This window comes from Quercus robur, chromosome 5, assembly GCF_932294415.1.
Source record: "Quercus robur chromosome 5, dhQueRobu3.1, whole genome shotgun sequence".
Classification (NCBI taxonomy): domain Eukaryota; kingdom Viridiplantae; phylum Streptophyta; class Magnoliopsida; order Fagales; family Fagaceae; genus Quercus; species Quercus robur.
The window spans coordinates 17,966,159-18,107,866 of NC_065538.1; the positions used below are offsets into that span (position 1 = coordinate 17,966,159).

General features: G+C 36.6%; 3 protein-coding genes, 1 long non-coding RNA gene and 1 pseudogene across 6 annotated transcripts; 3 read left to right on the forward strand and 2 right to left on the reverse strand.

Annotated features, from left to right (window-relative positions):
• Nucleotides 1-12,717: 12,717 nt before the first annotated feature.
• Nucleotides 12,718-14,531, reverse strand: LOC126725337 (tyrosine decarboxylase-like; annotated as a pseudogene).
• A 13,009-nt stretch (nt 14,532-27,540) lies between these two features.
• On the forward strand, nt 27,541-28,125 carry LOC126727928 (uncharacterized). The gene has a single exon (XM_050433825.1). The coding sequence runs from the start codon at nt 27,541-27,543 to the stop codon at nt 28,123-28,125; it is 585 nt and encodes a 194-aa protein (XP_050289782.1).
• Nucleotides 28,126-44,934: 16,809 nt separating this feature from the next.
• Nucleotides 44,935-47,420, reverse strand: LOC126727929 (uncharacterized). Its single transcript, XM_050433826.1, has 3 exons — nt 46,266-47,420; nt 45,124-46,131; nt 44,935-45,033 (listed from the first exon to the last, which is right to left on the reverse strand). Exons 1-3 carry the CDS (start codon nt 47,418-47,420, stop codon nt 44,935-44,937), a joined length of 2,262 nt encoding a protein of 753 aa, XP_050289783.1.
• Nucleotides 47,421-53,714: 6,294 nt separating this feature from the next.
• LOC126725338 (acid phosphatase 1-like) lies at nt 53,715-109,407 on the forward strand. Of its 3 annotated transcripts, none has more exons than XM_050430002.1 (3): nt 53,715-54,194; nt 108,347-108,556; nt 108,890-109,407. In XM_050430002.1, the coding sequence occupies exons 1-3, from the start codon at nt 53,812-53,814 to the stop codon at nt 109,065-109,067; spliced, it is 771 nt and encodes a 256-aa protein (XP_050285959.1). In that variant the 5' UTR covers nt 53,715-53,811; the 3' UTR covers nt 109,068-109,407. The 3 variants fall into 3 exon arrangements, with proteins under 3 accessions (XP_050285959.1, XP_050285958.1, XP_050285957.1); XM_050430001.1 differs by lacking the exons at nt 108,347-108,556; nt 108,890-109,407 and adding exons at nt 54,956-55,165; nt 55,513-56,030 and having other exon boundaries at nt 53,749-54,194; XM_050430000.1 differs by lacking the exon at nt 53,715-54,194 and adding an exon at nt 107,029-107,482.
• LOC126725339 (uncharacterized) lies at nt 71,569-73,619 on the forward strand. Its single transcript, XR_007655433.1, has 3 exons — nt 71,569-71,770; nt 72,308-72,406; nt 73,183-73,619. It is a non-coding gene; the product is annotated as an uncharacterized LOC126725339 (long non-coding RNA).
• Nucleotides 109,408-141,708: the final 32,301 nt, after the last annotated feature.

Consider the following 141,708-nt stretch of genomic DNA (forward strand, 5'->3'; position numbering starts at 1 on the left):
CGATCCATAAACTCATTTTTTATGTATTATTTTAAACTTCAAAAACTTGAATTTAAACAATTAATTGATAACCTGACTATTAATTTTTTATCACCTTGAAATTTTACAAGCATGGAGAACATATGAAGATAATGTAATCTAAATGTGGATTTGTTAAAATTTACATCCAATTAAAAAATATTGAGTGATGTAACTTAAACCCAACATCTATATTTCTTGGTAAAAAAAATTAATTTTTAGGTAGACTAAATTTTCAGCCCAAACCAAACACTTCTTATCATGTGAAATATTTTCCCAATTTTCCATTATGGCTGAAACAAACACAACTTAAGATTATTACAAAAATTAAATTACTTAAAAATACTATAAATTGATGTGTTAATTTAAAAAAATAATAATTAAAAACATTTATTTAATAGAATGATGTTAAAAACAACTATAAATTTTACCACACAAATTTTATAATTTGAAGTGTCAATTTTTAAACCCAAAACCAAAAGAAATAATTAAAAAAATTTATTTATTATTATGTTATAAATGTGATAGTCACCGAAAATTTATAAATTTTTATAATACGATTAATTATAATTTTATAATTTTCTTTTGAGCTATTGAATTATCACTGGCCACATTTGATTGAGAGGTAAATTTATAAGATTTATATAAATCCAATTGTAACTTTCACACGTTTTTCTATGTATAAAAGAAACAAATAATAGACCGACACCGACTCTCCACGTTTTTTATTTTTTGTGTGGATCACAAAGCAAAGAGGTACGTTGTTTCAATCTGAAGAAGAATAATCCTCAAAAAAATATCTGAAGACAAGAGGCCCAGCTAGAACCACTGGACCCCTTTAAATAGGTCCATTGTCTAAACATTTTGAACGTGGGTTCACGTACACTTTGTATTGTGTGGCTACAAATTCTCAAAATCATTACCCATAAAGAAGGAAAATTAATTGTGGGCGACAAAAAAGTAAAGCCAGTGAATTGTGACCGTTGGATGAGTTATTTTATCTTCCTTATCCAATTAGAAACGACAATACGTAATACAGTACAAGGACTATATTTCTACAACCTTCTTTGCATGCATATTTCATTACAATTTTACGACAAATTGATGAGAATGTTTTAGAGCATTCACCATAGTATGTGCATAATAAAAAAATATGTGATTTTCAAAAAAAAAAAAAATTATATAATTAAAAAAATTATAATAGTGTAAATTTACAAATTTGCTGTAGTAATCTTATAAATTTACATCAAAACTATTTATTTTGCATTTAGTTGTTTATTCATTTTTTTATATATTTCGAGGATAAAAGAAGAGAATGGATCGTGGTTGTTGTACGTGAAGAAAGATAAACAATTAAAAAAAAACAAGAAAATATGATATTTTAATGAAATATAGTATAAAATAGATAATTTAATGTATGCTGTTTTGAAAAAGTGAGTATGTAAAATATAAAATGTAAGTTCTTATATTAAAATAAATAAATTTTTACACTAGCTGATGCAAATGCTTTTATTGGTTTTAACATAAATTCACTACTAAAATTACTAGTCGTGAACCCGTGCGTTGCGCGTGATAATTATTTTTATGATGGTTTTATTAATTTTTTTTTTACAATTTAAACTAATCTAATAATGAGTAATGTATTTTGTAATTATATTTTATTTATTGTAGGAACAATCCAAAACACCAAAAAAACGCAAACTAAAAAAATTAATAAAACTTAACAATGATTAATTGAACCAATATTAGGATAAAATTTTGTTTTTTATAATCTATTAAGGTTATTTTCTTTGTAGAAATTATAATTTTGGTCGCCCAAAACATGTTATCAAATAAAAAATTATTAGCAAAATCTAAGAATTAAATTTCTATACATGCATTGTTATAAAATAATAATAAAAATAAAATTGCAGAAGTTAAAATTTTGTCACCTATCCGATTATTTTCATTTGGTTAACCTTTGCTTTTTTTTTTTTTAAAAAAAAAAATGGCATTATAGAGTACTTCTAATATAACTATTAAGAGTACTTTGTCCACCACAAGGATTAGAAAATAAGCAAAAATTAGTAAAGTCTCATAGTTTAATATTTAAACTAAGCACTATAAAAAAATCATGCTATGTAACAGAAGAAATACCAAATTATCCAAATTATGCTATGTAATAGAATAATATTATATTTTTATATGCTATATTTAATTCTATAGAACGCAATAGGATAACATTTAACAATCAAAGAGAATTTTTTTAAAAAAAAAACAACAACAATTTAAAAAAAAAAAAAAACAAAATCACAATTTAAAAAACAAAACTAAATCGCATTAACCCAAAATAGAGTTTTAAAGAATATAAAAAATTATCAACCAAAAGTAGAGATGCAAGAAAAATAAAAAAAAATCCACCAGAAAATTTAGAGAGAGAGAGAGAGAGGAAACTTTTTTTTTTTTTGTGAGGGAAAACTATGCATAGAATAGAAGAGATAGTGACAAATTTGTAGTAAGAGGATGTGAATAAGAAGAGATAAAAATAAAGGAAGATGAAGGAAAGGAGGAAGAATGATATTAATGTAGAGGGTAGTGGGGAGATGAAAAAGTAAGGGAGAGAGAAAGATTGAAGAAGTAGTGGGGAGATGTGGGTTCCAGTTAGCTCAACTGGTAAAATCTCTGATCGTTGTATAAGAGATCTGGGGTTCAATCCCCGCCTACACAAAAAAACTGATTGGTGTCTTGGCCTGATGATAAAGAGCTATCATTAGGAGCGGACGCCATAGGTTGAAACTCTCTCTCAAAAAAAAAAGAAGTAGTAGGGAGATGAAATGGTAAGAGAGAGAGAGAAATGTTGGAGAAGTGTAAATATTAAAAAAAATAAATGTTAAAAACAATTATAAGAAAATTGGAAAGGAAAAAAAAATCCTAAAGCTTGAAAGGCTTCAATGTTTTGTTTTTTTTTTTTTTTTTTTTTTTTTTTTCTTCCTTTAAACTGAAAAAGCTCACACAAAACCCTAAAATTGAACTGAAAAGGTTTTGGGTTGGGTTTGATAGTGGAACTAAATAATAAGAGGTGGGCTGGATTAATTATACAGATTTATTATAGAGTGATAGTAGAAGTAAATAAATAAGCAGTGGGCTGGATTTATTATAAGGTGATAGTGAAAGTAAATAAATAAGTAGTGGACTGCATTTACAGGGTTAAAAATTGTAAAAACCATGCTATGTAACAAAATAAATACCTAATTATCCAAATTATGCTATGTAATAGAATAATATTATATTTTTATATGCTATATTTAATTTTTTAGAACGCAATAGGATAACATTTAACAATCAAAGAGAATAAAAAAAAAGAAAAAGAAAACAACAACAACAATTTAAAAAACAAAACTAAATCGCATTAACCCAAAATAGAGTTTTAAAGAATACAAAAAATTATCAACCTAAAGTAGAGATGCAAGAAAAAAAAAAATCCACCAAATTTTTTTTTTTTTTTTTTTTTTTTTTGTGAGGGAAAACTATGCATAGAATAGAAGAGATAGTGACAAATTTATAGTAAGAGGATGTGAATAAGAAGAGACAAAAATAAAGGAAGATGAAGGGAAAGAGGAAGAATGATATTAATGTAGAGGGTAGTGGGGAGATGAAAAGGTAAGAGAGGGAGAAAGATTGAAGAAGTAGTGGGGAGATGAAATGGTAAGGGAGAGAGAAAGATTGGAGAAGTGTAAATATTAAAAAAAAAAATGTTAAAAACAATTATAAGAAAATTGGAAAGAAAAAAAAAAAACCTAAAGCTTGAAAGGCTTCAATGTTTTGTTTTGTTTTTTTTTCCCCCTCTAAGCTGAAAAGGCTCACACAAAACCCTAAAACTGAATTGAAAAGGATTTGGGTTGGGCTTGATAGTGGAACTAAATAAATAAGAGGTGGGCTGGATTAATTATACAGATTTATTATAGGGTAATAGTGGAAGTAAATAAATAAGTAGTGGGTTGGATTTATTATAAGGTGATAGTCGAAGTAAATAAATAAGTAGTGGGCTGCATTTATAGGGCTGAAAATTGTAAAAACCATTTTAAAATTGTAGAACAAATTATATTTTAAAAAAGAAAAGAAAAAAAAGAATGACTTGGCAGTTAATGTGGTGCAACGTGAGAGCAGCAACATTAAACGATACGATTCAGCTTTTAGTAATATATAGATAAAGTATAGATGCAAGAAAAATAAAAAAAAATCCACAAAAAAATTTAGAGAGAGAGGGGAAACATTTTTTTTTTGGTAATGGAAAACTATGCATAGAATAGAAGAGATAGTGACAAATTTATAGTAAGAGGATGTGAATAAAAAGAGACAAAAATAAAGGAAGATGAAGGGAAAGAGGAAGAATAATATTAATGTAGAGGGTAGTGGAGAGATAAAAAGCTAAGAGAAGGAGAAATATTGAAGAAGTAGTGGGGAGATAAAATGGTAAGGGAGAGAGAAGGTTGGAGAAGTGTAAATATTAAAAAAATAAATGTTAAAAACAATTATAAGAATTGGAAAAAAAAAAACGCTAAAGCTTGAAAAGTTTCAACGCTTTGTTTTGTTTTGTTTTTTTTTTTTTCTTCCTTTAAACTAGAAAGGCTCACAGAAAACCCTAAAGCTGAACTGAAAAGGTTTTGGGTTGGGCTTGGTAGTGGAACTAAATAAATAAGAGGTAGGCTGGATTAATTATACAGATTTATTATAGGGTGATAGTGGAAGTAAATAAGTAAGTAGTGGGCTGGATTTATTATAGGGTGATAGTGGAAGTAAATAAATAAGTAGTAGGCTACATTTATAGGCTGAAAATTTGAAAAACCATGCTATGTAATAAAATAAATACCAAATTATCCAAATATGCTAAATAATAGAATAATATTATATTTTTATATGCCATATTTATTTTTTTAGAACGCAATAGGATAACATTTAACAATCAAAGAAAATTAAAAATAAAAAACAACAACAGCAACAATAATTTAAAAAACAAAACTAAATCACAATTTAAGAAACAAAACTAAATTGTATTAACCCAAAATAGAGTTTTAAAGAATATAAAAAATTATCAACCTAAAGTAGAGATGAAAGAAAAAAAAAATCCACCAAAAAATTTATAGAGAGAGAGAGAGAGAGAGGGAACCTTTTTTTTTTTGGTGTGTGAGGGAAAACTATGCATAGAATAGAAAAGATAGTGACAAATTTATAGTAAGGGGATGTGAATAAGAAGAGACAAAAATAAAGGAAGATAAAGGAAAAGAGGAAGAATGATATTAATGTAGAGGATGTGGAGATGAAAAGGTAAGGGAGGAAGAAAGATTGAAAAAGTAGTGGGGAGATGAAATGGTAAGGGAGAGAGAAATGTTGGAGAAGCGTAAATATTAAAAAATATAAATGTTAGAAACAATTATAAGAAAATTGGAAAGAAAAAAAAACCCCTAAAGCTTGAAAGGTTTCAACGTTTTGTTTTGTTTTATTTTTATTTATTTTTTAAAATTTTTTTTTCTTCTTTTAAGCTGACAAGGCTCACACAAAACCCTAAAACTAAATTGAAAAGGCTTTGGGTTGGGCTTGATAGTGAAACTAAATAAATAAGAGGTGGGCTAAATTAATTATACAGATTTATTATAGGGTGGTAGTGGAAGTAAATAAATAAATAGTGGGTTGGATTTATTATAGAGTGATAGTGGAAGTAAATAAATAAGTAGTGGGCTGCATTTATAGGGCTGAAAATTGTAAAAACCATTTTAAAATTGTAGAACAAATTATATTTTAAAAAAGAAAAGAAAAAAAAGAATGACATGGCAGTTGATGTGGCGCAACGTGCGTAACGTGAGAGCAGTAGCATTAAACGATATGCTTTAGCTTTTAATAATATATAGATAAAGTAGAGATGCAAGAAAAATAAAAAAAATCCACCAAAAAATTTAGAGAGAGAGAGAGAGGGAACATTTTTTTGTGAGGGAAAACTATGCATAAAATAGAAGAGATAGTGACAAATTTATAGTAAGAGGATGTGAATAAGAAGAGACAAAAATAAAGGAAGATAAAGGGAAAGAAGAAGAATGATATTAATGTAGAGGTTAGTGGGGAGACGAAAAGGTAAGAGAGGGAGAAAGATTGAAGAAGTAGTGGGGAGATGAAATGGTAAGGGAGAGAGAAAGGTTGGAGAAGTGTAAATATTAAAAAAATAAATGTTAAAAACCATTATAAGAAAATTAGAAAGAAGAAAAAAAAAAAAAAAAAACCCTAAAGCTTGAAAGGCTTTAACGTTTTGTTTTTTATTTTATTTTATTTTCTTCCTTTAAACTGAAAAGGCTCACACAAAACTCTAAAACTGAACTGAAAATTTTTGGGATTGGGCTTGATAGTGGAACTAAATAAGTAAAATGTGGGCTGGATTAATTATACAGATTTATTATGGGGTGATAGTGGAAGTACATAAATAAGTAGTGAGTTGAATTTGTTATAGGATGATAGTAGAAGTAAATAAATAAGTAGTGGGCTACATTTATAGAGCTGAAAATTGTAAAAACCATTTTAAAATTGTAGGACAAATTATATTTTATAAAAGAAAAGAAAAAAAAAAAGAATGACGTGGCAGCTGATGTGGCCCAACGTGAGAGTAGCAGCATTAAACGACACGCTTCAACTTTTAGTAATATATAGATTTGTTTATCCACTGTGAAAAAAGACGAAAGTTATTCTATTGTAAAGAGGAGATGATTGAAGGTCCAAAGGTCCTACTATATGTTATAAGACAACAAATTTTATAATTTTTTTTCAACTTATTATAATTGAATATTGTGATTTTTTTTTTTTTTTGAGAATCAATTGAATATTGTGATTAATTCAACGTTACTTACAAATGTAATTATCAATAACATCATTTTACTGCAATAATCACAATATGTGAAGTTATGAAATTTTTTTGAATTTATTGAAACATTTTCTTTTTTGCTGAGAATTTTATTGTAACATTTGACTTCTTGTACTGCGAAGGAGATATATAGATATATATATATATATATATATATATATATATATGTGGCGTGGTGGCATCATATAATATTCAAAAAGATGGACCAATATGTCAAAGGTGAATCAAGGGTCTTCCAAATCTACATGTTCCTTTCCATAAAAAATTAAAAAAAAAAGTCTTCATGTTCCTAATGCACGCCAGAACCTTACTGGAAATTTTTTTAAGTATTTTCTACTACATGGTAGGAAATTTAAAGATACTTACTATGTTTAATTTTCCAATAATTTGGTTTTATAAATTTAAGGTGGAAGGAGGACAAAATAATGTTGAAATTACTATTAATTTTTCTAAAAAAAGAAGTAATGAATTGATGTGATAATGAAAATGTAATTCATGCTACATAAACATAATATATATATATATATATATAAATATGTAGATATATATATATATATATATATATTTTGTGTGTGTGTAGAATTTTAACATATTATCTTGTAAGATTTATATAATCTTATATAATATATAAAAGCAGATGAGAAAAAGTTTGATCAAAAACTTTAATTAGATTTTAATTGCATCACAATATTATGTTAAATGTTATTTTTTTTTTAGAGATAATTACAATATGTTGCTAACTCCGCAGTTCGAACCCTTTCTCCCTAGACCCCAAGCACTTTGTGCACTTTGTTATTTCAAAGAGAGGCGTTACGTCCACAACATTTTCACAACAAACCATAGGTAATAAATAGTTATTGGTTTTAATTAAACCTATTGTTGAAATTACTTCTTTGCCCCTAATAAAAATTCATAATGACTTGTTATTTATGATTTGTTGTGAAAGTATTTTGAAAATGTTGTGGACATATTATTTTTCTATTTTAGAAGTCCTATTATTAATGCCAAGTATTTTTAGATTTTAAATATACTCAAATTTCATGTTAGATATCATTCCAATTATACTCCAATTATATGTCAATTATATTTACATAAAAATTCATATATTTGAATTTGTAAAATATAAAATACTAAATTCGAATTTCTTATACATTTAAATTCAAATTCAAAAACTTGTTCATTTCCTCATATTCTTCCTTGTGACCATCAGAGCCACTCTTGGACAATGGGAGCAATGACCCAAATTATAAAAAAAAAAAAAAAAAAAGTTTATTAGTGCGTGTGTGGAGAGAGAGAGAGAGAGAGAACGCCTGCCATTTATGATTTGTTGTGAAAGTATTTTGGAAATGTTGTGAACATATCATTTTTCTATTTTAAATGTCCTATTATTAATGCCAAGTATTTTTGGATTTTAAATATACTCAAATTTCATGTCAAATATCATTCCAATTATAATCCAATTATATGTCAATTATATTTATATGCAAATTCATATACCTGAATAAAACAGATCTGAATTTTCTTGAAAAAGAGGACATCATTCATAAGGCAAATTGATTTAAATTAATTTTTTTCAAGTGTCTGTCATATGTGTTCAACATATCATTCAACATCATGCAAAAAAGGATATCTTGGTCATTAGAGTCTAGAAGACCAGACTCTGTCTAAGCGGAATGGGTGCTTAACACCTTCCCATTCCGTAACCTAGCCCCCAAGCCTAGGATTTTTGGATAGGTAGATTAGTATTTTGTCTTTTAATTTTGGGAGATTGTAACTAGGACTCAAAGCCTTATAAGGTTAATTTACCAAAGTTGTACTTTTCTTTATTCAATCAATGACAATGAAGTATTTTGATCATGTAATTTGTATTTATTTTTTCTTATTTTTTTTGTATAAAAAAATAAGTGTCAACTCCATACCACTTACCCAAAAAAGAGATTTGAGAGATGCCCTTAAAAGCACTCAAATCTCTTTTTTGAGAGCACCCAATTTTCCAGTCTCTCACAATGGCGACTCCATTGGTGATGTTGAGGGCTAAGTTTCGTGTTAGACTTTAAGTGACCAATTATATACCATTGTCTTTTGCATGATTTTGCATGATATTGTTGATTGTTTGTTTATTTATGTCGTGAGATGTCTGTATGATATTTATGTTGTTATTTATGTTGCCATGTTTATTGTTAAGAGCTTTCCCTAACTGTCATAATGTGTGCCATCAAAACAACAAATATGTATGCACCCATCTCAAACATATGGTGGTTGTAACAATGGATCATCGGTCTTCATTAGATTCGGGTACCTAGTGGTGAACTCACCAACTCATAGCCCAAAGTCACTAGATCACTTCTTGTTGACCATTAAAGATAGACCATGTCATTTGGACCAATGTAATGTTCATTACATTACAAGTTGAGAGGTGTAACGTCCTAACTATGGGAAACAATGAAACAAAAAACCCACCCTATAATATAATGACTTAGAACCTACCCTTAGGCCGATCTATTTTAAAATTGCATTGCATGTTATGTGTGTTTGTTAGGATGATTGATTGATGTAGATGAGGACCTAGTTTTGATTGACCCAACCAAGCCTTTTCTTAAGGGAGAATTTGGTTAAGATCAGAAGGAAGATTCCAAAGAGAACCCAGGACCAACACTGAAGCTAGTAGTTCCAATTTCAAATCACGGTATTGAAGCCCGTAAGCATAGAAGACACTCCACTGTTGCAAGATCACAATCCAGTATTCGACCTATAAGACAGTTCAAGCCACAAGAAGTCTGAAGACTCCATCATTATGGCGGAAGGGGGAGAACATCCAAACACTGAAGAACCCATGAACACCCAAGAGCAACTAAACACCATGGTAGCAAGTCAAATCCAATTGAGGGAGGACATGAGCCTTATGGCACAACAGTTTCAGAACCTGAAAAGTGGCCAAGAGGAGAACAAGACTGACCATAATCTTCCAACCATGGAGAATGAGAAGAAGATGAACGAAAGGATAAACAAGATGGAAGAGATGATCAAGAGAGCTCGCAAGATGGAAGACCTCATAGACTACCAATCACTCTTACTTTTCCCTGATATGAGATTGCATCCCAAGTTCAAGATGCCAACCTTGGACAAGTTCGACGGGACTGGCTTCCCAAAGTCCCATTTGAAGATGTATATAAGGGCCATGCAACCCCTAGGAGCAACTGAAGAACTACTTGCTCAAATGTTCCAAAACACCCTAACTGGCGCTGCTCTTGGGTGGTTCCTCAACCTAGATGATGCTAGAATAAGGAGTTAGGAGGACATCTGTTGTGAGTTTCACAATCAATACAAGTACAACATAGAGGTGGATATGACAAGGAGAGATTTGGAGACCACGAAGCAAGAGCTGAAAGAATCTTTCTCTACCTTCATTACCAAGTGGAGGTCCAAAGCGGCACAGATGATGAATAGGCCAAGTGAAGAAGAGCAATTAACCATGGTTGTAAAAAACTTATTGCCTATATGCCATAAATATTTGTTTGCCCAGTATTTTCCTAATTTTAAAGTTTTGATTGATACTAGAACCCAAATTGAGGATGCAATAAATAATGACACTATAAAGAATGAGGACCCACCAAGGTTCAAAAAGAATTTAGGATCTAGTTCTAAAACTACAGAAGTTTCTAATATATACAAAAATGATCCTTGCCAACTTATTGCTCCTATTGCCCTCGTGCCAATATCACAAGGGCCACCTCCAAGGCCTAGAAGGGAATTTCATGAGTTATACATGCCCGAGAGTCAAGTGTTTGAAAAACTAAAAACAAATGGGCTACTAAAATCCTTAGACCCAAGACCAATCCCAAACCCACTGCCTGTAAGATTTGATGTGACTAAGAGATGTGCCTACCACCAAAGCCCTGGCCATGATACTGACAAGTGTTTTGGCCTTCGTCATGTAATTCAGGACTTAATAGACAATAAGGTGATTGCACTACCTACAAGGCCTAGCATTACTAATAATCTCTTACCCAATCACAATTTTGGGAGATGACCAAGAATTAATTGCTTAATGACTGAAGAGGAAAATGAAGAGGACCCGTCTGAGTTGATTTATGACCTACCTGAGTGATTTATGATGACATGGGAAGAATTGATGGATATGACATCCGTTGCGAGGTATGATATATGGAGTGAAGATGTTACAGAAACCACAAATTACCCAACATCCACAAATGGGGGGAGACACTTTGAGCCATAGCTTTAATCTCCACTGGTTTATATGCTTGTTTTACACTTTAAGCAAGTGATGCCAATAGCTAGACAGTTTGAGCTTGAGTATAGAGCCCCATTGTAATTAATTTTGAAGTAACCTGGTGGGGGAGGTTTTCACTTTATGAGTCTAGCTTGTGGAGTCCGTGTCTGAGTTATTGGATGGGTAGCGTTGAACTCACCTAGACATTCTGCAGCAACTCGGGGCACCTAATCAATGGACTGATGGGGCTGCTGATTATGCACCTAGTTCCACTGCTGCCATACACACCACGCTGTCATTGAGAAAAGTGCAGCCCTCTTGCCATATACACCACACTGTCATTGAGAAAGGGAGATTCCCAAATAATATATTCCACCTTCCAAACCTCCAGCTGCTCGATGTAAGTTACAACTACAATCTCATCGATTCCCTTCCAACATATAACTGGAGTACTCCTCTCAAGTCCTTGGATCTCTTTGGAACCGAATTTCCAATTGACTTACCTAATTTAATCAGCAATCTCAAGTCCTTAAAAAAATTGAACCTCAGTGGATGCAACATTTCCACGGTCCCTCCAACATTTCTTCCTAATCTCACACAAATCACTTATTTGGATCTCTCATATAATAACTTTGGTGGTCAGTTTCCACGGTCCCTCCTAAACTTTGAAGTTCTTACTTACTTAGACCTCTTATACAACAATTTCATAGGGCAGCTTCCGGAAGTTCCGACAAACTTGACCCAAATTTTCTCTTCAAAAAATTCTTCTAATAGTCAACTAGTCAACAAGATTCCTTCCAATCTAGAATATCTCATCTTATCTAGTAACTTATTGAATGGGACAATACCATCTTGGGTGTATATAATACCATCTTTGCTTGAATTACATCTTGATTATAACCAATTCACTGGGCATATTGGCGATTTCCAGCATAACTCATTGGTTGCTCTTTGGTTGAACAATAACAACCTACATGGTCCCCTTCCATTGTCAATCTCTAAATTGATGAGCCTTAATCATTTATCACCTCTGCCACTAATATTTTTCCCAAAATTTACTCATTAAAATTGTCTTCTTCTAACATAACTGAAATTCCACAGTTTTTACGAACCGCAAAGTATATACAATACTTAGACCTTTCCAACAACCATGTCAAAGGCAATATTCCAACCTGGTTATTCGATGTGGGGAAGGATTCATTCTATTGCTTTTCAGTCCCAAGGAATAATTTAACTGGACACAACCCTTCCTTGATTTGCAATCTCAGTTCCCTCATGTACCTTGATTATATGCCTAATGAAGGAATTTGCCCAAAAAACAAAGTAGTTCATGACTGTAAGGCGGTGAGTTTTGATCCTTACAAAGGTCATCTTATTTAGCGTGATTCTATTGTTGGCACTGAAAATTTCTACTAGTATTTTGCTACTTCTTGAACTTCTTGAATATAGATTTCTGACAGTGTCTCAATTCAAGAAAAGTTTGTGATATCCATTTTACATCACTTGCATATCATATTAAGACTTCAATATAAGAGTAAGATTGTGCATGTAATCATATTACCACTTCCCATGCACACTTATTTTTTAAATGCATGTTTGAATGAAAATCACCCATTAATACTTTTAGTAGATATTGAAGCAAACTCAACGTAGTGAAAATGTATTACATCAAATATATGCATAATTCCTTTTAAAATATGTGTATCACATATTATGGAAATGATAATACATATAGTAAATATATGAGATAATTTCCATATAGTTGATATGTTCAATATCCGCTGAGCAAAGCATCTGCATGTTCTTGAGCAACCTTCCAAGCCATGATCACATGTCGTTCCTCTGTCAGGGTCGCACCTATAGCACACCGAATTATGTATACTCCATCGACCACAGTAGGACTCATGTAGACATGGCCTGACCTATTGATTGAGTCCAACAGCTTCTGGTTTAGTTCATTTACACGTTCCAAGTCTAAGGCCTTCTCATCATGGTTAGCCACACCATTCTCATAAACTTTTTTAAAATTTGGCTTAGGCAAAACCCTAAAGCAGACCAAAGCAAAATTTCTAGGGGCCACAACCTCAAACGTATTATCAAGCCTTACAAGTTCTTCAAAAAGCTTTGCCATTTTAACATGGCTTCTTAAAAAGCACCTGAGGTTCGCCACGCCGTAGCTTCTGAGCACAAGCCACAATTTCATGGCTCGGAATCTTCGACTTAAGGTTATTTGCCAGTCTTTGTAGTCCACCACTTGCTTTGAATCAGTGGCCTTATTTCTCAAATACGCACGATTTGTTGAGAGTGATTTTATCAAGGCACTTGGATCCTTCACCCAAAGGCAGCAACAATCCAAAGTAGTAAAGAACCACTTATGTGCATTCAAAGTGAATGAATTTGCACCCTCAATGCCATCAATGAAATGCCGAAACTCTGGGCAAATGCAAGCACTTCCAGCATATGCGGCATCAACATGGACCCATATGCTATAATCTTTGGCTACTTCGCATAATGGCCCTATTGGATCAATGGCATTTGTTGAAGTTGTCCCAACTGTGGCACAAAGAAAGAATGGGACTAGTCCAGCTTGAACATCTGCTTGAACTGCATCACGTAATGACTTTGGGCATAACCCAAAAGAGGTTGACTTTGTTGTCTTGACAGCTCGGAAGTTCATTGGGTTGATTCCAGCAATTTTGGCTGCCTTTTGTATTGCACTATGCGTTTGGTCAGACCCATAAACCACCAACTTTTCCATCTTCTCTCTTCCAACTTGGCTTAGCATTTGATCCCTCGCTGCAGTTAATGTACACAAAATGGCCTCACAAGTAGTCCCTTGCAATACACCTCCACCATTGCCAGAAAAGAGGAAAGACTTTGGTAGTTTAAGCATTTCACCAAGCCAATCCATGACAATACACTCTAGTTCAGTTGCAGCAGGTGATGACATCCAATTGAATCCCACTACATTAAAGCCAGTGCTAAGCATTTCTCCAAGAAAACCAGCAATGCTACCACTTGAAGGGAAGTAGCTAGGCAAAGAAGTTAGGACTCTGCCAGTGTGTGATCCCAGGTATAATATATTTCTGCACATCTTGGAGGATGGTTTCAATGGATTCAGGAGAGTAAGGGGCAGATTCTGGTAAGAGATTTCGAAGATAATTTGGCTCAACTTGGCTAAGGACTTGATATCTCTCTATGTTTTCATAATAATCTGCAATGAAGTCTATGATCATATGGCCTTGCCTCCTAAATTCCTTTGGGTCTAGAGGGTTAGTGACGAAGTGGGAATTGTTTTCTTGATCCTTATCAAAAGTGAGGCTGCCCATGATCAAGATATGGAATTTAAATGTTTTGGTGGTTTGACAAAGGACAGAAAGGGTATGGAAGAATCAGAAGGTGATGTGCTAATTGAATGAGAAATAATGAATGAAGATAGGTTTCTTATATAGCAAAAAAATGAGTAGCATGCAGATTGAATGAAAATTATATTAACTAGTCGCAAACTCACGCTATGCATAGGAATATATGATTATTTTAAGATGTAGTCTAATATATAACTTACTCTTTAACTTAATTGTATATAATTTGTTCTTCTAAAATATTAAACAATTTCTAAAAATAATTTCTAGCTATCTCTCTATTTTTACAAATATATAAATTTATCATTTTTGGCGTTTTTGTTTGATATTATCCTTTTGATTGAAGGGGTCCATTTTCTTCTAAATATTTTTATTATGAATTATATTTTCTTAATTTCTTTTATTACAACTAAAGTTTTTAAATTTAAAATTTTCATTCTCTCAAAGATATTATCATGATAATAAATAATTGTCACATAATTACAATTGACATTATTCAAATAATTGATAGGCACATTTAAATTCATGATAGTCATGTAGATTGTGTTTTGATATAAACTCAAATTCTCACTTCCAAGCTAACTAAGGATTAACTCAAATAAATATCAACCCAAAACTATAAGAGGGAGTAAAAAGACTTGTGATGCGAACTCAAAAAACACAACACCTAAATGTATCAAGAGTTGCAAGAAAGAATTATACATACATATATATATATAGAGAGAGAGAGAGACACAGAGAGAGAGAGAGAGAGAGAGAGTATATCACATTTTTTTGGGGAGAGAATAACAAATATAGAATAAAAGATAATGAGAAGAATATTCAAAATAAAAGATATAGTTGTAAACACCAAATTATCAAAACCATGTTATGTAATAAAATAATATAATATTATTATATAATATATTTATAATAAAATAGGACCACATCTAACAATTAAAGAAAAAAAAAAGATAACAGCTTAAAAACACAACCAAATTAGATAAACTAAAAGTAGAGATGTAAGATTGAATTAAAAATACACCAAAAGAATATACACACAGGCACATACATACATAACACAGGCACATACATACATAACACAGAGAGAGAGAGAGAGAGAGAGAGAGAGAGAGAGAGAGAGAGATTCATTACCCTACAATGGAGACGCAAGAAAGAGACCCACCAAAAGGAAACCAAAAAAAAAAAAAAAAAACTATGAGAGAGAGAGAGAGAGAGAGTTATCATATTCTGGTGTGGGAAATATGGATTGAATGAGAGATAATAGTTTATTATAGTAAAGAAGATGGGATAAGAAGAGTCAAAATAAGAGGAAGATGAATGGATAGAGAAAGAGTAATGGTAGGGTAGAGAGGAGTGGGAAGATCAAAAGATAAAAGTTAAAAGCAGGGACGAAGCCAGAACTTAAAATTGGGGGGGGGGGGGGCGGTTTTATTGTTAGTTATATGCAGTGGTTTCGGCTTTTGGCTCCATTGCTTAGCCGGCAAAGATTTTTTTTTTTTATTATTTTTTTTTTTATGTGTGTGTAGAGTGTGTCTTTTGTTGGTAAGGACAAATTTATTTTGTTTAAAGTTTTTTAAAGGGTTAAGTTGTTTGTTTTTGGTAAAATCGGTTGATTAATCTCAAATTTTTTTTTTTTTTATTTTAGCTTTGCTACTGCCTATTGGTAATTTTTGTTGTTGGGCTAATATTTTGGGCTTGTGTGTATATATATATATATATATATATATTTATTTATTTATTTATTTATTTTAGATCTATAAATTTTTTTATGGACTTTAGAAGGAGGAAAATACTAGATCTACAAATTTTTGTTGTGATTAGTGGTTATTAGTAAGTAAAAAAGTGATATAAGTGGTGGATCCAGATGCAAACTAGTAAGAATTTGCTACCTCTATAGTCTGTAGAAATGTTGTAAAAAAGTTTGTAACTATAACATTTTTCCTATAATGATCAATAAGGGGGACAAATTGCTTAGCCGGCAAAGGTTTTCTTTTGTTATTATTATTATTATTTTTTATGTGTGTGTAGAGTGTGTCTTTTGTTAGTAAGGACAAAATTATTTTGTTTAAAGTTTTTTAAAGGGCTAAGTTGTTTGTTTTTGGTAAAATTGGTTGATTAGTCTCAATTTTTATTTTTTATTTTTTAGCTTTGCTACTGCCTATTGGTAATTTTTGTTGTTGGGCTAATATTTTGGGCTTGTATATATATATATATATATATATTTTTTTTTTTTTTGGATTTTAGATCTACAAATTTTTTTATGGACTTTAAAAGGAGGAAAATACTAGATCTACAATTTTTTTTTTACAATTTTCTTTTATGATTAGTGGTTATTAGTAAGTAAAAATGTGATATAAATGGTGGACCCAGATGCAAACCAATAAGAATTTGCTACCTCAATAGTGTGTAAAAATGTTGTAAAAAAGTTTGTAACTATAACATTTTTCCTATAATGATCAATAAGGGGGATAAAATGTAATTTTATTGAAGAAAGTTGCTAAAATTAGTACCTAAATATATAGTTATATAATTATATTATTTAAAAAAAAAATTAGGGGGGGCCATTGCCCCCCTTGGTCCATGAATGGCTCCGTCCATGGTTAGAAGGAAATGTTAGAGAAAGTGAGAAATTAATAAAGGGAAGAATAATTAAAAATGAGAGAGTAAGAGTTGAAAATAAGTGGATAATTTGGCACAATAAGAGAGTAGCAACATTAACTTCTACGTTTTAGTTTTTAGATATATATAAATATAGATGAATGAAGATAGATTTTAAATATATATAGATATAGATGAATGAAAATAGATTTCTTATATAGCAAAAAAATGAGTAACATGCAGGTCTCTGGACCTATCAGTTTAATATTTGATCCTGGCCTTTCTCCAGATCATCAATGGACCAATTCCCTTTGGTGTAACCCATCTTTTGTCTTTTTCCCATTCTTTAATGTAAATCATTTTGATAGCAAAAGAAAAGTTTAATATTTGACAGGTGAGCCACTGAGATAAACATAGGTTTATAGTATTTGCTTTAAATGTGAACACGTGATGTGTAGAGTCATAATTAAATGAAAACATGTTGGGCTTAGCTTTAAATTCTTAGCATTTCTAATAATATTCCAAACAAATCTTTAAATTCTTAGCATTGCCGATGGTTCTTAGATGTATGTTTCAAAGGTCATTGAGGTTCATTCGAACTCTCAAAATAGTATTTTTCATGGGTTTTCCATACTTTTTTCTAGAGTTTTGACCCTCGAAAAAAACCAAAATTTTTTATAGTGACATTACATGTTTATATGAATAAATGTTTGAAATATACTTAAATACACTAGTGAATATTTTTTATAAATTTGTAAATAAATTCATAAAATACCATATAAAATTAAATAATTTATATGTATATACTTATATACACTGGATATAAATAGTCCATTTTGTAGTAAAATTATACAAATTTTAACAATAGAAAAAGTTGGTAAATCTAATTTTTATAAGTTCATAAAAAATCATTCTATCTAATTAACTCAAATAATACAATTATAATTAAAATTTAGTTATTAATTATTAGCATAATTTTGTGAAGGGATAAAATTTTAGTCTGAATATTTTATATATATATATATATATATATATAAAGCCCAAGATGAGAAAAAATTCAATTAGATTTTACTTATGGGATAATTTTGTGTCATGTATGTGTCCACTTAAGTTTCTTAGTCTTTGTGTTAATTAAGTAAGTTAATGAGTACAAAATAATAAAGTCCAAAATATTAATAAACTATTAAGAAAAAACCAATCATATATATACTTAATAAAAATCACCACACCTCCTATCTTATAAAAAATTATCATAATACATAAGTAGTGTTAAACTTAGGCTAGAGTTTAAACATACATCTAATTACATTTATTTTTTCTAATAATTACATATATTTTTATGGTAAAAAAATATTTTTATTTTTAAATACATTTATGTATATACATGGGTTACCAGCTAATTTTATTATTATTATTACTATTATTATTATTATTGTCGTTTGTAATTGTACGAGGAAGATAATAAAGGTAACACATCCAACAATCACATCCAACAATCACAGGCTCACAGCCTTTATTTACTGTTTTTTATGGATGGTCACACCCACACACTACACTACAGAGCACGTCAATCGACAGCACGTTCAAAATGTTGAGATAATGGAGCTGTCAAGGGGTCCAGTAATCCTGGCTGGGCCTCTTGTCTTTTTCTTTCTGATCTTTCTTTCTTTCTTTCTTCTAAATTACATGGGAATACGAGTGAAAGTTACTCGCAAATTTGTAAGAATCTTTAAATTGACCTATCAAATATAAACGTGATTAGTGTGATCAGTGACCCGTGTTATTCAATAGTATAAAAAAATTGATAATTAATTGTATTATAAAAATTTGTATAATAGAATTAATTGCATCACGTTTATAACATATACTTAGGCAGTGTTTGCATTCGACTTATTCACGTCCACGTTTTTCCCTGCTGCGTTTTTGTTCTTTTTTTTTTTTTTTTTTTTTGGTTTTCACGCGTTTTGGGTATTGCGGTTACTGTTCATTGAACAGTAACCGCAAAAGCTGACTTTCTGCAGTGAACAGTGCATATGTGTACTGTTCACGGTCCCACAAATTTCATTTTTTATCAATTTTTTCATTAAAAATAGGTCCCACAGCACTATTCACACATTTAAAAATTATTTTGCTACAATGTTTTCAGTTTTCAGTTTTCAGTTTCAGCAAAATAAGTTCTATCCAAACACACCCTTAATTTTAAAAAATTATTTCTTTTGGTTTTGGGTGTAAAAATTGACGCATGAAATTATAAAATTTATTAATTATATATATTTTTTAAATTAACACATCAATTTATAGTATTTTTAAGTGATAAAAGTTTCATAACACTGTTAACATCACACTTTCAATAAATAAATACTATCTGAGCTTTAGTGTGCTCAACCAAAGTTCACATTTTTTGGTTTCTTTTTTGTTTTTGTTTTTACCGTTGTTGACAAGATTCGGATATTAAATAAGATACGGCGAATATGCGGCAAATGGAAATATCATTGTGGGGACACAATTTGGAGCCCAAACTCCTATCTTGTGAAGTCTTGGTCCAAAAAAGCCTAATATAATGAATTTTGTAGAGTATGGGTCAAAGAATTAGGTTTAGATAAGTTAAACAGAGGCTTGCATGGGATAAAGGAACACATGGACAAGAACAAAAGCCATTGTGTTGAAAGATCTCACGGTCTGAGGAGACTAAAAACTTAATTTGTGTATACAGACCAGTACATTAGGGTTCGTTTGCATGCTACAGTATTCTCCCTTCTTCTTTTTTTTTTTTTTTCTTTTTTTTTTTTGTCCCTTATGGGGGCTTCTATACATTATATAGGCCCTTCCTTATCATTGGGCTTTACACTTGTTGATCATCCAAGCCTCCACTTGAGCACATATCCCATCAGACACCTCTTTCAGTCCTTTGTGAGTTGTGATAGCTAAGGTAACGCTGTTCAAGGGTCTTTTCCACATTAATGCGACCAGGAAAGTAGTTGTAGTGCATTCAATGTGGTGGTGGCAGCTTTTACTTAGATATTTTGTGTTTCTTTCCTTTTCACGTATTTAGGGGATGTGCTTCAGTGGCTTGGACATACCTCCGCTCCGAATTTTCAGTGTTCGAGGAGGAATTCCTCCTCGGACCTTTTTTCTTTGTTTCCCATGATAAGGCTTAACGTGGATCTCGTAAGCCACGTTGCCTCCTTAGACAGGCTGCGTCCTCGAACGAGCCCAAGGCCCAACTCGTTACTTTGGGCCATAGTCTCCACAATAGCCCCTCAAAACTCTGGTTTTTATCTCCTTCTGAGGAGAAAAGCAGGGTTTTAACTTTTTAAGGGATAAGATCAATTAGTTTCCGGTTCACACGTGTGGGGACAATTGCTTCTGACACGTTGCAAGTTACGAGGCGCGGCTTATTACTCCAGGCAGCTTTATGTCTCCCCCATCCAGTGGCGAAACGCAGATCTAACGGCTGGCATTCTTCCTAGAATTTTGAGCGGGAGTGACCTTCCCTTTTCTCCCTTGCTATATAAGGCCCTGGGGAAGCTCTTTCTGCTTTTCTTTTCTACTAATACTCAAGTTCGCCAGAGAATCCCAGCGCCCAGTTCTTCATTAACGTTTCAGGCCTTCGAATTTCCGTGACTACTTAAGTGAGAAACCTTTCCCTGAGGAAATCTCTAAGAGCTTCAGAGATTGTTGTAAGGATACTTGTAAGTTTTACTTCCTCTTCGTTACCCCAATTTTCACCTCGGCCTTCCTCCTCGGCCCACCGGCTCAACTAGATGGGTAGATTCAAGTGTCTAGTAGATACTCCGGCCGCCATGGAGGCCTTTAGGGAAAAGTACCGCATCCCGCAGGGGGTGATTTTGGAGTATTGTCCTTCAGAACGAGTGCTGATCGATAGGGAAGTGGGTCCAGTTGTCATTCCCATGATCGCTTTTATAGAGGGAGGAATGACGCTTCCCATGCGTAGGATTACCCGGGACTATTTGCTTAACCATAGATTGACAACGCATCAGTGCACTCCCAACCTGTTTGGGGTCTTAGGCAGCATAGATGTTCTGAACAAACGGATGGGTTTAAGTCTTACATGGCATGATGTAGTTCACATGTACGAGTGCCACCATCTTGACAAAGAGGGGTACTATCTTAAATCTCGATTCGAGATCATTAGGTTGATCTCTTGTCTTCCTAAATCCAATAAGAGTATGAAGGATGACTTCCTTATTGCCTCGGGAGAGTGGAGCGATGGTCTTCATTGTCCAACTTGGGCAGGAGATCCAGGTACGGTGCCTTTAGGATCAATCCCCTGGGAAGGGGGTTTAACCCTTTAGTTTTATTTTCCTTTGATTGAAGATTCAAAATTTTTGTAACTTAACTACAATTTCCTTCTCGGCTGTTTTGCAGATAGAGCACACGTCACTCCTTGGTTGAGCCACGTAAACGTTCAAGCCCTGAACTATCTTTTGAGGTCAGAGATCTACGTTAACGAGGACAGACAATTACGTGCGGCCCATCTGATTTTGGGTTACGAACCCTTGTCCCGCGCTTTCCTAGACGTCGGCCAATCCATAAGAGCCGGTAGTCCAAGGTTGGCCAGGATCGACTTGTCGAAGCCGAGGTTTTTGGCTTGAGAAGATCTTAGGCCAGTTGTTTTGCCTGGCATTCAAAATCCTCAGCCAGCTACACAACCACTTCCACAAGATAATCCTGAAGTTGCAGCGCGTGTTGAAGAAGAGACTGAATCATCCCGTCTTTCTCTTGAGGAGGAGATAGATGAGTTCTACTTTGAGGAGGATATTCCAAAAGCTCCACTGATCGAGCTTTCAGACGTTGAGGGAGAATAGGATAGAAACTCTGTGATCGACACCCCTCTTATTATTGCCTGCTCGGACGACTCTTCAGATGAGGAAGTGGACAACATGGCCTCCAACAAAGGAAAAAGTTTGCGAGAGCTGATGGCTGCCCGAGGTAAGGGGCAATCATCGAAGGTGCCTGCCAAGTCCCAAACCTCTGTTCTTCCTCCTACTGCTCCGTAAATCCCTGCCGATCTCGGCTTGAAAGTTAATCCCGACCTAAAGAAGAAAAGGCCGATTGAGTCCCTCGAGGAAGGCGAGGTGGGTCCTCGCCAGGGCAGTAAATAACAAAAAACGACTCGGGAACATCGGGACAAAAGGGCTCCATCTGTGGAGAGCCGAGAAGAGATGGAACGGGCTGAAGTGTGCATGCCTCCGTGCACTTGGAGCCCCCAACTTGAAGTGGACGGAGCAGTCATTCCCTATAATGCTTCAATCCGAGAGTATAATAGGGGCTGAGCAGGGTACATTGCTGAAACCCTGGAGCAGCCCGTTCTCCTTCCCAGGGACATGGAGGCTTACAGGCGATTTTCACAGCCTGAACTCTTCCTATCCCTGAAGAGAGATCTTGCAATAATAAGACAATTCATCCTCTCATCGGTAAGATCATTGGATCATGTCATATTTTAACTTGTCATCTTGTCACTTCTTGGGCATATCACTCAACAAGTATTTGTGGCCGAGGAGTGGTGCCACGACAATCGTAAGTTAGCTGATGTCGAAGCCCTCTCTCGTGCTGAGGTGGAGAAGGCTGTAGGAGCCCTTAAGCAGGAGCATTACGAGCTATCTAAGAAGCTCAAGGAGGCTGAGTTAGGCTGTAAGAGTGTTGTGGCTGGCTTAAAGACTGCTGAAAAACAAGCTAAAGATCAACGCTAAAAACTGTACGTGACTGAGACCAACCTTGCTACTGAAAAGCAAGTCGTATTGGATCTTAAAGCCTCGTTGCAGAAAGCCAAAGAAGAGGCCCAGCTTGCCAAGGAAGAAGCTCAGCTAGTTAAGGAAGCAGCTAAGGTCGAAAAAAGGGTTGCTTACCAGCTTGGAGCGAAGGGGATTGAGGCAAGGCTTTCTGAGGAGCTACTAGAGGTATGCAAGGATTACTGCAGTATTTCATGGGTTCAGGCTCTTAATGCTGCAGGGGTCCCTGCAGACTCTGCCTTGAGATTGCCCGAGAATGTCTTCTTCCCTCCAGAGATCCGGGAGATCCTTGCCGATACCACTGAAGCTTCCGAGTAGCCCACGGTTGTTCCTAATGCCATCCCCTTAGTTGAAATTACCGGGAGCTCTGGTCAGGTCGCCGTTCAGGTTGAGGATGTGGAGAAAGAGAAGGGTAAAGGCAAGGGTAAGGGAAAGAAAACCTCCTTCAGGGCCAAGGATCTCACTAAGGAAGCAAGCACTGAGGCACTGAAGCATTCACTCACATTTCAGTTCTCATATCTTATATCTTATATCCTATTTCTTTATTTTTTCTTAACTCACTTTCTATCGTGTTTGGCATCAAAACTTGGCTTAGTTGTCAGTTTAAAAAAGCAACTTTAACTCAAAATTTATTTAATTGAATGATGATGTTAAAAATATTACATAAAATTTATAATTTCATGTGTCATTTTTATAACACCCAAAACCAAAAGAAATAATTAAAAATATATATTATTATATGTTATAAACGGGATACAATTAATTGTATTACAAATTTTTATAATACAATTAATTATCATTTTTTTATATTATTGAATAACTCTGGCCCTCCATTTGTTGTTGTCTTTTTTTTTTTTGTGGATCAAAAAGCAAAGAGTTATGAGGTACGTCTTTCAATCTGAAGAGGGAAAAAAGAAAGATCAGAAAGAAAAAGACGAGGCCCAGCCAGAATCACTGGGCCCCTTCACAGCTCCATTGTCTCAACATTTTGAACGTGCTGGATTGACGTGCACTGTAGTGTAGTGTAGTATGTGACCCATAAAAAAGGAAAACAATTGTGCCGACAAAAGTAAAGGCTATGATTCTTGAATGAGTTATCTTTTCTTCCTCATCCAATCACAAACGACATTAAGCTACAAAGAATACAAGACAATAAGACCTTGTTTGGTTCACCATTCACTTGCATTTCAGTTCTCATATCTTATATTCTGATTCTCTATTTTCTCTTAACTCACTTTCTATCGTGTTTGGCATCAGAACTTGACTTTAGTTGTCAATTTAAAAAAGCAACTTTAACTCAAAATTGTGGAGACTCACACTTAAGTGTGTGTTTGTTTCCACTTTCTTAAGCCAAAACGCGCTATGTGAAACTGAAATTTTAAAATAAGCGTTTGGTAACATATGTATGGTAGCATTTGGAAGAAGTTATGTTTTGAAATCCAAAGGATTGTGCGTTTCCTTGACCCTGGCCAGCCCCAACTTTTGCAAAAGCCACACTGCGTTTTAACATTACCGTTGGAAAGCCACCGTCTATTTCCCAACTTGCCTACTGTGTTTTCTTAAAAACTCAATTTTACTCTTTGATAAATCAAGGTAGTTCGCCATCTGCAGTCCCATCCCAGAACCTTTTGATGAATTAATTGCTACAAAGACCACAAAAAAATAGCATCTGGCCAGGTTTAATTCAATAACAAATTTCCAAATCCAAACACACAAAAATTTATAACAAATTCCCAAATCAACTAAGGGGAAAGAAAAAAAAATCAATCCCTTGCAAATCAAGATTCCTCAAAATGCAAAACAAAAAAACATTGGAATATAGTGAAATCTTCCCTTATGCAGTATCTCCCTTTCGTCTGCTCTGCTCCAATTCAATCTTCAGTCAATGACCAGCAACCACCTCTCTCTCTTTATTGTTCTTTTTTATTTTTATTTTTTGGGTTTATCAAGATCTCTCTATTTTTCATTTTGATCTTTCTCACTCTCTCCCCTTTGATGAAGTAATAATTTAGAGGATGGTAAGATGCCACGAAGTGTACCACAGTTCCAAATTGTACTTATTATATATATATATATATATATATATATATATTTTAAATTTGTGGTTCACAGCTTGCGGTTTTTAATGTTCTACTATTTTATGTCCTTTTTTTCAGAAAATATTTTGTCATATTTAAATTTAATAAAAGTAGTTTCCACTTTCCACTTTGATCGTTTGTTTATTTGAAAATGGTTTAAAATAATTAGTATTTTTTTTTTCTTTTAGTATTTAATGAAGGAAATCATTCACAATTCATGCATATCATTCCATTGCTAATTCTATTTGGGGATAATAATTAGTATTATTTTTTATAATATCATGTAGTACAATTCAAAGTTGGATATTGGTAAGTATTTTATCATCTTTTTACATTATCATTTTGTGCTCCATGATGATGAAAAATTTTGAGATTTAATTGATATTGATAAGAAGTTGTGGGGGTAAAATTTATAAGTCAACAGTGGGCCTTGGGCCACGCGCAGAGTCCAGCCATGACAAGAAGGGAAAACGGGGCCAGAAGACTTCCAGCCCAATCCTGTTGGGCCGGACTTATTTAAGGGGCGTCCAAGGAGGAATGTCTCCTCGAACACACCAAATGGGAGTCCAACGTACGCCCTGCACACAGTGAGGAACCATCCCAAGCAGAAGGAAAATGTTAGACGTCCAGGAGGCAACCACAACTGCCGCATTAAATGCAAAGAAGCTACTTTTTCAGCCGCATTAATGTAGAGAAGACAAGTGAATAGTGTTATCTTGGCCAGTGCAACTCACAGAAAGATAAGGTGGATGTCCTATGGGACAGACACTCAAGTGAAGGTCCAGATGGTTAACAAGTGTAAGACTCTTATCAATTTAAGGATGCTATATAGGAGAAGGAAATCCCCATGAAGAGGGGATCGGAAAATTGAGAGAAAAAAGAGTAAGAGAGATTTAAGAATCCTGTAAACAGAGCAAGAGTGGCACTCATATGTCTCCTCGGATCAATATCTCTTAAACATAAATGAAACATTCTCGCGTTCGGACTGTTGCATGGCATACAACTGATTAAAGTTCACTTTGTCCAGTCCTAGTCCTGTAACCCACTCTCTACAAATTTATTGTCAAGGGTCTCTTGGGCCAGAACCGCTCACTTACTGGGCTTGGGCCCCAAAAACCGTCCCTACAATTGGCGCCGTCTGTGGGAAAGACTTGTGTCTCGACAAGTGAAACTTTAAGAGATGGAAGGATCAGGTTCGCGCCAGATTGGACATGCAGACTCCCAACGACAAGGCAATTTTTTGAACCTCGAACGAGAGAAAGACCAAGACAGGCAACGAGAGGGTAGTGTGAACACCTCTCACACAAGTAGAAACCGATCGAAAGGGAAAGGCCATGCATCCCATAAGCAAAATGATCGAAAGGCTCTCCAGCAGGAGATTGATGATTTGAAGAAGAAGCTGCGCCAAGCGCAGCGAAAACATCCTTCACCCGGCTCGGACACTAGTAGTGATGAGGATAACGAATACAGGCGGAGGTCAAGAACCCCTCTGAGCGAGACATTTTCCTACGAGGAAGAGCAGCCTCGCAAACGCGGCCATAAAAGCCCATCTTACCAAGGTCTAGCCAACGATGCTATGAGCAAGGCCCTCGATTGCATCTCCCAGTCACCTTTCACGCGTAGGATAGAGAGGGCAGTATTGCCTCGGCGGTTCCATTAACCAGCGTTTGTCATATACAATGGTCGGACTGACCCAGTAGAGCATGTAAGCCAGTTTAATCAAAGGATGGCCGTCCACTCCAGGGATGAAGCGTTAATGTGTAAGGTGTTTCCGTCCAGCTTGGGACCTATGACGATGAGGTGGTTTGATGCCCTCCAGCCGAATTCCATAGATTCTTTTAAACAGCTGACACAGGCTTTTGGTTCCCGCTTCATCACCAGCAGTAGAGTCCCTCGGCCCTTAGATTCCTTCCTATCTTTGTCTATGCGGGAAGGAGAAACGCTGAAGGCCTACTCAGACAGGTACTGGGAAATGTATAATGAGATAGAGGGAAATTATGATGACGTCGCCATTAGCACGTTCAAAAGGGGCCTGTTGACAGAACATGGCTTAAGAAAGTCCCTCACTGGGAAGCCAGTCACCAGCGTGCGATAACTCATGGACAGAATTGACAAGTACAAAAGGGTTGAGGAGGACCAGCAGATGGGGAAGGGTAAAGCGAAGGTTGTCCCTCAGGAGATGAGGGATTTCAGGTCGGACCGCTTTAACAACAGGCTGAGAAGAAACTACGCGGAACAGTCCGGATCTATCGGGGCTCAGGCAGTCCATGCCGTGTTCTGAGAACCATTACACAAGATCCTAGAGAAGGTGAAGTGCGAACCTTTCTTTCAATGGCCGAACAGGATGGCAGGTGACCCCTCGAAACGCAATCAAAATCTGTATTGCGCGTACCACCAAGAACCAGGTCACACCACCGATGATTGCAGGAATCTGAAAAACCATTTGGACCGGCTTGTCCGAGAAGGGAAGTTGAGGCATCTGTTACATCGCCCTGAATGATGGCAGGAATAGTCAAACATTGAAACCAGACAAAGCACGTTGAGGCCACCCATTGGCACAATAAATGTCATTCTTGCCGCACCTAGAAGGACCGGTTCCAGCCCTTTCAGAGTAATGTCAGTGGGAAGGTTCTCGACTGAGCTGGACGACAGGGAGTCCAAAAGAACCAGAATGATTCCCACGCCCTTAATCGGGTTCTCGGAAGAGGACAAACAAGGAACCCTTCAACCCCACGATGACGCCCTATTCGTCACTCTCAGAATTGGAGGTTATGACGTGAAAATGGTGTTAGTTGATCAAGGCAGCGCCGTGAAAGTAATGTACCCTGACTTGTGTAAAGGGTTGAACTTGAAGCCAAAAGACCTGTCGCCGTACGATTCCCCTCTGGTCAGCTTTGAAGGAAAAACAATCACCCCGAAAGGCATGATTAGGCTACCTGTGCAAACAGACTCAGACGTGGTAGAAGTGAACTTCATTGTGGTAGATGCGTACTCCCCCTACACAGCTATCGTGGCCCGACCGTGGCTTCATGCACTAGGGGTTGTGCCATCAACCTTGCACCAAAAAGTGAAGTATCCGTCAGGAGGTCAAGTCAAAGAAATAATAGGGAACCAAGGAATGGCTAGGCAATGCATGGTGTCGGCAATCTCACGACGACAGAATAGTGAACCTTCCACTTCAGCCGAGAATAGCTTATAGCAGTTAATGAACCCGGTCCCACCTGCGGGTTGTGGAGGACCAGCCAGGGAGGTGAGCTGTGAGGATCTGGAGAAAGTACTCGTCGGATCAGACCCTGAGAGGTTTTTCCAAGTCGGTTCAGAATTACCACCCCAGGAGATTTCTACACTGATTGATTTTCTCCGACAGAATGTAGACGTATTCGCCTGGGATCCCTATGAGGCTCCCGGGGTTGAGTTAGATTTCATCTGCCATCATCTTAATGTTAACCCGGCTATAACACCTAAGAAGCAGGCTCCTTGGCGACCGTCGAAAGAACATACCGACGCTGTGAGAGAAGAGGTCGTAAAATTGAAGAAAGCAGGGGCTATCAAAGAGGTCTTCTACCCTGAATGGTTAGCCAACACAATCGTGGTGAGAAAGTGAAGTATCCGTCAGGAGGTCAAGTCAAAGAAATAATAGGGAACCAAGGAATGGCTAGGCAATGCATGGTGTCGGCAATCTCACGACGACAGAATAGTGAACCTTCCACTTCAGCCGAGAACAGCTTATAGCAATTATGAACTCGGTCCCACCTGCGGGTTGTGGAGGACCAGCCAGGGAGGTGAGCTGTGAGGATCTGGAGAAAGTACTCGTCGAATCAGACCCTGAAAGGTTTTTCCAAGTCGATTCAGAATTACCACCCCAGGAGAAGTCTACACTGATTGATTTTCTCCGACAGAATGTAGACGTATTCGCCTGGGATCCCTATGAGGCCCCCGGGGTTGAGTCAGATTTCATCTGTCATCATCTTAATGTTAACCCGGCTATAACACCTAAGAAGTAGGCTCCTCGGCAACCGTCGAAAGAACATACCGACGCTGTGAGAGAAGAGGTCGTAAAGTTGAAGAAAGCAAGGGCTATCAAAGAGGTCTTCTACCCTGAATGGTTAGCCAACACGGTCGTGGTGAGAAAGAAGAACGGGAAATGGCGGGTCTGCGTGGACTTCACGGACCTAAACAAGGCCTGCCCGAAGGATCCCTTCCCTATGCCACGGATAGACCGAATGGTAGATTCGACTGTCGGACACTCTCGAATGAGTTTTTTGGATGCCTTCCAGGGCTACCATCAGATACCCCTGGCTGCTGAAGACTAAGAAAAGACTGCTTTTGTCACCCCAGTCGGAAACTATCATTATAAGGTGATGCCCTTTGGCTTGAAGAATGCCGGGTCGACCTATCAAAGGATGATGACTAGGATGTTTGAACAACAGATGGGTAAGAGCGTTGAAGTGTATATAGAAGACATGGTGGTAAAAAGCAGGTTGGTGGCCGATCACATCAAAGACTTCGGTGACATTTTTCAAATTCTAAGAAAGTACAAGCTACGACTGAACGCGTCCAAATGTTCATTTGGGGTGGGATTAGGAAAATTCTTGGGTTATATGGTGACCCACAGGGGTATAGAAGTTAACCCTGACCAAATAAGAGCCATCCATAGCTTGCAGCCTCCTCGGAATCTAAAAGAGGTTCAGAAGCTCACCAGCATGATAGTTGCTTTAAACCGTTTCATCTCACACTCAGCAGACAGATGCAGGCCATTCTTCCTCCTATTACACAAGTGGAAGGGTTTCGAGTGGACTGAGGAGTGTGCTTTAGCTTTCCAACAGCTCAAGGAATACCTCGCCCGACCACCAATTATGTCCAGTCCCGATGCCGACGAGGTGTTGTTCTCCTACATCGCAGTAGCCTCTTATGCAGTGAGCTCAGTGCTAATCTGAGAGGACAACGGCACGCAACGACCAGTCTATTACGTGAGCAAATCATTGCAAGAGGCAGAAACCCGTTATCTCCCCCTCGAGAAGGCTATCTTGGCCATCGTACAGGCCACACGAAAGCTTCCCCACTACTTTCAAGCACACACTGTAGTTGTGCTAACTCAACTTCCCTTAAGGTCCGTCCTCCGCAGCGCCGATTACACAGGCAGAATTACAAAATGGGGAACGATTCTGGGCGCCTTCGACATTAAATACATGCCTCGCACTGTTGTAAAAGGCCAAGTCCTCGCCGATCTAGTAGCAGAATTTATGGAGCCCATGCTAGAAGGAAAGGAGGTGTCGGGATTACTCGGTACTGATGAGAAACTGATCAGCACAATTTCCCAGCATGAGCACACTTGGTGGAAAGCACACATCGATGGTGCAGCGAACCAAAGAGGCTCAGGGGTAGGACTCGTTTTGCTTTCACCCGAAGGGATAACCATAGAAAAGTCGTTGAGGCTCGGATTCTCGGCCACAAATAATGAAGCCGAGTATGAAGCGCTATTGGAGGGAATGTTAATGATCCGGAAAATGGGTGGAAAATCCGTGAACATGTTCTCGGATTCGAGACTGATCGTGGGATAAGTAAATGGAGACTTGGAGGCCAAGGATGAAAGAATGCAAGAGTATTTGGTCCGGGTTAAGCACCTGCAGACCCATTTCCATCACTTCCGCTTGACATATGTACCCAGAAGTGGAAACACTCATGCTGATTCTCTCGTGACGCTGGCTACCTCCTTGGCTCAGCCCCTTCCTCGAGTCATTTTGGTAGAAGACCTCTTCCGTCCAATAACGGAGAAGACCAATGGAATTCGGGTACATAGCATCAGGGCAGGGCCAAGCTGGATGGATCCTCTAGTGCTGTTCTTAAAGCACGACACCTTGCCAGACCATAAGGTTGAGGCCGACATAATCAGGAGAAAAGCTACTCGATTCTGGTTGTCCGAGGACCCAAAGCTTTACAGACGCTTGTTCTCAGGGCCGTACCTGCTGTGTGTGCACCCAGAGGCTACTGAACTCATCCTGGAGGAGTTACACGAAGGAATTTGTGGAAGTCATACGGGGGGTAGGTCCTTGTCCCACAAGGCCATAACGCTGGGTTACTGGTGGTCGAGTATGCATAAAGAAGCCCTGGAATATGTGAAGAAGTGCGACTAATGCCAAAGGTTCGCCCCAAACATACACCAGCCTGGTGGAGAGCTTAACCTGCTGTCCAGTCCCTGGCCATTCGCACAATGGGGTCTAGACATACTAGGGCCATTCCCCAAAGCTGCAGGGAACAAGAAATTTCTTCTTATCGGCACCGACTACTTCACGAAGTGGGTGAAAGTTGAGGCACTGGCAAACATTAGAGATGTCGATGTTAAGAAGTTTGTTTGGAAAAATATTGTCACTCGGTTTGGGACCCCACACGCCTTGATATCGGACAACGGGCTCCAGTTTGACAGCAAAGCCTTCAGAAGATACTGCAATGAGCTGGGAATTGTCAATCGGTACTCCACACCGGCTTACCCACAGGGAAATGGACAAGCGGAAGCTATCAATAAAACCATAGTGAATGGGCTGAAAAAGAGGTTAGACGATGCGAAAGGAAGATGGATTGATGAGTTAGCCCATGTCTTGTGGAGATACCGTACCACACCTCGTAGGTCCACGGGAGAAGCCCCATTTTCAATGACCTACGGAGCCGAGGCTGTCATTCCACTAGAGGTAAACTTCCCAACACAGAGGACTACTGCCTTCTGCCCCGTTGCTAATGACAAACTTCTGGAAAAAAGCCTGGACCTCATCGACGAAAGAAGGGAAAGTGCAATGGTCCACCTAGCTTACTAACAGCAAAAGCTCAAACAGGGCTACGACGCCAAGGTGAAGTCAAGACCATTGGCACCAGGGGATCTAGTACTGAGGAGGGTCCTGGGCATCGCAAGGAACCCTGCATAGGGAAAACTCGGACCAAACTGGGAAGGCCCATACTGTATCACTTCCGTAGCCGGCATAGGAGCCTACTTTTTGAAAGATTTGGATGAACATGTAGTGCCACGCCCTTGGAATGTAAACAACCTAAAAAGGTACTGTTATTAATGAAAGATATAATTCTTGATGTCGTATTACTATGCAGCTACTTGGTCTAGGTGTTAAACAGAACCCAAGTCCTGCCTGGCTCCTCAAACTACAGACTTGGGGGAAATTAACCACGAAGCTATTTTCACTAGGTGTTAAACAGAACCCAAGTCCTGCCTGGCTCCTCGGGCCACAAACTTGGGGGAAATTAACCACGAACCTATTTTTACTAAGTGTTAAACAGAACCCAAGTCCTGCCTGGCTCCTCGGACCACAGACTTGGGGGAAATTAACCACGAAACTATTTTCAGTAGGTGTTAAACAGAACCCAAGTCCTGCCTGGCTCCTCGGACCACAGACTTGGGGGAAATTAACCACGAAACTATTTTCACTAGGTGTTAAACAGAACCCAAGTCCTGCCTGGCTCCTCGGACCACAGACTTGGGGAAAATTAACCTCGCAGCTATTTGCTCTACGTGTTAAACAGAACCCAAGTCCTAGATGGCTCCTCGGACCACAGACTTGGGTGAAATTAACCTCGCAGCTATTTTGTCTAATTATCGACTACCATTTTTTCACATATTCATTCGCTTATGCTTGGTTTTCAACAGTTAAACATCCATTCATGACGAAAATAGAAGAGAAAGTAAAACAACGAGATTTAAAGGAAAACAACTCTTCTCATTAAAATCCAAAAGCGGTCCTTTTTACAAACATTAACAAAACAAAAGATGAAGAGTAAAACAAAAAAAATCCTACACTACTTTCCTAAGTCTGAACCCTGAGTAGGAATTGGCTGATCGTCAGCTGCCTGGGGTCCCGAAACAGTCTCTTTAGCCTTTGCAACAATCTCACTGATGGAAAGGCTGTCCTCGGGCAACTTGTCCTGTGCGGTCGGCTGTGCATCCCCAGCTTCAGGCACGGAGGAGTCCGAGGCCAAGGCCTTCGTTGGGAGAGGCTCTTCGGGGGCAACCTCGTCGGGGATCTCACGTATATCCTTCGGAAAAAAGATATTCTCAGCCTTCCGGAGATCGGAGTCCGCTGGGACTGCTGCCCAATCCAAGGCTACACCCCCAGACATGGTGATGTAATCCCTGCAAACGGCGGCCACCTCTTCGGTCAGCCTGATCTCAGTATCATGGACTCCACGATCATATGAGGCCGCCACTGCCTTCTTAGCCGCCTCCCTAGCCAAACGGGCCTCCTCCTTGACTTTCTCCAGCTCGGCCCTGAGAGCTGAAACCGCCTGCTTCTCTGTCGCGAGCTTTTCCTCAGACTGGCGGAGCTGTATGCGCAGATCATAAGCCTGCTTAGTTGCGTTTTTGAGGCCGGCATCCGCGCTCGCAAGACTCCTTTTCGCCTCCTTTACTTCATTGCTCAGGCGATCCTTGTCCTACCTGAGATCGCCAGCAATCTTCTCGGCAGCACAGCGGGACTGAGCCTCACTGTGTAGGTCCTCACGAGCCTTCTTGGCGTATTCCTCAGCAACGTAGATTTGTTGAGTAACCTGCGCCCGGAAAGTAAAGGCCTAATTAAAAGATGATGATGAATAAATAGATACGTAAATAAGAGAACAAGATAGAATTTTTCACTTACCATAGCCATGTCCCTCTTTAGCGACATGAAGAGGTCTGGTTGCCGAGTACTCCGGAGACCCTCCATATCGCGAGGTAAAAGAAGAGGCTGCTGCAGGGCCTTAGCCAAGAATGACGCCTGCCCTCGTTGGGATTCCCACAGGGTCGCATCCCAGGAAATTGGGGCGCCGTCTAATTCGAGTCGTGGCGACTATGTCCGCTGTTCCCTCCGAATAGCCGCCTCGTCTCGGCTATCGACGGACCTAGTCCTTTTCTCCCTGGGCTCTTTAGTCTCCTTGCCTTTCTTCTGGGGCTTGGCCTTGTCATGGCCAACCTCGCCCTCCTCCAGTTCCTCCACAGGCCTTTGTCGCCTCAAATTTGGCATAGGCTGTAGTGCCGCATCCGATGTGGGAGGAAGAGGAGGAGCAGGAGCCTTAGAAGCAGGTTGTTCCTTAGGGACATCCTTGGAGGATTGCCCTTCGTTCCTGCATGATAGGAGGCCCCTAAGACTAGACCTTGGTTTCAAATCCATTCCTTCTTCCTCGGTCTCTTGGCTGGTGTCGACTTGTACAATTACCAAACCAAGATCAGGGGCTGCCAAGGCGCGGTCTAAATCTGTGTCGGAGTCCGAGAGCTCTACCAGCCTGGCCGACTCCTCTCCTTCCTCGGCAAACTGGAACTGGTCCATCTGATCCTCCAAGGACGATTGCGAGGAATCAGCCTCCTCCTCAGGGACAACTGCTGCGGGAGGGGCACTCTGAGCAGGCAGCTGGATAGGAGGTAAGTCTCTCGAGACAAGAAATCCTATTATGGAGATGTCAATGCGTGCTAATCTTGGACTACCAGCCCTGATAGCTTGATCGGCGTCCACCAAGGATCGCGAAAGGGGAACGTAGTCCAAAATCAAAGGAGCGGCCTGTAATTGTCCGTCCTCGCTCACGAAAATCTCAGATCTCAGGAGGTAATTTAGAGCCGGGACGTTGACCAAGCTCAGCCGAGGAGACGTTCGCTCCTTATCTACAAAGCCCATAGAAAGGGTTACGTTAGTCCGAGGAGGCAAGTGAACCAAACCCAAAAAAAAAAAAAAAAGGGGGGGGGGGGAAGCTCAAAACTAAGGTCCCCTCCACGGAATCTAATTCTACGATGCCCCACCTAGCGTTCCTACCTTGGTCGGACAATGAATACCGTCGTGCCATGGTCCGGAGACGATCAAAAGGTCGTCCTTCAAGCCTTTACTGGACTTGGGAAGGCAGGATATCAACCTCACCTCGTCGGACCTGGACTTTAAGTAATATGAGTCGCCGAGCTTATGGCATTCATATAGATGAACCACATCGTGCCATGAAAGGCCGAGGTTCATCTGATCATTCAGGACGTCTGTGCATCCCAGGATCCGGAATAGGTTCGCGGTGCACTGGTGAGGGGCCAACCTATGACCACGCAGGTAGTCCCTAGTTATTCTCCCCATTGGAATCGTCATTCCTCCTTCCACGAAGGCTATCATTGGAATGGCGACCTGCCCTGTCCTTCTCTTGAACAAAATTTCCTCCTGATGGCAATACTCTAAACCTATCTTCGGTGAAATACGATACTTCGCCCTGAAGCCTGCCATATTGGCCGGAGAGTCTACCATTTTTTCAAGTTTACCCATCCCCTCTAATCCTAGACAACGCGAAGACGGTTTACTTAAGGAAGAGTAACGAAGAAGAAATGCGCACTTACGGGTGAGAAACTTGACGGAATCTTCAAGAGAACTGCTGCGAAGGCGTGGGCGTGTTGAAGGAGAAGGTGCTGAAATGCTTTGAGTACTTGAGTGTTCGTCAAAAAGTGGGGAATGAATGCCTTCAAAATCTTATATACTCAGGGGAAGTTGGACAGACATACTCCCGCCTAGAGAAAAGAAAATAATATCAATCGTTGATCTGGTCCCCAACCGTCAGATCAAAAGAGCGTAAAACGCCAAACGCAGCAATTAACTCCCCCCGAGTCATTAAATGCCTTCAGCATTAATGAGGCACGTGGGAGCACATCCCCGCATGGGTGAAGTGGGAATCCCCAATAAATGATCCTGTGGGTATCAAAATCCCGCCTTTCCTCCTCGGACAAAAGAGAAAGAGTCGGAATTTTGAGGGGCAATTGTGGGGGTAAAATTTACAAGTCAATAGTGGGCCTTGGGCTCCGTGCGGAGTCCAGCCATGACAAGAAGGGAAAACGGGGCCAGAAGACTTCCAGCCCAATCCTGTTGGGCTGGACTTATTTAAGGGGCGTCCGAGGAGGAATGTCTCCTCGGACACACCAAATGGGAGTCCAACGTACGCCTTGCACACAGTGAGGAACCATCCCAAGCAGAAGGAAAATGTTAGACGTCCAGGAGGCAACCACAACTGCCGCATTAAATGCAAGGAAGCTACTTTTCCAACCGCATTAATGTAGAGAAGACAGGTGAATAGTGTTATCTTGGCCAGTGCAACTCACAGAAAGATAAGGTGGATGTCCGATGGGACAGGCACTCAAGTGAAAGTCCAGATGGTTAACAAGTGTAAGGCCCTTATCAATTTAAGTATGCTATATAGGAGAAGGAAATCTCCATGAAGAGGGGATCGAAAAATTGAGAGAAAAAAGAGTAAGAGAGATTCAAGAATCCTGTAAACAGAGCAAGAGAGGCACTCATATGTCTCCTCGGATCAGTATCTCTTAAACATAAATGAAACATTCTCGCGTTCGGACTGTTGCATGGCATACAACTGATTAAAGTTCACTTCGTCCAGCCCTAGTCCTGTAACCCACTCTCTACAAATTCATTGTCAAGGGTCTCTTGGGCCAGAACCGCTCACTTACTGGGCCTGGGCCCCAAAAACCGTCCCTACAGAAGTCATTAATAGTAATAACAAATAATTATGACACTACGAAAAACTAACACAAACATTATTAAAATAATACCAATAATATATTTACTATCATCATCATCATTATTATTAAATAGTTGATTTAAGTATGAAATAAACTCTCTTATATATACTTTGTCATTTTTGGTAATTTACAACTTAAACCGCTACTTTTATAAGTGCTAACCAAATACTCAACTTTTTCAAAAAGCACTTTTTAATAGATTTTACCAAATGTTCAGGTTTTTAAAAAAACCCATTTTCATACCACACTTTTTGAAACTGCCACTTTTTCAAAAAGTACAATATCAAAAAGCTGAACTAAATTCACCATAAACAGTAGTCCATAGAAGAAAGAAAGACAAAAGCAAGAAGGAAGAATAGAACCCATTTTCACAAATTTCATTATCATTTGATAAAGTGCTAAAATGTGCTGAGTATGATATCATTTTCATATGTGACTACTACTTATATACCAATCCACCACCTTATTAGCAATGAAAAAAGATGAAATTTTTATTACATCATTACAACATGTTAATATGTAATTCATAAACCAACAAAATATTTTCCACCTTAGAGACGATGATATTTCCATTTGCCGCATATTCGTCGTATCTTATTCAATATCTGACTCTTGTCAACAACAGTAAAAACAAAAACAAAAACAAAAAAGAAACCAAAAAATTTCAACTTTGTTTGAGCACACTAAGAGGGTGTTTGGTCATTGATTTCAAAACATATTGTTTAGTGTTTAAACACTAAACAATATTGTTCAAAAACAAAAAAAATATGTTTGGTCATTGATTTCAAAAAGTATTGTTTAAAAAATATTGCTCAAAACATATGTTTAAAACAATAGTTTTTGAAATCAGCTTGGGACTGATTTTGAACAACAAAAACCATTGCTGAGTGGCACTTTTGTAATTAAGTTGAACAGTACCGGTCAGCTTTTTCACCCACACAGACACAACCCGGCAGCATTTAAACAATATTTTATATTTTTTTTGTACTTTGCTGATTTAAAAAATATTTATTTTGTACTTTGTTCAGCTTTTTTTTACCATCTAACACACACATACCAAACACATATTTTATGTTTTTGAACACTGAAACATGTTATTTAAACCATGATACCAAACACATTTTTTTGTTTTATAAACACTAAAAACATGTATTTCAATAACACTTTTTAAACTACAATTTTCACATATTTTTAAACAATAATTTTTGAACTCTATAACCAAACGGACCCTAAAACTCAGATAGTATTTATTTATTAAAAGTTGTTAACAGTGTTACAAAACTTTTATCACTTAAAAATACTATAAATTGATGTGTTAATTTAAAAAATATATATATATATATATAATTAATAATGTGGGGCCCAAGAGTCTATGGGCCCGGCTTGCTCGCTTATAGGGAGTCCACAGGTCCCCAAACTAAAGGAGGCCAGGGCCCAAGCTCAAAAACAGTGAGCCCGATGTGGTTCAAGGGCACGTCCGAGGACCGCTCCGTCCTCGGAAAGCCCAGAACCCCATTAACGAAAATGGGATGCAGGCAGACTTGAAAGATCAGAAAATATCTCACGGAAATAGTCCTTAATACCCTTCACTGACATGACACCGCCCCAAACAGATCCGGATTTTTAGGCTTTATGGACCATCTCCCACAATTCAGGGATTAGACTGATGGGACAGATATCTACCCTGGAAAGATCGACCCTACACGTGGACGAAGGACAACGAACGTAGGCTAGTATAAAAGAGAATGTTATGTGACCAAGAAAAGGGGGAGGGATCAGGCCTCCATCTAGCTTCTGGAGAAAGGCTTGAAGAAAGAGAATGTCTGGATAATACACGCCGGACACCACGTAAAAACCCCTCGACGGGTAACCGGGGGCAGCGCCAACGCTCCTCGGACATGATCCGAGGAGCCAAATCCTCCTAGATACAGGATTGATGGGCCTGAATATCCAGCCCAAAGCTCTATCTCATATCAGTTCACCTGTAGTCCGACTCGAAATGTCGCCTCGTGCCCCAACGCTGGCCTTTCAAGCCCACTCTCTACAAATATTATTGTGAGGGACTTTCCGTGTGCGAGCCCAACGTCGATGTCGGGCCGTTAGAGATTTTGTGTCCCTACAAATAAATTTATTTAAATAAATTTTATAATTTCATGCGCCAATTTCTAAACCCAAAACCAAAAGAAATAATTTTTTAAAATTAAGTATATGTTATAAACGTGATGCAATTAATTGTATTATACAAATTTTTATAATACAATTAATTATCATTTTTTTTATACTATTGAATAACACTGGTCACTGATCACACTAATCACATTTATATTTGATAGGTCAATTTAAAGATTCTTATAAATTTGCGAGTAACTTTCACTCGTTTTCCCATGTAAAACAAAAAAAAAAAAAAGTAATTAATAGACAGGCCCTCCATGTGTTTTTTTTCTGTTGAATCTGGAATAAAGAAAGAAAGATCAGAAAGAAAAAGACAAGAGGCCCACCCAGGATTACTGGACCCCTTGACAGCTCCATTATGTCAACATTTTGAACGTACTGTCAATTGACGTGCTCTGCAGTGTAGTGTGTCCATCCGTAAAAAAAAGTAACGGCTGTGAGCCTGTGATTGTTGGATGGGTTACCTTTATTATCTTCCTCGGCCAATTACAAACGACAATGCTGCAAAGAATATAGAGACAATAAAACCTTGTTTGGTTCCCATTCACTCACATTTCAGTTCTCATATCTTATATCTTAATTCTCTATTTTTTCTTAACTTACTTTCTATCGTGCTTGGCATCAAAACTTGACTTAGTTTTCAGTTAAAAAAAGCAACTTTAACTCAAAATTTATTTAATTGAATGATGATGTTAAAAATATTACATAAAATTTATAATTTCATGTGTCATTTTTATAACACCCAAAACCAAAAGAAATAATTAAAAATATGTATTATTATATGTTATAAACGTGATACAATTAATTGTATTACAAATTTTTATAATACAATTAATTATCATTTTTTTATACCATCGAATAACTCTGGCCCTCCATTTGTTGTTGTTGTTGTTGTCTTTTTTTTGTTTTTTTGTTTTTTTCTTTTTGTGTGGATCAAAAAGCAAAGAGTTATGAGGTACGTCTTTCAATCTGAGGATGGAAAAAAGAAAGATCAGAAAGAAGAAGACAAGAGGCCCAGCCAGAATCACTGGGCCCCTTCACAGCTCCATTGTCTCAACATTTTGAACGTGCTGGATTGACGTGTACTGTAGGGCAGTGTAGTGTCGGAAAAAAATCTTAACCCTATTTATGTCTATGTATGAATTAAAATATATAACTATCAAATAATAGTAATATTATGAAAATTAAAATTTCAACAAGCACCATATAAACACAACCATATAATAACACCAAATTTTATGTAGAAAACCCTCTAGTGTAGATAGAAAAACCATAGAGCAGCTCTGAAAAATATCCATTATGAAATAAAAATTACAATTATCAAGTTTACATTACACTTGAGTCTACAATAAATTGGATATACAATAAAATAAATCTCAATGAGTAAATACAATCTCACTACAAAGTTAATAGCAAAATCTTCTTCTGAATACTCCAACTTTCAATGGTTGTAGCATTCAAAAAACTCCATGAGAACTCCACAAATTTATCTTCCTTGTGTGTAACTTAAGTAAAGAAAAATGTATCCTTTTTCTTTTTCACTTTCTCACAATCTCACTGTGTTTCTCTCTATCTTTTTGGACTGCACCTCTTAGCTGAAGCTCTCTATTTTTTGTGTTTTGCTCTTTCTGGAACTCATACAAAAATGACCGAATTGCTCTGTGTGCTTCAGCTCTTCACTCAAGGCTGAATGGCCTTTGTTTTCTTTGTTTTCTTCTTTTCAATTCCAACATGTCTCACACGCTTAAGTCGTTGCCCAAGGAATGGCATGCTGACTTTGGAAGCTTGAGGAAGTAAGCTCATTTAATGAGCTTTGACCTAAGCATGTGGGTTGGACCCACACAGTGCTTGCGCCCAACATGTAGTGTGTGACCCATAAAAAGGGAAAATAATTATGGCGACTGTAAATGTGTGATTTACAACTATGTTTTATGTTGGGTTTATTCTATGACAAAAAATGTTGTAATTGCTTTAATTTTGTTCCTTGTATTTTGTGGGATTTTATTGTATTGAGTTTAGTATTAAGTTGGTGAAGACTCAAGCTTCAATGAAGAATCAGTTGATTTCACAAAAAGCTCACGAGTAGCTAAGCCACTTAAAAGCCACGTGAGGAGCACATGATTGGAAGCTGAAGAGTCACACCAAACTGTCGTTTTCGTGAGTGTCTCGTGGGTAAGGCCTTTCCGCAAGACAGTCGCGAAACATTCTGCCTGAAGGATTTTTAAGTGTGTCTTTCTTACTCTTCACTCATACTATATATACCCCCATTACCTACAAATGTAAAGGAGACCATTCAGAGAGAAAAATCCTAGATAGGTTTTCTACAATACACACCCATCTTTTAGAGAGAAAGCTACTCATCCTTAGTGAGAAATCCTTGTAGCCTCTTCTCCTTACTTCTCACATTGTCATACTTTGAAAGGAGATTTGTACCCAAACACAATCCATACATTTTCAGAGTGTAGAAAGTGTTTTGGAGCTTAGGAAGTTTTGGGGAATTGTCGAAAGAAGCCGGTGAGGCTTGGCTGATGCAATCGGGTGTCTTGCGGGATCCGAAAAGCTAGACAAGACACAGTTTCGAGAAACCTTGTTGGATTAAGAGCTTGGAGGGCTTAGGTACATCGGGTAGATTAGGCTTGGAGGGTCTCTTGCTAACCCATGTATCCCAACTGATTGTCTAGTGGATCAATTACCGCTTGGAGGGTGGCAGAGAGGTTTTACGCCGAGTACTTCGGTTTCTTCTTTAATAAAACATTGGCGTGTTATCTTGTATTTGCATTCTCTCTTCCCTACTCTTTTACATTCCATTTTACTGTTGTGTTGTCTTGATTATGGATTAGAGTAGTTTGTTTGTTTATTTATTCGCCTGTATTTACACTATTCCGCACTTAGTATTAAGTTAGTGTAAAATCTATCAAGTCGTAACTTTTATTTGAGGGTCTAAATAGCTCTTGTATTTTTAATACATTTTCGAGCTCTCAGTGACAAAAGTAAAGGCTATGATTCTTGAATGAGTTGTCTTTTCGTCCACATCCAATTACAAACGAGTGAACGACAATAAGCTACAAAGAATATAGAGACGATAAGACCTTGTTTGGCTCACCATTCACTCGCATTCCAGTTCTCATATCTTATATACTGATTCTCTATTTTCTCTAAAATCACTTTCTATTGTGTTTGTTATCAGTACTTGACTTTAGTTGTCAAAATTAAAAAGCAACTTTAACTCAAACTTGTGGAGCCCACTAGTTAGTCATACTTAAGTGTGCATTTGTTTCCACTTTCTTGAGCCAAAATGCACTTTTTGAAACTGAATTTTTAAAGTGAGCGTTTGGTAACGTATGTATGATAGCGTTTGGAAGAAAGCTATGTTTGAAATTCAAAGGATTGCACGTTTCCTTAACCTTGGCCAGCCCCAACTTTTGCAAAAATCATAGTTGCGTTTTAACATTACTGATGGAAAGCCACCATCTATTTCCCAAATTGCCCACTGTGTTTTCTTAAAAACTCAATTTTACCCTTTGATAAATCAAGGAAAATCACCATTTGCAGTCTCATCCCAGAACCCTTTGATGAATTAATTACTACAAAGACCACAAAAAAATAGAGTCCAGTCCAGGTTCAATTCAATAACAAATTTCGAAAGCCAAACACAAAAAAAATCTTTAACAAATTCCCAAATCAACTAAGGAAAAAAAAAAAAAAAAATCAATCCCTTGCAAATCAGGATTCCTCAAAATGCAAAAAAAAAAAAAAAAAAAATTGAAATATAGCGAAATCTTCCCTTATGTAGTATCTCCCTTTCATTTGCTCTGCTCCAATCCAATTTTCAGTCAATGACCGACAACCACCTCTCTCTCTCTCTCTCTCTCTCTCTCTTTTTTGGGTTTATTGAGATCTCTCTATTTTTCATTTTGATCTTTCTCACTCTCCCCTTTGATGAAGTAATAGTTTAGAGGATGGTATGATGCCACGAAGTGTACCACAGTTCCAAATTGTACTTATTATTATTATTATATTTTAATGGGAAAAATGCTCATACACCCCTTAAACTTTTAACTACTGGCCAAAAGACCCCCTTAACTTTTTTATTGGCCAATTTACTCCTTAAACTATTCACAACTGCCAAATTAATACTTCAGTTAGTCACACGTTAAAACACTAACGGAATAAACACATGCCACTCACGTGGCTTTTAAATACAAACTGAAAAAATCCCAAACATCCAAAACCCAACGGAAGAGAAGAGAACCAGTCCAGGTCCGGCAGAGAGAGAGAGAGAGAGAGAGAGAGACTGCACGCCATTCAGCCACTGCCAAGCTTCTCTCTGCCGTCTCGCCGCCCTTGTCCCGGCGGCTCCTTGGTGGTTCCGCCGCACTGTTCAATCTGGGTATGTCTTTTTTTTTTTTCTTCTTCTTCTTCTTACGTCTTGCTATTTAAATCTTCTAAGAACTTTTATTTTTTTTTAATCTCCATGTGCGAATTTTTATTGTAGAAATTCTTGTTTTGGTTTAATTTCTGGGTTGGGTCTCTATGAAATTCTTGGTTTTTTACTTTCTCCATGTGCCTTTCACCAACTGTTGCGTTTGAGTATGCCATAGAGCTGTTTGATTAAATGCCTGAGAGAGATATGGCTACTTCTAAGGGGGTTTGGTTGCTTGGTTATCCAATTTTCCAAATATGCTGGCCTTCCAAGTTTCCCTTGCAACCCATTTGCTACAAAAAAATATCAAACACAATAATTGGTTCTGTAATGATCCAGAAGCCAATTATTGTATTTGGAATCAAGCACCTCCTTACTTGAGTTAACCTTGGGTCTGTACTTCCACATAAAGGTTGTCACAGATGCTTAATATCTTATTTCTGCTTAGGTTACTTAGGCCATTAAGTTCTGTATAATTGGATAGGCATAAGCAAAGAATGTAAATTTATATGTTCTTGAAAGATGTTTCATATAGACTCAGTCCAGTGTTTTGGTAGCAATTTTGTGCACATCATTTTATTTAAGGCCAGGCCTCCTTTATTAGATCATCTTTTGGTCAACAATCTTTTGGACTATGCAGCTGCTACTTGGTTTCCTTTGTGCGTGCCTGTATGTGTTACATGTTTTCATTAAGAATGTAGCAAATGATGGCTATAATTATGGATTTGTCTGCTATTACTTAAGCAAATCATGTTGATAATGGTGCTAGACATTTTAACCTTTTAATCTATAACCTTATCTATAACCTTTTAATCAATTATGTTTAGTATATTGCCAATATAATGGTGCTAGACATTTGTCCCATGTGTGATAATAGTTTATCAATTTGATGATTCTACTAACTTATTTGGAATCGAGGCCTTGTTACTAACCTAATTGGAATCAAGACTACTAAAAGCTTGTCTGTTTATATAGCACTTCAATTATTATTTCTTAATTTTCTCCTTCTTCATGTAGAAATCAACCCTAAATATTTCCCTTATTTGTTTCAGCAAATCAGAGAATGTAATTTACAAGCTCAAAGAGATGGGAAAGATTGGGGAGAAAGATATATTGCTGACCTGCGATTACTTCAGTAAGCTTGATCGCAACAACTTTGGGAAGATAACACTACCAGATCTTTAGGAACCTTATGACTGCAAGAAATATGAAATCTGTTTCTATTCTTTAGATGGAAGAAATGTATAGTTACATTTTTTTTTCTTCTTCCATTGATACTTGTAAAGGTTTCAAGTCATATAGGAGCAATGAAAAATAGAAGCCAATGGGATATGTCCCCCTTCTGTTATAGGTTCTCTTACAGCCATTAAATTGAGAGGCTGCTATGGAGGGTTTGAGTTGTATGATGTAGATTTGACGCTGTAATAATTCAAGTAGTCAACAAGGAAAGTAAACAATCTTGGGATGATCTTACTTCTTCTCTTTATTTTGATTCAAGTTGTATGAGTGATTTGGTTGATGCGTACTTCTTCTCTTTATGCAATAACCACCAAAAATGAATGTGTCCCAATCTGCCATGAATTGAACTTTATGCAATAACTCTAAGAAAATAAATCAATAATTACACTTTTCCAGCAATATTGAAAAACAAAAGTATACTGGCTCCATCAGTATTCTTAAAAGGATCTCAATATGCCATGAATTGAAATATCAAATAAGTGTTTACAAATGGTATATTGTTTGCCAAAAAAATAACACTCAATGAATCAATAATTACACTTTCCAAGCAATATTGAAAAACAAAAGTATACTGGCTCCATTAGTATTTTTAGAAGGCTGTGTATCACTAAACAAATTATTGAACTAAAAAATTATTTATCTTCTTGCTGCCACTAAACCTTAGCCTTTCCCTTATCCTTGCTTCCACTAGTGTTGTCCTTTGTATGACTTTGACTGGACTGTTGAGTACCTATATTTGATTGCTGAGTACCCTATAAAGAGCCAAAAAAGTTGGAAAAGTTTAACAAAGTAGTACTTGAAATTTGGATGAAAAGTTCAACAAAGTAGTACTTGAAATTTACCAATAATTTTTTACTCCCTTTAGCTCCAGATGTAGATGATTGTCCTAATTGCCCTTTCTTTTTCTTTTTATAAGCCTTCTTGTTGGGGTTATCAGGAGCTTTACAAGTTCTTTGATTATGGCCCCACTGGAAACAATTCCCACATTTCATGGCAGTTCCTTTCTTGCTCACCCTAAATGCATTAATAGGTTCTCTTGCCTCCCTCTTTCTTACCTTCTTACGCTTGCCTACTTTCTTTGTAAATTTTGGGGGCTTGATTCGGTCATAGGGTGTCTTTGGCCACTGTTCATGGCTTGGAAGTGGGCTTACCATCCATTGGTAACAACTTAGGAATGTCTCCTTAGTGTAAGCAATGTCTACATAAGTCTCAAGTTGCTCTCCATGCTCAATTATTGCAGCAGCAGCATGAAAACAATGGATTCCACTCAATCCCCATCTCCCACAACCACAAGTCCTCTCATTCAAGTCCACCACATATCTTCCACCATAAATATACTCCACCTCATATTTGGACTCTCCATTCCAACGAGAAATGCAATGTCCAACCTCGCTTTTTATCCTCTCAAGCTTCTTATAGATTCTTGGACAAACCCTCCCTTCATACCTTCTCATATGATCTCTTTTGGTTTGCAACCTTTGCATCAACATCACTCTTATGATCTCCATCATTGTCAACACTGGTTTATCCCTAGCCTCCAAAATCCAAGCATTGAAAGACTCTGCTATATTGTTTACTAGAGTGTCACTCTTGCTTCTTGGATTAAAAGCATGTCTGCTCCATGTTCTCACATCTAACTTCACAAGCCACTCATATGCCTTCACATCTAGCTTCTTCAACTCATCCATGTGGAAGTCAAAAGAATTCTTTGTTGTTGCCCTAGCAGCACTCCACATTGCATCTTTGAGTACCTTCCCAGGAAAATCCTTCTTGAAATTTGCATATAAATGCCTAACACAAAATCTGTGCTCTGCATTAGGCATCAAATCTTTAAAGGTCTCTACTAATCCCTGCCATAAAAAATACGCAAATATACATTAGTAATTCAAATTCAGGTTATAGATCATGATATTTTTAAAAAATAAATAAATAATTCACATGCACATTAATTGTTTCTTACCTTCTGTCAGTCTGAGATAAAGACCCATCCATTCTCATCCACATGTCCAATGTCATCCAACAAGCATTGTAGAAACCAGGTCCAAGAGCTTTTATTCTCAATTTCAACGATAGCAAAAGCGATTGGGAAGATATTATCATTCCCATCCTTTCCAATAGCAACCAGCAACTGTCCACCTGTTGTCCCCTTCAAATGACAACCATCTATCCCAATAAGTGGCCTACAACCTGCTAAAAATCCCCTTTTGCAAGCATCAAGACAAATATACATTCTCTCAAACACATCATTCGCAGTTTGTATCTTCACTGTGCTACCCACATTCCACTTCCTAATAGCAGCTGCATAGTCCCAAAGTCTCTCATACTGCTTCTCCTCAGCACCATGTATCATCTTGAATGCCATTCTCTTAGCCTTATAACATTGGTCCAAAGTCACATCAACTTCATGGCCCCTAAACACTGCACCCTTCAATGCATTTGCTATCCAAGTATGATCATCTCTAAAGAATGGCAAATATTTATTGGCTAGCCACCTTGAAGAAATCTTACTATTCTTATGATCCTTGCCACACGTATGAATGCTTTTAAAACTTTTGATTTGAAAGGCATCTCCCATTTGTGTTTGGGATGCATGTATCTTCCAACCACATTTTTTTTTACATACAGCTATCACTCTCCACTTATCATTGTGCTTATACTCAAAATCATGTTTTTCTTTAATACACCACTCCTTTAGTGCCTCCTTGAAGATGACATGTGATGCAAATTTTTGATCCTTCACTAGCTGTACATTCTCCATGCCAATGCGCTGGTTAAACTCAGGGAACCTAGGCCTTGAATTCCCTTCATCATCAGATGACCCTTCTGCACTCCTTAACTCATCACTATCCCCATGATCTGAATCTCCTTCACCATTCCAAACTCCCTCAAGCTGCTTGCCTCCAATTGCTCTATTGATTCCATCATCCTCCATACCAAAATCTTCAATTATATCATCATCAGATTCAGAAAAATCACGCAAATTGTAATCTTCGTCATCCTCGTCATCCTCCACATCAATTGGAACATTAACAATTTCAGATTGGCCATCAGCCTCAATAGAATCATATTGGGATTGAGGGGCTTGTACATTTGGCATAGAAGGTGAATTTCCAGGGAGTGATAGTGGGCATTCATCCATGGCTACAATACAAAATTAACAAGAACATTAATAGAAGAGCTGGAGAAAACATAATTAAAAAAAAAAAAAAAAACAATATAGAGAATAGTGAGAAAAAAAATATAACAATTTGCTTATGCCCATGTGCATGATTGCTGCTAGTTCAATTCACATAATTCAAAATATTACAACATGCTGGCTTAGTCAGTAGACCATATGGCTAGAATCATTACATCGAGACCCAGTATCTTTAACACTAACCAAAAGCCATATCTTTAACAGTAAACTATATATTACATATTAATATTACTTAGCTGCACCCAGTATCTTTAGGGGAAAAAAAAAAAAAAAAAGATGCACCCATCAAGAGTAGAAAAATGTAAAAATTAATAATATTCTTTTTAATGGATCCATATTCCAAAGTATTTAGAAACCTTAAATCAGTTGAGTTACAAAGACATTCGGCGATCAAATTCCCTCTATCCCAACTAATGAATTATCATAAAAAATAAACTTATTTGGATCAAACTAGGTAAAATCTTTAGTGACTTAATGCAAATTTTGAAACTATGTTTATGATTTTTCAGTATCAACTGCTTCGTCATTGCAAATGTTGCATAAGATGGTTGTTAAGACATTAAGACCGTAAGGCTTACTTACAAAGTGACCTTGCCTGAACATATGGAAAAACTACATTATCTTCTCATAATAAAAAAGAAAAGGGATTCATAAACAGGATTTTGGATGTTCATGATCAATCCTTATGTAGCTCTGCATTATTTCTTGGATGGATACACGGCATATTTGCAAGTGACAAAATTAATGAAATTTCTCTAATTGAAGATTTAGTTATTGGCTTCTGGATCATTACAGAACCAATTATTGTGTTTGATATTTTTTTGTAGCTAATGGGTTGCAAGGGAAACTTGGAAGGCCAGCATATTTGGAAAATTGGATAACCAAGCAACCAAACCCCCTTAGCAGTAGCCATATCTCTCTCAGGCATTTAATCAAACAGCTTTATGGCATACTCAAATGCAACAGTTGGTGAAAGGCACATGGAGAAAGTAAAAAACCAAGAATTTCATAGAGACCCAACCCAGAAATTAAACCAAAACAAGAATTTCTACAATAAAAGTTCGCACATGGAGATTAAAAAAAAATAAAAGTTCTTAGAAGATTTAAATAGCAAGACGTAAGAAGAAGAAGAAAAAAAAAAAAAAAAAAAAAGACATACCCAGATTGAACAGTGCGGCGGAACCACCAAGGCGCCGCCGGGACAAGGGCGGCGAGACGGCGGAGAGAAGCTTGGCAGTGGCTGAACGGCGTGCAGTCTCTCTCTCTCTCTCTCTCTCTGCCGGACCTGGACTGGTTCTCTTCTCTTCTGTTGGGTTTTGGATGTTTGGGTTTTTTTCAGTTTGAATTTAAAAGCCACGTGAGTGGCATGTGTTTATTCCGTTAGTGTTTTAACGTGTGACTAACTGAAGTATTAATTTGGCAGTTGTGAATAGTTTAAGGAGTAAATTGGCCAATAAAAAAGTTAAGGGGGTCTTTTGGCCAGTAGTTAAAAGTTTAAGGGGTGTATGGGCATTTTTCCCTATTTTAATTTGTGGTTCACAGCTTGTTGTTTTTAATGTTCTACTATTTTATGTCCTTTTTTTAAGAAAATATTTTATGTCATATTTAAATTTAAAAAAAGTAGTTTCCACTTTCCACTTTGATCGTTTGTTTATTTGAAAATGGTTTAAACTAATTAGTACTTTTTTTTTCTTTTAGTAATTTAGTGAAGGAAATCATTCACAATTCATGCATATCATTCCATTGCTAATTCTATTTGGGAATAATAATTAGTATTATTTTTTATAATATCATGTAGTACAATTTAAACTTGGATTGTTGGTAAGTATTTTATCATCTTTTTGCATTATCATTTTGTGCTCCATGATGATGAAAAATTTTGAGATTTAATTAATATTGATAAGAAGTCATTAATAGTAATAACAAATAATTATTACACTAAGAAAAACTAACACAAACATTATTAAAATAACACCAATAATATATTTACTATCATCATCATCATCATCATCATTATTATTACGTAGTTGATTTAAGTATGAAATAAACTCCCTTATATATACATTGTCTTTTTTGGTAATTTACAATTCAAACTGTCACTTTTATAAGTGCTAACAAAACAGTCAACTTTTTCAAAAAACACTTTTTAATAGTTTTTACCAAATGCTTAGGTTTTTAAAAAAGCCCATTTTCATTCCACACCTTTTGAAACTGCCACTTTTTCAAGAAGCACAATATCAAAAAGTTGAACTAAACTCACCATAAATAGTAGTCCTTAGAAGAAAGAAAGACAAAAGCAAGAAGGAAGAATAGAACCCATTTTCACAAATTTCATTATCATTTGTTAAAGTGCTAAAATGTGCTGAGTATGATATCATTTTCATATGGGACTACCACTTATATACCAATCCACCACCTTATTAGCAATGAAAAAAGATGAAATTTTTATCATGTCATTAGACTTATTGTTAAACATGAGGTGACAGAAGGTCCAAAGGTCTACTTACAACATGTTAATATATGGCAAAAGCCTTATAATTCAACTGGTAACACTTCCTGATGTTTGTAATGGAGATATTTTGGGTTCAAATCTCCTACTTCCCAACTATCAATGTACAAAAAAAGGGCTAATATGAACTACCACAATATTATAGACAACAAATTTTACTATTTTTTCACAACTTATAAAGGTTGCAGATTGTAATTAATGCAATTTTATTTATGCATGAAACCATCAATGGCATCATTTTTACTGTATTAAATTATTAATCACAATATGTTATGTTATGAAAAATTGAGAATATTTGTTGTAGCATTAATTAAGCTTATTATACTACAAAGGATTGATAAAGATATTAGATACATATGGTGGCATCATATTATATTAAAAAGATGGAACGATGTGACTTCCAATTAACTTGATAAAGTTTCTTGTGGTAGAATAAGCGATTTAGGATTCATTCTCCACCTACACCAAAAATTTATTGGTACTTTAGCTTGATGATAAAGAGCACAATCATCAAAAGAGGACGTCATAAGTTGAAACTCTATAAAAAAAAAATATTAAAAAAATAGACCAATAAATAATGTCATAGGTGAATCAAGTATTCACGTCAAAAATGGACAAATTTTAGGTTTTTTACTGCACGGTAAGAATTGGCAAAGAACATGATATATAGCAATAGGCATAGCAATAGGAATCAATATAGGTTCCACTTTTCAGGGGTGTCAAATGATACAAGAGCATTCCACAGCACTAAAGAAACATTAAAAAATATAGAATCCAAGCGAAAGTTTGAACGACTAATAAGAATACCAACTTTAAGAGATTACCTTTTCTAACCAAACTTTTAACGATTGACAAATGACATGGGTAAAAAAAACTTTTCATGGAAAATATAGGTATGAAGAAATTGACTATCACTATTAGATTTTACGAATAAATAAAGAAAGAGAGTGAAGATAAAAAAGAGAATATGCAAGGTTTATGCAGTTCAGCCTAACGGTCTATGTCTATGGAGGAAAGCTTTAACTCCTATATATTCATTATAAACCCAATTCTTCAATTATAATGAACCTAGTATGACATATTTATAAGAGGTTAAACCCAAAACAACCATACAATAGACCATAGTTAATTGGCTTGTAATACAAGTAGTATTCTTGACTTGCACGTCAATGATTGGGCTTTAGCCTAGACTATGATTGGGTTCTATACCTCTGTCAATCACCTAGGAAATTTAAAGATCGTTATTATGATTAATTTTCCAATAATTTAGTTATATAAATTTAGGATAGAAAGGGGATAGAAAATGCTAAAATTACTACTAATTTTACTATAAAAAAATAAAAATTAAAAATTAAAAAAAAGCTAATAAGCTGATGTGATAATAAATGTAATTCATGCAACATAAACATTAAAAAAAAATTTGAATTACTTTTGTTTATTCTCCCACGCCTCTCAACATTAGCCATGAAAATGAAATGATTTGTTCCTTTTGCTCACATTATTCCTCGTAACAAATCCGAATAGGACCACTTCTTTTTGTATTTCTCATGTACCCCACTAATTAAATTCATGGTAGATCTATTATACATGTAAGAAGAGTAAACATGTGTTCCGAAAACATTTAATAATTTTTCATGTTTCACACTATGACATTTGTCGTTTTGCTGTGATGGGACCTAGGCAGATTTTTGTACCAAGTTGTGCTTTTTGGATTATGGTGGGTCTAATTGAGCAGTATTTCAAAAGCTATATGAGTGAAGTATGAGAAAATTTGATGAATTTTTCAACCTTTTTTTGGGGGGGTAAAAAAATGATACGCTAAGAATATATCAACCCCTTGGGTAAATTAACCAATTAATTAGCCAAGTGAATTAATTAAGTGAATTTAACATGCAATACGCATGGTAACACAAACAAATCACCAAATAAGTAAATGCAACAGAAATTAAATTTGACGTGGATAATTTGTTTACGAATGGGGAAAACCATCAAGGCAAAACCCTACCAAGTGCATTTAAGGTCATTAATCCCGCAAATTCATTAGTATCAAAAGAAGCCTATTCCTTTAAATTGACACGATAGACTGTTTGTATTATAGAAAATGTATTAAAGTGAGAGTATACAGAAATGTTTGTATTATAATACAAACAGCCTATTCCTTTCTCAAAATTATAATTAAACAGCAATCTCAAAATTATAATTAAACAGCCTATACAAACAACAATTTTAAAATTAAACATGATTAATTTTTCCACAATTTTAATGCTTTTCTAATAAGGTTTTTGAATTGAAATCTGATTTTTGACCTAGAAATTAGCCATTTTATTATTTATAGCCAAATAATGTGAAGATGCATGATTTATACATTCTTGAATAATTAATTAATTTTCCCAAATTAAGGATAATTAATCAATCATTTAAATTTTTTTAGAGTTAATCAATCATTTTAATTAAATTCATCATCTTAAGCTATATGTTCTAAATTATCTAAAAGTTAGGGTATTATAAATTTTGCTACATTGAGATTACAAACTAATGTATTACCAATTACAAAGAGACTATTCAAATATTTATTTACGAGGCAATTGAAGTCCACCAATTAATTCATTGACACATCAATTTGTAAGTTTTTTCTTGTAAAACCTATAGTAATTTTAGTATTTTTCATATTATCTCACCCACCCTTCAATGCCAAGAAGAAGAAAAGGACGCCGAAGCCGACCACCAACATCCATCCACCATCACAACTAACCAACCACCACCACAACCAACCCATTACAACATCAATTTAATCCAAACACAATCAACCCAAAATTAATGAAAATCATCACAAACCCAACTTAAAATTAACTCAAAGCAAAATCAACTCAAAATAAAACACAATAGAAAACCTATTTGGCGACATACAAATCAACTCAAAACCCAAGCTTGCCACCGCCATGAGAGAGAGAGTGTGTGAGTGTATTAAGCCATGGTGGCTTGGTAGAGAGATCTTTTTTTTTCAAATTTGAAGAGAGCCCCAATTTGATAGAGAAAGATTGGGGGAGAAAGAGAGAATTTTTTTTTTTTTTTTTTTAGAAATAAGAAAGAAGAAAAAGAAAGAAAGAAAGAATAGCAAAAGAAAAAGAAGAAAGAAAGAAGATGCTGAAGGTGAAAAATCGTAGAAGAAAAAGAGAGAGTGTGTGTTCAGAGAAGTGGCGTTTGCCATCCTCATCAATCATCTTAGAATTTAAAATTTTCACGAATCGTCTTTACTTTCATACGTACTATTTCTGGTTTGTAATAGTCTAGTAGATGAATGGACCCACAAGTACCAAAAATAAAAAAATACTACACCAGGAATAGATGTACCAACACCCTGAGGGACATCATTAACAAACAAAAAAAATAACAAAGAATTGTCCGATTTAACACATCAATAATGTGTAATGACAGTGTACAAATAGAAAGTGCATGTGAGCAAAGCCAAAGCCCATTAAAATAAATAATAAAAGGCTTGTCAAGTGATATTACTTGTTGTGTAGAGTTTGTAATAAAAGTGATATTTATAATAATTCATATAAAAGTGAAGTTAGTACATTTCAAGAGATAATATATTTATATATAGTTTTAACCGCATGAATAAATCACATGACTTATTTAAATAATGTACTACAAAAATGCAAGAAAAAGTTTGAAGCATCTTTGGTGGTTGTTGAGTAAATTACACCCCAAAGTGAGGTGACTTTGACAAGTTTGGGCTAATTTAAAGAGCCATATGCAAGGCAGTGTATCAACATTTTCCACAAAAAAGTGATAGCTCTTTCTTCCCCCCCTAGCTACACCATGAGAGCTCTACCATTTCTATACCTTGCCACCATTTTAGAAACTACTCAAGTCATTCCTAATAACCTTCACCTTCTCAGACCACATTCTGGCCTTGCTGGTCACAATGTTGAAGGCATTGACTGCCTAAGTTGGCGTCTAGCCGTGGAAACTGACAACATCCGTAGCTGGTCAACAGTTCCAGAAGACTGTGAAAGCTATGTTGGAAACTACATGCTTGGCAAACAATACCGTGAGGATTGTCAAGTTGTGGCCGATAATGCTTATGCCTATGCCAAGAACCTCACACTCGGTGATGATGGCTTGGATATTTGGGTGTTTGACATTGATGAAACTACACTCTCTAATTTGCCTTACTATGCTCAACCTGAAGTTGCATTTGGGTAAGTAAAATAATATATACTACATTTTATGATAATTGATAAGTGATGATTAGCCTGTTTAAAACTTTGATATATTTATATTTACCATGAGACAAATAAAAGAGTAGGTGCCACCGACATAAATGTCTCTAACTAGGAAAAAAAAAATCGTAATGGGCATATTGCATTATTATAATAAAAAGTTACATTTGTGCCAAGAAGCTTTAGCTCAGTCGGACCTCTAAAATGAAGGTGGAGAGGAAGATCATGACTTTAAGATCCATCAAGTACATATAAAATTTACCAATAAGAAGAACTTGGTATACTAGTGGAGGATAAACAAGTATGAGTGTGATAATATTGATAGACGAAGGATGATTATTGATCTGCATAAGAACCATTTAAGAAATTAAGTGGTTTGTGCTTCTAAGTATACCTGGAATCTAAGATTATTCAATGTGTTCTGCTGGGAACAAAACATAGGCTATGACACATTGCCCTGGGAGTTTCACCGCTACATTTTTTTTGGTGCAGCTCATGCATATACTTAATTAGACTTGAGAGCTGAGATATTTTCAGGGTTAATTAGAAGAGGTCATATATATGGTTATTGAAGTATGCTCTTTCCAAAGGACAACAAAATCCCCTTGATTAAGACAAAATTTTTATATATATTGAATTTGTTTCTTGCTTAATAGTTTTGTAGTAAATATATATCTGATCTAATATATGTTATCTTTTCTTATGCATGACTTCTCTCTCTCTCTCTCTCTCTCTCTCAGGGCAGTTGCATATAACTCAACAGCCTTTACCGAATGGGAAGCAAAAGCCATAGCACCAGCTGTGCCTGCAAATCTTGATCTCTACAAAAAATTAGTAAATCTTGGGTTTAAGATTGTCTTTCTTACAGGAAGGTCTGAAACCAAAAGAAATGCTACAGCAGAGAACCTGAAGAATGTTGGTTACACCACTTGGGAGAAGCTCATACTAAAGTAAGCATCAAGGATATATATCTCATTTGTATTTTGGACATTGTCTTGATAATTTTCTTTTATGAAAAGAATTTGTTATGCAATTCCCATGTGAAAATCATCACCACCTAAAATTTTACACCATCATTGTATACAGGATCCATTTAGTAAAACATTTTGTATATTGTTTGACTCCATAAATTAAAATTTTCAACTGTGAAATGAAGAACATCTTATTACATGGTAAATATTTATAAGTTAATTGGTATCTTTTTCTTAACATAGAGATCTGGTAACATGCATCCAAAAAGAATATCATCATGATTTTGACTGTTGAGCCATTCATGATTATGTTAATTTGGTGGCAGGCCAACCTCTGAAAAGGGTACCACAGCATTAGTGTACAAATCAACCAAAAGAGCCGAGCTCGTAGCTGAAGGGTACAGGATCCTTGGCAACATGGGAGATCAATGGAGCGATTTGTTTGGTACAAATGTTGGCAATCGGACATTTAAAGTGCCTGATCCAATGTACTACATTAGTTGAAATTTCATTATGATCTTATGATTAAAAAGCTCTAGAGCTAATTGGAAGTACTTGATAAGTTATAACTTCAGCTCTATGCTTTGTACCATGCCAAGTTTTTGGCTTTGGATATTAATTAGGTGTTACTATGAGTGGTCTGTTTTGGGTGTGTGCTATGCCTTAAAATAAGTTAAGTAAGGCTCTATTTACTGTGTTTTTCTGGGTTCTTTGCCTGCTTGAGCCACCCCAAGATGAGTTGTAGGGGTGCTTGAGCTGGCTCTTGTACTTCCCTATTGAGAACTCACATTCTCGATATTAATATGTTTAGAAATAAAAATCCAAGGATTCAGTTGGTTGATCAGTTTTTTCTTCTGCCTTTAAATTTTCAATGCCATGTTTTCAGATTTTGCCTCTTGCTAATTGCTATAAAGCAAAACTTATACACAAAAAATATGTTCACTAGATTATTATTATTATTTTTTATCTGAATAAAATTATGATAACTTAGATTGGAAGAGTAGAAGACTATGTATGGAAATAGAAATGTTATGTTCATAACATTTTTACAATAAATTTAAGGTGACAGATTGTTAATTAATGACTATTATAAATGGGCAAAAGTAATTTAAGTGATAAATTCAAATCAATATTAATATATATATATATATATATATATATATAAAAGCAGAGACCTCATGCATGAGGTTTTACCAAATGATGCTTTAATAGAGTGATTTTGTCCAATATGGGCTGACATCTAAAATAAACAAAAGGTTTTGTCCAATACTAAAGTTGATAGCAAGTCCAAGCCCATTTTAATAACTTACATTAACCCTAAACAAATTCTAATAAATAATAGTAGTAAATAATAACTCCTACAATAAACCCCAGGTACCTTACAGATAACAACACTACTGACTCTGAAGTTCTCTCTCATGATGGACATTGTCTTAAAATCTACACATAAATTGTTTTCTCTCTTTAGCAAAAAAAATTGTTTTCTCTCTCTTAATACATGCTGTCTTTGAATCAATACATAAAACTGTTCACCTCCTTCCAAAAAAACAGTTTGCAGTCTCAATTTAGTGATCAGTTAAAGCGATTAAGGCTGAAGATTAAGAGATTTTGGCGCTCATTGGTTTTTGAAATGATAGAGTTTCTCTCAATAAATGATAGCTTTGCATGTCGATGTTGTTCAATTTGTTTTCTTTTTCTATATCCGTTTTCTTTGGCTTGTGAAACTCCTCCATAGTTTCTTCTACAGTCTCTTGGTTTCCTTTTCTAAAAGGAATGTTAATTTCTATCGTAAATTCTTTTATAAGAAAAAAAATTCTCTATTTGGTTTCTTTGACAGTTAAGCAAATAATTTTTGTGCTCTATATTATTTCTTTCCCTACTTTCCTTGGCTAATTGAAATAATTTAGAATTACTCACAAATTTGAGCTGGGTATTGGAGAACACTAGGCCTTAGTTTTATTCTCATTTGATTTTTCTTCTTTTGTTTTTGTACGGATAAATCGCCTGTGGTGGAGCTTTATGATCTTAAACACCGGAAATAGATCACAAGCAGCATATGCAGTTAGTACTTTCCTAATTCCAACTCTTTTTTTTATCTTTCTGTTTTTGCTCAATGGCAAATAGTGCTGACCCTTTTCAACTTCTAAGAAAAGATTTTGCTTCCTTTTTAAGGAGCCAACAATAAAATGTTATGTCAATGAAAAATTGTATGTCAATGAAAAATTGTAGTAATGCAGCATGTACTTGATGAATCTCACTGAAATATTAAGCAATTCTAATTGAAGAAGTAGTTGCAATTCATTTCTTGAATTGGGAAAAAGGTGAATGGACTTTAGTTATAATCATAATGGTCAATCCCTAACTTGCAAAACTACCAAGCACAACCATCTGCAATCTCATATAATGCAGTCTTTTGGCATCATATAGTGACTTGAGGCAACTCTTGAATTCCGATCATATTGTATCTCGTAGTTTTGATAAATTCAATGCATTAAGACACGATAAAGCAATACACAGTTTACATTATTTTTTGGGCTAAAGTTTCAACAGAGGTAACTACTTTGTGGGTTGTTGACTGCATATTATAGTTGACTAAAGAAGAGGTGCAAGCTTGTGTCAAATAGCCTGTAGTGAAACATAAAGAACTAGACTACAAAGAGCTATCAAGGAAGGGGTTGAAAGATTTGCAAGAGTGGATGGTGGACAACAATTTCTTTGGTACGCTTGCTCTTGATTTTTCTCTTTTTTGTGAATAAGTTTTTTTTGCTTTTGTTAATATATAAAACCGAAATCTCTGAAACTCTCACAATTTTCTACATTATTATTTGAATTTATAAAAAATTTTAATTTTTAAACTAAATAGTGAGAGAGTCTTAACAAGAGTTTCTTATATATATATATATATATATATATAAAAGTAATAACAGGAGTCCTAACAGGAATTCCCTTTGATTTTCCTTCTAGGCGTCACAAAATCTTTGAAAACCCTAAAGCAGCCTCCTCTGTCTGTCTCCACTAAGAGAGAAAACCCTAAACTTCAATTTTTTTGGTACGCTTGCTCTTGCTTTTTCTCTTTTTTGTGAATAAGTTTTTTTTTGCTTTTGTTTTGTGTCTGGTGGAGGTGATCTTGCGACTATCTATTCTTCTAGTACTAATCCACTACATTAACAAAATAAATCAAAATATAAGGATTTAAGAAAACTGACCTTTTGGGTTTGATTGTGATTGGCAGAAAGAGAAAGAAAGAGTGAACGGTGGAGGGATATTGAAAAATATGTGAGCTATAGAGTATAGAGGTGAGAGCTTTTTTTTTTTTTTTTTTTTTTTTTTTTTTTTTCCTTTTTTCTTTTCTTTAGTGAAATAGAGTGTTAGTATTTTATTGAGAGGGAAAGGGAGGTGTAGGATCAAAAAAAGAAAAAGTGGGGCGTCTGTTTTTAGTGAGAGGGAGAGGGAGGGAATTAGGAGGTAGGGTTTTGACTTTTCTTTTTCTTTTCTTTTTTTTTAGTGTGTTTTTTTTTTTGAAAGGGACTTTTTTTTTTTTTTTTTAGTGTTAAAATGGTATTGTGTGTGTGTGTTTTTTTTTTTTTTTCTTCTAAAAACAAGGACTTTACAGCAACGTGACTTCTTTTCTTTTCTTTATAAAATTATGTATTTTGTTTATGAGGACCACGTCACTTTTTTTTTTTGGTCACTTGGAAATATCACTTTTTTTTAATTATTATTAATAAAAGATAGAAACACTATTTTCTCAAAAAAAGAAAAGAAAAGAAAAAGATAAAAACACTATGAAATCTCACTTCTTGCAATTTTTGTATAGCAAGTGTTCTTTTAAAAAAGTCAGGGAAATATAACCTCAATATTGTGTAGGTGGATTTCTTTTATGGAAATATAACCTCAATATTTTTATTAAAAAAAAAAACCTTTGTTTATTTTATTTGGCGAAACCACCCCATTTGAAGGGAAAAAACATTTTCCACTTGACATCCTATTAACCAAATTTTGTTAAATTGATATTAAAAATGTTGTGTATTTAACTACCCGCAAATTTCCAAAATTATCTTATTTCATAATTAAGATTCATTGATTTCAATTTTTAATTAAAGAGTATTTTAAAATATTTAGTATGCCATTTTTTTAAAAGATTTTCAACGAGTTGTGGAGAGAATTGACGTTGCAAGTATTTTGGTGCTTGATAAATTTTGCATTATTATTCTAAAATTTTCAGTATTGTATGTACTATTCAACGTTAAACTTTAGCAAAGAAAATTTTATAGAAAAGCATAAAAGTGGAGAAAACCCTAAAATACAAACCAATACCCAAAACCCACTCAAAACCTCCCTATTCAACCTAATTTGATCCTATCGAGTGGTCATAGACCCAACTTCAATGGTTGACCATGTTTGACCAAATATTGATAAAGTTTTGCAAACTTTGACTACTCATTTCTCACAATCTGACCGTCTAATTGTTGTCATACTTTGCCAACACCAATATCTTATCACATTCTTCAAATACAACGGTTGGATTTTGGATTTGAGTCTAAAGCATTATGGACATGTGTTGTTATACCAACACACCAAGAAATTTTGATTAGTCACGTTCTACTAATCCAACCATTTGATTGAGCTCAAAATTCATCAAAACCAATATTTTATCCCACAATTTTAATCCAATGGTCAAATTTTAAATCTGACTCTGGTACAAGATGGATGCATGTCGTTGCATCTACCTATCATGAAACTTCAATCACTAAAAATATCCAATACTCTTCTAAGAGAGTTATACGCTATATAAATATTACTAAAAATCGAGAAAATTAATTACAAAATACAACCAAAAACCTAGAAAATGACCCTAATGGATTTACATATGACCTTTGACTTTGCCATTTTAAAACTAGAAGCTGATAAAAGCATGATAACCAAAAAAAACCTTAAAATACTGACCAATACCCAAAACCCACTTAAAATCTCTCTGATCAACCTAATTTGATAAAATCTAGTGGTCCTAGAACCAACTTTGAAGAATTTGACCAAAGATTGACCAAATTTAATAGACTTTAACGAAGTTTTGTAGGATTTGACTGCTCTGTTCTCACAATTTGACCGTCTGATTGTTACTGTAATTTACAAACACAAATATTTCACCACATTCTACCAATCCAACGGTCAGATTTTGGTTCTCCATCTGGTTGCATGATAGACATATGTTGTTGTACCCACCCACTAGGAAACTTTGTTTAACCCCGTTGACACAATCCAACCATTCAAAATGGTTGAATACACCATCAAAGCTAGGAAATGACCAAAATACCCTTAAACTTCTAAAGTGACAAAAGTGTCCCCAAAAGCTTCAAAATGATCAAAATACCTTTTACTTCTAAAATGACCAAAATGGCCCTCAAGTACTTGGATGGTCTTGAAAGATGGTTTTTTGAAATTTTTAAAATTAAAAAATAAAAAATTCTAGAGTTTTAAGACAAAATTGTGGAAAATTTACCATTCAAAGAAAATAGTAATTTTTTACGGTCATATGCATGTTAGAAATCACCTTTATTGTGACAAATTTACTTTATCATCGCTAATACCATCATTTCTTAAGAAAATTTTAATTATTAAGGACAACCAAAATGTCCGTCGCAAATAAGAATGCAATATATAGTGATGGAAAACAACTATAAAACACATGAAAAATATGGGCATGAATTCCCCCCCTTTTAAAAAATTACCATTGTTGACGGCTTAGGTCCATCGCAAATATTATTGTAGGGACACAATTTTAGTGATCCAATCCTTGTCGGTCAAGTCTTGGCCCAAGAAGTCCCACACAATGAATTTTTTGTAGAGGATGCACTAAAGAACTTAGTTTCAGTTAGCTTAAACGGTTTGTTGCATGGGTTAAGGGAATACAGAAATAAGAACGAAAAATGCCACTGTAAAGAGAGGTCCCTCACAAATGATAAGGCCTAAAACTTGATTAATGGACACAGATTAATGCAGTAAGATTTCTCTACAGTATTCTCTCCTCCTTTTTCTCCGTCCCCTCTCTTGGGGGACTTCTTACATATTATATAGGCCCTCTCATATCATCTAGGCTTTACACTTGTTGATCATCCAAACCCCTACTTGAGCACCTGTCCCATCAGACACCCCTATCAATTCTTTGTGAGTTGCGGTAGTCAAGGTAGTACTGTTCAGGGGTCTTCTCTTCATTAATGCGGCCAGGAGAGTAGTTGTAATGCATTTAATGTTGTGGTGACAGCCTTTACCGAGATATCTCGGGTTTCCTTCCTTTTTACGTATTTGGAAGATGGACTGTAGTGGCTTGGACGCGCCTTTGATCCGGATTTTGTAGTGTCCGAGGAGAAATTACTCCTTGGACATGTTCTCTTTGCCCCAGTGGGCCTAAATAAGGATTGCTTGGGTCACGATGTCTCCTCGGATGAGCTTCGTTCTTGAACGAGCCTACGGCCCAGCCAGCCTATTATTTTGGGCCGGTCCCCACAATAACCCCTCAAAACTCTGGTTTTTGATTTCCTTCCGAGGAGAAAAGCGGGGTTTTGACATTACAAAGGATGGAATTAACTAGATCCTAGTTCACGCGTGTGGGGGCAGCTACTTTTGACGCGCTACAATTTACGAGGTGCGGCTATTTACTCCAGGTGGCTTTATGTCTTCCTTATCCAACGGCGAGGCGTAGATCTAACGGCTGACATTCTTCCCTGAATTCTTGAGCGGGAGTGATTTCCTTTTTTCCCCCTAGCTATATAAAGCCCTAGAAAGGCTCATTTTTCTTTTTTATTTGCATATTAGAAGTCTAGAGAACTCCAGAGAGCTCCAGTGCCCAGAGATTTACGAACACTTCCGACCTCCAAATTTCTGTAGCCATTTCTGCAAAGCATCCTTCCTTGAAAAGATTTCCAAGCATCTTGCTGATCGTTTGTGAAGATACTCATAAGTTCCGCTCATTTCGTTGCTTCGAATTTCTCCTCGGATTTCAATTTTCACTTCGGTTTTTCTTCCTGTCCCTCCAGTTCAACTTAGATGGGTAGATTCCAGGATCTAGTAGACACTCCGGCTGCCATGGAGGCCTTTAGGGCGAAATATCACATCCCACAGGGGGTGGTTTTGCAATACTGCCCCCCAGAAGGAGTATTAACAGATAGAGATGTGGGTGAAGTCGTTATTCCTATGATTGCCTTTATAGAAGAAGGAATGACACTCCCCATGCGTAAGATTACCCGGGACTACTTGTTCCACCATAGGCTAACACCATATCAGTGCGCTCCGAACATGTTCAGGGTATTAGGCTGCATAGATGTCCTGAACGAGCGGATGGGTCTAGGCCTTACCTGGCATGATGTGGTTCATTTGTACGAGTGCCACTACGTCGAAAAGGGAGGGTATTACCTTAAATCTCGGTCCGAGGTCGTTAGGCTAATCTCCTGCCTCCCCGTGTCCAATAAAACGATGAAGGATGATTTCCTCATTACCTCAGGAGAATGGAGTGATGGTTTCCATTGTCCAACTCGGGCAGGAATTCCAGGTGTGGCACCTTTAGGGTCGATCCTTTAGGGAGGGGGTTTAGTTCTTTAGATTCGCTCTTCTCGCTTAAGAATTAAAAATCTTCCATCTTAACCCTAATATAATCCTCGGCTATTTTGCAGATAAAGCTCACGTTGCTCCTCGGCTGAGCCACGTAAACGTTCCGACCTTGAACTATCTCTTGAGGTCAGAAATCTATGTGAACAAGGACGGGCAACTACGCGCGGCTCATCTAGTTCTGGGCTATCAACCCTTGTCACGCGCCTTCCAAGACATTGGCCACACCATAAGAGCTAGTAGTCCGAGGCTAGCTAGGATTGACGTGTCCAAGCCCAAATTTTTAGCCTGCCACAATCTCAAGCCAGCCATTTTTCCCCGCGTTCAAAATCCTCCACCAGATAATTTCGAGGTTGCCGCACAACCTGAAGAAGAAGCTGAATCATCTCGTCTTTCTCTAGAGGAGAAGATAGATGAGTTCTACTTCGAAGAAGATATTCCCAAAGCTCCTCTGATTGAGCTTTCTGATCCCGAGGAAGAGTAGGACTGAAATTCAGTGGTCGGCGTGCCAATAGTTACAGCCTGCTCGGACGACTCCGAAGAGGTAGATAATATGGCCTCCGGCAAAGGAAAAAGCCTTAGAGAGTTGATGGCCACCCGAGGCAAGGGTCAATTATCCAAGGCACCAGCTCAGTTGCAGACCCCCGTTCTTCCTCCTGTCGCTCCTCATCTCCCGTCTGATCTCAGCCTTAAGGTTAACCCGGACCTAATGAAGAAAAGGCCGGTTGACACCCCTGAGGAAGGCGAGGTGGTCCCCCGCCCGGTCAAGCAGCAAAAAACTACCCGGGGGCAGAAGAATAAACGGGCTTCCTCCGTAGAAAGTCGGGAGGAAGAGAACCGGGCTGAAGTGCGTGTTAGTCCGCGCACTTGGAGCCCGAAACTGGAGGTAGACGGGGTCGCTATTCCCTATACTGTCTCGGTCCGAGAATACAACAGGGGCCGAGTAGGATACATAGCTGAGTCCCTAGAGCAGCCAGTGCTTCTTCCTCGGGACATAGAGGCCTACAGGCGATTCTCCTAGTCCGATCTCTTTCTATCCCTCAAGAGGGACCTTGCAATGGTAAGTGACTCTTCTATCCTTCCATTAAATCATTAGACCTTGTTGCATTCTAACACATTGTCTTGTTGTTTTGTGGGCAGATCACTCAGCAGATGTTTGTGGCCGAGGAGTACTGCCGCAACAACCGCAACTTAGCTGAAGCTGAGGCTCAGTCTCGTGCCGAGGTTGAGAGATCTGTAGGGTCCCTCAAGCAGGAGAATTTTGAACTCTCGGAGAAGTTCAAAGAGTCGGAGAAAACCACCGGAGCACCGATGCTGGCCTGAAGAAAGCTGAAACCCAAGCCAAGGACCAGCGCCAGAAATTGTTCGTGACTGAGACCAGCCTTGCCACTAAAAGGCAAACAATGTTGGATCTCAAGGTGGCGTTACAGAAAGCCAAAAAGCAGGTCCGGCTAGCTAGAGAAGAGGTTCAGCTAGTTCGGGAAGCAACCGAGGCTGAAAAGAAGGCCTTTTATCAGCTTGGGGCTGAAGAGACTAAAGCCAGGCTCTCTGAGGAGCTTCCAGAGGTATGCAGGGATTACTGCAGCATCTCATGGGCTCATGCCCATGATGCTGCAGGGGTTCCTGCAGACTCGGCATTGAGGTTTCCCGAGAAGGTCTTCTTCCCTCTTGAGATCCGAGAGATCCCTGAAGGTGCCCCTGAAGCTTCCGAGCAGGCCCTGGTTATTCCCAATGCCATCTCTTTGCTTGATAATGCCAAGGATCCTGCCAAGGAGTCCGTCTCCGAGGGTCTTGGGGCAGATTCCCAAGCCAAAGTGGTTCTTCCTCCTCAACTAGAGCAGAAAGAGAATCCTCCTGCTGAGGCTTAGCTTAAAGGGTTTTTAATTACAGTATTTCATTTCATTTTTTTTTTTTTTAGGACGGGAGTTGTCTTATTTTTTGTTCTTTTGTAAAGACCTCTCTTTGTATTGACCTCGGCTTATTAATATAGAATGTTCTTCTTCTTTTTTTCCATTCTCTTTTGGTACTTATGATTGATGTTGATATAATTCCATTATTTTGTTCAAAGCTAATACAGTTCCTCTATTTAATGTTTGCAACAATATAAACAAATATAAACGAATGAGAAAAGGCAATGCCATGCAGCGAACTTAGAACGATAGATGCCATTATACTAAACTACGCACGTACCTTAAAATCGCACAAGAGTTCTAAGTTGTTAATTTCCCGTAAGTCCGTGATCCGAGGAGCCATGCTGGACTTTAGTTCTGTTTAAAACTTGTATAGACGCCATAAGTTATTAATTTCCCCCAAGTTTGTGGTCCGAGGAGTCATGCAAGACTTAGGTTTTGTTTAAAACTTGGATAGATGCCTCAAGTTATTAATTTCCCCTAAGTCTGTGGTCCGAAGAGCCATGCAGGACTTAGGTTCTGTTTAAAACTTGGATAGATGCCTCAAGTTATTAATTTTTCCTAAGTCTGTGGTCCGAGGAGCCATGCAGGACTTAGGTTCTGTTTAAAACTTAGATAGATGCCTCAAGTTATTAATTTCCCTAAGTCTGTGGTCCGAAGAGCCATGCAAGACTTAGGTTCTGTTTAAAACTTGGATAGATGCCTCAAGTTATTAATTTTTCCTAAGTCTGTGGTTCGAAGAGCCATGCAGAACTTAGGTTCTATTTAAAACTTGGATAGATGCCTCAAGTTATTAATTTCCACTAAGTCTGTGGTCCGATGAACCATGCAGGACTTAGGTTCTATTTAAAACTTGTATAGACGCCATAAGTTATTAATTTCCCCTAAATCTGTGGTCCGAGGAGCCATGCAGGACTTAGGTTCTGTTTAAAACTTGGATAGATGCCTCAAGTTATTAATTTCCCCTAAGTTTGTGGTCCGAAGAGCCATGCAGGACTTAGGTTCTGTTTAAAACTTAGATAGATGCGTCAAGTTATTAATTTCCCCTAAGTCTGTGGTCCGAAGAGCCATGCAGGACTTAGGTTCTGTTTAAAACTTGGATAGATGCCTCAAGTTATTAATTTCCCCTAAGTTTGTGGTCCGAAGAGCCATGCAGAACTTAGGTTCTGTTTAAAACTTGGATAGATGCCTCAAGTTATTAATTTCCACTAAGTCTGTGGTCCGATGAACCATACAGGACTTAGGTTCTGTTTAAAACTTGTATAGACGCCATAAGTTATTAATTTCCCCTAAATCTGTGGTCCGGGGAGCCATACAGGACTTAGGTTCTGTTTAAAACTTGGATAGATGCCTCAAGTTATTAATTTCCCCTAAGTCTGTGATTCGAAGAGCCATGCAGAACTTAGGTTCTATTTAAAACTTGGATAGATGCCTCAAGTTATTAATTTCCACTAAGTCTGTGGTCCGATGAACCATGCAGGACTTAGGTTCTATTTAAAACTTGTATAGATGCCATAAGTTATTAATTTCCCCTAAATCTGTGGTCAGATGAGCCATGCAAGACTTAGGTTCTGTTTAAAACTTGGATAGATGCCTCAAGTTATTAATTTCCCCTAAGTTTGTGGTCCGAAGAGCCATGCAGGATTTAGGTTCTGTTTAAAACTTAGATAGATGCGTCAAGTTATTAATTTCCCCTAAGTCTGTGGTCCGAAGAGCCATGCAGGACTTAGGTTCTGTTTAAAACTTGGATAGATGCCTCAAGTTATTAATTTCCCCTAAGTTTGTGGTCCGAAGAGCCATGCAGAACTTAGGTTCTGTTTAAAACTTGGATAGATGCCTCAAGTTATTAATTTCCACTAAGTCTGTGGTCCGAGGAGCCATGCAGGACTTAGGTTTTGTTTAAAACTTGTATAGATGCCATAAGTTATTAATTTCCCCTAACTCTGTGGTCCGAGGAGCCATGCAGGACTTAAGTTCTGTTTAAAACTTGGATAGATGTCTCAAGTTATTAATTTCCCCTAAGTCTGTGGTCCGAAGAGTCATGCAGGACTTAGGTTCTGTTTAAAACTTGGATAGATGCCTCAAGTTATTAATTTCTCCTAAGTCTATGGTCCGAGGAGCCATGCAGGACTTAGGTTCTATTTAAAACTTGGATAGATGCCATAAGTTATTAATTTCCCCTAAGTCTGTGGTCTCAAGAGCCATGCAGGACTCAGGTTCTGTTTAAAACTTGGATAGATGCCTCAAGTTATTAATTTCCCCTAAGTCTGTGGTCCGAAGAGCCATGCAGGATTTAGGTTCTGTTTAAAACTTGGATAGATGCCTCAAATTATTAATTTCCCCTAAGTCTGTGGTCCGAGGAGCCATGCAAGACTTAGGTTCTGTTTAAAACTTGTATAGATGGAAATGGACCAATGGGTATGCGATGGTCATGGAACAAAACATAGGCAGAGCTGTTTTCATTAATAATGATATCTTCTTAGATTATTTTCATTCCACGAGCGAGGTACAGTTTTTTCATCTAAGTCTTCTAGGTAATAAGCACCTATTCCGGCCACAGATGTGATGCGATACGGTCCTTCCCAGTTGGGTCCCAGCTTGCCCCAGGAAGGGTTCTTAGCACTGCCAAGAATCTTCCTCATCACGAGGTCGCCTGGACTTAAAGGTCGCAGCTTTACATTAGCATCATATCCTTGCCTTAGCTTCTGATGATAATAGGTCATATGGATCATCGTTTTTTCCATTTTTTCCTCAGCTAAGTCTAGACTTCTCCCCAGTAACTCGTCATTGTTTTCTGGGGTAAAAGTGCTAGACCTCAATGTGGGGAAGCTGTTCTCTATTGGGAGTACGGCTTTGGCCCCATAAGTCATTGAAAATGGAGTTTCGCCCGTTGACTGTCGCGGTATCATTCGATAGGTCCATAAAACATGCGGGAGCTTTTCCACCCATCTCCCCTTTGCATCATCCAATCTCTTTTTCAGACCGCTCACTATGACTTTGTTCACGGCCTCGACTTGCCCATTTCCTTGGGGGTAGGCAGGAGTGGAATATCGGTTTGTGATGCCAAACTCGTTGCAGTATTCCCTGAAGCCTTGTTGGTCAAGTCTTGGCCCAAGAAGTCCCACACAATGAATTTTTTGTAGAGGATAGGCTAAAGAACTTAGTTTCAATTAGCTTAAACGGTTTGTTGCATGGGTTAAGGGAATACAGAAATAAGAACGAAAAATGCCACCGTAAAGAGAGGTCCCTCACAAATGATAAGGCCTAAAACTTGATTAATGGACACAGATTAATGCAGTAAGATTTCTCTACAGTATTCTCTCCTCCTTTTTCTTCGTCCCCTCTCTTGGGGGACTTCTTACATATTATATAGGCCCTCTCATATCATCTAGGCTTTACACTTGTTGATCATCCAAACCCTTACATGAGCACCTGTCCCATCAGACACCCCTATCAATTCTTTGTGAGTTGCGGTAGCCAAGGTAGTACTGTTCAAGGGTCTTCTCTTCATTAATACGGCTAGGAGAGTAGTTGTAATGCATTTAATGTGGTGGTGGCAGCCTTTGCTGAGATATCTCAGGTTTCCTTCCTTTTTACGTATTTGGAAGATGGACTGTAATCGCTTGGACGCGCTTTTGATCCGGATTTTGCAGTGTCCGAGGAGAAATTACTCCTCGGACATGTTCTCTTTGCCCCAGTGGACCTAAATAAGGATTGCTTGGGCCACGATGTCTCATCGGACGAGCTTCGTTCTCGGACGGGCCTAGGGCCCAACCAGCCTATTATTTTGGGCCGGTCCCCACAATTATTTATTGGGAGGGATCCAATTCCATCACTAATACATTCTTTCTTTTCAAGAAAATTAACTATTTGCGACAATTAGCATGTTCGTCGCAAATGCAAACCCAATTAGAAAAATTTTAAAAATAATTGCAATGGATAAATGTCATCACAAATGTGAAAAGAAAGGAGGGAATTTTCCCTCCAGAATATTTTACCATTTTTTATGGCTTCATGGCTATCGCTAATACCCTCTTTTATATTTATGATGGAAGAATGTTTGTCACAAATAATAACACCATAAAAGATATATATTTTGTATTTTTGATACACAAAAGCCATCACAAGTGTTAATAGTTCTGACGGTTTTTTTTTTTTCTTCTCAGTCGTTGTAAATAATACCCTCTTTTATATTTACGATAGAAGAATGTTTGTTGCAAATAATAACACCTTAAAGATATATATTTTTTGTATTTTTGACGCACAAAAGCCGTCACAAGTGTTAATAGTTCCAACTATTTTTCTTCAGTCATTGTAAATAATACCCTCTTTCATATTTACGATGGAAGAATGTTTGTCGCAAATAATAGCACCATAAAAAAATATTTTTTGTATTTTTGATGCACAAAAGCCATCACAAGTGTTAGTAATTCTGCTAGTTTTTATTCAGTTGTCGTAAATAATACTTTATTAGCAATGAACAGTTTTTATGCCGTCGTAAAAGGTAAGGCGGGAACATTTCCCTCCAAAATAAATCATATTTTCGACAAAAATAATAGGCATTTTCGACGAACTCATTTTGCCGTCACAAATGTTTTAATATTCGACGAGTGATTGTCGACGAAAGAGACTTGCCATCGAAAAAGCTAGTTTTTCCAACAGCTTTTTGTAGTCGTCAAAAAAGTTTCATCGCAAATAGCAATCTTTTTTGTAGTATAAATGGATTTGTTGGTTTATTTCCTTCATTTAAATTTTGGGATTGGCTTAGATATATCTCTCTTTCATAATATATAATCTCATATTGTAGCCAAAGTTCTTGACAGTTTGGTACTAGTAAATAGTGTAATGTTTACATGTATTGGTGGCCCCATCCAATCTATTGATTAGTCTTAATTATATGCAAGCACCTACTACACATTTTTTTTTTTTTTTTTTTTCAGTGTAATCAACATTAATTTTGTTTTCTATTTTATTGAGGTTTTTGAAATAAGTGACAAATTTGCTCATTATAGTTTTCAATTAATTGCTATTCTTGGTGCATATATAATTTTATGCGACTTGTGGTGATGGATTTATTGTTAAGAGTGATGGGGATGTACTATTAATGTGATTATTTGTGGCAGATGTATCCTTGTTAGTTCTTATTCACAAGAGAACTACAAGGTTTTTATCAATAGTAAGGATTTATGATAAATGCAATGTTTGTGCAGGTAGTAAGGATATATTTTTGATGTTTTGTCATTTATCGTGGTGATTGTGTTAATGTTTTTAAATGAATATATTTTAGTTAATTCTTTATTATTTACTATAAATATAAAATTTTGCGTAATTATAATTTTTGTATATTTATTTAGTTTAATTTGAAATATTGCAGAACAATGTTAGGGAGGAAATCATAGTGTGAATAATGACAAAAGATGACTTTAAGGAGGAAGGTGACTCTCAGATTGAGGGAACTGACTCAGACGATGACTGATCTTCCAATACTTATGCTTTCAAGTTTCATGAAAGATATAATTAATATAGCTTTCATGTATAATTGAACATCACGCTATTTCGTAGACCTTTTGATATTTTCATTTTTATTGCATTATTCACTTATTAGTTTTGAACAATTATGGATTTGTACTTGTTATTTGAATGGAGAATTTTTTATGAGATGTATGTTTTTAATTTATATATTATTTATTTACTTTCAAGTAATTCATGTGTTTCTTTTTCGACATAATTGTTTTGTTGCAATTAAAGTACTATAAATGGCCTTTTTTTTTTTTTTTTCGACAAAGCTATTTTGTTACAAATAATGTATTAGTGACGTGGTAACTAATTTTTAATAATGGTCAAAGTTCGTTGATAAAAAGTAAATGGTCACTAAGATTTTGTATTTTTGACAAAAAGCTAAGTATTTACAATGGCTTTTAGTCGTTGAAAAAAATACATTAACGATGGCTATAGTTCGTCGCAAAATGTATTTGGTCATTCAACTTCATCATTTGAAATAGTATTTTTGACGGCAAATCAAGTATTTATGATGACTTTTAGTCATCGAAAAAATACATTAACGATGGCCTTAGTTCGTTGCAAAACATATTTGGTCGTCCAACTTCTTAGAATGAAGTTGTATTTTTTATGACAAATCAAGTATTTGTCGTTGAAAAAATACATTAACAACAACCTTAGCTCATCACAAAATGTATTTGGTCGTCCAACTTCCTCATATGAAGAAGTATTTTTGACGGAAAATAACAAGTTCTTACGACGGCTTTTTATGGTCGAAAATGAGTGTTAGCGACGGCCTTGTCGGTCGAAAATGAGTATTACCGACGGAAGTCGACGGCCTTTTGCCTTCGACACTACTAATCTGTGACGGCTTTTTGTGTTGTTGTGATGAACTCTAGCCATTGCTAATAGCAATCTTTTTTGTAGTGGCCCCATGAGATTTTACATGACTTTCATTGGCAATGGAGTAGTACTTTACATTATATAGTATAACTACAAGTATTGCAGTAAGTTTGCTAACTTTTTGTGTGGTTCAAAGATGCTATATTCTATGTTATTTTAGATTATAACCTTAAGCTTTACATTACGGAGACGTACATTAGGTTGTCTCACATCAGAAGTAGCTTATTGCATTTGTTGTACAAGTTTTCAATTCCTTTTGTGTGGATATTTTTTCACAACTATGGAGTAAGGTCTATGCACTATATGTTATCTTATGTTTTCTCTTATGGTGTCATGGTTCTTTGTTTATTTATTAAAGATTACGTTGGAAGCCTATATTATTTGCACCTTCAAAGTGTTCGACAATGTTTGAACCAAATTTTTCATCAATTAGGAAGAATTGGATTAAAAAAAAAACTTAAAAAACCCTTCCATCCTTACTAAAATTGTCTCATAATAATGACTATTTTTTTGTTTTGTTTTTATAATTTGTAGGTTCTGAATCTTTAGATTTTTAATTTTATTGTCTTTTGAAAGTTTGACCATCTGAATTTTTAGGTTCAATGTATTGCAATATCTAAAACTATTTGGCAAATTTCAACTGTTATAACTATGGATTATTCTCTTGAAGGTAACTTATCTTTCTCTGATATTTCTCTATTTGGTAGTCATATATATTTTGTTTTGTTTCAATAATTTCTAGGCAATGCTAGTGAATTTTCTAATTTTCTTTTTCCTTTCAGAAGTTTTAACATTATAATTTTTTAGTTATTTTTTTACAATATCTAAATTTGTTAGCTAGATTTTTTGCAACCCGTTGCATGTTCAAGCAATGGATTATTCATCAAATTGTAACTCAAAAAGATAAAGCAATTCACGCAATAGTATAGTTTCATAATAAATTTAAAATTTTATAAAATTATTTTAATCTATTATAAATAGGTAAGTTCCTGTGCGTTGCACGGGTTTAGCATACTTAGCCCAACTTAGAGTTATCTAATCTAGAAGAAACTTGAAAGTCTCAAATTTTGGAAGCCTTGAACTATTTGGAATTTGTTTTCAAAAGGATCTTGTTGTTAGTCATTTGTTGTTATTTTAATGACTTAATTTAAAAAAAGATTGCATTAAACAACTTCATTTAGGAGGTTTGGTTATTTTGGTGTTTTAGAAGGTGTAGAAGTGGTGGAAAAAGAAGAGGTAGAGGTAGAGGTGGAGATGAAGGAGTATGAAGCCCTTAAAAAGTTTGGAAATGACGTCTGACCTTCAGGTATTATATCTTCCTTTTGTTTTTTTGTAACAATATTTTATCGGGTTATTTAATTTTGATTAACTTTGCATTAGTTAATGTTTTAATGATTAATATAGATTTGTTGATATTGGGACTAAGGGAAAAAGAAAATGGGTTTTACATCTTAATCTTAGGTCTTATGTTCTTTTCATTGTTTAGGATTGAACTTGATTCTAAAGTGATGATTTCTCTCTCAATTGTCTATGCTTCTGAGGATGTGTTACATCTTTGTCTAATTCTTTGGCTAGATTAAAAAGTCTTAGATAAATTATTGACTTTGTGTTTGATTTGGTTTTACAAATTTTTGTTGATTAGCTTTGATTTTGGGAAATTTTTTTTTTCTATTTAAATCAATGCCATTTGGGTTCTAAATTTTTTTCCCCTATATATCACTTCCTTTTTTTTTGGAAAAAGTCACACTCAAAAGCTGTTGTTTGATAAGTGATATATATCTCTATATATAAATATATGTGAATTTTGTTGACAAAATGTGACAAAATTGTAAAGCCTGATATTACTAGGAAGAATATCCACCTAACAGACAATTTAAAATCTTTGTAGCAAGATGCTGTAGTTTACTGGTACACACAAAAGTCATAACTTCCACCATTGTAGTGGTTTTGGTACAGGTATGCTTCCTTTTCATTGCAAGATATTTTGGTCTTCCTCAATGATACAAGGTTGCTTATTCTGTTCTCTTAATGCTTTTGTCTCTCCTTAACTTCTGTTTACATAACCTATATTTTTTACTGTAGGGAAAATGTCATATCTCAATTGGGAGAGGTTGAGGAAGAATAGGGTCAAAGCCGAAGTCCGTCATGGAGATATTATCTCATTTGATAAGAATATCATTCCATATTTTTATATATGATTAATGTTACTGATGTGGTAGATATTTACTGATTTCAAGATTCAAACTTCGAACGCATTGCTTGAGGCGGACATAATTTGCTATCGCAATGTATTTTATTTTTATTTTCTTTATAATCTGTAGGACTGGTCTTGATTCTGTAGGTTCCTTGAACAAATTGAATTTAAGGAATTGTTACCCTTAAAACATATATTCTAATGCTTTCAAGTGATCATGTTTGACAACCTACATAGTTATTAACCTTTTTGTCTCCTTCAACTTATAACTTGCATTTGCGTTTGCATTTGTGTAAGAAGTTCTTGCGTCCACACCGATGCTAGATGGTGCAGTTTTAAAAAGAAAAGAAGGTATATTCTTGATGATGTGTTATTCTATTTAATGGTATTTTGTTGTATATTTGCTTCTCATAGTGCTTATTACAAGTGGCTATATTGGATATTGCATGATAGTGGTAATGTTTTTTTAGAGACTTTTAATTATTGATTTCGTCCTTTAAAATGTTAGGCTTTTCTGGGTTTTGCATATAATGCTATTCTTAAAATTTTAGTTGATAATCTGTTTGAGTGATGAGGGGGAAAATCAAATGTCTTGATTTGAATTATATGGGATAGCAAGTATGGTTAAGCTATAAATAGGTAAATCATTCCAAATTTTTGTAGCATTCCTTGTTATAATGCTTTGAAGATAAAATGTTAAGGATAGTCTTTTCTTTTTTTTTTTAAATATATATATATATATATACATATATTATGCAGAGGGTTGTAATTTAATGCTTGAGTTTTTTAATCACATTTATGATGAGTATTTTTGCTATATGTTATGTATATTATGCAATTTTAGGGGTGATATTGTCAAATTTACATCTTGAGAACTTTGAAATCTTTGTGAACATGTACTTTTTTTTTTTTGTTCTACCTCCTATCCATGCGGCTATGGCATGTTCTTTTTTATTTTAGGGTAATTCTATTTCTTAGAGTAATGTAGGATGGAGGTTGTCTAATCTTGGCTTTTGAGTAAAATTTTATGGCCAAAATTGCACCATATTTGTCACAAATAAAAAGATATATGTTGCAAGTAACAATGACAAAATTGCTGATTGCTGTGCAATCATTAAAATGTTGAATTTTGGTTAAAAGATTGATATCAACCTAATTTTTAGCATCTTTCACAATTTTAGGTGAATACATATAAATTTGGTCAAATGTTAATTTTTATGCCTTACAGGGCTTTAAGGAGTACATAAATTTGATTTTGGAAGATGTTGGAAAAGTCAACATCAAGAGGGAGAGCAATAAACTTTAGGTGGGTTCATTTTCTCATTTCCCTTTACTTTTAATCTCCCAAATGTGCATACTCTAAATGTGGTACATCTATTTGTTATTTGTCGATTACATATCAAAAAAAAAAAAAAAAAATGTACAGGGTAGATTCTTCTTAAGAGATGCAACACAACATCCACCTCTCTCTCTCTCTCTCTCTCTCTCTCTCTCTCTCTCTCTCTCTGTGATAGTAGCAGAAATAATGATTTCAGAAATTGGGTAAATTGGCATTATGTTGCCTTTTCAATCCCATTGAGGTCTAGCATCTTTGTTTACTAGCAATGTTAGAATTTAGATACATCTTGGATATCAAGAACAATTAATGTAATTTATGAAAGATATTTGATTGAATGAGTATGGAATTAACTATATTTGTGTAATTAATTGTATTTGATGTACTTATATCAATTATATATTTTCTAAATATGATCTCAAGCTCTTGGTTATCATGATATCTCATTGTATGTGATAGATTTTATTGGTTTGATATATAATTTATACCATGATATTGATTTTTTTTTTCTCATATTAGGGAAGTTATTAATAGCTTTCCCGTACATCGCATGGGTAAAAAAAAAAACATAAACCCAACCCCAATATACGCTCTGCCTTCTCTTTCTCCAAAATGTAGACCTTAAGCTCCTTTTACCAGCTCCCCTAACCCAATGCTCCTCCTCTACCAACTCCACCAATGTTTAGACCCAAGGCAGATCTCCTTCCTCAAGCCCATGGCAAAGACACCATGCCCACAAATTTCTCAATCAAAACCCACCAAACCCACAAACCAACAGAGATCTCCAAGGATCAAAACCTACCATACCCACCATACCCACATAAAAAAACTATTTCTAACCCAAAAATTTCAGTTTAAAAAAAAAAAAAAAGCTAAAACTCGAAATTTTTTCCTCAATTCTGAAAATCTTCTCTACCCTCTCTTCTCTACCCTTCTTTTCCTTCAAACGCGATTCTCTACATCAGCTTCCTCCAATTTGTTTTAAAAAGAAAGTCCAACTCCTTTGCTCCACAAACTCTATCATCTCCTTCTTCCTCAACTCTACCTTGATGTCGTAGTGGCAATAGCGAAACACTCCATGTTTTCAAATCAATGTTCTTAATTTTGTTCCGTGTTTATTTTCCCTCACATCAATGATCAAACATAAAACTTTAGATTTGCTACTAAATGATTTGTGAGGAAAAAACAAGTAGAAGAAAGAATTCAGCCATGGGTTGGGATGGACGAAGAAGCATTCCTCTTGGTTCTTGAAGGCTTGCATCTATACGTTGTAAGTCTGTAGAGTTTTCAAACTGGTATAGTGAGATGACTAAATGAGACTTGGAAATATAAAAAGGCAAAAGCATTAGAATGTGGTATCATGTGGGTAGGTTGCTAGACTTGGGAGTGGAGATGTTTCATGATTTATAAAATTATAAATATACCAATATATTTGTTTATTTACAAGAAAACCCAAAATGTGAATTATTTTTTCCTCAATAACCATTCTGATCACTTTATTATGATTTTCTTTTTTGAAATATTTTAATAAATAAAATTCATTAAACTATATCATTTGGCTTAATAATAGTCATATATAAGTAATATATATGACTTCGGATATATGACTATTATGATGTATATCCAAGAGTTAAGCCATTTTAAATATACACCACTGTAATTGCTTTAAGACCTCTTCCTGTGTGTATGTTAAAATACTTGGTATTTTCAAAAAAAAAAAAAAAAAATTACATCACAACATTTATTGGATTATTGAATACTAATTTTTATTTTTAATTTTTTGTTTGATTGATATTTTCTAAGAAAATGTTAATGTTAAAACAAAAAGAAAGTTAGTAATTTAATGTTTCATATCGAATTTTTAAGATTGGAATCTTAATATGTGACCAAAGAGGTTATAGAAGTTATATTTGTAAAACATTCATATAAAATAATAAGTCATACTCAATAGCTTTCCTGTATCGCACAGGTTAGCGACCAATATATATATATTGATAAGTCTTGTTAAACATTATTAACAAGTTGTGTTTTTAGACTTATTAAACTCTTGTACTTTTGAGGTAAAAGAACGAGGCTAATACTATGCACACAATACTTTTCACAATTAGTGATAAAATTTGTTGTAATTAAAGCATTTGATCAGGATACCACTTTGATTATGTGGCAATTACAAGAAACTATGTCAATAAGGTGAAAAATATTATTTTCTTTTTCTTTTCATTTTTGAGAGAGTTTTAACCTATAACATCTGCTCCAAATGATAATTTTTTATCATCAGACCAAGACACCAATCGATTTTTTGTGTAAGTGGAAATTAAATTTCAGGTCTCTTATTCAACCATCATAAGCTTTATTAACTTAACTAACTAAAACCCACGAAAAATATCATATTCTTAAACTGATTTCCTCGAAGCATGTCTTGTACATTTACATTAACAAAGAACTCTGGCTTGCTTCCCAAAAATAGAAGAAATAACAAACAAGAGTCTCGGGCTCACAAAGTGTGCGTGGCAACAAAGTACCTTTTAAGCTTTAGTCAAAGATCACTTAATATTATATTACTTCCTAGTTTCTGCATGTGCAATTGGGCTATTACGCAATCAATAGAAAACTACTAGAGGTATAAATTTTTTTACAAATTGGTAATATAGTGAATGATTATTGGTAAATAAAAAAGTGATGTTATTAGTGGATCCAGATGACAATTAGTAAAAAATTGGCCACAACAACAGTTTGTAAAAATATTATAAAATAGTTTGTAATTGTAGTATTACTCATCAAGCCATCATGTTGAATGAGACATATCATTATATTACTTCTTCCTGTTTTGTCAATAATTGCTTAGGTTCATCCTAGAAATTCTTTAGAGACACACACACAAAAAGATAACTTTTCACATCTGTAGATATCACAGATTGTAAGTGGTATATTAAAAAAATGACGTTAGTGTTGCGCCCAAATAAAAATCTATAAAAGTTTGTCAATTCAATTATTATAAAAAAATGTTATAAAATTGTTTGTGTATATAGCATTGCTCAGATTTGTTCTCATCATGGCTTTCATACATCATACCTACAATTCCTGGTGTTGTATATTCCCTAAAAAATGGTAGAAATGTGAATTCCTTAAGTTTGCTCAATTGTCATTATGGTCATGAAATTTTTATTTATTTTTCATTTTGATCCTTTAAGATCATATTTATAGTCACTGTTAGTCCTTTCTCCATTCCATTAAAAAGTTATCATAAAGGACTAACGATGATAGCATATGTAAACTTATAGGACCAAAATGAGAAAAAAATGAAATTACAAGACCAAAATGACAATTAACCAAACTTAAGGGGAGTAATTTGCATTTATTTCAATTAAAAAAAAAAAAAAGAGATTTAATTTTTTTTTATAAAATTATTTTTTTAATAGTTAACAGGACTTATGGATGGAAGTAATGCTAGAAGCAAATGCGAACTTACAAAATAACATAAATGAAATTTATATGATCAAAATGACAATTGACCAAACTTAAAGGATGTTATTTGTATTTTTTTTCCACCAAAAAAAAAAAACAAAAACATAAAGAGTGTCAACACAATATTTTACAATATTTAAATATAATTTTTTATATTATTTGTTATGATTAATTAGTGCATAATAAAAGGGATGTCAACAAATGCCTAAATAAAAATGATGCTAGTCCAATAATATTATATGTTAGTCCTCATATGAAAGAAAATTGTAGGGTAAATTATATAAACCTTCCTTAAGGTTTGGAGGAAGGAATGACACTCTCTTTTTTTGAGGTTTGAGAAAATCAACACATTAGTTATTCCATTAATAACAATAATATAATATATGTTTGGTATTTTCATTGGAATTAGAATTTTAGTGATATAATTTTTACAAGATTTTTAACTAAAAATTGGGTTATTCATTTTCTGAACTAATTGAAAAAGGTTTTAGCATTTAGAGCATTTGACAAACTAAAAATAGTAAATTGTGTTTATTGTAGTAACCAGTTGTTAAGGAACTTTTAGATGTAAACAATGATAATGTCGTTCACTTAATTCAATTAAAGGGGCCATTAGATCTCGTTTACTTAAAAAAAATTATAATGTTATGTAATGACTGAAATTGGATTGGACCCAATATAGGATTGGGTTTTAGCCCAAGAAACCCAGACAATAAATTTGTAGAGTGTGGACGAAAGAACTAGATCTACTCCAGAAGAAAAACGATAAAATTTGCTAATTTAAGGCTATTAAATTCAAGTAAGATGAGAAAATCTGTCCTCGGAGTGGCCTAAAGAGCTTATATTATATTGTCTTGTTGATCAACAAAGTTACAAGAGTTCATAGTCTTATTGTAAAAAGTGTTTGATTTCTTCTCCCATCCCCTTTTTTAGTACATCTTCCCATGCTATATACTACAATCTTGATACTATCCCTACCATACACGTGTATGTTAGACTCTGGGAACTCCTTCCTCTCCCATCTAACACCTCCCAGAACCATCAACTAGTAGCTGTAAGGCTGTTTGACCACTGTTCAGGCATCACCTCCACATTAATGCGGCCAGAGAGTTAGTTGAGAGGCATTTAATGCGGAGGTAGTAGCTTTTTGAAGATATTTGTTGCCCTTCTCCTTTCTTACCCCTTGTCCATAGTCCAACTCTCAGTTGTGATGTAACTTCGAAGAAAGTTTGTGATAATACGACACTCTTACTGACCTCGGACCCTTGTTGCCAAGATGGCTTTTCTTCTCGGACATTCATTGGGCTTATCTCATATTTTCTCTACTTTTCTCTTTATTTCCTTCCCCCTTATAATCTTATCTGGACATCCTCAGATTAGCTAATGTCCTTGGATTGGGCCATAGGCCCAGTTAGTACAGCCTTAACAGTACCTCCTGATTAACTGGCCCCCACAATAGCCCCTCAAAATCTTGTTTTTCGACTCCTCGAGAGGAAAGGATGATTTTGACATCCTCAACCCATCTTGTTTATGGTCCTATTCTGTATTCCTGACCTCCTACATGTCTTTTTACCTGCTCAAGACACGCTCTTGACGTTTCAGCGTCCAGAGCGCGCCATCATTAAATTTTGGCGGCACCCTTGGCGGCACTCATTGTGTGGATTTGTGGAAAAAAACTGGTGGTGCTTAGGGACACCCGAGCCCACCAAAATGTTTTTCTTCAAATTGGGTAGAAAACTGAGTTGATTCTATAAAATGTTGCTTCAACCATACTTTTACCCTTCTACCCCTCTTTAAACAGCAACTACATCATAGTGCCCCACCATGCATCTTCTTTCTTTTTCCATTTTTCTCTCTCTCGACTATGTTCCAATATTCCACAACTCTCTCTAGCCAAATCTTCCTATTTTGTTTGTTTTTTTCCCCTTTTTTTGTCTTTTTCTCTCTTAGCTTTTTTTTCTTAATTACATATATATATATATATATATATATAAAATAACTAGTAAAAATAATATAATATAACATGTATGATGTGTAAATTTTTATAAAATTTTATTTTAATAATTTTAATAAATAATAAGTAATTATTTTTTATTATTTAATTAGTATAATATAAATTATTTCTTACATATTATGTAATAAGAGTATAAGAGTAGATTTACATAAACTACATTTTTTATAGCAAAAGACTTTTCTATCCCTCTAACCAATCATTCATGAGGAAAAATTAATCTTTTATATCCTTTCACTTTTCTATCCTCTTACCATTTTCTATTCTCCCATTTTTCCATCTCTCCAACAAAACGGGCCCTAAGGCTACAACTCTTATTAAAAAAAATTAACATAATTACATATTTTGAAAATTTAATCGTTGAATTGCATGTTCTTTATATTCTTAAAACACATGTCAAAATTCATGTCAATCAGATGTTATTTACTATTTGATCCATAAACTTACAAAAACTTGAAATTTAAACATTTGATTGATGATATAGTTATGATCTTTGATCTTCTTGAAATTTTGCAAATATAGAAGAGAGAATAAGAAAATGTAATTCAATAGTGAATTTGTCAAAATTCACATTTAATAAAAAAATATTGAGTGAAATTATAGCATTAGTCTACAATTAATCTTATTGCCAAACACACATGTATGTTTTTGTATTTGTCCCATCATCATTATTATCATCTTCATTCTCCTCCTCATCCTCATTATTATTATTATTATTATTTATGAGTCTACAACCAAGTTGGTTGGTGGTTGTAGACTCAGGAAGAAGGAGGAGAAGAAGAAGAAGAAGAAGAAGAAATGGATTAGGATGAGGATGATAATGATGATGATGGGACAAATACAAAAACACACGTTGTGAAATGGATTAGGATGAGGATGATAATGATGATGATGGGAAAAATATGAAAACACACATTGTGAAATGGGTCATTGTCAAGCACATCACCTATATGATTTTGGTTGAAGAAATATAGGGGGTTTCAATATTTAGCGGTAGCTATGCGATATTGGTCATTCGAAGGGAAGGAAAAGACGAAAAGGGTAGCATTCAATCCACTGTATGCATATCAAATTAGTGTTAATCAGCAATTTTCAGCGAAGTCAAGAAATTTTTGGGGGGTTTTGATTTTCTCTAATAGTGTAATTGAATTAATAATGTTTAGGGTTTGTTTTATCGGGTAAATTTATTTGTTGATGTAGACATAGATATATTTCGGTTGGTGTGAGCATAAATATTTATGTTTGTTGTTTATATATGAATATCAAAATATATGTTTGACCCTCGAGAAGGGTGGTCTAGTGGTTTTGGTGTGTCCCATGTTCGAACCCTAATGGGCAGAACATAGGAATTCCCTTTTGCAGCTAGCCTAAGGGTACTAGCCTTCTCGTGGGGCTAAGGTGAGATTTGTTGTCATCCTGGTTTTTAACTCTAAGTAATGTTACACCACTTAATAATTTGTTATTAAATTCACATTTTAAGAATTCCACCATTGAATTACATGTTCTATATGTGCTTAATATGCAGATCAATTTTCATGTCAATCAAATATTATTTACCATATGATCTATAAACTCATCTTTTATGAATTATTTTAAACGACAAAAACTTGAATTTAAACAATTGATTGATAACATGACTATTGATTTTTCATCATCGTGAAATTTTACAAGCATGGAGAGTATAAGAATATAATGTTGTAGGAACCAAGTATAAGACTTCTGGGCCTTAGATCACTTGGGCTCACAATTTATTTGTAGTGGGCTTGAGGATTTCCTACAATGGGTCGTTCTCGGCAGAGAGACTCAAAGTAACACTCAGTTGATACTCTCTCCTTGACTGTTTTCTCTCAATTTTTCTGAACCCCTTTTTCTCCCAACTTTCTTCTATTTATAGCCAAGGTTAGTGGGGAGATTATGATTACAGCCACCGTTAGTGCTACTGAAGGTCCAATATTATCTGATTAAAGTGGATGTTTAGGTGGGAGGGCGGTGCAGCATTTATGATCTTGGAACTTGGTTCCATCTTGACCGATTATGTTCGGCAACTCAGTTTCCTGTGCATATCACATTTTCCGGGAACGGTTCATATACTTGACCGGGAACGTTTGACCGACCACCACTTGGAACTCAATATCCTACACTTGTTTGTACATTAAGGAAGCTTTAAGAAGGGCGCAGGATAATTGGACCTTTCTGCTGGGCCTGTGCCCAAGGCCGGTATGGGAATAGGCCCAAGGCCTGTATGGGCCTGTGCCCAAGGACGGTATGGGGCTGGGCCCAGGGCCTGTATGGGCCTGGGATCTCGGTGCCGTACAATAGCCCCCCCTTGATTCATACTCGGTCGCCGAGAAGAATCAAGGAGCTGCCTAGGCCTTTTGACCTCGGGAATCTTCTAGCCTGGGACTTATGACTGTTACTTCTCATTAATATTCATCTCAAAAGACGCGCCGTTTCGCGGCGCCAGGCGCAGTCGTCATTATTGCCTGACGGTTCGCGAACCGAAGCGGCACACGAATCGGTTACGTTTGGCATTCGCTGGGTCGCTCGTAAACTGTGCCCATTTATTGCTTGATTAGGCGTTTCTTCTTCCCCCATTTCTTTTTGGCTCTATAAATAGTCCCCCTCTGAACACCATTCCATTTTTCCTTCGCCTATGATCTTTAGTGCTTACTCTCTGCCGACCACATTTCTGTGCGCTTGCTTGCTCAGTGTTCTTTTCCTCCTTAGAACCCAAAGTAAGTTTTTCTTCCCCTTCCTGTTCCTTCAGCTTTATTTCTTTGAGTTCACTTTTGTAGTTTTAGGCGTTATAGATGGGCTACTCTTACCTTCTAGAATCCCCGGCTGCTTTAGCCACCTTTAGGAGTAAATTTAATATTCCCGATGACGTGGATGTGGCTTACTGCCATGAGAGTGATATTGAACTCCACCGAGGGCGGGGTACAGCCTTCTTTCCTCTGATGTCCATTTTAGAAGGCGGGGTCAGGTTCCCCGTAGATCCCCTCTTGATAAACACACTCACTTACTATGGGTTGTGCCCTGACCAGCTTCCCCCCAATTTTTACCGGGTAGTTAGTTGTGTCAGTAAGTTGAACCACACCTTTAACTTACAGTTAGACCATCACGACATTAACCAAATGTATAGCCTCTGTGGGAGCAAAGCCACCAATTATTACCTAAAGACAAGAGATGCTCGGGTACGGCTGATATCATGCCTACCTGATTCGAACAGGAACTCCGCCGGGGAGTTCGTTAGGGTGCGCGGCAATTGGTTTGCCGGGGAGATCCATTACCCCCTTACACGGCGTGAAGTGGGTTCGTACCATCCCCTTCATATAATTGCTTTCCTCCATCTCTACTTTTCTTCTTATTGAAGTACAATTTTCATTGTTAAAGACTAATGCGTCACTTGTTCTTTTGCAGACGGCAAAGTGTTTGTTCAGGACCTCAGAGCCGTACACGCCAAGGATTTAAACTTCGTCCTCCGTTCCGAGATATACGTGCATTGGGACGGACAACTCCGGGCCTCGCACTTGATCCTTGGAGTGGAGCCGGTTTATTCTACCTGGCAGCCTTTCAAGCAGGCATTGATAGTTGATAGCCCCCTCCTATCATACATAGACGTCCGGTACGTAAACTTTTTGCCGCTGAAGCTTACAACCGGGGAAGCGAGGGAACACGGTCGGCGGTTTACTTGCTCGGATGAGCTAGCCCCTTTGCGAGACGAATCCGCAGAACGAGCATCCCGGCGCCTAAGGGAGATAGCCCACGAAGCCTTACGGCAAGAAGACCAAGCACAAGAGCAGCCCATTCTCGAGAATCCAGCCGCCGAGCCTCAACAACAAGTGATAGAAGCGGCTGCCTTGCTAGCTGAAACTGTCCAACCTAGTGTAAGGATGGTATCGAGGAAGGTCATGTCAATAGAACGGTTCGTGCCCGGTGCCCGGCAACCCAATCAGCCCCCGCCTTCCTAGGGTCGGGGTCCAGTGCCTCAGCCTCCACCCTCTTCGCAAGCCGGACGGGCCCGTAAGAAACAGAAAGTCACCGATCAACCTTCCACGGGCCCGGGAGATGCCGCTGTCCAGACTCGTCCCCGACCAACAGGGGGAATCGTCATCCGTGAACCGCCAACCCAAGCTGGCACGGGAGGTGCGTCCTCCTCTCAGGTGGCTCCAGCGTGGAAGCCAAAGTTCCTGTTGGACGGCAAGCCATTGCCCTCAACTGCCTGTGTTCGTATGTGGGAGAAGGGCGAGGGCGGCCGTATTGCCCAAACTTTGGCTGAAGCTCTTCTTCTTCCCGAGGATGTGCATGCCTTTGAGGATGGATCCGAGGAGTCCGTGGGGCGCCGGCTAGAGTGGCACGCCATTGCAGTAATTCTTTTGTCTATCTACTCCCTCATACAGATTTCCTTTTGCTTCTTTTCTAACCTTTGTGCTTGCTAGGCCGCTCAAATGGCACACATTGTGGCTGCCCGGGCTCTGGATCTTGCTGAGGAAAATGAGCGCGAAAGGGGGGCGCGGGAGTCAGCGGTGAAATCGGCTACGGAAAAGCTGAAAGCTGCTGAGTCTGCTGAGAAAAAGGCTGCTGCTGCGGAGAAGAACCGGGCACTAGCCGAAAAGAGGTATGCGGAGCTCCTGACCAAGCAGAATGAGACGGAGGTTAAGTTAGCCGAAGCCATCAGCCTTAACACTTCCAATGCCGAGGAGATAGCCGACCTCAGGGCAGGCTTGGCGGTCGCGGAGCAAAAGTGGTACGATGTAGGTTTCGCTGATGCCGAGAACTCTGCAGAGCCGGTGGTGGCTCGGGCTCGGAATATGGGTTTTGAGGTCGGGTGGTTTGCCGCTCTCCAAGCAATGGGAGTTCCTGAAGATTCGCATCTGCGAGACCCCGGCCAAATTCCATTTCCGAGCCCTGTACCTGCCGCCCAGGATGCCCCGGTTGCTATTGACGAGGAGGAGACGGCCAGTATGAGGGAGCTGGTTGAGCAAATCGATGCTCACGCCGAGCCCGAGGAAATGGAAGCCACCAGCATCCCGACTGTGCAGGAGCTTCTCGGTGAGGACCCGCCCTTCCCCTTGACCGTCCAGCAGGAAGTGACCCCGCCGACCCAACCTACCAGCTGATTTTACTTTTATTTACTATCTTATTTTTAATTTGTTGGTTTTATTTGCCTATGTCACCGGGATGTGGTGACTGCCTTTATTTTAATTGGTAGACCGTTTTCTTTTTCCGTTTCAATCTGTTGAATGAATTCATATCTACTTGTATGTTTTGCTTGAATAATGTCAGTGCTATGGCCGCTTGACGGGATGATACCCCCAAAACCCGTTGTGCGGTGCTTTGGGTAATTTGAGAGCGTTAATGGACTTAGCATTTGTAAAAGGGTTAGGTTTTCATCATGCTCCAGTTTAACCGAGAATCTTGTTTTCGTCCTTAGAGCATTTAATTATAAGATTTAAACCTTGTTCGGTGATTTTAGTTTAACCGAGAGTCAGGTTTTCGTCCTTAGAGCATTTACTTGTAAGGTTTCCACCTGCTCGGCGATTTTGATCGAGTCGATGGTCAGGTTTCTGTCCTTAGAAATTTATTTGCAAGGTTTTCACCTGCTCGGCGATTTTGATCGAGCCGAGGGTCAGGTTTCTGCCCTTAGAAATTTATTTGCAAGGTTTTCACCTGCTCGGCGATTTTGATCGAGCCGAGGGTCAGGTTTCTGCCCTTAGAAATTTATTTGCAAGGTTTTCACCTGCTCGGCGATTTTGATCGAGCCGAGGGTCAGGTTTCTGCCCTTAGAAATTTATTTGCAAGGTTTTCACCTGCTCGGCGATTTTGATCGAGCCGAGGGTCAGGTTTCTGCCCTTAGAAATTTATTTGCAATTCTCTTGGTGTGTGGTCACAGAGTCAAAAACAGCATATACAAGAAGAAAAAAGTTCATCATGCTCTTAATTTCAATGGAATACAAGTTCTGGCTTACATGGGTGATTATGCGTAGAATTTCTTCAAGTTGTTGGCGTTCCATGGTCGGGGTAACGGCCTCTCATCAAGGTTTTCCAAGTAGTAGGCACCTGCACCCGCGATGGCTGTGACTCTGTATGGCCCCTCCCAGGTTTGAGCAAGCTTCCCTGCAGCCACGTCTCGCATGTTCCCCACTACCTTCCTTAACACTAGTTCCCCGGCAATGAATTCCCTCCCCTTTACATTTCGGTTGTACCTTTGGGCCAGCTTCTGCTGATACTCGGCAAGTCGTACGGTCGCGGCCTCCCTGCATTCTTCTAGCCAATCCAAATGCTCCATCATTAGGTCGGCGTTCTGGACGGGGTCGAACCCAGCAACCCGTGCGCTGCATAAGCTCACCTCGGTTGGTATCACTGCTTCTGCTCCGTATGTTAGAGAAAACGGGGTTTCCCCCGTGGATCTCCTGGGGGTCGTGCGGTAAGCCCACAATACACTGGGTAGCTCTTCCGTCCATCTTCCTTTCGCTCCATCCAACCTTCTCTTGAGCCCGTTTAAAATAGTCTTGTTTACTGCTTCAGCTTGGCCGTTGCTTTGTGGGTATGCCGAGGTTGAATACTTGTTCCTGATACCGAGCTCGCTGCAGAAGGTCCGAAAAGCGTTGCTGTCGAACTGTAGCCCGTTGTCTGTTACTAGCGAATTCGGCACCCCAAACCTTGTAACTATGTTTTTCCATACAAACTTCTTCACGTCAGTATCCCGTATATTAGCCAAGGCTTCAGCTTCAGCCCACTTTGTGAAGTAATCTACAGCCACCAATACAAAACGGCAGTTCCCCGTTGCTCGGGGGAATGGCCCGAGGATGTCAAGCCCCCATTGTGCGAACGGCCACGGGCTGCTGACAGGATTTAGACGCCTTGCAGGCTGATGGATCATTGGGGCGTGCTTTTGACACTGTTCGCAGCTCCGAACGTATTCAGCGGCATCCTTCTGCATCTGTGGCCACCAAAAACCCTGTGTCATCGCTCTGTGTGCTAAAGACCGTCCCCCTGCATGCCCGCCGCACACTCCCTCATGTAGCTCGGTTAGAAGCTCTCTTACTTTTTCGGGCTGTAGGCACAAGAGGTAAAGGCCTGCAAAGGACCTTTGGTACAATTTTTGGTCCGAAGACAGCCAGTACCGAGGAGCCATCCGGCGAATCTTGTTGGCCTCGGCCTCATCCTTTGGAACTTTATCTTCGGCAAGGAAGTCTATGATCGGGTTCATCCAACATGGACCAGCCACTGCTACCTGCGCCACCTCCACTCCGGCTTGGTCGGGGACACTCTTCACACAGATGCTTGGCTCCCTTATGAGTTCTATTGTGATAAGCCGCGGCGTGTCCTCGGTGGCCGATGAGGCTAACGTTGCAAGGGAGTCAGCGTGCTTGTTTTGGGACCAGGCTACCTGGGATATCTTTACCGATGTAAACTGACCGATAATTTGTTTTGCCGCACTCAGATAAGCTTTCATTCAAGGGTCCCGGGCCTCGAAGTCCCCAGTGATCTGATAAACAACCAGCCGAGAGTCCGAGTGAATCTCTACATCCCTTGCGCCCAGATGCAGTACGGCCCTCAACCCGGCTAGTAGGGCCTCATACTCAGCTTCATTGTTCGAGGCTTTGAACCCCAATCTGAAGGAGTGTTCCAGTCGTATGCCCTCAGGGGTGATTATGACAATACCAGCCCCGGCCCCCATAGCGTTTGATGCGCCGTCCACAAATACCCTCCATGGGCGAACCTCCGCACTACAGATTACCGTGCCTTCGTTCCTGGGTGTGAATTCTGCGATGAAATCAGCGAGAACCTGTCCCTTCACCGAGCTTCTAGGTCGGTATCTTATGTCAAACGATCCCAACCGAGTCCCCCATTTGGCAATCCGACCCGTGAAGTCAGATCTCTTTAACAATGACTGCAATGGATACTCGGTGAGGACGAACACCGTGTGTGCCTGGAAGTAATGTGGCAGCTTCCTCGTGGCGTGCACCAAGGCTAAAACTAACTTTTCAAGGGGCAGGTACCTTGTCTCGGCATTTACTAAGGTTTTGCTCACGTAATACACTGGCATTTGAACGCCCCGGTCTCTTAGCAACACAGCACTTACGGCATGTTCGGTGACTGCAAGATACATAAACAGATCCTCCCCGGGCTCCGGGGCTGTCAACCTCGGCGCTTTTGCCAAGTATTCCTTTAGCTCTTGAAAAGCCTCATCACAGCTCTCGTCCCATCGAAACCCCTTCCACTTTTTCAGAAGTTGATAAAATGGCCGGCAGCGATCGGCAAACTTGGAGATAAATCGGTTCAGGGCGGCTAACATTCCCGTTAGCACTTGTACTTCTTTAAGATTGCTTGGTGGTTTGAGGCGGTTTACGGCCTCTATTTGGTTGGGGTTAGCCTCTATTCCCCGAGTAGAGATCAGGTATCCCAGGAACTTTCCAGCCCTCACTCCGAAAGTGCACTTCTCGGCATTCAGGCGCAATTTGTGCCGACGTAGTATCTCGAATACTCCCCGGAGGTCTTCGGTGTACTGTGACTCGATTCTGCTTTTTACCACCATGTCGTCGATATAAACTTCAACCGTGCATCCAATTTTTTCTCGGAACATTCTCGTCATCATTCGCTGATACGTGGCTCCGGCATTCTTCAATCCAAACGGCATGACCTCGTAGTGATAGTTTGCATTCGGGGAGATAAATGCTGTCTTTTCTTGGTCCTCGGGTGCCAAGGCAATCTGGTGGTAGCCCTGGAAGGCGTCTAGGAAGCTCATCCTCGGGTGTCCGTATGTTGCATCTACCAGCTGATCAATCTTGGGCATCGGGAACGGGTCCTTGGGACATGCCTTGTTCAAGTCCGTGAAATCCACACAAACTCTCAATTTGCCGTTCTTCTTCTTCACTACGACAGTGTTTGCCAACCACTTCGGGAAGAATATCTCTTTTATGACTCCGGCCTCCTTCAGCCGCTGGACCTCCAGGTTTACTGCATCGACGTGCTCTTTTGACGCTCTTCTCGGTTTCTGCTTCTTCGGGGGGAATAACGGATCCACGTTGAGTCTGTGGACAATGAACTCGGGATCTACGCCGGGCACTTCATACGGGTTCCATGCGAAAACATCTACGTTCTGCAACAGGAACAATAACATCTCTACCCTTTCCCGGTGATTCATGTTTGTACCTATTTGGAAATATCTGTCAGTATCTGGAAGAATTCTTACCTTTAGCACCTCCTCGGCAACGTCCGCCCCAGTTTCCCCCTAGGGTTTCTGTAATTGCTATGAAGTCTCTTTCTCGGCATGCTCAGCTCGACCGAGCTGTTCCTTTTCCCATCTGACCGCAGCGACAAGGCACTGCCTCGCCACCTGTTGGCTCCTCCTTACCTTGGCAACTCCATACTCAGTAGGAAATTTTACTTTCACGTGAAGGGTGGATGGAACAGCCCCCATGGCGTGAATCCACGGCCTTCCCAGAATTGCGGTGTATGGCGCGAATGATCGGACTACTATGAATGTGACTATAACTCCCTTGCCTTCCATGTCCACTGGGAGAGAGATTTGCCCCTCGGGAATTACAATTCTCCCGTCAAACGAGACCAACAGCGTGTCATACTTAGCCAAATCCTGGCTCTTTAACCCGAGCCCTTCAAAGAGGTCCGGGTACACGACGTCAGCCCCGCTACCTTGATCAATCATCACCCTCTTCACCAGGAATCCGTCTATCCGGGCTGTCACCACAAAAGCATCGTCGTGAGGTTGGACCGTTCCTTCCAAATCGTCTTCTCCGAACGAGATGGCCAGCCGTCCAACTTTATTTTTCTTCTTGGATGATTCTTCCCCCGTGCAAGCCACTGCCAATACCCTTTTTGCCGCTGCTGCTCTTCTTGGTGCGGCATGGATGACCTCGATTAACCCAGGGGTGGTGGAAGGGGGTTCCTGTTCTGTTGGGCGCCCTGCCCGACTTCTCGGTCAACTGAATCTGCTACAAACTCTTTCAGGTACCCTGCCTTCACTAGCTGTCCGAGATGGTCTTTTAATACCCGACACTGCTCGGTGGTGTGTCCCTTGTCCCTATGATAGGTGCAGTATAGGCTTTGGTTCCTCCGAGATGGGTCGCCCCCCATTTTGTTTGGCCACCTGAAGAATGGCTCGTTCTTGATCCGTTCCAAGATTTTGTGCACGAGCTCTTTAAACGCCACATTAACCCCTTCGATTTGCACCTCTGGTTCCTGCATTCTGAATTCTCTTTTCGGTTTAGTCGGCAAAATGCTTTGCCGAGATCTCCCCACTAAAGGAGCTTTCCCCCTACTCTGCAGCCGGTCATCCTCCGGGCGTTTGTACTCCTCTATACGTCTCATCAATTGCCTTATATCCTCGGGGGGTCTTCTCATCAGCGACTCCCGTAATTCAAAATCTTCGGGGAGCCCCATCCTGAAGGTACTTGCTGCAATTTTCTCATTTCCTCCACCAATCTCGTTGTAAAGTTCCCAGTATCGGCTAGCATAACTCCAAAAGGTTTCCCCGACCCTCATTTTTATCGAAAGTAGTGCGTCAACTGGCTGTTGCACTCGGCTGCAGGTCACGAACCTGCTGCCGAACTCTTGAATCAGCTCGGCGAAGCTGTGTACAGAACCTTTCCGCAACCCATTGAACCACCTCAGTGCAGTAGAGCCGAGACTAGATGGGAATACCTTACACATCAACGCGTCATTGTGTGCATGCAAAGACATCATATGGATGTAATGGCTAACATGCTCCACGGGGTCTGTCCTCCCTTCATACGAATTGAACGGCGGTCGCGTGAATCTGCTTGGCATTGGGGCCCGTTCAATTTCATCGGAGAATGGAGACCGGGCTGCCATCCGCAAGGCTCAGCTCATGGCGCCCATGGCAGCATTGTAGTGCAGTCGTTCCTCCGGCGATTCTGATCCTTGGTCATCGTGACCGTGCGACCGTGAGCGGTTCCGCCGAAGACACGGTTCCCGTGGTTGCCGGTGTGACTCTTGGGAGAGTGATCGGTCCCGGGATCGTTGCGTACCAGATCGGCTGGAGCCCTCGCCCTGATTTCTCCTTTGCTGGGGGTTGCGATTCCTTTCATGTCGCCGACCCCTTGCTTCCAGCTCTAAATCCATTACCAGTCTGCGCAACCGCTCCAGCTCTCGGTCCCGATCATCATACTGCCGATGCGCCGAGACGCCTGAAACCGTCCGGTGTGTCTGGGCCGACCCTTCTCCCAGTCCGGACCTTTCTTCCCCTCTTTGGTGCTCCCTATCTTCCCGCCGTTTCTGCCTTCTCTCCCTCCACGTTGATCCCCGAGAAGATCCTATGGAGCCGCTTGGTGCACGCTCTCCTGAACGCTCCTCAGACATTCCCCTCATTTGAGTCTCAGTCGAACCACAGCTTCGTAGGAGGGCCCCACGGTGGGCGCCAATTGTAGGAACCAAGTATAAGACTTCTGGGCCTTAGATCACTTGGGCTCACAATTTATTTGTAGTGGGCTTGAGGATTTCCTACAATGGGTCGTTCTCGGCAGAGAGACTCAAAGTAACACTCAGTTGATACTCTCTCCTTGACTGTTTTCTCTCAATTTTTCTAAACCCCTTTTTCTCCCAACTTTCTTCTATTTATAGCCAAGGTTAGTGGGGAGATTATGATTACAGCCACCGTTAATGCTACTGAAGGTCCAATATTATCTGATTAAAGTGGATGTTTAGGTGGGAGGGCGGTGCAGCATTTATGATCTTGGAACTTGGTTCCATCTTGACCGATTATGTTCGGCAACTCAGTTTCCTGTGCATATCACATTTTCCGAGAATGGTTCATATACTTGACCGGGAACGTTTGACCGACCACCACTTGGAACTCAATATCCTACACTTGTTTGTACATTAAGGAAGCTTCAAGAAGGGCGCAGGATAATTGGACCTTTTTGCTGGGCCTGTGCCCAAGGACGGTATGGGGCTGGGCCCAGGGCCTGTATGGGCCTGGGATCTCGGTGCCGTACAAATGTAATTCAATGGAAAATTTGTCGAAATTTGCATCTAATAATAAGTTATTAAATATTGTAATATCACTCCAAATCATACTAGGTATAACTTGAACTCAACTATATATATGTTTGGATGTGTGGTTAAGGTGGTAGGCAAAAAGTGTTGGTGTAATTATGAATATTAAGATTTTTTTTTATAATAATATATATATATATATATATATATATATTTTGCTGAATAACCATTTTATTGAAACAAAGACAGGATTGCAAAAGGAGAGAGGGCATGTCACCATATATGTCTAACGCCTGAGCTACTAAGTTAGGAAAACTAGAGAGGGAAATCAGTCCTGTTCAATTGAACAAAACTGCCCACTGGACCAAAATATGGGCAAGAGAAATTTTTATAAATAATTTTATCTAAAGTTATAAATGAGCCAAGTATTACTAAAAGTTTAATATCGTTCATTTAATTTTATTACCATTATAAGTCAAGTTTGAACTAATAATTATTTTAGAGAAATGTAGTGCTTTGAATTGTGAATCCCCTCTCCATTTACAGATGGAGGGGAGGGCCTTTGATAAAAGCTTTGAAAGAGTATAGGACTCTCCAAGTTTATAAATTTGGATTTTTATCTAAAAAACTTTTGATTGAATAATAATTTTAAAATTGAATTAAATAGATGAATTTTGCACGTTTGAACATGGGTCAATGTTTTGGCAATTACTCTCTACTCAAAAAATGGGTTAAGTTGAAATCAACGTCATTTGAAAGACAATTTAAAATGAGATATGACAGAAACAGCCTATTCCAAATTCTAACATTTTAGGATCTGTTTGTTTTGGCTTCAAACCATTTCAAGAAATCATTTTCTGTAAAACTGTGTGTTTGTTTGCGCATGGAAAATTAGAATTTCCAGAAATGCATTTCATTTGACCGTAAAAATAAAGGCTTTGACCCAGAAATTATTTTACGTTTCTATTTTCACTTCAAACCATTTTCGGACTCAGACGCGTAGAGAGAGAAAGAAACAACAAGGAGAGATTGCGCTGATTGCACCAGATTGCACCGGTCTCGTCAATCGCAACACAGCGCCAATCGCACCACGTTGATCAAGCAAAGATCGCACTAGTCTCACTAATCGCAGCACCGCGCTGATCGCACCAGATCGCACCGGTCTCGTCGATCGCAGCATAGTGCCGATTGCACCGCACCGATCAAGCAAAGATCACATCGGATTTGATGAATTTTTTTTTTTTGGGGTTTTGTTTCTTTTGTGTTTGTGAATTGAGAAATGATATTATATATTTGTTTGAGAGCTGAGAAAATGTGAGCAACAAGTAGAAAATGTGTTTTCTATAATATTTTCAAGAACACAACCAAACACTAAAAAATATTTTTCGAAGTATTTTTTAAAATACCACCAAACACTTGAAAATATTTTTTTTTTTGAAAAATATTTTCACCTGAAAATATTTTACACTTGAAAAACATTTTACATAGAATCAAACACAGCCTTAGTCATTTACTATGCCAAAATTGGCCAGCAATGTGCACTTTAAAATTATACATGATTAATTTTTCCCCAATTTTAATGCTTTTCTAATAAGGTTTTTGAATTGAAATCTTAGCCATTTTATGGTCAAATAATGTGGAGATGCATGATTTATAGATTCTTGAATAATTAATTAATTTTTCCAAATTAAGGATAATTAATCAATCATTTAAATTTTTTTAAGAGTTAATCAATCATTTAAATTAAATTCATCATCTTAAACTATATGTTCTAAATTATCTAAAAGTTAAAGTACTATAAAATTTACTATATTGAAATTACAAACTAATGTATTACCAATCACAAAAAAATAATTCAAATATTTATTTATGAGACAATTAAAATCTATCAATCAATGTTTTGTAAGTTTTTTCTAATAAAATTTTATAGTATTTTTAATATATTTCATAAATAGAAATTAGGACACATAATCTATAAAAATTGACTCTTTATTCGAAACAATCATAAGAACACTTGCAGCAATGGAGCTAAATATCTATATTGCTATTTTAGATATGCCAAATCACAAAAAAAAACCCATACAGCAGTGGAGCAATAGCTAAAATTTTTAACTGATTTGCTACAGTGCACATCTATCTCTATAGATGTGCACTGTAGCTTAAAGCTAAAAAAAAAAAAATTTATTCACCGGCTTCTTTTTTTTTATTTATTCTCTCATTCACTCCGGTCTCAATCACTCTCTCCTCATTCACTCAAGTCTCTCCATTCACTGAAGCTCAAGTCTCAAGCTCATTTTGACCGCCGCCGCCCTGACCATCGTCAATGTCACCGCCATCCACCATCCGCCTCCCAAGCCCCCACTCAGCTTAGACCCGATCGTCGCCACTCGATCGTCACCATTGATCGTCGCCACCCGATCGTCGCCACCAATCGTCACCACCAATCGTCAACGTCTGTTTCAATGCCGTCCTAAGCAGCCGATAGCTCAGACCAACCGCCGATCAACTCTTTCGGCTTCAGACCCACCGCCATTCGCCTCAGACCCACGTTGCCGATTGGAGTGCTTGCTCGCGATGTTGTGCTTGGTGATTTTTTATATTGTCTGTGATTGGTGATTTTGTTTGGTCTAGGTTGAGAAAAAGATTGGAGATTTTGGGTTTTTTTTTTTTTTTTTTTTTTTTTTTTTTTTTTTTTTTTTTTTTCTGGTAGTGGTGGTGGTGGTGGTTGTGGGTGTGACTGATGGTAGAGGTGGTTGTGGTTGATACTGTCGATTTTTTTGGAGTGAGATATATTATTTTATTATAATGGTTATATTATTTTATTTTGATATTTATATTATTTTATTGTGTTAAAATCTAAAATAGATCCACTGCTGCAGCATGTTTGTAGCTAAAATAGATAAAGTAATTTTTGGTGAAGTTAAAAAACTAAATTTTTAACTTCACTGTTGTGAATGCTCTAACTAATTGTCCCAACTCCCAATAATAATTAAAAAAAAAAAAAAAAAAAAAAAAACTAATTGTCCATAATTTCATGTGATCACCCTTAATCGAGAGAATGGATCTAATCGATCAAATTTTGACTTGGCTTTATCTTTAAACTCGGGGATCTGACTGGAACACGTGACACAGCATTTTGATTGATAGGACTTTTAGATTTGTTTTACGTGAAAGAGTTGGAAATCCAATGATTTAAAATTACAAATTTTCCTCTCGTGTCATAAATAAAGGTTTTGCCTCGAGATGAGGTTAAACGAAAAGTGACAGAATTGGGTGTCTACAGCACCAAAGGCAGCAGGACGTGGGACTTTGTTGGGGGGTTCATTGCATGCCTTTCACTATTGCAAAACCTATTCCCTTGTTTTATTGAAAAATCGAGAGGTATACACCAGATCCATTATTATTATTTTTTTTCCTTATAAAAAAGTGTTTGTATATATTTCCTTTAACTTTACACTAATAAATAGAAACTTTTTTTGAGATTTTTAATATTTCCACGTGATATATTAACAATTTTTTAATATCTATGTTGTTTATATAATCGAAAAATCGAAGTCTTCCATTTTTCAAGAGATCTGAAATTATAGATACTGTCGCGCATGCAATAATTTCATTTGTCGGTTTCTTCAAATGATAAAATTATTTATTTCCTGTCAGATACTCTTATGATTTTATACTTACATTTGCAGAATATAATTATGCCTCTTATCCATATAATAATAATAATAATAATAATAATAATAATAATAATAATATACTACTCTTTCCGTCCCACTTTGTTTATCCTGTTTGAAAAGTCAAACATTTTAAGGGAATATCATTTATTATCTTATTTGCCTTATAAAAATGTATAAGTTTACAAAATTACCCTTAAATAAATTTATCAGCTTTTTTTAAAAAGAGTTATTCTTAATGAGGCTTAGGGGTATAATAGGAATATTAGTAAACTAATAACTTTTATTTTTAGAAAAATGACAATATTTTGAGACATCCCAAAATAGAATAGAGGACAAATAAAGTGGGACGGAGGGAGTAATAAGTTAGGCTTTGGAGTCTATACAACTTTTTTTTTCTTTTTTTTACGTTCTCTTTATTTCGATAATAATATATTTTTTTAAATTAGTCATTTTTTTTATAAAATTATTTCATTTATTTATGTTTGATAGTAACTTAAATGAGTTAAAAAAATAATTTTTTTAACTTCTCTTATTTAGTTTAATGTACTGAGAGAGTTATTTTTCAAGTTAGTGGAAAATAATATCTAAAAGTAAACCATATTTTTTATGTTGACCAAATATACTCTTTTTAATGCTATCAAATATTAAAAAGGGTCCAGTTAATATATGTCCTTAAAGCACACATTAACAAATCTATTTTTGAAAAAGTTTTGGGAATTGAAAAAATTGTCAAAAATTTTTCAATTCTCGATAAACTTTTTCTAAAATTGGTTGATTAAGGACACATATTAATAAAATTCTATTAAAAAATACAAAAAAAAAATTATCTTTAACAATATTTTTTATTAAAACAAACAAAGCGTTAATAATTAAGCTATCCAACCCAGTAATTTTGGATGCAGTGGGTGAAGCAATTCTCAAGAGAAAGGAGCTTGGCTTCAACAAAACCATCATCCTCAATGACAGCAAAAGATTTGAACAGATCTGCTATGGTGCAAAAAATCCAACTTGGCAGGAGCTACTCTCATCGCAGACCCGAACCATCTGCATCAACAGGGGCTGAGCATTTTCTGTTTTTGTGTGCCTAGCCTAGTTCTATCTCGTGTACTAGACTTAGCCTACACCTTGTAGTAGGCTAAACCCCACCTCTTTATGACACAAGTGGCTTTTTGGACTGGAGAATGTTAACCAGCACCAACCGGTGCTGGTTAAGTGCAGAGAAGACAAAAAAAATTATCAGAAAAAATAAAATAAAAATCTTCAATAGTATTTATAAAACTGAAAAATTGACATAAATTGAAAAAAAAAAAAAAGACAAATTGTTTCAGAAAAAAATAAAAAATTGTATGCTTAATAGGCACACAACTCTTATTCTTGTGTCACACTTAAAATTACAACTTTACACACAATTCATCTATGTGGCAAATTGTAGCTAACGAAGTGATGGATAGAATTGTGGTTTAGAGCACTAGCATTGAAAAATGCTAATGCCATATTTAGGTCCTTTTTAGCATTTTTTGGTTCAAAATGTGCTGCATCAAAGGATGCTAAACACAGGAATGGTAAAAAATTATACCATTGTGCTACAGTACAATTCTATCTTTAGAATTGTACTGTAGCACAATTGTAAAAAAAAAATATATATTTTAATCAACCCAAAATTTCTCTCTCCTCCCATAAATTCTGTAATCTTCTCTCTCCTCATTCTCTCTTTCTCATCTGCTCTCTCCGTTCTCTTCATTCTCTCTTTCTCACCGCTCCGTTCTCTTCATTCTCTCAAGCACCGGTCACCGCTCCGTTCTCTTCATTCTCTCTTTCTCATCGGCTCATCTGCTCTTCAAGCACCGGTCACCGCTCATCTGCTCTTTCCTCTTTCAAACCCAAACATCATCCATCTTCTCATCTGCTTTTTTTTTTTTTTTTGGCTATGACCGGGGCTTAAAAGAAGTGGTGGGTATGGCTGAGGTGAGTTGTGGGTCACGGAGATCGGAGTGGGTCATGGCGTGGGTCACGGAGATCGGAGATCGGAGTGGGTTTTTGGCTGTGACCGGTGTTTTTGGTTGTGGTTTTTGGTTGTTTTTGGCGTGGGTCAGGTGTTTTTGGTTGTGGTTTTTGGTTGTTGTTGTGGTTTTTGTGCTTAAAGGGGTTGTGGGTCGTGGTTGGGTCCGGGGTTTGGGTCTTGGTTGGGTCGTGGGTGGGTTGTGGGTCCGGTGTTTGGGTCGTGGGTGACGGCGTGGGTGTGGTGGTTGTGGTTTTTGGCTGTGACCGGTCTTTTTGGGGCTGATTTTTGGTTGTTTTTGGCTTGGGTCCGGTGTTTTAGGTTGTGGTTGTGGTTTTTGGTTGGGTCCGGCGTGGGTTCGGTGTTTTTGGTTGTGGTTGTGGTTGTGGTTTTTGTGCTTAAAGGGGTGTGGGTGGTGGTTGGGTCCGGGGTTTGGGTCGTGTTTGGGTAGTGGTTGGGTTGTGGGTTGATCAGTGGGTTGATCGGTGGTGGGTTGATGTTCAAAACGGCGGTGTGGATTCGGATCGGTGGTGGGTGTGGTGGCCGTTGTTGGCTTTGGTTTGATGGTTTGTGTGCGGCTGTGTGTGGGTCACTGTGTTGGTTCTCTGTTTTTTTTTTTTTTTTTTTTCCTGGCTATGACCGGTGCTTAAAGGGGTTGTGGGTGGTGGTTGGGTCCGGGGTTTGGGTCGTGTTTGTGTAGTTGTTGGGTTGTGGGTTGCTCGGTGGGTTGATCGGTGGTGGGTTGTGGGTTGCTCGGTGTGTGGCTCTGTTGATGGGTTTGTGTGGTTCTGTGAGAGGAGCTGGTGCTAGAGGTTGAGGGAGGCTGAGGAAAAAAAAAAAAAAGAAACGGTTGGAAAGCGTAGGAAAGTAGAACTGAAAAAATAAATTGGTTAAAAAGAAATAATAAAAAAAGATTAAAGAATAATATTTTAATAAGAATAGAGTTTTAGGATGTGGGAGGTATTGTAAAATGGGATGGTATAAGTAATAAAGTGACTTTTTGAGATGGTATAATAGTATAGGATAGCATTTTTCAATGCTAGTGCTCGTGTGGCATTAGAATTTTTCTATTTTATTTACTGTTTTCTGAGCTAACTAAAAAGACTAGGCTCTAGAGTCTATACAATCCCTTTGCTTTTAATAATTAAGCTATCCAACCCAATCCTTTTGAACTCTTTTTAAAAGGCTTTTAGAGCAAAGCAGAGTCACGGCCAGGACCAATAATGTACCCCTCGAATAAAAGAGTCCCACACCCACAAATAAAATTGGGTTGAGGTACTTTCTAGTGTATTCTAGCTATAAAATAGTATTAAAAATTATCCGGTGTCACTTTTTTTTTTTTTTTTTTTTTTTTTTTTTTTTTTTTTTTTTTTTTTCTATAAATGCTTAATGTGGTAACTGGTAAGAGTTATATCATTTTTTTTTTTAACTTATGATTCACGTTCGCTTATGTTAATCAATCACAACAGAATATATAAAATAATATGAAAAATTGTATTAAAAAATGCGTTTATTTATTTTTTGAACTAATTGAAAAGGGTTTTAGTGTTTAGAACAGTGACAAACTACAACACAAAATTTTTCTATTTTACTAACCAGTTGCTAAAGAGTTTTAAGATGTGAATAAAATGACAAAAGAGGACATGATAAAAATGTTTTTTTATTTTTATACTTTAACTTTTTTTTAAGAGTTTTAACCAATGACGTCTACTCCTAATTAATAATAATTATTTATCATTAGACCAAATTATTAATCCATTTTTGGTGTAGGCATGAATTAAAACTCAAATTTCTTATACAACCATTAAAAGCTTTACAAATTGAGTTAATTGAAACCTAATTATTTCACTTAGAGTGGCCATTAAGTGTCATCTTGGGGAAAAAAAATAGTGTAAACATACGTCAATTTTTAATTTTTAATTTTAATTTTATTATTATTTTTTTATGGGAATTTTTAATTTTTATTAAAAGCTGGAACAATGCACTAGAGTTTAACATATAACTCAAAATTTCAGCTTTAGCCTTAACCTGTATTCAATTCTCCACCGAAAAAAAAAAAAAAAAAACCTTCAAGGACTTAAAGCTCTTTAACGAAGTGTGCCAATATCAGCTAAAACAATTCTTTTTTTTTTTTCTTTTTTTTTGAGAAGAGCTAAAACAATTCTAAGAGCCTTAAAGTTCTGTTTCGAATCAGACGTATCATTTATCAATTAACGTATAGTTTGTAACGCTAAAACTATTTTCATTTAAGTTTTTTATTATTATTATTATTATTATTTTTTTTTTTGCAAAAACTCTGCGGTTAAAGTTTTACTTCCTTAAACAATGCCAGATGAGCTATTACCAACATTGCTAGGGACACAAATTTTGAAAATATTTTTTTACATCCCATTAAGGTAACAAGTTATAATTAAAATAATGTTAAAAAAAAAAGTTATAATTAAAAGAATAGTATTATATTCATATGGGCCCAACGCTAGTACTACTTTTATATAGCAATAACTAATAAGTGTTGTTAAACATTATTAAAAAGTTGTGTTTTTAAACTTATTAAACTCTTGTACTTTTGAGGTAAAAGAACGAGGCTAATACCGTACATACAATACTTTTCACAATTAGTGATAAATTTTTTTGTAATTAGAGTATTATTATTATTATTATTATGGGAGAGCATCATTATTTTGATCAGGATACCACTTTGATTATGTGGCAATTACAAGAAACTATGTCAGTAAGGTGAAGAATACTTTTTTTTTTTTTTTTTTATTTTTTATAAGAAAGTTTTAATCTATGACGTCCGCTTTTAATGATATTTCTTTATCATCATTCATCAGATCAAAATACCAATTGATTTTTTGTGTAAGTGAAAATTGAACTTCAGATCTCTTATTTAACCATTAAAGACTTTACCAACTGAGTCAATTGAAACACACAAAAAAAATATCATTTTCTTAAACTGATTTCCTCGAAGCATATCTTGCAGCTGATGTACATGATAGGAATTTACATTAACAAAGAACTCTGGCTTGCTTCCCAAAAATAAAAGAAAACAAACAAGAGTCACGGGCTCACAAAGTGTACGTGGCAACAAAGCACCTTTTAAGCTTAGTCAAAGATCACTTAATATTATATTGCTGGCTCCCCTTTTCTTCCAACATTTTTGAACACTAGTAACATAATGGTCATCAAAACGGTACTTGATTTCCTTAACTTTAGTATTCCTCCACCACATTTTAATGACAGTCACATATCTCTTGTTCCAAAAATTAAAGGACCAAAGAAGATAATTGATTATAGGCTTATTAGTTTATGTAACGTTATGTATAAGATTGAATCAAAAGCTATTGCAAATAGGCTAAAACGGTTTTTACCCTCGATTATTAGTGATACACAAAGTGTTTTTGTTTATGGAAAGTTGATTACAGATAATGTATTGGTAGCTTTTGAAACAATGCAAGATGTTAGTCAGAAAAAGGGGGGAAAGGTAGGAGAAATGACTCTTAAATTAGATATGAGTAAAACTTATGATAGGGTAGAGTGGGTTTGGTTGGAAAAGGTCATGGAGAAATTGGGTTTTGCTGATAGGATAAGGGATTTGATCATGAGATGTGTTTCTACGATCACTTATTCAGTAAAAATTAATGGGGTACTGAGGGGGCACATTATTTCATCTAGGGGAATCCATCAAGGAGACCCTTTATCAACTTACTTTTTTTCTTTTGATTGCAGAAGGTTTGTCTGTTTTGATTCAATCAATGGTGGATAGGGGTCAAATGGAGGGGGGTGAAAATTTGTAGAGGAGGTTTAAGATTGTCTCATTTGTTTTTTGCAGATGATAGCCAGATTTTTTGCAATGCGGCATTTGAGGAATGTGATGAACTACAAAGATTGCTTGAGGTGTATGAGAAAGCTTCCGGTCAACAATTAAACCATGCAAAAACATCTTTGTTTTTTAGCTGTAATACCTCAAGAGATGTCCAAAAGGAGATAAAGAATCGGTTTGGTGCCCAAATAATCAAGCAACATGAGAAGTATCTTGGTTTACCTTCTTTGGTTGGGAGAAATAAAAGAACTACCTTCAATGCTATCAAGGAGAAATTGGGGAAAGTGTTGGCGGGTTGGAAAGAGAAGTTACTTTCAAAGGCGGGGAAAGAGGTTCTAATTAAAACAGTGGCCCAAGCAATACCAACTTATATTATGAGTTGTTTCAAGCTTCCAGACTCGCTTTGTGATGATTTAATGGGGATGATTAGGAATTTTTGGTGGGGACAAAAGAAGGAGGAAAGGAAAATAGCTTGGCTTAGTTGGGAGAAAATGTGTGAACCTAAGTGTAACGGAGGAATGGTATTCAAGGATTTAAAATTGTTCAATAAGGCTTTGCTTGCAAAACAGGGTTGGCATCTTCAAATGGGTGGCAACTCTCTTGTTTATAGGGTTCTTAAGGCTAAATACTTCCCAACTTGTGATTTTATTCATGCCTCGATTGGAAATAATCATTCTTATACTTGGAGGAGTTTAATATTTGCCCAAAGCCTAGTAAATGAAGGTTTACGATGGAGGGTTGGCAATGGAGCAAATATAAAGGTTTGGCAAGGTAAGTGGTTGCCATGGGGTTCGACTTATAGGGTCACTTCTCCAAGGTTATTTCTGAGTCTTGATACAAGGGATGTTGATTTAATTGATTCAAATACAGTAAAATGGAAGAATGAAGTTCTTGATAGTCCCTTTCTACCTTATGAAGCTGATTTAATTAAAAGTATTCATTTGAGTGCTACTTTACCGGCAAACAAATTGGTTTGGGCTATAACTAACAATGGAATATTCATTGTTGGGAATGCGTATAAATTGGCGGTTTCCATGTTCAAATCTAAATGCCATGGTACTACTTTTGATGGCACTCTACTAAGAAGATTTTGGAAGAAACTGTGGTCATTACCTATTCCTCATAAGTGCATCATTTTTGTTGGCGTGCTTGTTGCGACACTTTACCAACAAAAGTCAAATTGATGAGGCATAATGTTATTGCTGAATCTCTGTGTGTGTGCTGTTTGGAGAGTGCAGAAACGAATGACCATATTTTCTAGGGTTGTCCAACAGCATAGGAGGCTTGGGCTACTTCAAAGCTAAATCTGTTACCTCCTAATGCTAATATCGTTACATTCCAGGATCTGTTATGGCATGAGCTGATGACCAATGATGCTGGGGATATGAAATGTTCACAATTGGTTATGATTGCTTGGAAATTATGGTGCAATAGGAATGAAATTTATCATATAGGTGAAGCAAAAACCGAACTGGAAGTGGCTCGGTCAACAACAAGTTATTTACAGGAATTTTGGTTTGCAATAAAGAAGCCCTCTAACCTGGTTCAACCTTTCAGTGACAGACAAGAAGTTCTTCAACATTATGTGTAGGTCCCTTCTCCTTCAAGTCTACGCAAGATTAATGTAGATGGTGCTCTTTTTCCCACAAAGAAGTTGGCTAGCACTGATGTGGTCATTAGAGATCAGCAAGGCAAATTGTTGGCTGCATTATGCAGGAAAATTAGAGCTCAAATGGGGGTACTTGAAGTTGAAGCAAAGGCATATGAAGCTAGTGTTTTGTTGGCAAGACATTTGGGGCTGAAGAATGGAATGTTGGAAGGAGATTCTTTGATTGTTTCTAATGCCCTATAGCAGGTTTCACAGCCTCCAACTTCGATTGCAGCTATTGTGGAAGGAATTCATGGTTTGAGTTCGGATGTTGGGGTAGTTGGTTATTCTCATGTGCGAGGGACTGGTAATAAGCCAACCCACATTCTAGCACGACAAGCTCAAAGCTTTGTCAATGATGTACTTAGGATTGAAGAGATTCTTTATTGTATTCAGCAAGCTCTTATCCATGATATACTTGGTTCTTGATGTTTAATAATATTTCAGTGTGTGTTTTATCAAAAATATAAATATATATATATATATATATATTACTTCCTAGTTCCTACATGTGCAGTTGGGTTATTACATAATCAATAGAAAAATACTAGAAATACAAACTTTTTTACGAAATTTTTTATAAACTGGTGATGTGGTGAGTAATTATTAGTAAATAAAAAAGTGATATTATTGGTGGACTCAAATGACAATCATATATATATATATATATATTACTTCCTAGTTCCTACATGTGCAGTTGGGTTATTACATAATCAATAGAAAAATACTAGAAATACAAACTTTTTTACGAAATTTTTTATAAACTGGTGATGTGGTGAGTAATTATTAGTAAATAAAAAAGTGATATTATTGGTGGACTCAAATGACAATCAGTAAAAAGCTGGCCACAATAACAGTTTGTAAAAATATTGTAAAATAGTTTATGACTGTAGTATTTCTCATTAAGTTAATGCAGTTCCAACATGTTGAATGAGATATATCATTATATTACTTCTTCCTGTTCTGTCAATAATTGCTTGGGTTCATCCTAAAAATTCTTTAGAGAGACACACACACACAAAAGACAACTTTTCACATCTGTAGATATCGCAGATTGTAAGTGGTAGATTAAAAAAATAACATTAGTATTGCGCCCAAATAAAAACCTACGAAAGTTTTCCAATTCAATTACTGTAAAAAATGTTATAAAATTGTTTGTGTATATTGCATTGCTTAGGTTTGTTCTCATCATGTCTTTCATACACCATACCTACAATTTTAATTTGGTGTTGTTTATTTCCCTAAAAAATGGCAAAAATGTGAATTCCACTTGTTAAGTTTGGTCAATTGTCATTTTGGTCATGAAATTTTTATTTTTGTCATTTTGATCCTTTAAGATCATATTTATAGTCACTGTTAGTCCTTTCTCCATTCCATTAAAAAAGTTATCATAAAGGACTAACGATGATAGCATATGTAAACTTATAGGACCAAAATGAGAAAAAAAAAATGAAATTACAAGACCAAAATGACAATTAACCAAACTTAAGGGGAGTAGTTTGCATTTATTTCAATTTTTTTTTTTTTTTATAGTTAATAGGACTTATGGATGGAATAAGTAATGCTAGCAGCAAATGCGAACTTACAAGACCAAAATAACATAAATGAAATTTATACGATCAAAATGACAATTGATCAAACTTAAAGGATGTTATTTGTATTTTATTTTTCCACCAAAAAAAAAAAAAAAAATCATAAAGAGTGTCAACACAATATTTTACAATATTTAAATATAATTTTTTATATTATTTGTTGTGATTAGTGCATAATAAAAAGGATGTCAACAAAGACCTAAATAAAAATGATGCTAGTCCAATAATATTATATTAGTGATCTTCATATGAAAGAAAATTGTAGGGTAAATTATATAAACCTTAAGGTTTGGAGGAAGGAATGACACTCTTTTTTCTTTTTCTTTTTCTTTTTTTTTTTCTTTTTTTTGAGGTTTGAGAAAATCAACATATTAGTTATTCTATTAATAATAATAACAATAATATAATATATGTTTGGTATTTTCATTGGAATTATAATTTTAGTTATATAATTTTTACAAGACTTTTAACTAAAAATTGGGTTATTCATTTTCTGAACTAATTGAAAAAGTTTTTAGCATTTAGAGCATTTGACAAACTAAAAATAGTAAAATGTGTTTATTTTAGTAAACAATTGCTAAAGAACTTTTAGATGTAAACAATAATAAAAGAGAACGTAATAAAGATATTTTGTATTTTCATACTTTGAACCTAATTAATTCAATTTTAGGGGCCATTAAATCTCGTTTACTTAAAAAAAATTATAATGTTAATTATTCATTATTTTATATGGAACAACCCACTAAAGAGTTTAACACTAAAATTTAGCCTTAACTTGTTTTCAACTTTAAGGACCCCTTTAAAGCTCTTTACCAAAGCGTGGGAAATTTCTGCTAAAACAATTTTAAGAGCCTTAAAGTTCTATTTTGGATCATATATACACAAATCATTTATTAATATAGTTTGTCAAATACTTCAAACACTGAAACCATTTTCTTTCAATTCTTTTTAAGCAAAAATTTTGCCATTAAAGCTTTATTTCCTTAAACAAGGCGAGGTGAGTTAGCTCTTGCCAACACTACTGTTAGGGACAACTTTTTAACAACAATTTATATAACTCGGTTAAGATGATAAATTGTGATTGAAACAACATCATTTTTCATATAAGTCCACCAATAATACTACTTTTATAATGTACCAATCATGATATGTTATGCCAATATGCCAGCATTTGTGAAAAATGTTGTGCTTTCAAACTTATTAAAATCTTACACTTTTTAAGGTAAAATTTAAAAGAGCTAGAGTAATACTATGCACACAATTGATGGAATGATTTTTGTGATAAGAGTATCATCATTTGGATCTACCACCAATTTTAATATCTTTAAACTTTTTGAAATGAATTATGCTTATGCTACCAGTACAAATAATTTTAAAACATTTTTACAAACCATAAAATAACAAATTTTTATTGGTTCTTATTTGAACTCATCACTAATATCACTTTTTAATTTACTAATAATAACCATTTACTACATTAATAGTTTGTAAAAAAATATTTAGCATTACTCATTGCTTGGTTTTTTTTTTCTCATCGTGTCCTTTATCTTAAAATCTAAAATTTTTGTGAATCATAGTTACTTTCATACCTACTATTTCCGGTGTTGTAGATGAACGAACCCTAGCTGTTCCACAAAAAGAAAAATACTACAGCTGGAATAGATGCACCTAACACCCCAAGGGACATGACAAATAAAAAAATAACAAGGTATTGTACATTTAACACATGAAAAAAAAATGTGTAATGTTGACAAATAGAAAGTGTGAGACAATCAAAGGCTTAGCCCATTAAAATAAATAATAAATTAAAAGGCTTGTCAAGTGTGGACATAATAGTTCATATAATAATTGATATTATTTGTTGCGAAAGTTTCATAATAAAAATGATGTTAATAAAGATTTAGACAAAAGTGAAGTTCTTTCAATAACCACGTGTTAAGTTTATCAATATGAAAAATATTGTAAATATCCCTAGCATTATTGAGTAGGAAAAAGTTTTTTAACTCCAAACCAATTTAAAATTATATTTCTCCACACCATTCAAATCACATGATGAGTCATAAGATTTATTAAAATAATACATACGAGAGAAAAAGGCAACAAAAAGTTTGAAGCATCTTTTCTGGTTGTTTGAGTAAATTACACCCAAAAATGAGGTCACTTTGACAAGTTTGAGCTTATTTAAAGAGCCATTATGCAAGGGAGTGTATTAACATCTTCCACAAAGACAGAAGTGATAGTTTTTACCTTTTTCTTTCACCCTAGCAACACCATGAGAGCTCTACCATTTTTATACCTTGCCACCCTTTTAGAAACCACTCAAGTCATTCCCAATAACCTTCACCTTCTCCGGCCACATTCTGGCCTTGCTGGTCACAATGTTGAAGGCATTGACTGCCTAAGTTGGCGTCTAGCCGTGGAAACTGACAACATCCGTAGCTGGTCAACAGTTCCAGAAGACTGTGAAAGCTATGTTGGAAACTACATGCTTGGCAAACAATACCGTGAGGATTGTCAAGTTGTGGCCGATAATGCTTATGCCTATGCCAAGAACCTCACACTCGGTGATTATGGCTTGGATATTTGGGTGTTTGACATTGATGAAACTACACTCTCTAATTTGCCTTACTATGCTCAACCTCAAGTTGCATTTGGGTAAGTAAAATAATACTACATTATATGATAATTGATAAGTGATGATTGGCCAGTTTAAACTTTGATATATTTATATTTGTCATGAGACAAACAAAAGAGAGAGTAGTTGTCACCGATATAAATTAATATCACATTGTGTTAATCATTATGAATATATTATTCAGTACAGGACCACAGGTCATAGTGTCCATGATTGTGACTTTTGAAATTCGTTATGGGCTCTAAATGTCTCTAACTATAGGGAAAAAAAAAATCGTAATGGGCATATTGCATTATTATAATAAAAAGTTACAAGTTACATTTGTGCCAAGAAGCTTTAGCTTAATCGGACCTCTAAAATCAAGGTGGAGAGGAAGATCATGATTTTAAGATCCATCAAGTACATATAAAATTTACCAATAAGAACTTAGTATACTAGTGGAGGAAAAACAAGTATGAGTGTGATAATATTGATAGACGAAGGATGATTATTGATCTGCATAAGAACTACTTAAAAAATGAAGTGGTTTGTGCTTCTAAGTATACCGGAATCTAGGACTATTCAATGTGTTCTGCAGGGAACAAAACATAGGCTATGACATATTGCCCTGGGAGTTTCACCGCTACATTTTTTTTGGTGCAGCTCATGCATATAATTAATTAGTCTTGAGAGCTGAGACATTTTCATGGTTAATTAGAAGAGTTCATTTATATGGTTATTGAAGTATGCTCTTTCCAAAGGACAAGAAAATTCCCTTGATTAAGACATGAAAATTTTATACATCTTTAATTTATTTCTTGCTTAATAGTTTTGTAGTAAATATATATCTGATCTAATATATGTTATCTTTTCTTATGCATGACTTCTATCTCTCTCTCTCTCAGGGCAGTTGCATATAACTCAACAGCCTTTAACGAATGGGAAGCAAAAGGCATAGCACCAGCTGTGCCTGCGAATCTTGATCTCTACAAAAAATTAGTAAATCTTGGGTTTAAGATTGTCTTTCTTACAGGAAGGTCTGAAACCTATAGAAATATTACGATAGAAAACCTGAAGAATGTTGGTTACACCACTTGGGAGAAGCTCATACTAAAGTAAGTATCAAGGATATACATCTCATTTGTATTTTGGACATTGTCTTGATAATTTTCTTTTATATAAAGAATTTGTCATGCAATTCCCATGTGAAAATCATCACCACCTAAAATTTTACACCATCATTGTATACAAGATCCATTTAGTAAAACATTTTATATATTGTTGACTCCATAAACTAAAATTTCAACTGTGAAATGAAGAAGATCTTATTACATGGTAAATATTTACAAGTTAATTGGTATCTTTTTCTTAACATAGAGATCTGGTAACATGCATCCAAAAAGAATATCATGATTTTGACTGTAGAGCTATTCTTGATTTGGTGGCAGGCAAACCTCTGAATCGAGTACCACAGCATTAGTGTACAAATCAACCAAAAGAGCTGAGCTTGAAGCTGAAGGGTACAGGATCCTTGGCAACATGGGAGATCAATGGAGCGATTTGTTTGGTACAAATGTTGGCAATCGAACATTTAAAGTGCCTGATCCAATGTACTACATTAGTTGAAATTTCATTATGATCTTACGATTAAAAAGCTCTAGAGCTAATTGGAAGCACTTGATAAGTTATAACTTCAGCTCTATGCTTTGTACCATGCCAAGTTTTTGGCTTTGGATATTAATTAGGTGTTACTTTGAGGGGTCTGTTTTGGGTGTGCGCTATGCCTTAAAATAAGTTAAGTAAGGCTCTATTTTCTGTGTTTTTCTGGGTTCTTTGCCTGCTTGAGCCACCCCAAGATGAGTTGTAAGGGTGCTTGAGCTGGCTCTTGTACTTGCCTATTGAGAACTCACATTCTCGATATTAATATGTTTAGAAATAAAAATCCAAGGTTTCAATTGGTTGATCAGTTTTTTCTTCTGCCTTTAAATTTTCAATGCCATGTTTTTAGATTTTGCCCCTTGCTAATTGCTATAAAGCAAAACTTATACACAAAAAATATGTTCACTAGATTATTATTATTATTTTTTTATCCGAATAAAATTATGATAACTTAGATTGAAAGAGTAGAGGACTATTTATGGAAATTAAAATCTTATGTTCACAATATTTTTATAATAAATTTAAGGTGACAGATTGTTAATGACGGTTATAAATGGGTAAAAAGTAATTTAAATAATAGATTCAAATTAAAGTCAATAACAGCTAATAACTAACCATTTAGAATTTGTTATAAAAAATGTTGCGAAAATATTGTGAACTTATTTCTTCGGCAATAGATAATTTGCTTATTTTCAATCAATGAAATCTATGTAGGTATAAAAGGTCACACAGATTTTTGAGAACACTATCACGAAGTGGGCCCAAATTATTCTTTACAAAGGCAGGACAATTTGCAAGATACAAATAACCTATCCAGATCAAGTCCAAGTCATGGCACATCAAAGCCTACAAGTCCAAGCTCATTAACTAGAACAACATCTGATGGTAGTTTTTACATGTGTGACCGAGTAAGAATGGGTTATTTGGGAATTCAGAAAGTTAATTATCATTTTTTTGAATTATCAAAATACTCCAATTTAATTAAATAGTCTTACTCTTAAAAACTAAAAAAATGAGGATAGAATCATGGTTCAACAAAATTTAAAAACAAAAAACTACATTAGAATTGCAATTTTTTTAATATTAAAATATAAAGAACTGCATATTTATTTTTTTTAAACTCTCTCAAAAAAATGAATACACTTAGATTAGGATAAAGTAGAATTTCTATTTTGTAAAAAAAAAAAAAAAAAAAATCTCTCTCAAAAAAAAAAAAACAATTTCCTCTCAATAACTTCCCACTAAATGAATACTTTCCTAATAGCACAATAACAGTGGTTACCAACCACGTCAAACTTTTCCTAAACCAAGCACCATTTTTTGATCTCTCAAAAATTTAATAAAAAGATATATTCATACACGGCATTTTTTTTTTTTTTCATTTGAATTCCAATTTCTCATATTCTATAGTCTATAGTACTATTTAAGGAGCTTTCCCTATTTGGTATCCTCAATTTAGATACCCAAAATATCATCAAATTCATCTATTTGTAAAACTTATATAATAGGGTTAGACATGTAAAATTACTAATTTAAAAACTCTTAAAATTTAGCTAAATTCAAAAATAAAATAAAAAATAGTTTTTTTTTTCCATTTCCACATTTTTCTCTCACGTTATTAGTCAAACACTAATACAACTTCTTCTTTTTAAAATAAATAAATAAATAAAACTGCTTTTTTTTCACAAACTTAAATTTTTTTTTTTTAAATTTCTTTTTCTAATTGCCAATGAAATGGCCACAAGTTGTGATCACCACATTTCCTCGCATTTCTCTCTCATCTATGTAAGTCAAGTACTAATATAACTTCTTCTTTTAAAAAAATAAAAATAAAAGTAAAACATTTTTTTTCCTCACAAACGATACTCTTCTTTTTTCTAATTGCCAAAATGACTTGACCACAAGTTTTTATCATTAAACGGTTTAATAAATTTTAAAATTTTGCCACATCTTTTTTCCTAAAAATTTAGAATACACTATCTCTTTTTAGATATATCTCATAAACGTTTTACATATCTTTTTAGTTTCTTTCCACAAACTTTTGGATTGCCTCAACTTTTTACTCACTTGATCACCATCTCAAATTTTAGAAGGGTTTGTTTCCTTTGACATTGTTGAAATTATTAATTTGTTAGTTTGTGTGTTTTTGTTTTTGTTTTTGTAATTCTTTACAAATCTCACTTTTTTTTTTAATTTCTTCTTTTTTATCTCTTTTTCAAGTCTATTTCCACATCAATTAAAAAAAAAAAAAAAATCTATTTCCACAATTCCTTTGATCCCCACAATTTGTTTTTCTCACTTCATCATTGTCTTTCTTTCTTTTCAAAGAGGTATGTTTCCTATACAAGGAGTAAAGATGAGATTGTGAGGATTTGGGGTATGTTTGAGCAAGTTGTTATTTTCTTTTTCTTTTTCATTATTATTATTATTATTATTATTACTACTTAGTAAGGCCATGAGTCAATACTTAGTATTTGTAGGAAAATGAGTACCAAAAAAAACAGCCTCATTGCACGCGCTAAACATGAGTGATAAGTCTAGTTAATTGTTACTCCCATCAAGTTCTTGTCAAATTTATATCCCTGGTAATTTAGGGATGTGCATCTCAGCATCGATTGAGTTGGGTTGAGTTGGAAGATCTTTTTCAATAACCTAACCCAACAGAAATTCTCAACCCATCACATGTGTAAAAATCAACCCATCACATGGGCTAGGTTAAGTTGGGTAGTGGGTTGTACATAAATGTTGTGAACTTATCACTACCAAAAGGCAATAGATAATTTGCTTGTTTTCAATCAATGAAATCTGTGTAGGAATAAAAGGTCACACAGATTTTTCAGAACACTATCACGAAGTGGGCCCAAATTATTCTTTACAAAGGCAGGACAATCTGCAAGATACAAACAACCTATCTAGATCAAGTCCAAGTCATGGCATATCAAAGCCTACAAGTCCAAGCCCATTAACTAGAACAACATCTGATTGTAGTTTTTACATGTGTGACTGAGTAAGAATGGGTTATTAATTGTTACTCCCATCAAGTTCTCATCAAATTTATATCCCTTGTAATTTTTCTCAACAAATGTATATCCCTTGTAATTTAGAGGTGTGCATCCCAGCATCAGTCGGGTTGAGTTGATTTGGAAAATCCTTTTCAACCTAACCAATAGAAATTCTCAACCCATCGCATGTGTAAAAACCAACCCATCACATGAGTTAGGTTGGGTCAAGTCATGGATTGTACATAAATGTTTTTTTCTTACACAAAAATTGCGTTTTCATCAATTATTTATACACTTTTTTCAATAAATCTTAACATTTCATATAATATACTCAAATTATATTCCAATTTTCTAAATTCATCAAAACTATTTTTCAAATTTTCAAAATCAAACTAAAAAAATTAAAATAAAAGTAATAAAATAAACTTATATACATAGTGGGTTGGGTTGAGTCAAATGAGTTAAAAAAAAATTATCAACCCAAACCTAACCCAACTCAAAGCTTAAAATAAAATTTCAAACCAACCCACAAAAATCAACCCATAGCGTTAGGCTGGGTTGGTTTCGTTGGATTACAAGGTTTGATGCACCCTCGCAGTTGTATATTCAATTTTTTCCAATAAAAATTTACTGCTTTCTACTAAAATAAAAAGGAAAATGATATTTTCCAGCCTGTTTAACCCAACTTAAAGCTTAAAATAAAATTTCAAACCAACCCACAAAAAACAACCCATCGCGTTAGGCTGGGTTGGTTTCGTTGGATTACAAGGTTTGATGCACCCTTGCAATTGTATATTCATTTTTTTCAAATAAAAATTTATTGCTTTCTACTAAAATAAAAAGGAAAATGATATTTTCTAGCCTGTGTACTCATCCACTTTTATTAAAACCACCAATTTTTAAACTGTTAGAGCTAAAGACCAATTAATGGACCTGTTGCAGAGGTCACTTTCCTAACAATTAAAAAAAGTTGATTCAGACTCTAATCAGTTTTTGGTGTAGGCAATGATTGAACTCCAGATATCTTATTCAACCATCAAAGGCTTTACTAGTTAATGCAGTACATACCCAAGTTAATGCAATACAAGATTCTTTAATAATAAAAAAAAATAAATAAAAATAAAGCATTATTCCACAACTATAACGTGACAGATTGTGAATGGTTGTTTATCACTTGCACATGAACCTATCATTTTTTCCTCACCACTCACTCTACTACATACAATTGTGGTAAAGAAATTATGTAATAGTTTATGGTACTAGATTTAGTATTGAATCTTAGTATATATTTTATTCTTAATTTTTTGGTAAAAAAAATAGTTCATACTTTGGCCCCTAAAGCTAAAATTATGGCTCCATCCTTGTTTAGTATAAATGTACCTAAAACCCTAGGTCATCATTAAAATAGAAAATTATTGTTTCACATTCCCTAATGTACATTCCCTATACATAAATGATGTGTAATAGTGTATATGGGGGCCGGTTAATCAATAATTATTAAAACCGAGCTAATTGGGTCTGTGGCCCATCCGAGGACGTAAAACCGTTCGAGGAGGCCAATATAAGGTTATAAGGGGAACCAAATGAAAAGAATAGTAAATATCACATGAGGTGGGTTCAGTATTCGTCCGAGGACAAAATCCTTCTCGGCAATATGTGTCCGAGGACGACCTGAACGCCATATTATTACAAACACACTTCAGAGTTACATTACCACTAAAGGTGGGACATGGGACCAAGGGTAAGAAAGAAAAGGTAAACAAATATCTTGAACAACTGCTGCCTCCGTATTAATTGCCTCTCAACCAACTCTCTGGCCGCATTAATGTGGAGGTGATGCTTGAACATTGATGAAGCAGCCTTACAGCTGCTGGTTAAAGGATCTAGGAAGTGTTGAATGGGATAGGAGGGGATTCCCCGAATCCAACCTACACATGTGTGGTAAAGATGACACCAAAAGAGCAGTATATAACGTGGAAGAATGCATTGAGAAGAGGGGATCGGAACTTCTGAACAATTGATGCCTAGAAGAAAATCTCATGAAATAAAGAACCTAGCTTGCTTCGATGATAAATTGATTGTGATATTTATGTTAACCCATCTAGAAACGTTAAGTTGAATCGTTTTTTCTTTTGAAGTTAGTCTAGTTTTTTGACATCCACACTCTACAAATTTATTGTTTGGGCCTTTAACGTTCGAACCAAATACGAGTTTGGGATCGTTACAAATTGAGTCCTTACAATTGGCACCGTCTGTGGGAAGAGCTTGATTTAGGTTAGAAGAAATCCGGTTCAACACTCATGATGGAGGAAGCAGGTCCACATCACTATGCAGCAGGACCACATCAGGTAGATGCCAACCCACACCAAGTAGAATCAAGAGGTTCTTAGCATGGTAATCCGCACTGGAGTCTCAAATGGAGAGAAGGCCGTGAGGGGAGTATGCATACAACTTATACCACCAAAAATCACTCTCGTGGGAAGAGTCACGTTTCCCATGCAAAAAATGACAGGAACCTGCAATGTGAAATTAACGAGTTGAAAAGAAAGTTACGCCATGCCCAGTGAGAACGTTCCCCACTTAGCTCCAAACAATCATCTGAAGAAACAGATGGAGCCAGTTATAGGCGGAGATCCAGAACCCCGCCTAGTAAGACTTTTTCCTATGAAGAGGAGCACAGCCATCAACGTAGGGGCAAAAGCCCGCCTCGCAAGGGCTTGGGGAACAATGCCATGAACAAAGCGTTAAGCTAAGTCTCCAAATCACCCTTCACAAGGAATATAGAAGACGCGACTCTTCCTCGGCGATTCCATCAGCCTACATTCACCCTATATGACAATCGGACAGACCCAGTAGAACACGTTAGCCATTTTAGCCAAAAGATGGCTATCTACTTTAGAGATGAGGCCTTGATGTGTAAGGTCTTCCCATCAAGTTTGGGTCCAGTGGCGATGAGATGGTTTAATGGTTTAAGGGTCAACTCTATTGAATCCTTCAAAAAGCTTACCCGGGCTTTTGGCGCTCGCTTTATCACTTGCAGTAGGGTTCCTCGGCCATTGGGATCCTTACTATCTATGTCCATGTGAGAGGGCAAGGCTCTCAAAACTTATTCAGATAGATACTGTGAAATGTTTAATGAAATAGAGGGAGAGCATGATGATGTGGCGATAAGTACTTTCAAGGCTAGTCTTCCAGCCGAGCATGATTTAAGGAAATCTATAACTGGTAAACCTGTTACCAGCGTACACCAATTGATGGATAGGATTGATAAGTACAGAAGAGTAGAAGAAGACCAACTTCAGGGAAAAGGAAAAGCTAAGGTAATCCCTTAGGAGAGGAGGGATTTCAGGTCGGACCGTTACAATAGTAACCGACTTCGGAAAGACTTCGTTGGGCAATCAGGTTCTGCTGGCACCCAAGTGGTTAATGCAGTGTTTCGGGAGCCAGTGCAGCAGGTATTGGAGAAGATAAAGAATGAGCCCTTTTTTAAATGGCCAAACAAGATGGCAGGAGAGCCTAAGAGATGCAACCCGAACCTTTATTGTCACTATCATCAGGATCATGGGCACATGACGGAGGATTGTAGGAATTTATGGGACCATTTGAAGCAACTGGTCCGAGAGAGGAAATTGAAGCAACTCTTGCATCATTCCAGTGTTAGGGTAAGCCAGGCAGGCTCAGAGATGCATGTGGACGCTTCTTCAAGACTCTCTCTTGGCACAACAAACGTTATTTTTGCCGCCCCAAGAAGGACTGGATCTTACCCTTCCAAGGTACTATCGATGTTCCAACCTCCGGCCGAGGAGCATTGCCGAGCATCAAAAAGAGCTAGGGTGGACATCCCCCTGATTTTGGGTTTTTCGGATGAGGACAAGGTTGGAACCATACAGCCCCATGATGATGCTCTGGTGGTCACGCTGAGAATTGGTGGGTACGATGTAAAAAGGGTGATGATTGATCAAAGTAGTGCTTTTGATATAATGTACCCAGATTTGTATAAAGGGTTAGGTTTGAAGCCTGAAGACCTGTCAGCCTACAGTTCCCCTCTGGTGAGTTTTGAGAAAAGGATGGTCATTCCAAAAGGACATATCAGACTGATATGGATGTGGTGGAAGTGGACTTCATTGTTGTAGATGTTTTCTCTCCATACACGGCTATTATGGGCAGACCTTGACTTCATACCCTGGGAGTAGTCTCATATACTCTACATCAGAAAGTGAAGTATCCATCTGGAGGCCAATTATTGGAGATAGTAGGAAGCCAGGTTGTAGCTCGGCAATGCCTGGTAGCGGCTATACAACATCGGCCAGAGGCAGAGACCTCGACTACCACTGATAATGGACTATAGCAATTAAAACCTCTAGCATTGCCCTTAGATGGACCAGCCGACGAGGTAAAGTGTGAAAATTTGGAGAGGGTAATTGTTGCTGATGATCCGGAAAGATTTTTCCAGGTTGGGGTTAAACTGCCTTTACAAGAGAAGGAGCGATTGCTGGAATTCCTTAGAGAAAATGTAGATGTGTTCGCATGGAGCCCATATAAAGCCCCAAGTGTAGATCCGAATTTCATTTGTCATCGACTCAACATGAATTCTTCCGTTATTCTCAAAAGACAGCCACCTCGGCGACCATTAAAAGAGCACGCTGAAACTGTCAGAAGTGAGGTGGCCAAGCTCAAACGGGCTGGGGTTATCAAAGAAGTTTTTTATCCTCAATGGTTGGCCAATATGGTGGTGGTAAAGAAGAAGACAGAAAAGTGACGAGTGAGCGTGGACTTCACGGACCTCAATAAGGCTTGTCCCAAGGATCCATTTCTCATACCAAAGATAGACCAGTTGGTGGATGCAACCGTTGGTCATCCTAAGATGATTTTCTTGGATGCCTTCCTAGGATATCACCAAATACCTCTAGTATTGGACGATCAAGAGAAGACTACTTTTGTCACCCCTATTGGAAACTATTATTACAAAGTGATGCCCTTTGGTTTGAAAAATGCAGGATTTATCTACCAACGGATGATGACTAAAATGTTCGAACCACAACTAGGTAGAAGCATTGAAGTCTATATCGATGATATGGTAGTGAAGAGTAAAGTGGTGTCCGAGCATGTGGAAGATCTTATGAACATCTTTGGAATACTGAGAAAGCATAAGCTACGTCTGAATTCTTCAAAGTGTTCCTTTGGTGTAGGCTCTAGGAGGTTCTTGGGATACATGGTGACTCATAGAAGAATTGAAGTGAACTCAGATCAGATTAAGGTCATCAACGATGTACAAGCACCTCGGAATCCAAAAGAAGTGTAGAAACTGACTGGAATGATTGCTACTTTGAACCGATTTATCTCCAGATCGACTGAGAGGTGTCGTCCCTTTTTCCTTCTATTGCATAAGTGAAAAAGATTTGAATGGATCGAGGAGTGTGCTGTGGCGTTTCAGCAGTTGAAGGAGTACCTGTCCAGGCCGCCTATCATGTCTAGTCCTGAGGTGGATGAGGTGCTGTTTGCTTATCTGGCAGTTACCCCTCATGCAGTTAGTTTTGTCTTAATACGAGAGGACAGCGACATCCAAAGACCGGTTTATTACGTAAGTAAATCCCTTCATGAAGCCGAGGTAAGATACTTATCATTGGAAAAGGCCATCTTGGCGGTGGTCCATGCAACACGCAAACTTCCACATTACTTTCAGGCCCATACCGTGGTTGTCTTAACTCAGTTACTTCTCAAGTCCATACTTAGAAGTGCAGATTATACTGAGAGAATTGCTAAGTGGGGCACAATCCTATGTGCTTTTGACATCAAGTATATGCCTCGCACCTCTGTGAAAGATCAAGTCCTTGCCGATCTGGTAGCTGAGTTCGCTGAGTGTCCAGAAGAAGCTAACATAAAGCAAAGTGACATGGATGAAAAGTCGGTTGGTCTAATCTCCACACAAGGCGGTTCCTCTTGGAGAGTATATGTAGACGGAGCAGCAAACTAACGGGGAGCAGGATTGGGGCTAGTTTTGATATCCCCTGAGGAGATCATCATTGAGAAATCCTTGAGGTTGGAATTCTCGACCATTAACAACGAAGCAGAATACGAATATAATTTTTGATTGATCGAGTATAATTTTCAATCGATCGAGTCTTGCAGTTTTAGACCAATAAATCCTACAATCACTTGATTCCAATTTTACAAATAAATACACTTTGAGCAAGCCTAAACCTAGACTCAATATTTTGATCATGGTTTGCCAACACATTATAAATTGAAGTTCTAATACATTTAGTTCCTAAAGTCTTAGAACCTAACAATAATAAATAAGTATTTGAATGAATAATGTTAGGGATATTATAAATTTTACAACATGAGACTTATAAAGATGTATCATCAATCACAAAGAGTAATTTAAAAATGTATTTAATAGGTTGTTGACGTCCACAAATCATATTAATTATCACATCAATTTGTAAAAGTTTTGAAGTAAAATTTATAGTATTTCTAGTATTTTCCTATTTAAAATATTTCTTGTGATTATTGACACATATTTGTAAGCCCTATATGTTTAAAGTTGTATTATTTTCAGCATTACTCAATTCTTTGGAACTTCTTAAAAGTAGAGGAAAAATGTAAAAAAAAAAAAAAAATCTTATATCTCAAATAAATATTTTTTTTAAAAATATATATTTCAATTTTTGCCCCAAAATTTGGGGCCTTTTTCTAGTAGGAGGCCTAGGCCTAGGGCCTTCATTCCGTGTTGTCTAGGTTTCATAGTCCCTGTAATCACTCTGATAATTAATATTTGTATTTATGGGTTAGGAGACACCTCCAATGGTCATAGTTGGGCTACATGTTACTCTTTTGTTGTATGGCGCATTAAATGACATTTATTACTTCATCCGTCTATGTTATTGATGGTGATCATAATTTTATCCTCATCAATTGTCATGTTTTCATATTTATGTCTTTTACTATAAAACAAAAAGGGAAATGTTAACGAATTCCCTTAGGGCATTGGTTAATAATTCATTTTAAGAAAATTTTGATATCACTTTTATGGAAAATGAAAAAAATTGTTAAAACATTAATTGCTTTTTTTTTTCTCATAAAAACTTTCTTTAACTGGATTGTTAACCAATACTCTAAGGGTAGGGATGGCAATGGGGCGGGGTGGGGCCGAAGGATGAGATCTTCACCCCTGCCCCGCATGGATTTTTCTTGCCCCATCCCCGCCCCTTAAGGCCCCGTGAAGCCCCACCCTACACCGTAAAACTTTATTTCTTGTTAATTTTCCCTACAACTATTACCATTTTTTCAAATAAAATGACATGTTTCAATAATAAAAATATACTTGAAATTATAAATAAATTTATCCTATCAAATCAAACTAATTTTTAGTAAAAACTAAATAATATTATCTAAATGTTTAACAAGACAATATCCCTGACCCTCATCATCTTGTTCTCCAAAAATTAAAAAACAAAAACCCAGCTTGTAAAATAGATATGGATTTTAACAAGCATAAAGAAGCAGTGTTGTTAAGCAGCCAAATGCCCACACAAAATTACAAAAACAATGACAAAGACACATATTTAGAGCCATAGACCTGTACCTCATTAAAAAAAATTATATTATGTTCATGATGAAAAGTAAGTTGAGAAAGACCGTATGAATCATGAATGAAATCAGCAATTCAATAGTATATAAATTTGTTTCTAATAAAGACAAAAAAAAAAAAAGTTAAAATTGGTACCTTATTTCCAACTTTGCTAGAGAGAAAAAAGAGGTAAAGCCACGTTAGGTAGAATAAAATAAGCTGATGATATTTTTGATTAAATAGTAGGGTTTTAGGGTACGATAAAATTCCAATTTAACCCTTATTAATGCAGGGAGGGGGGGGAGGGGCGGGGCGGGGTGGGTCTAAAAAGTGTAAACCCATCCCCGCCCCACCCCGTGATGCGGGTCTAAAATCTTGCCCCATCCCCGCCCCACCACCATTGCGGGGCAGGAGAAAACCCACACGAGGCGAAGTGGGGAGGGGCGGGTCAAGCGGGGGGGGAAAAATTGCCATCCCTATCTAAGGGCACTCGTTAACGTAACCCAAACAAAAATTATACTCCAAAAATATGTTCACTAGAGTTTTTTTTCTCTTAATAAAAATATGAAAACTAGATTAGAAGACTATATATGGAAAAGGCAAGAGATAATTTGCTCATTCTATCCATGATAGCTATGTAGTGTAAACCAAAGGAAGAAGAAAGCACACACAGTTCTGCAAAGGTTTTTTTCTTTTTTTGAGAATCACTGCAAAGGTAAGATTGAAACGGTGTCGTTACAATAAACTCTATACGGACTGTATAATTGGACCAAAGTAAGAAGCCTAGAAAACGGGATCCGCATCGTTTCATTAATCCAAGCCCAGCAGCCCAAGGCCCCAAGATACACAATACGAAGTCGTTTTGTTAATCACAGTCAGCATAGTAACTTATTACTGTGAATACGTGAAAATCAGATATTTAATTCTGTTTTTCACTATCTGAGTTTGTTGGAAAAGCATTGACACAGTGTATGACAAAAAAATGTGTCAAATTTACATGTTAAAGCTCAAAAATTACTCAAACTAGTTAAGTTAAAATTTTATAAATATCCATTATTGCTACAATAACAGTTCATTTGTATTTTATCTCTCTCTCTCTCTCTCTCTGTGAGTTAGTTAGTTATTACATGTAACATATGCATATAGATCACGTACGTCTGTAATTTGTAAAAAAAAAAGACTTGTGTCTTCCATAATATTTACAATGTACAAAACTGTACGCTTTATTTTCAGATTGAAAATACCGTAAGTGTTTGTACGGCCCTGCGATATTCAAACCCATTTGGGCCTCGGGCTTCAACCCGATAATATGGCCCACACCATCCCTAAGCCCAGGTCTCAAGCTGTCTTTAAGCCCATTGAACAAGTGATCTTCATCAATTCATACCACATTACACCTCTCGAATCACATCTAGTGATCTGCTTCCCGAACAAGAAAGTGATTACTCGGTTGTATTGTCTCTCAGTTTCTTGGCAGTACCTAGGGAGTATCACTGCTGAGAACATCTACTAAAGTGGGAACCATTTCCAAAGCCACTCTCACCACACTCCACTCCCACCTAAACACCCACTTACAATTAACGATATTGGACCTCCCATTGCACTAACCATGAAAGTAATCATAGCCTTTCCACTAATTTTGGGTTATAAATATGAGAAGTTAAAGGAGTTAGAGGGGGGGGGGGGGGGTTGAAAGGTTCACAAAGAAGTTGGGAAAGGAGAGAGAATAGAATGGTCCAGAGGAAGAGGTAATTTTGTTGAGTCTATGTGCCGAGAACGACCCAAAGTAGGAAACTCAAGCCCACAATACAAATAGATTGTGAGCCTGAGTGAGGCCCAACCCAATAGCCTCATTTCTGGCATGCACAGTGTTTATAATGGAAGATGTAAATTTCGGCCAGTCTAATAAGGCTTATTGAAAGGTAAAACTTACCTGATGAAAACTGATGGCCTTTGGCATCAAAAGTAAACACATTATATATGATACTAAAAAAATAAAAAAATAAAAATTAAAAATTAAAAAAACTCTTCAAGTCATAGTAGTTACTTGTTGAATGAAAGTTCTGTTGTGAATCAATAATAATTTTTGCTACTTGTTGAATGAAATTTAAAGTTCTGTTGTGGTTGAAAGAAAATGTATTCCATATCGAATCAAACTTTTAATATATTTATTTGATTCTAAAAAAAATGTTTAATATATCTACTTTATTAAAATTGTAAACCCAAAAATAAAAATAAAAGCTTGCCAAAATAACCATTTGTTAGTTCTATAAAAAATTATAAAATTATTACAAATTTTAGTATAAAAGTGTATAAGTTAATATAATAATGAATGAGATTAATGTCATTTTTTTTTTTTTTGGGAAACAGGCCTGAGCAACTACCTCTATTTAACAGCTAAAAATTCAGAAACAAATACCTTATAAATGTCAGGAAGAACAGACTCCATCAAAAAAGAAAATTTTGCTCTCTTGACTAAAGCATGTGCCAAAGCGTTGCCTTACCAAAGTACATGAGATAAAGAATAGTTCTGAAGAGAACTAGCTAAAGACAAAATGTCTTTTATCAGATGACCACAAGCAGGATGGGAGAAACATCGGTCCCTAATGGCAGAAATGGAGATCTCTGAATCACTCTCGAACACTGAATTATACAAATCCAATTCCTGAACAAACTGAATAGCCCTTCCTGCTGCAATGATCTCAAGAGCGACCAGAGAGGAGGGGATAGGGATAATCTCAAATAAAGTTGCCACTACTCCTAAATAATTGCGGACCACAACGCCAACGCCCGTGGCATTTAAATCTTCAAACCATCAAAATTAGTTTTTAGCAAACCGGGGTCAAGTGGTTTCCAAACTGAATTTTTTGGAGGTTGCTGCAGAATTTGTTTCACACACTGTTGCTGGAATTCCCGAAGATGCTGCTTTGCGAAGTCAAAAAGTTTGTCCAGTGGTGCAGTGGCTTCCTTTATTCTGCACTTGTTTCGTCAATTCCAAATAGTCCAACAAATCATAGCAAAGAGTTCCGAGCCTGCTGCATTTGAAGATGTCAAACTGAAAAGGTCAGCAAAAGATGTTAACGTGTTTCCAGCAATTCTCAGCCCGTCGAAATCAGACCCCCAGACTTGATTAATGTTTCGAGACTTTCGACAACTCCACCGTGCATGTAGCAAAATTTCTGGTTCACTTTTGCAGCTACTGCATGCAGATCGAAGACAACACCACTTTCCTCTTCAATAAATTTTCCAGAGTTGGTAAGGAATTTGTACATGCTCGCCAAACAAAAGTTTTCACTTTATTTGGGCCTTCAACTTCCACAAACCTGACCAGAAAATCTTGGCTGCATCAAAGCTTGAAACCGAGGCCCTCTCTTTATCTTCCCTTTCACACAGAAATTGATAGCCCATTTTGACTGTATACATCCCATCCTTGGACTTTGGCCATATTAAGATATCTTCCTGTGGAGTTAAACACACTGGAAATGATTTAATTACTTGTGCTTCAAACGGCAGAAATACCTTATCAATGAGCATGACATTCCACCACCTTGATTAAATGTCACTTTAACAAGATAATAAAAGAGATTTTTAAGGAAAAAAAAAAGATTAGTGTTTGAATTATTTGGGTCCACGAACCCAAATAATTCTATATAAAACTAGGACAATCTGCAAGATACAAATAACCTGTCCATGTCATGGCACATCAAAGCCTACAAGTCCAAGCCCATTAATTTGAACCCCAACCTTTGCTTGTACCTGCGAGACAGAGTAAAGAATGGGTTGTTACACCATTACGCTCTCCCCCAATTTAGTATATTCATTTTCTTTGCAATAAAAATTTGCCACTTTCTGTTCATTATTATTATTATTTTAAAAAGGAAAATAATATTTTCAAGCCTTCCTTAAAATCCATGCTACCAAAAATTACTTCAAAACACAAAATAAAACATATATAAATGTATAATTTACACTTAAATCTTGTCTTTAAGATGATTTATTACACACACACCCCCCCCCCCCTTTTTATTGGGTAATTCATAATTCCCCCCTAAATTATAAAATCAAGTAATATCTAGGGATGGCAATGGGGCGGGGCGGAGCCGAAGGATAGGGTTTTCGTCCCCGCCCCGCATGGTTTTGTCTTGCCTCATTCCCGCCCCTCCCCGCCCCACATGATGGGGAATACTTTCTCACCCCATCCCCGCCCCTTGGGGCCCCACGAAGCCCTGCCTCATCCTGTAAAACTCTACTTTTTGTTAATTTACCCTACAATTAGTACAATTTTTTTAATGAAACCTATTTCATTAATAAAAATATACTTGAAATTACAACTAAATTTATCCCATCAAATCAAATCAATTTTTAGAAAAAATTGAATAATATATCCAAGTGTTTAACAAGACAATCATTAAAAATAAATAAATAAATAAAAATCTCATAGTATAACACAACAAAATAAAGGCAGAGAATCACATTATGTAGAATAAAATATGCTAATATTAATATATTTGTTTAAATAGTAGGGTTTTAGGGTATGAAAATTTTACAATTATAACCTTTAGTAACACGGGACGGGGCGGGGGCGGGGGCGGGGACGGGGACGGGGACGGGGAGGGGCGGGGCAGGGTGGGTCTAAAAGGCCTAAACCCATCCCCGCCCAGCCCCGTGGTGCGGGGCTAAAATCTTGCCCCATCCCCGCCCCACTGCCTTTGCGAGGCGTGGAAAACCCGCACAAGGCGAAACGGAGAGAGGCGAGTTAAGCGGGACGGGGAAAAATTGCCATCCCTAGTAATATCCTTCCTTTAACTATTTAAAACAGGTAGTTAAGCTATTAACACATTGTAGAAACTTTTTTATTCTTAAAATATTTCACAACGAAGTTACTAAAATGCCATCTTAGGTTAGCAAACATCTCAAAATACCCCTAATTACTAAATCACTAATTTGAATTCTTATAATTATATTTAATTTAATGGTCTAATGATTACATTAATTAATTTTATAACCATATTTATTTTTTCCCTTTTACTTAGGAAAAAATAAAAACACCCATAACCTAAACACACATCTAACTGCAAGGATAGCCATGGTCGTCACCACCACAAAATGGAAAACCAAGAAACCTAACACAAGAACCTCATGACTAATGTTGGCTTTCAATCCAAAACGAGCCATGATCGAGCTCAAGCACTTGAGCTCAATTCGTCCTCGAGCTTATTTGTCACCAATGAAGCGTAATGAAGACTCATCTCTTTTGATTCCCAATAACCATATATCCTAACGACGATGATTATCACAACCACCATTCATCCAAGGATTGTGAACATCTATTATTATGGTATAATAGTCATTCCTTATTTCCCTTCTTCAACAACGATGCTAGGGTCTCTCTCTACGTACAACTTCAGGATCTCACTTTGCTTAATCTTTGAAATTTTGGATTTACATGCTCACAATGTCATTCTTATAAACTGAATTGGTTTTTGAAGATTGAAAATTATCTGTATATGTGGATGGAATTGAAAAAAATAATAATAAAAAAATGGGGGTATTTTGGAGTGTTTACTAAGAGAGTATTTTAGTGACTTTGTTGCGGAATGTTTTAAGAATCGAAAAATTCCATTATGTGTTAAACTAACGAAATAATTATTTATCTATTTTCAAAGGTTTTGCCGTTTTGGGGGGACTACTAGAATTTATAGAGTTTTAGGGGGATTGTGAACAACTCAATAGATAAAGGTAGCAAAGTGAGGAGGAAAATGGGCATTTGTCCTAATTTACAAACTATGCAGCAAAATACTTTTATTTTGCAACTATTTAGCAAAATGCCCAAGTTTTTTAAACTCGATTTTAATAAAATCGAGTTACAGGTGGAATTCAACATTAGTAATGTCGAATTCTATGCATATTTTGTCACTTAAATTTTTTTGAAAATTTAAGCAGAACTCAACATTGCTAATGTTGAATTTTACTTAAAAATATATATAGAACTCGATTTTGGGGATAACGAGTTTTATATTTAAATCGAGTTTAAAAAAAAAAAAAAAAAAAAAAAAAGACATTTTGCTAAATGGTTTCAAAATAGAAGCATTTTACTTCATAATTTATAAATCAGAGGCAAATAATCATTTTCCCTTCAAAGTAAGGCTTAAAGTATGTTATTCTTTTAAGTAATTTTCAACTCGTCAATTCTACAATTTTGCAAGACCTTGAGCAGTGCCATTTCAGAAATTCTGCTTAAAAGTTCCGTAGAGTTGCATATATATGGGCCCAAAATCTATCATCCTGGATTACTTTAGGTTAAGGGTCCATCTCCATCTCTCTAAACGCTCTTGGGTTTTTGCAAATGAAGAAAAAGATGGGTTGGTCCTCCAGTAGCCATTTTGCTTTTCTTTATTAATATATCAGACTCATTATTAAAAATAAATAAATAAAATCTCGTGTCAAAAATTGAAATAGTTGGAGTCTTTTATTAAATCAAAACGTTTTAAATTTTCAATTGAATATTAAAATTCTAAAATAATTTAATCAAGCTTCATTAAACTATATGAAAAGCTTTGTGTTTTTTATAGGCAACTTTTCAAACAGTTTACAACAAAAGAATATTCTGGTAAAGGCATAATTTAGATCACATGTGTGTTAAAATGAATTGATGTTTTGTAAATATGTTTTATCTGGATCTTTTATCTTTATGACTTTTTAAAAAATATACTTTTTTACCGGCACGTACTCTTAACGCGACAATCACTCCACAAGTATAAGTTCTTGTGGGAGACAAAGGTCGAAGTTCAAGTTTTTAAGAGGAAACTTTACACACATACACTTAAATTAGGCTAGAGTAGAATTTATATCTTGTAATATATATATACTTTTTTTTAGTGAATAAAAATATACTTATTGAATTTTGTCCAATAGACAATGGTCCTTTGCCACTTCTTTTGCCATAACGTAGCAACATACAAAGAACACCTATCTTATCTATAATATATATAAAACATGAAATTCACATTCGCTGGCCATACAGTGCCAGTCATTCAATCTTGTTCCCCTCCCCCAAATAAATGGGGTGTCATATATTTTTTTGGCTGGGAGAATGGAATGTCATATTATGTCCAAGCAATAGGTATAGTTTTATTTTATTTTATGGGAATAGATATAGTTTTTATTAACAAATCATGCACTCACGATGGGACAAACCCATAACTTTCATCTTTTTATTATATTCCTATGTTCTTCTCTGATAGGTTATCCACGTATCATTTCATACGTAACAAAAAGCTTATCATATTGTAAATTAGTAAAGTGGAACAATACTTGTCGGGACATTTATTAAAGTGAAATTAATATGATTTTTTATATTAAATTAAAAAAAACTAATATGATTTTTTATAATAAAAAAATACTTTTTCGATATCTTTAAATTCATAGTTATATTACGGAAGTATCTGGATGGTAGACTCGTTGGTCTAAGGATTGACGTAAACTCTATGATTTTAGGTTCAATCTATCACAATATCGGTTCATTGAGTTTTTGGAACATCTCATGGAAAGTAAAATAAGTGGAATAGTCTGGTCAAATACTAGGATACCACTTTCTTATATCTCAAAGAATAAATAAAATATGGTAAAGGTTTTTATCCTCTAATAAGGAATATGGATTCCAATCTTGTCAAATTGTTTTATCTAATAATAAAAATGAATCAGTTTATAGCCAATGGCATAAGCTCAAATATATCCTATGTTCCTATCTAAAAATATATTTAAAAGATGAGAGTTATTGATTAAGCAGTAAGCACCATGTGGCATCTATTTAATTAATTCACGTGTTTCATGTAGTTGATATTTTTTTTAATTTTCAATTCTATCTTTTTGGTAATAAATTATTATTATTATTATTATTTTTTTTTTGAGATCAATTAAGAACGAATTGCGACGCTCAAGAAAAGCCCTTTCTTTATTAGTTTTCTAATTAGGAACAAGAGAGGAAAGGCCATGGCCATGTGGTGTTGATAACTAGCCCAATAAAAAATATACATCACGTTTGGCATGTAAATTTTTTATTAGAGGAAGATGAGTATTTTATTGCTGCATACGTCGAAAAAGCCAATAAAGTTACAAAGACTCATTTTTTGAAATAATATGGATAATAGAATCTGGTACATCCTCAAGCCATGTAACAGGAGCATCGAAAAAATTATCTTGGCGTGACAGCGTGAGTGCAGCCATATATAGTCAAATTTGCATTGAAAAAATGATATTATTGCCTCCCTCTTGTTTTGTTCAAATTTGAATGTTCTAATGGATAGTCTTTTATGACAAACTACAGGGAATAAAAAAAAAATACAGAGTATTTAATTATGAAATCAAAGCATGAAATGTGCATGTTGTAAATCTGTATTTGACTATAATAGTGGGTAGTTAGAACTGATTTGGTGGGATTGATTAATTTGATTTAGAGATTGTTTTAGGTGATATTCAATAAATTTCATGATATCATTTATTTTACAATAGTTGATAACTTGATATGTCACATTGTGCTTGGTGCAAAATAATAAGAATGATGTAACTTACCTTCATTACTTTTTTTATTTTGAATCTCCTTTTGTTTTAATGAAAAACTGTCACATCACCCACTAATTAAATAAAATGTGGAAATTAAATCTCATTATCACTTGTTATTGTATATTTAAAACAACTAGAGATTTCAGTTTAAAATTGTACTGGACATAAACCAAACCCTAAGAAGAATTATGTTAACAATGGATCTAAAAGTGATGGGAGTTCATAAAAAAATGGAATGGAAAAAATCCAAACTTTTGACTCTACTTGTAAAGGGCTAAGTATATATGGGTAATTCGGGAGTTTTAGTAAAAAAAAATATTCATTAAATTTAATTCGGATGATTTTGGAGGAATGAAAATTTGAAGTTTTGAAAAATATTTGAGAAGTCTTTCTTCTACCTATCAAATAAAAATTTAATGAATAACATTACAGTCACAAACTATTTCATAATATTTTTACAAATTGTTGATATGTTCAACTTCTTATTGGTTTTCATCTAGGCTCACTACTGATAGTTTAAATAGTGTATAAAACACCCTTGGACGTTTAGACCCTCAATTACAAAATAACTAATTCAAGCTTTATGACAAACAACTAGTGTGCGGAAAATGAACACAAGCTATAAACAAAATTGGTAAACAATCAAAACCAATTAAAATCACATCCACAGCAGAAAATAAAAGATAAAGATTAAGGGAAGGAAGATGCAAACACAAGGACAACACACGATGTGTTATCGAAGAGGAAACCGAAACCCTCGACGTAAAACCTCTCCACCGCCCTCCGAGAGGTAAGTAATCCACTAGAAAATGTAGTTAGGATACATGAACAGCAATAGACCCTCCAAGCCTAATCTACCTAATGTACCTAAGCCCTCCAAGCTTCTTACTCCAACGAGGTTGTGCCGAACCTATTTCTTTTCTAGTTTTCTGGATTCCGCTACTTGACCATAGCATCAACCAATGTAAATTGGTTCCTTCCTAACTGCTTCCCAGAACACCAAACAGCCCTCTCACAGTAATGGATATGATGAGAAAAGATTTTGGTAAAAGGCCTCTCAAGGGTTTAACAATGGAGAGGAAGAGAGTTGAGGAATTTAAAGAGTCTCTTATGTGAAGATTGTGGATGAATCAATCTTATTTTACTCTAGGGTTTTTCTCTCAAAATTCTCTCTGGAAGCCCTCTTTCTTTCGTGGGTATAAGGGGTATTTATACTAGGGTGAGAATGGAATGTGAAGAGTCAGGTTTTTCAAAACAGGGCTGGCTCGCGGCTTGACTGAGTCGCGAGATCCAGCCGCGAGATCCAATCGCGAGTCTCTGTTTTCTTGCACACTCTTTGAGCATTTCATCACACTATCTCACTCACTACCCTTACAACAATCCCACCTAAATGCAGGGTTACAAATTGCTGAAATACAAGCAAATTTGGCACGGAATAAAACCAACAAGATGGTTGATTAAATTCAACCTTACAATCTCCCCCTTTGACTATTCCGTGACAAAACCCTAAAACAGACTCTAGACTTAACATGTGAGTTGGGAACAGTTGAACAAAACTCACTCACACCTAACTCTAGAAACTGTGAAGCTCTTGAATCATATGAACATGAAACTCCTGAAACACAACAATACACCATGATCATTGTATGCAGAAAAGCATGAAATGCATATGAAGCAGACAATATGTGATCAAGTAAAGATGGAGTTAAGAAACAAACTATGGCTTGATCAAACAATTAATCATTACAAGGTAGTGACCACAATGTTCATTCACACTTGGAATGAACACTTGAACATACAAGCTAACAAGCTCAATGCAAGTCACTTGCATGCCTAACACTCAACCAATGCATAATACACTAAGTATATGCATCTAGGAACAATCCTACAAGGGCACAAGAGTGATAGTACTTAACAAGAAAATGCATGACATTTAGTTAGAAGTACTGATTTAACAAAGTATAAAGGCTGCATAAAGCATGATACAGACCATAAAACCTACAGATAATGAACATAAACCTTAAAAGCTTACAGAAACAACATGGGTACAAACCACATTATATACTGAAAAACATCAATAATATATATATATATATATAGATATATATATAAAGTAAACTAAGTTTCAAAATCATCCATGTGTTATGAGTTGGAATCAAACATACACCAAAACCACAGTGTATCAAAACCATAGTAACAACAATTAACCAAAACATAAAACTTTAGCCATAAACATAAACAAAATAAATAAGGTAGACACTGTTTTTGACTGCTCCCCCTCAAAACAGTACTCCCCCTCAAGAGCTGCTTCTCAAAAACTTTTCCCCCTTTTTGACTGGTGTAAGGTTAAATTTAATCAATCATCTTGTTGATTTTATTCCATGTCAAATTTGCTTGTATTTCAACAATTAGTAACCCTGTATTTAGGTGGGTTTGTTGTAAGGGTAGTGAGTGAGATAGAGTGTTGAATGCTCAAGAGTGTGCAAGAAAACAGAGTCTCGCGGCTGGATCTCGTGGGTGACTCGTGGCTGCAAGCCGCCAGAAGCAGTACACGTGCCAAGCATGCCAGAAGTTGAAGTGTCATACTAGCTAGAGCACTACAGGACAAAATAGGGCAACTGGCCGTTCTGTTATCTCGCGGCTGGATCTCGCGACTCAGTCAAGTCGTGAGGCCAAGCCGCGAGCCAGCCCTGTTTTGAAAAACCTAACTTTTCACATTCCATTCTCACCCTAATATAAATACCCCTTATACCCACGAAAGAATGAGATTCCAGAGAGACTTTTGAGAGAGAAACCCTAAAGTAAAACAAGATTGATTCATCCACAATCTTTATATAAGAGACTCTTCAAATTCCTCAATTCTCTTCCTCTCCATTGTTAAATCCTTGAGAGGCATTTTAGCAAAACCTTTTCTCACCATATCCATTACTGTGAGAGGGTTGTTTGGTGTTCTGGGAAGCAGTTAGGAAGGAACCAATTTACATTGGTTGATGCTATGGTCAAGTAGCGGAATCCGAGAAGCTAGAAAAGAAATAGGTTCGGCGCAACCTCGTTAGAGCAAGAAGCTTGGAGGGCGGCGGAGAGGTTTTACGCCGAGAGCTTCGGTTTCCTCTTTGATAACACATTGTGTGTTGTCCTTGTGTTTGCATCTCTCTTCCCTTTATCTTTGCATTTTATTTTCTGCTGTGGATGTGATTTTAATTGGCTTAGATTGTTTACCAATTCTGTATTAAGCTTTTGTTCATGTTCCGCACATTAATTGTTTGATATAAAGTTTGAATTGGTAATTTGTAAATTGGGGGTCTAAACGTTCAATGGTGTTTTTACATTATTTGAACTTTCAATTGGTATCAAAGCGGGTATACTTTTGTTGATTTCATTATCATAGTATGATCCTTGACCCTTTTTAATATGGACCGGTCTCAATCCCTAAATGTACCTCCATATTTTGATGGTAGTAATTATACTTTTTGGAAGGTTCGTATGAGAGCATTTTTATGTTCCATTGAAGAATCTGTTTAGGATGCGGTTGAGATAGGTTGGACCAGACCTAAGGCAGCCAAATCCACATGGGATAAGGCAGCACTCGCCGCATCTAATGCTAACAGTAAAACACTCAATGCTATTTTCTGTGGTGTGTCTCCAGATGAATTTCACAGGATCTCTCACATTACCGTTGCCAAAGAAGCATGAGAGATATTGGAGACCACTTACGAAGGCACGAAGAAAGTAAAAGACACCAAGCTGCAAATGCTGACCACTCGGTTTGAGGAGCTCAAAATGAGTGAGGATGAGTCCTTTGACTCTTTCTATAGCAAGCTAAATGAGGTGGTTGTCAGCAAGTTCAATTTGGGGGAGAAAACGGAGGATTCTAAAATAGTAAAGAAGATCCTTCGATCATTGCCGAAAAGCTTTCGTGCCAAAGTAACAGCAATTGAAGAGAGTAAGGACCTTGATGACATCAACGTCCAGAAGCTGGTTGGTTCTCTTCAGACTTATGAAATGTCACTGCCAAATCAACGAAGGAACAAATCTCTTGCTCTTATGACCATAAATGAGAAGGTAGAAGTCCATAACTCATCGGATGAAGATGTGGTTGACAAGGATGTTGCATACCTTGTGAAAAATTTCCGAAAATTCTTGAAATTCAAGAATAATGGTAAATTTGGGGACAAAGGAAAATTTCAAAGTTCAGGAAGGGAGAAAAGGGAATTTAAAAAGAAAGATGGAAAAGAATCTCAATCTACACAAGGTGTCACTTGTTTTGAATGCAACGGGCATGGACACTTTGAGAAAGAATGTCCAAATTATTTGAAATCAAAAGGCAAGGTGTATGCCACGACACTGAGTGACTCGGATTCATCCAACTCTGATTCTGAGGAAAGCTGTGACGGAGAAGGGAATTACTCTGCTTTTATGACTATTGCTCATGTTGATTCTTCAGACGAGTTGAATCTGCTTGTATAAGAGCTTGGAGTACATAGTGATGAAGAATCATTTAGAGCTGTTGAGGAATCAGATGCAGAAGAAGATGAAAACACAGTCAATCTTTAAGACAATTATAACTCACTCCTGGATAGGTCAGGTGAGTATACAAGGGTGGCAAAGGCAGCTGTGAGAAAAATGAAGAAGGCAAAGGAGGACTATAAAAGTCTCCTAATTCGCTATAAGGAGGCCAAGTGTGAGATAGAAACACTGAATGGTGAGCTGTCAGAAGCCTACACAAAAGTGAGATTTCTTGAGCAAGAGGTTGTGCAAGCAAATGCCAAGATAGAGAGGGTCTCCACCAAGAAGCTAGATGATGTTATTTCATCTCAAAAGCATTTTTCAGACAAATCCGGGTTGGGATATACCGGAGGGAGTAGCTCATCTAGCAATGTCACAAAAGAAGTGAAGTTTATAAAGGCCAAAGAGCCAGTTGAAGTTGGCCCTACTGCTGAGAAGCCCAAGATAGAGGAGAAGAGGAATGTGGAGAACGAACGGTTGTTGAATCCCCATAATCAATTTGTGGGCAGGTCTGAATCCCAAGCCAAGTCTCGTCCACGACCACAAAGAGGTCCTAGATCAAATTATGTGTGTCATCACTGCGGACTTCAAGGGCATACTCGACCAAATTGTCAAAAGTTGAGAGCAATGAATAGTGCAACTCCTCAAAGGTCACGAAGACCTAAAAATGATAGGAGAAATTGGGTTGGTGAACCATCAAGAGATCAAAACGGTGATCCCAGAATGATAGACATGATGAAGATGATTGGTGCATTCACCAACTGCTTGGAAAGCTTCACACAAAGGTTTGAAAGCCCTAACTCCCGTACCCAATCCTATAGGGAAATCACCCCAAACGCAAGTAACGTGTGGGTGAAAAAGGGTACTCATGCATAAGCATTATAATATGTCCATGCATCAATACTTCCTATGCTTTGTGACTGTGTTTGGTTGTTTGCTTATTGATTATGTTGGTGGTTGTTTGTTTGTCTGTTTGTGCATACTTTTGTTCATTTTTGTTTTTTATCAATCTTTTTCTTCTTATGTGTCAAAAATCCAAAAACCACATAAAAATAGAAAATCAAAAAGTTTGATTGACATTGTTGAGTTTTGTCTCAAAACATGTTTTGCCTTATACCTTTGTGCTAATGGCTTTGTGCATTTTCGAGCATAGCTTGTTCCTTTACACTTTTATCACTGTGGAAGAAATCTTAAAATCTATGTGATTGTTGTAAATAGATTTTCAAACTTGTTATGAATTATTAGTGAATGGTTTTGTTGATCTTGAGACATGCATAGACTTGTGTCTATATATCTTCCCACTCTTTATTTTTTGTTTTTGCTAAAAAGAGCTCACCAAATGTAAATCTCCAAATGAAAAGAGATTTTGAGCTGCAAAAGCCTGTCGCACAAACTAGTATTTGACTAGGAAAAAGGGAAAGCGACCAAAAATAAAGTTTATGATTATTCAAAAGCCAAAGGCTATATCATCAAGGTGAAATATCAAATACCACTCTCACAAGGAAAGGTGACTGTTTCAAAAGGATCAAAAAGATCAAATGTTATGCTTAAAAGTGGAGTCAAATGTAAAACTCCAAGTTATGTTATCAAGTCTTGTGGGAGGTCATATATGCATACTTCAATAATTGAGATGTGTTGTAAGGTTGAATTTAGTCAACCATGTGTTGGCTTTATTCCATGACAAGTTTGCTTGTAATATAGCACTTAGAAACCTTGTATTTAGGTGGGAATCATGTAAGGGTAGTGTGTGAGAGAATGTGAAGAAATGCTCAAGACAGTGCAGTGAAGCAGAGACTTGCGGCTAGGACTCGCGGGTGGCTCACGGCTTGCAAGCCGCCAAAAGTTGCTCACGTGCAGAGCATGCAGGGGAGCTGAACAGTCACGCCACCTGGAGCACTGCACGACAAAAATCCAGACTGGCCATTAAGTTAGCTCGCGACTTAAACTCGCGACTCAGTCAAGTCGCGAGGTCAAGTCGCCAGCCAGCCCTGTTTTTGGAAAAACTGACTCTTCGTATTCCATTCTCACACCAGTATAAATACCCCTCATTCCCACAAGATATGTGTGGCCATTCAGAAAGAAAAACCGTAAGAGAGGTTTCTTCAAAACACCCACCCAATTAGAGAGAGCTACTCATTCCTAGAGAAATCTTTGTAGTCTCTTCTCATTCCCTCTCTCATTGTCATACCTATTGAGAGGAGATTTCTATCCAAACACTACCCACACCCATTCAGAGTGTTGAGTGTTATTGGAGTTTTGGGAAGCATTGGAAGATGCCAAGGATGGCGGATGCTACGGTCTAGTAGCGGAATCCGGTAAGCTAGAAAAGAAAAAGGTTTGGCGCAACCTCGTTGGAGCAAGAAGCTTGGAGGGCTTAGGTACATCGGGTAGATTAGGCTTGGAGGGTCTATTGCTGTTCATGTATCCCAACTACATTTTCTAGTGGATTATTGACCGCTTGGAGGGCGGCGGAGAGGTTTTACGCCGAGGGCTTCGGTTTCCTCTTCGATAACACATCGTGTGTTGTCCTTGTGTTTGCATCTCTCTTCCCTTTATCTTTGCCTTTTATTTTCTGCTGTGGATGTGATTTATAATTGGCTTAGATTGATTTCCAATTCTGTTTATAGCTTATGTTCATTTTCCGCATACTAGTTGTTTGTCATAAAGCTTGAATTGGTTATTTTGTATTTGGGGGTCTAAACGTTCAAGGGTGTTTATACACGTTTTTGAACTTTCAATTGGTATCAGAGCGGGTACACTTGTTGTGGTTTAAATACCTAAGTGTGATCCTTGACTCCTTGTATTTATTTGCCATGGATTGTGCTTTGTATGACTCTTTGGATGATTTGGTTGGTGATGAATGTAACATGCCACATGTTTGTGAAAATGCCTCTATGAGTGTTAATCCTCATAAGTGTGATGACATGTTATTTGAATCTATGGGTGTTGTTGACAAACTCTTAAAGAAAAATGCTAAGAAGTTTCAAAAGAATTTGAGCAAGTTATTTTGTGAAAAGGATGATTTGATTGCTAAGCTCAATGAATCCAACAAATTGGTTGAGAAATATAAAAAACTTGCTGAAATTTCTCTTGAAAAGCTGAAAGAGTTTGAACGTTTGAATATGGACTTGGATGCTAAACTTGTTTTGTCTAACAAACTTGTTGATGATCTTAAATGTGATAATGAATCTCTTAAGATGCATGCCAAGTGTTTGATTGCTGAACCTACTGTTAAAAAGGATGAAAATATGTGTTGCAATCATATTGTGGTACCCGATTTTGTGCCTAGTGTGTGTTCTACCGTAAAGGACAAATCGGTGTACATTCCTCCACATAAAAGAAATCAAAAGGTGGAGAGAAAGGTTGTTAAGTCAAAGCCTCTGTTTAGGTCTCAACCTAAGGCTTTGGATGGATCTAAGTTTGTTCCAACTTGCCACCATTGTGGTGTGATTGGTCACATAAGACCCCAATGCCCCAAGTTAAAAAGAGAACAAACCTTTGTTGCTAGATCTCTTCCCAAAAAGCCTAGTAGACCTAAACACATTGTGTGTCACCATTGTGGTGCCTTTGGTCATGTAAGACCTCAATGCTCTAAGTTTCATGCTTTTAAAAGAATCAAAAGAAAAGAAAAACTTGAGCTTTTTGGAAGTTGTGCTAAAAAGAGTAAACCGGTTTTAAGTGAAAATAGCATGTTGTTAAAGAAAATGTTTAATACTCTTAACTCCTTGACTATGTGCATCTCCGGTTCTCATTCTTCCAACCCTCGTCTCATTTCTCATGAGACACTCATTCCAAACAATCATTCCGTTTGGATGAGGAAGGGTTCCTATGGTTGAGCTTTTGCTCTTTTGGTCCTTGATCTAATTCTTTCGATCTTTGTAGGACCCTTCATGCATTTTGTGCATCTTGCATTTATTTGTATGCATTGTTTTGTTTTTTATCTTACTTTTATATTTCAGTTTTGTGTGAGTAAAAAATCCAAAACCACATAAAAAGTGAAAAATTCAAAAAGTTTGATCGTATATGTTTGAGCACATATCACATGTGAGTTTGGTCTTGTACCTTTGTACAAATGGCTTTGTGCATTTACGAGCTTAGCTTGTTATTTTTGCACTTATATCTTTGTGGGAAAAATCTTGACATCTTTGTGTGATTGTTGTAAATCGATCTTCAAACTTGTCATGAATGATTAGTCAATAGTCATGTTGGTTTTGATACATGCGTAGACTTGTGCTTATATCTCTTCCCACTCTTTTGTTTTTATTGTTTAAAGAGCTCAATAAATGTAAATCTCAAAATGAAAAAGAGATAATGAGCTGCAAAAGCCGTCGCACATACTAGAATTCGACTAGGAAAAAGGGAAAGCGACTTAAATGAAATTGTATGATGCCCAAAAAGCCAAAGGCTTGTTCATCAAATTGAAATATCACAAATTTCAGGCATCGATCTCAAAATGAGATGTTTTGATTCAAAATGATCAAATGTTATGAATTGTAAAGAAGCCAAATGAAAAGCTTCATCATATGTAATCATTTTCTTGTGGGAGGTCATATATGTTCATTTCTATAATTGAGATAGACCACTTGACTTAGCACTAGTTGTGTATGACTTGATTGAATTGATCATTGAAGCTTCACTCTAGACTAAGGACTATTCCACATTTGATACACACACACAACACACATGCCTAATGTTCAATGAATGTCTCATTCATTTGTTAGATTGTACTTGTCTAAATGTGATGTGTGTGTGTTCAATCATATATGGTTCAATCCAAAAAGATTTTTGATCATTTTATATGTTTTTGGAAGTGATTTTTATCACTCTTTGAGTTCATGTTTAGTGTTTACTTTGTTTTTCATTGTTTAAATACGTTTTGTTTCGAAAAACAGGTGTCAGAGTTTTTCGCGGCTCAGCTGGCGACTCGCCAGTCGCGAAACCCCAGTCGCGAGCTCATCCAGAAGCTTTTGGCGACTCACTCGCGGCTTGCTCGCGGCTCACTCGTGACTCGCGAAAATTTTCGCGGCTGAAACTCGCGGCTCGCGGCTGAAACTCGCGGCTCGCGGCTTGCTCGCGACTGAACCTCGCGACTCGCCCAGTCGCGAAATGCCCAGAAACAGCTTTTTAAAGGGCTTTTTGTGGGAAACTTGTTTTAAACCTCTCCCATCCTCTCTAAAACCCCTCTTTCAATATTTTTACATCAAAATCCAACCAATTTGAATGGTTTTTCATTCCATTAACATTTCTAAGGTAATTATAAATTCTTTTCATTATTTTTGATCCTTGGATTATGTTTTGGAGAGTTTTGTGCTCTTGATTGGGATTTTTATCATTGGGGTTGGGAAAACTTAATTTTTGTCAAATTTCTTTATGGGATTGGTTTCTTTTGTTGATATGCATTGGATGTTGGCCCCTTGTGGCAGAAAGAACATGTATTAAGGGTGGATTTCATGATGTTCATGCATTGTTTCACATTATTGTTCATAGTGTGCATGCTAGGTGTTTGATAAAATACCTCTTAGACATTTTCTCGCTTGTTTGGACTCCGATGAGTACCAAACTTTGGGGTTTCTCATGTTTCCTCATTAGGAACATGTTTGGTTCATTAGTTGTGTATTTTGCACACTTTGCCCCACATGTGCATTTTTCATGCATTGGTCATGCATTGCACTTAGCCACCTCTTGCACACACTTTTGTTACCCTTGTCATGCATTGGTCTATACCTTGCTTCTTCATCCTAGCATGTCATGTCTGTCTTATGCTTTGTAGCATTTTACTTTGTCATGGGTTTGAGCTTCATTTTCTCATTCATCTTGCACCCCTCATGCATCATTAGCATTGTTCGTACCTTCATCTCTTGCCCTCATTTCTTCTTGACCCTTTGTCTATTTCTGACAAAAAGGGGGAGAGTATACTCTAGAGAATATTCCGGAGTATTTTGTCATTTCTATATGACTCTTGTGCACATCCTTAGGGGGAGAAATTCTATTTCTCATGCACATTTGTAGGGGGAGAGATATTCCATAGGGGAGATGCATATACCAAGGGGGAGAAGACATTGTGTTAACTAGAAAACCTTGTTCTATTTGTTTTCTTGTTGGCTTTATGGTGCTTTGTGTTATGCTTTGGTGTTCTCATTGCATCATGTTTGTGCTTTGGACATGCATATATCCCTATGCTATTGTGCTTCTTTGAATGCATGTTCAGATGATCTTTTGCTTTGCTATGAGATCATTGTAGTCATTTCTATATGACTATTTTGGTGTATGATCAAGCTGCTCACATGTTTCACATCATGTTTACTTGATCGCAGACATGCATATATCCCTATGCTATTGTGCTTCTTTGAATGCATGTTCAGATGATCTTTTGCTTTGCTATGAGATCATTGTAGTCATTTCTATATGACTATTTTGGTGTATGATCAAGCTGCTCACATGTTTCACATCATGTTTACTTGATCGCAATTTACTTGTTACATTATACTTGTCCTTTTATTACTTGGTTTACCTTGAGGGTCTAATGTGTTTTGTGCAAGTGTTTCAGGTTACAAGTATATATGTTCCAAGTGCATCACAGCTTCTCATCATTTTGAAGGGGAGAAACTTTAAGCACTTTTAGTTTATATTGTTTAAGTTTTTATTCAATATAATGTGTTTGTACCCATGTGCTTTTGTAAGCTTTTAGGGTTAATGTTTTATGCATAGTTTGTAGGCTTTATGGTATGTACCTTGCTTAATGCAGCCTTTATGCTATGTTGAAATCAGTACTTTAATATAAATGTATTGCATTTTCTTTTAAGTACTGTCACTCTTGTGCCCTTGTAGGATTTTTCCTAGATGCATATACTTAGTGTATTATGCATTGGTTGAGTGTTGGGCATACAAGTAACTTGCATTGTTCTTGTTAGCTTGTATGTTCAAGTGTTCATTCCAAGTGTGAATGAGCATTGTGATCACTACCTTGTAGTGATTGCTTGTTTGATCAAGCCATGGTTTGTTTCTTAACTCCATCGTTGCTTAATCACATATTGCTTGCTTCATATGCATTTCATGCTTTTTTACATACAATGATCATGGTGTATTGTTGTGTTTCAGGAGATTCATGTTCATATAATTCAAGAGCTGCACAGTTTCTAGATTTAGGTGTAAGTGAGTTTTGCCATTATTCCCAAACTCACGTTTAAGTCTAGAGTTTGTTTTAGGGTGTTTTGTCATGGAATAGCCAAAAGGGGAGATTGTAAGGTTGAATTTAGTCAACCATGTGTTGGCTTTATTCCATGACAAGTTTGCTTGTAATATAGCACTTAGAAACCTTGTATTTAGGTGGGAATCATGTAAGGGTAGTGTGTGAGAGAGTGTGAAGAAATGCTCAAGACAGTGCAGTGAAGCAGAGACTCGCGGTTAGGACTCGCGGGTGGCTCGCGGCTTGCAAGCCGCCAAAAGTTGCTCACGTGCAGAGCATGCAGGGGAGCTGAACAGTCACGCCACCTGGAGCACTACACGACAAAAATCCAGACTGGCCATTAAGTTAGCTCGCGACTTAAACTCGCTACTCAGTCAAGTCGCGAGGTCAAGTCGCCAGCCAGCCCTGTTTTTGGAAAAACTGACTCTTCGTATTCCATTCTCACACCAGTATAAATACCCCTCATTCCCACAAGATATGTGTGGCCATTCAGAAAGAAAAACCCTAAGAGAGGTTTCTTCAAAACACCCACCCAATTAGAGAGAGCTACTCATTCCTAGAGAAATCTTTGTAGTCTCTTCTCATTCCCTCTCTCATTGTCATACCTATTGAGAGGAGATTTCTATCCAAACACTACCCACACCCATTCAGAGTGTTGAGTGTTATTGGAGTTTTGGGAAGCATTGGAAGATGCCAAGGATGGCGGATGCTACGGTCTAGTAGCGGAATCCGGTAAGCTAGAAAAGAAAAAGGTTCGGCGCAACCTCGTTGGAGCAAGAAGCTTGGAGGGCTTAGGTACATCGGGTAGATTAGGCTTGGAGGGTCTATTGCTGTTCATGTATCCCAACTACATTTTCTAGTGGATTATTGACCGCTTGGAGGGCGGCGGAGAGATTTTACGCCGAGGGCTTCGGTTTCCTCTTCGATAACACATCGTGTGTTGTCCTTGTGTTTGCATCTCTCTTCCCTTTATCTTTGCCTTTTATTTTCTGCTGTGGATGTGATTCATAATTGGCTTAGATTGATTTCCAATTCTGTTTATAGCTTATGTTCATTTTCCGCACACTAGTTGTTTGTCATAAAGCTTGAATTGGTTATTTTGTATTTGGGGGTCTAAACGTTCAAGGGTGTTTATACACGTTTTTGAACTTTCATGTGTCACATGATCTAATGCTAATTGTGTATGCCTTGGTTGAATTGATCATTGAAGTTTCATATTAAATTAAGGACTATCTCATTGTTGATATCCACACACAACACACAAATTTATGTTCAATGAATGTCATATTCATTTGTGTGATTGTATTTGATAAAATGTGTTTTCACATGCTCAATCTTTGTTAATTCAAATACAAAAAGATTTTTGAGTGTTTAAGTTGTTTTTGGAAAAGTGTTTTGTTTTTACAAAAACTGAAAATCTTCAAAAAGAGTGTGTCCTGTTTTGGCGACTTAGTAGCGAGTCAGTCAAGTTGCATGCCACAGTCGCGAGATCGCGGGTTTGTTTTGGAGACTTGTTCGTGAGTGGAAGGTCCAGTCGCGAGGGGTACATAGAGATTTTCGCGGCTCAACTCGCAACTCACTTGCAAGTGAAACTTCCAGTCGCGAAAAACACTTAGAAAATTTTTCAAAACTTTTGACTTGATGTGTTTTGGCAGGTGTTATTGGCGACTATCTAGCGACTTTCCTAAGTCACGAAAAACGCGTGTTTTGCACAATAAGGACAGTTTTTAAAATCTTTTTTAGTTTTTCTTTCGAACTTTTTGTGATTGTTCATTTTCT

Excerpts from the sequence above, each read along its gene's own strand:
- LOC126727928 (XM_050433825.1), top strand. The coding sequence starts at position 27,541 with ATGTCAGTGGGAAGGTTCTCGACTGAGCTGGACGACAGGGAGTCCAAA.
- LOC126727929 (XM_050433826.1), bottom strand. The coding sequence starts at position 47,420 with ATGGATGAATGCCCACTATCACTCCCTGGAAATTCACCTTCTATGCCA. Across the intron at positions 46,132-46,265 it reads ATGTGGATGAGAATGGATGG|GGATTAGTAGAGACCTTTAA; the intron begins GTCTTTATCTCA and ends TTTTTATGGCAG. Across the intron at positions 45,034-45,123 it reads AAGGGAGTAAAAAATTATTG|GGTACTCAGCAATCAAATAT; the intron begins GTAAATTTCAAG and ends GGCTCTTTATAG.
- LOC126725338 (XM_050430002.1), top strand. The coding sequence starts at position 53,812 with ATGAGAGCTCTACCATTTCTATACCTTGCCACCATTTTAGAAACTACT. Across the intron at positions 54,195-108,346 it reads CAACCTGAAGTTGCATTTGG|GGCAGTTGCATATAACTCAA; the intron begins GTAAGTAAAATA and ends TCTCTCTCTCAG. Across the intron at positions 108,557-108,889 it reads TGGGAGAAGCTCATACTAAA|GCAAACCTCTGAATCGAGTA; the intron begins GTAAGTATCAAG and ends ATTTGGTGGCAG.